We start from the raw sequence: 144179 nt of genomic DNA, 5'->3' as shown, positions 1-144179 counted from the left end.
TTGATTTTTTATTTTGGAATTTTTTACAGGAGAATGAGGGCTTCGCTAGGATTGAGAGTGCAATAAAGATGTGAAACCTGTGTATTTCATTCTTTCATTAAAAGACTTTATTCTTAATGTGTGTGTGTGTATTTAACCATTTCATACTAATGGATTAATAATGGATAGGTGTCTTATTGACACCTCTCCATTATTAACCCCTACTACCCCATATGCCAATGCTACAGGGCAGTGGGAAGAGAGAGGCTAAGAACCGAAATAGGTTCATCTTACAGGTGCGCCTTTTTCTGTGGTGGCTGGGGGCAGATTTTTGTAGCCGAGGGGGGGGGGGGAGGGGGGCAATAACCATGGTCCCTCTGTAAGCTATTAATATCTGCCCTCAGTCACTGGCTTTCCCCCTCTGGCGGAGAAAATTGCTCGGGAGCCCACGCCAGTATTTTCCGTTAATTAATCCTTTAATTTAACACCTACAGCTCCAAATTTTTACACACACCCACTACTAACATTATTAGTGGGGGACATATATAAATCTAACTGTTCTGCAAAGTTTTACTGTATGTAAACCATGTCTCATATTCTGTTGGGTTCTGCAATGATTTTACCTATATACCTATACTATGTGTAGCCATTTATTCTATCTATTCTATTGTAAGCTGTGAGTGTGATTTTACTGTACACCGCACAGAATTGCCGGCTTTTCTATAGGACACCGGTGCGTGTTTCTCGCAAGTCACACTGATAGTCCCTGTGGTGTGCGGTTGTCTCGCACCCATAGACTTTCATTGGCGTATTTCCGGCGTAGTGCGGTGACAATTTCCTCAGCACGTATAATACGGCCGAGAAAACAAAGGATGATGGGAGCTGCCCCATAGATTAACATTGGTCCGAGTGCTATGCGATTTTTTATCGCATAGCACTCGTCCGTATTTCTCTCTAGTGTGACTCCAGCCTAAGGAGCCATCATACAAGGATGTGAATGAGGAGCCATGCATACAAGGATGGGAATAAGGAGGTATGCATACAAGGATAGAGGATACTGAGCCATGCATACAAGGATGGGAACAAGGAGCCATGCATACAAGGATGGGAATAAGGAACCATGCATACAAGGATGTGAATGAGGAGCCATGCATACAAGGATGGGAATAAGGAGCCATGCATACAAGGATAGAGGATACTGAGCCATGCATACAAGGATGGGAACAAGGAGCCATGCATACAAGGATGGGAATAAGGAACCATGCATACAAGGATGGGAATAAGGAACCATGCATACAAGGATGGGAATAAGGAACCATGCATACAAGGATGGGGATGAGGAGCCATGCATACAAGGATGGGGATACTGAGCCATTTATAGAAGGATGGGAATAAGGAGCCATGCATACAAGGATGGGGACGAGGAGCCATGCATACAAGGATGGGGATGAGGAGCCATGCATACAAGGATGGGAATAAGGAACAATGCATACAAGGATGGGGATGAGGAGCCATGCATACAAGGATGGGGATGAGGAGCCATGCATACAAGGATGGGAATAAGCAGCCATGCATACAAGGATGGGGATGAGGAGTCATGCACACAAGGATGGGGATTCTGAGCCATGCACACAAGGATGGGAATAAGGAGCCATCCATACAAAGATGGGAATAAGGAGCCATGCATACAAGGATGGGAATAAGGAGCCATACAGACAAGGATGGGAATAAGGAGCCATGCATACATGGATGGGGATGAGGAGTCATGCATACAAGGATGGGGATAAGGAGCCATGCATACAAGGATGGGAATAAGGAACAATGCATACAAGGATGGGGATGAGGAGCCATGCATACAAGGATGGGGATGAGGAGCCATGCATACAAGGATGGGAATAAGAAGCCATGCATACAAGGATGGAAATAAGGAGCCATGCATACATGGATGGGATGTAGGAGCCATGCATACAAGGATGGGAATAAGCAGCCATGCATACAAGGATGGGGATTCTGAGCCATGCACACAAAGATGGGGATTCTGAGCCATGCAAACAAGGATGGGGATTCTGAGCCATGCACACAAGGATGGGAATAAGGAGCCATGCATACAAGGATGGGGATGAGGAACCATGCATACAAGGATAGGGGATACTGAGCCATGTATGCAAGGATGGGAATAAGGAGCCATGCATACAAGGATGGGGATACTGAGCCATGCATATAAAGATGGGAATAAGGAACCATGCATACAAGGATGGGGATGAGGAGCCATGCATAGAAGGATGGGAATAAGGAGCCATGCATACAAGGATGGGATGAGGAGCCATGCATACAAGGATGGGAATAAGGAGCTATTGCATACGAGGATAGGAATATGGAGCCATGCATACAAGGATGGGGATGAGGAGCCATGCATACAAGGATGGGAATATGGAGCCATGCATACAAGGATCAGAATAAGGAGCCATGAATACAAGGATGGGGATGAGGAGCCATGAATACAAGGATGGGAATATGGAGCCATGCATACAAGGATGGGAATATGGAGCCATGCATACAAGGATGGGAATATGGAGCCATGCATACAAGGATGGGTTATAAGGAGCCATGCATACAAGGATGGGAATAAGGAGCCATGCATACAAGGATGGGGATGAGGAGTCATGCATACAAGGATAGGAATATGGAGCCATGCATAGAAGGATGGGGATGAGGAGTCATGCATACCAGAATAGGGGACAATGCATACTCGGCTTATACTCGAGTCAATAAGTTTTCCCAGTTTTTCGAGGCAAAATTAGGTGCGTCGGCTTATACTGGTTATATGTTTTTTCCTGAAGAAGAAGTAACTTTGTACTTCGAAATGCGTTGAAATAAATCATCATCTTTACTACACTGGGATATATGTCTTAATCTTGTCGGCAGCGTAGAGATTACCCACTAACTCCTTTTACCTTCAAATAGTTTGCAAGTGACAATTGTGGAGCTCCTAAAGTGCCAGAACAGCAGAAAAACCACAAAAGTGACGCTATTGTAGAAATTGCAGCTCACAATTAATTCATTTATAGCTGCAGTGACTATTTTGTAACATACACACTGTGCTTTTTTGGGGGAAGAATTGCCCATACATTGTGCCCCCAAACAGTGTAGTGTCCCGATATATTGTAGCACCCCCATATATTGTGCCCAGCTTTTGCTTCTGGTGACAGACACCCTGTAAATTGTTAACTGCTCTCTCCTCGCTACTATAATGTCAAACATGTGGCCACTTAGTGCGGTTTAGGCACACTGGGACTCGTAAGCAAGAGGGATTTGGATTTGGGAGCACAGATTTCACTGCATTTTATTTGGGAGGGCGGAAGCCATGTCGCTTTTCCAGAGTTTTTGTTCTACTAGTAACGTGGGAACCCCTGTATTTCCAATGACGGATGCCGGACCTGAGTGGGGGCTGGTTTTGTGCAGGACAAGTTAGCTTTTATTAGTGCACATAACATTTTTTTACAGTGCTGTACAGAATAAATAACATGCCATTTTTATAGATCAGGCCATTCCAGAAAAGGCAATACCAATTATATGTACTTTTTTCGTTTATTTTTGCTTCCATGCAAACGCTGCGTTTTTAGTGGCGAAATGACTTTTCCTGACTTTTTTTGTGTTTTTTTTAACCTTTTTACACATTGAATGATTTTTTTTCCCACTTTTTCAAGTCCTACTGTGGGACATGTAAAATTTTTGCTCGTTAGTCTCATGCATTGCAGTACTCGTGTACTGCAGTGCAGGTGACCTGTCAGTGACTCTCTGACACAGCATGTGAGACCCTGCTTATAGCTGGATCTCACGGGCCACCATACCCTGGGGTCATCAGATGACCTTAGGGTACTATGGCAACAATTGGCATCTGAGCTGGGGGGATCCTGTTAGAGGGTCTGTTCCAAAATCATCCGTGGCTGATACCGCAGGGTGTTAGCTGTCATACACAGCTGTCAACCGTGGGAATTGCGCCTGCGGGGGGCGCTATTCACTTATTCCTCACTGCGGTTTTAATGCATGTTGGCGATCGTTAAATGGGTTGTCCAGGCATATAATATTAATCACCTATCCTATAGATAGGTAATCAATATCAGATCAGTGGGGGTTTGACACCCAACACCCCCATTGTCCAACTGTTATCAGTTCAGAAAGTACAGAGAAACACTGCACAGAGATGAACAACATACCTCTGTGTACTGCATAGTGGCCGCTGCTGAGAACTGGAAAACATACCTATTTAAGAGAATATGAGATGTTCTGCAGTTCTTGGCAGCAGCTTCTGCAGAGTAAAAGGAGCCACATTGTCCAGAGTTTACATCTAGATGCCACCTGAACTGATAAGCAGCTTATTAGTGGGAGTGCTGAATGCAGAACCCCTACTAATCTGTTATTGATGATGACTAAGGCTAGGTCATCAATATTATATCCCATTTATGGCTGTGTTTATATAACGTTTAAAGTCTATATCGTGGTGGATTGTTGTTGAAAGGATTGCCTGTCCTATAGGCTACTTATCCACTGCATAGACATACCCTGGGGTCATCAGATGACCTTAGGGTACTATGGCAACAATTGGCATCTGAGCTGGGGGGGATTGCAAAAAGGTTCCCATTGTAAACAAAAATGCATAGCAAATATTTTACATTTTTTACAGAATATTTTTTTAAAAACTTTTGTTTGGAATAGTCATCTATTCTATTTTATTTGGTAAAAATTGTATCTTGATATATACCAGCATGGTGAGGGCCAAAAGGGATATTTGAAACAACCCCATGTATATTTTTGATTTTTGTCAACCACAGTCAGACCACTTCCACAACTGACTTCATTTCAAGTTTTAATTTTACTGCTTGTAATATTTACCCAATACAATATACTTTGAAAGGTTAGGGAAAGTCAATACTTTTCATGAACATGTAAAGACAGACTAATGCGCTTTAAACAAATAGGTACGAGCTTTCGATACTGTGTCGTCATGTTTAACCTTGCAGAATGATGTTGCTGCTTTTGCGTCTGGAAACCAAGTTGAAAAACACAAAGTGACCATGTATCCTTCATGCTCTCCAATAACCTTAATATTATTTCTTTAACACAAAAAGGAAAAAAAAGAATCGGCAATATATGTACGCAAACAGAAAATGCAAGAAACAGGTAAGAATTTGCAAACTCGACTATTCTTCAGCCAGATCCTTTTAATGCATTTGAGGACCAAGGAATATATTTGTCCCATAGTTTTAAACTGTCCCCAATGTGAATGAATCAACTTACAGTCCTGCTTCACATCCAATGGCATGGTTTCCACAAAAGATAGATAGATAGATAGATAGATAGATAGATAGATAGATAGATAGATAGATAGATAGATAGATAGATAGATAGATAGATAGTATTGGAGTTAAGCAGTAAACTTACATGGTTGTTTTTAGTTATATATCCCCGAGTTTGTAGTTGACTATATCTGGATTTGTTATAGAAGAAGGATTTCAGATGTGGGTCGTGTAAATTGTTATATTCTGTTCTGATCAAATAACAGTTCGGATCTGTCAGATCGAACTCAAAAGCTGGTTGATGAAGCTAAAATGAAAATAATCTTTACATTAATTTAAAAAAATGAACAAAATTTGACAACATCTTTCCTTAACTCAGCATTTATGGGCAGACCGAGACTGGCGATTTTTCTAAATAACATCTATTAAAAAAAACATACAGCAATATATATATATAGTTGCCTAGTAAAGTGGCAGCTTCTTTGAATTAGCACATCCAAGAGAGACGAAAGGAAGCTATGTGCCGTAAAAAATATATACATTTTTATTGAGATATAAAGTTTAAAATCATGACTAAAATTCAAAATAGAGATGTAAATATGGGACCATCATATGCAAAAAATACATGCCACATCTTAAAGGTAAGGTGCCAAAGTTTAAGAAAAAAGCCAATTGATATATCCATGTAAAAGAATTTATATGCAAGGCGTATATATATATATATATATATATATATATATATATATATACCGTATATATATATATATATATATATATATATATATATATATATATACCAGGAGATACACCAAAAACTTCCTATGAATAAAAAAGGCCAAACAAATGGATATAATAGATATAATACTATGGCATTGGAATTTCAAAAAATATATACAAGCTAAGTGGAAAAACAGGACATCATAATAAAGCGTAGTTTGCTAGTTAGAAGTGGGAAAATGTGATCAGAGATGAAGATCCCTACTGAGCAGCTTGTAGGAAATGTCCTAGCTAGTAAAACAGATTGGTCACAAGGTAAAGAGGCATAGTGCAGAATCTATTATATCCATTTGTTTGGCCTTTTTTATTGATGGGAAGTTTTTGGTGTAACTCCTGGTATATATATGTTAACTCTAATTGGCCTTGCATATAAATTCTTTCACGTGGATATATCCATTGACTTTTTTCTGGCGTCTTAAACTTTGGCAACTTACCTTTAAGGTGTGGCATGTATTTGTTGCATATGATGTTCTCATAATTACATCTCTATTTGGAATTTTAGTCATGATTTTAAACTTTATATCTCGATAAAAAAAATTTATATTTTTTACGGCACATAGCTTCCTTTCTTCTCTCTTGAATGTAAAAACATTTAAAAAAGTCCCTAATGTCCACCGAAAGGGCCCAACTTTCTAGAAAAAATCAGGCTTGACCTTCTGGGTTGTGACAGCCCAGCAGGCAGAGGCTGATCCCACAACCTTTCGCGGTCTCACTGGCAGTGAAAGAGCGAAATCTCACGACATCTACTAGGCTTTACCTAGACTGTTACCTTAAGCTAGGCTGTTACCTTACTAGAAAAAAAAAACAAAACAATATTGAAGCCAGCATATTAAGTATATAATACCAGTATATCGTAATGAACCTCAGAATAATTAATATGCTAAACGGACAAATGGAGACCAGCTGCCAAAATACATATGAAAGAAGAAAAAAGAAGAAACAAGCAACCATATGGTCCCATAAAAGATAAATATTTATTAATATACGTCACCGCTGTGCTTTCCGGCTGGCGCTCACAGTCAGTGAAGGAAGCAGAGCGCCGGGGGACAGACACCGGAAGGTAAGTATGTAGTGTTTTTTTTTTTTTTTACGTTTACGCTGGTAACCAGGGTAAACATCAGGTTACTAGTCACCCGATGTTTACCCTGGTTACCAGGGGACCGGCATCATTGATCGCTGGAAGGCTGTCTGTGTGACAGCTCTCCAGCGACCAGACAGCGACGCTGCAGCGATCGGGATCGTTGTCTGGATCGCTGCAGCGTCACTAAATGTGACGGTACCTTAAGGTAACAGCCTAGTAAGGTAACAGCTTAGCCTATTGCAACAGCCTAGTAAGGTAACAGCCTAGTGTAAGGTAACAGCCTAGTGTAAGGTAACAGCCTAGTGTAAGGTAACAGCCTAGTGAAAGGTAACATCCTAGCGTAAGGCAACAGCCTAGTGAGGTAACAGCCTAGTGTAAGGTAACAGCCTAGTGTAAGGTAACAGCCTAGCGTAAGGCAACGGCCTAGTGTAAGGTAACAAACCTAGTGTAAGGTAACAACCTAGTGAGTTAACAGCCTAGTGAGGTAACAGCCTAGTGAGGTAACAGCCTAGTGAGGTAACAGTATAGCCTACTGTAACAGCCTAGTAAGGTAACAGCCTAGTGTAAGGTAACAGCCTAGTGTAAGGTAACAGCCTAGTGTAAGGTAACAGCCTAGTGAAAGGTAACATCCTAGCGTAAGACAACAGCCTAGTAAGGTAACAGCCTAGCATAAGGCAATAGCCTAGTAAGGTAACAGCCTAGCATAAGGCAATAGCCTAGTAAGGTAACATATGAAAGAAGAAAAAAGAAGAAACAAGCAACCATATGGTCCCATAAAAGATACATATTTATTAATACACATTAAAACACCAAACAGGATACAGTGATGCAGTACAGGGAATAGATATACGTTTCCCAATGACCATAGAAAACGGGCCAGAGAGCCAACCCACAGTCCGTGCTAGTATAGTTACGGAATATTACAGGGACAAAACTCATGCACAATAATAGATATCCATGTATTCATAAGGCAAGTGCCCTCGCATAGGAGACATTACATGTCATATTAAAAAGGTTAACATACCCACAGCAGGCACCACGGACGGAATGAGCAGACAGTCAGGCCCGACCCCGACGCGCGTTTCGGAGCGGGCAGCTCCTTCATCAGGGGGGTAAATATGGTCCCTTCGGTACACATATTTATGTACCGCCAGCCGGAAATGAAAAAGCCCTCCATCACGCCATACTAACACGCCGGGCAGCGCGCACCTCCTCCAACATGGCCGTCGGCACCGGAAACACGTGGGGCCCCATGTGATCACATGCCGGATGGCAGTACGGAGTGCACGCACTGACTAGTGGCCCAGGCGCATGCGCATAAGATAAAAAATCACAGCACCGCCATATTGGAATAGGGAATAGACGCAGGGCAAGAAAACAGAGCCAAAAAAAACAAAAAACAACAGACAATACCCAAGAATCGAACAATACTCTATACAGGTAAATACATGATCATTACTAGCATCACATAATCACTAATCTCAATAGACTTGTATAAGAAAAATGCATGAACCGCATCATATAGTATAACAGTATATAGAGCGAGGAGGGTATACAAAATAGGTATTGACATACTAAAGAATGTACACAGTATATATATATAACATAAATAAAAGGGAAAACATAAGAATCACCTATTAGATAATAGCCAATACAGTGTCATGCACATACATATACCCCTTATCAAATCACAATATACATAGACAAAAAAAACTATTACTGATGCATAAATTCAGAACTTGGGTATAGTGTATGAATAAACCAACACCTATACATACAAATGAACTGATGTACAAAAGCATAACCATCAGAATATACAATAGATAACAGGCTCCAGATGTTGACACGCTGAAATACTCGCAAAGGCAGCATTATTCATTCACGGCTCCACGGCGCTCTGCTTCCTTCACTGACTGTGAGCACCAGCCGGAAAGCACAGCGGTGACGTAACCTCTGTGCTCTGCTTTCCGGCTGGCCGGCGCTCACAGTGCAGAGAAGCACAGCGCCGGAGGACAGACAGCAGAAGGTAAGTATGTAGTGTTTTGTTTTTTTTTACGTTTACACTGGTAACCAGGGTAAACATCGGGTTACTAAGCGCGGCCCTGCGCTTGGTAACCCGATGTTTACCCTGGTTACCAGTGAAGACATCGCTGAATCGGCGTCACACACGCTGATTCAGCGATGTCTGCAGGAGGTCCAGCGACGAAATAAAGTGCTGGACTTTCTGCTCCGACCAACGATGGCACAGCAGGATCCTGATCGCTGCTGCCTGTCAAACTCAACGATATTACTAGCCAGGACGCTGCAATGTCACGGATCGCTAGCGATATCGTTGAGTGTGAAGGTACCTTTACACTAGACTGTTACCTTACTAGGCTGTTACTTTACTAAGCTGTTACCTTGCGCTAGGCTGTTACCTTACTAAGCTGTTACCTTACTCTAACTACTCTAGACTTGTAATGTTATTGATCGGTAAAAGCTTAGTAAAGTGCGTAGTAGTGTTGGGTTAGTGCAAAGCATGAGTTTTCATTGCGGAGATATGTGAGATCCCATTCTACGTGCCAGCATCCAGAAAGCTGGAAGTTCAAGCCCAACTTTTGCTGAGCGCTGAGATGATATTTAGAAAAATCACCAGTCTGATGTTGCAAATTCTTTTACTAAACAAAAAGTCCAGCCTACATTAGTGACATGTGCTCTTTAAAAGGGACCTGTCATGATGAAAATGGTGTATGCTCTGCATGATATAGAGCAGGTGAAGCTAAAAAGATTGATATATAGTTTGGAAGGATATGTAGTGGTTATACTTTGTATGTTACTCATTTATATCCCTGCTCTTTCTAGGCTTAGAAATCATGTAGGCAGTCCTAATTATTGACTGACAGGTATCTCTGTATGACTGCATGCAAAGGCTCTTGTTAGCTACGGTAAGTAGGGCCGCCCACTGCACTCCTAAGTATAGATAATGAATTTAAATGAATAAAATACAATTTATACCAAATCTTTCCCCTCAAACCTATATATCAATCTGTTCAGCCTATCCTGCTTTATAACATGTAGCCCACATATAATTTTACACATTTTTACTATTTTAATTGTTAATTGCATGAAGTTGCACTAAAACACAGTCTGGTCATTTTGATATATGACATATACAGTGGGGCAAAAAAGTATTTAGTCAGTCAGCAATAGTGCAAGTTCCACCACTTAAAAAGATGAGAGGCGTCTGTAATTTACATCATAGGTAGACCTCAACTATGGGAGACAAACTGAGAAAAAAAAATCCAGAAAATCACATTGTCTGTTTTTTTTTTAACATTTTATTTGCATATTATGGTGGAAAATAAGTATTTGGTCAGAAACAAACAATCAAGATTTCTGGCTCTCACAGACCTGTAACTTCTTCTTTAAGAGTCTCCTCTTTCCTCCACTCATTACCTGTAGTAATGGCACCTGTTTAAACTTGTTATCAGTATAAAAAGACACCTGTGCACACCCTCAAACAGTCTGACTCCAAACTCCACTATGGTGAAGACCAAAGAGCTGTCAAAGGACACCAGAAACAAAATTGTAGCCCTGCACCAGGCTGGGAAGACTGAATCTGCAATAGCCAACCAGCTTGGAGTGAAGAAATCAACAGTGGGAGCAATAATTAGAAAATGGAAGACATACAAGACCACTGATAATCTCCCTCGATCTGGGGCTCCATGCAAAATCCCACCCCGTGGGGTCAGAATGATCACAAGAATGGTGAGCAAAAATCCCAGAACCACGCGGGGGGACCTAGTGAATGAACTGCAGAGAGCTGGGACCAATGTAACAAGGCCTACCATAAGTAACACACTACGCCACCATGGACTCAGATCCTGCAGTGCCAGACGTGTCCCACTGCTTAAGCCAGTACATGTCCGGGCCCGTCTGAAGTTTGCTAGAGAGCATTTGGATGATCCAGAGGAGTTTTGGGAGAATGTCCTATGGTCTGATGAAACCAAACTGGAACTGTTTGGTAGAAACACAACTTGTCGTGTTTGGAGGAAAAAGAATACTGAGTTGCATCCATCAAACACCATACCTACTGTAAAGCATGGTGGTGGAAACATCATGCTTTGGGGCTGTTTCTCTGCAAAGGGGCCAGGACGAATGATCCGGGTACATGAAAGAATGAATGGGGCCATGTATCGTGAGATTTTGAGTGCAAACCTCCTTCCATCAGCAAGGGCATTGAAGATGAAACGTGGCTGGGTCTTTCAACATGACAATGATCCAAAGCACACCGCCAGGGCAACGAAGGAGTGGCTTCGTAAGAAGCATTTCAAGGTCCTGGAGTGGCCTAGCCAGTCTCCAGATCTCAACCCTATAGAAAACCTTTGGAGGGAGTTGAAAGTCCGTGTTGCCAAGCGAAAAGCCAAAAACATCACTGCTCTAGAGGAGATCTGCATGGAGGAGTGGGCCAACATACCAACAACAGTGTGTGGCAACCTTGTGAAGACTTACAGAAAACGTTTGACCTCTGTCATTGCCAACAAAGGATATATTACAAAGTATTGAGATGAAATTTTGTTTCTGACCAAATACTTATTTTCCACCATAATATGCAAATAAAATGTTAAAAAACAGACAATGTGATTTTCTGGATTTTTTTTTCTCCGTTTGTCTCCCATAGTTGAGGTCTACCTATGATGTAAATTACAGACGCCTCTCATCTTTTTAAGTGGTGGAACTTGCACTATTGCTGACTGACTAAATACTTTTTTGCCCCATTGTACGTCAACAATAGAGGGAGGGGGACTACTCAGGATTTTTGTAGACAGAGCTAACAAAATAACCAAGCAAAGAACACCAAAGAAAATAAAGGCCAGAATGACAGATAACAGGAAGCACTATACTTTTAAGGTAAGTGGATATCTGTTTATGTACTTTGATGAACCCCCTTTCATGAGACTGCTTTTCCTAAAGCAAGAGGCTTCCGATGGGGTGTCCTCAAGATGCTACAGGGGAAATTTAGCATTGCAAGTAATCGTAATAAATTGTATGGACAATAAACATATGCATCTACAGACAGATAGATAGATCACTAGATAAATAACCAGAAAGATAGAGGAGTAGGTAGGTAGGAAGAATTACCGGTTCACCAAGTCTTGTTCTGTAGAATGAATACTTGTAGCCTGACTTTACAGGATATTTAGATGCCATTTCTAGTGCTTTTTCTGAATAATTAGAAGAAACAGAATACATCATGTGTGACAATGAGATGCCCTGAATTTTTTGTAATGCTATTCACTGCCACATCCATATGAGCTGCATGTGTACCTTGATACCTTACTAATGCAGTGCTAAGAAATTAGGAAGATCCTAGAAATATTTATTGACTTTAAAGTGGTTTACAGTACTTATAGTATTGATGATCCATTCTTAGTAAGTTTCATGTCAAAAGATTGGTGTAATTCATCGGGTAGGTGGCACACCCAGCAAATTAGAGTTAGCTCAAGACGGGCGCTAGTTCCTCTGGAGTCATCCACTAAGCTCCTGTAGACCAGTAGTAGAAAGAGTGAAGGAACTGCAACTCTTAAAGGCACATGAAGATGCCTCTAAAAGGATTTATCGTAGTATTTGATATCTATTGGTTACAACATGGTAAGCAAAGTATTACATAAAACTTGAGGTGAAAAACCCTTCATCAGATGTACAGTCTATGTCAGGGCCAGGACACGGTATTTTGGTGCCCTAGGCAGATGAATGCAATGGTCCTCCCACTCCCCGCCGCTGAAACCTCAGACACCAAGCAAAGGAATGGGTCAGAAACCATGGTAACAGGACCCCTAACACCCCCCCACATCCCTCTAATGGGTCAGGTGACAAGCTCTGGCAACCACTTTTACTAGATTTGTTGCCTTTTTCACTAAAAATACCAGTAAAGTAAAAAAGTGGTGTACTTTATTGGTAAGACTCAACAAGGAGTGCAATTTCAAAGTTAGATATAAATTAATTCATTGTTTGTGGAGAATTTACACAAAACCAGGGAAAAGTAGCAATATTCATTCCTGACATCCCATAGTTTAAATGTCAGACAGACACAATGTCAGACAATGTCAGATAGTCATGAAAACAAATATAGTTTAACTATAATAGGGGGGCCATTTGGTTTCAATTAAGGTGCTCAGCATTTGGCAGAGACCCTAGTGGAAACTAAACAAATCCTATTATAGATAAAGGGATACATATGATGGATTTTGCATCTCTCACACCAAAAATTCAGTTTGCAACAAAATTGATGGTGGTTCTGGCGCCATATTCTTGTACGGATAGTGGTTCTGGTGGCGTATTCATGCACTGATGGTAGCTGTGGTGTCGTATTCCTTTACTGATGGTGGTTGTGGTGCTACATTCCTGTACTGCTGATGACTCTGATGATGAATTCATGTAACAAAGAAGGTTATGGTGCTGTATTCATCATCAGAACGATCATACGAAACCAAAATCATCATCAGAACATAAACAGAATACAAGAGCCATCAATAGTACTTAAATATGGCACCAAAACCATCATCAGTAAATAAATATGTCACTAGAACCACCATAAGTACATGATGCCTCACAAGAACCATAATCAATACATAAATATATCATAAGAACTACCATCAGTAAATAAATACATCAGTACATGAATATATCACCAGAACCACCATAAGTACATGACTGCATCACCAAGTTTACTACAGTAATCAATTATCATGTTACGTCAGCCCCATATACATCTGTATCGCATGAACCTACAACTTCCAGTGTGTCTGAAACAATGGTAAAGAGATGATGGGAGTTGTTATCAGTTATTATCAGACTGCGGACCGTACACAAACCACAGAACTGATGAGACAAAGTTAGTATCAACAAGTAAACATTTACATCCCGGTACTCTATAGTTGCACTCTTCTTCTGATTGGAGTTGTTCTTTCTTTTCGTCTTCATCTTGTCCAGACTCCTTGATGACTTTTCACATCCACATCTCATCTCTGCAGACTTTCCTCTTCTCCGGTCTTCTGCAGCACATCCCAACACGATGCCCTTAAAAATTAGTGTGTTATTAAAATGCTCTCTGCAAAAAAAACCTGTCCAAACTATGTTCTAAATAAGCCTTCTGTGGTATATTGCCTACACACTGTCTGTTGTGAATTCTGTGGCAGAGCTCCCTCCTGTGGTCACAAGTGGTACTTCGGCTGATTCTCTCTGGGAGCTTCCGTTTGTGGAGGAAACTGGTACTGCTGCTTCTGAGTTTCCTCCCTCAGGTGATCTGGTGAGGTCGTTAGGTGCTTCTCTACTTAACCCCACCTAATGCTTTGATTCATGCTTCCTGTCAATGTTCCAGTGTTGGACTTGTGTTTCTCTGGATCATTCCTGTGGCCTGCTGCTCTGCATAGCTAAGTGCTTCTTTGCTATTTGTTGCTATTTTTTCTGTCCAGCTTGTCTATTTGTTTTGCTGGAAGCTCTGGGACGCAAAGGGTGTACCTCCGTGCCGTTAGTTCGGTACGGAGGGTCTTTTTGCCCCTTTGTGTGGTTTTCTTTAGGGTTTTGTGTAGACCGCAAAGTTATCTTTCCTATCCTCGTTCTGTCTAGAATATCGGGCCTCACTTTGCTGAATCTATTTCATCCCTACGTTTGTCTTTTCATCTTACTCACAGTCATTACATGTGGGGGGCTTCCTTTTCCTTTGGGGTATTTCTCTGAGGCAAGGTAGGCTTATTTTTTCTATCTTCAGGCTAGTTAGTTTCTCAGGCTGTGCCGAGTTGCATAGGTAGCGTTAGGCGCAATCCACGGCTGCCTCTAGTTGTGTTTGGAGAGGATCAGGGATTGCGGTCTGCAGAGTTCCCACGTCTCAGAGCTCGTTCTATTATTTTGGGTTATTGTCAGATCACTGTATGTGCTCTGACCTCCATGTCCATTGTGATACGGAATTGCCTTTCACAACAACTGTCCGCCTTAATGATGTATAACCACCCACTGTCTGCCTTTTTCAGCTATAATCGCCACACCATCCGCCCTTATGAACCAAAGTCTATATACCATGGCTGTGACCTCTCCAATGCTTTTCCTAAAGGTACCGTCACACTAGACGATATCGCTAGTGATCCGTGACGTTGCAGCGTCCTGGCTAGCGATATCGTCCAGTGTGACAGGCAGCAGCGATCAGGCCCCTGCTGTGATATCGCTGGTCGGGGAAGAAAGGCCAGAACTTTGTTTAGTCGCTGGCTCTCCCGCTGACATCGCTGAATCGGCGTGTGTGACGCCGATTCAGCGATGTCTTCGCTGGTAACCAGGGTAAACATCGGGTTACTAAGCGCAGGGCCGCGCTTAGTAACCCGATGTTTACCCTGGTTACCATCGTTAAAGTAAAAAAAACAACCACTACATACTTACCTACCGCTGTCTGTCCCCGGCACTCTGCTTCTCTGCTCTGGCTGTGAGCGCCGGGCAGCCGGAAAGCAGAGCGGTGACGTCACCGCTCTGCTTTCCGGCCGCTGTGCTCACAGTCAGTGCAGAGAAGCAGAGCGCCGAGGACAGACAGCGGTAGGTAAGTATGTAGTGTTTGTTTTTTTTACTTTAACGATGGTAACCAGGGTAAACATCGGGTTACTAAGCGCGGCCCTGCGCTTAGTAACCCGATGTTTACTCTGGTTACCGGCATCGTTGGTCGCTGGAGAGCTGTCTGTGTGACAGCTCTCCAGCGACCAAACAGCGACGCTGCAGCGATCCGGATCGTTGTCGGTATCGCTGCAGCGTCGCTTAGTGTGACGGTACCTTTACACTCTCTATATCTCCACACTGACCTCGAACCATCCTAACCTCTCTCCAAATGCTGTCCCCCCTCCATATCAGTTGTGTCCCCTCTTTAGACTATGGTCTCATACTGCCCACCACACTGCCCTCTCCAGACTCTACCCCTCCTCGCACTGTCCCCCCACACAGTATAATGGTCACCACAGCCGCCCATACAGTATGATATCCACCACAGATCCCCATTATATAATGTCATCACCGCCACAGCACACCATACAGCACAGTCACTGATATAGTGTAATGGCTCCCATAGCTTCTTATACACATTATAATGTCCAGCACAGCACCCCATTCAGTATGATATCCACCACAGCCCCCTAATATACAGTATGATGGCCACCACAGCCCATTATATGATATGTGTAGATAAAACTTGGCACTCAAAATGTTATATTGATGCAATTTATTAAGTGTAAGCAATCCAAAATATAAATGTAGACATTTCGGTCAACACATGACCTTCATCAGTAATGCGGATTGCAGTAGTGAAAGATAAAGAAAGTAGTGATGCTTTGCATTGGCAGCCAGCACTGCAGCATAGAGTAGTTTTCCTTATGTAATGTGGTCACCACAGCCACCTATACAGAATATTGTAGCCCACAGCACCCTATACAGATTGGTCACAACAGCCCCCAATATAGTATGATCATCACAATCCCCTTTACAGTATGATGTCTCCACAGCACCCTATACAGTATGTCTTCACAGCCAGCCCTCAGTGTACTGTCTCCCACAGCCAGCCCCCAGTATTATATCCCTTCAGTCAGCCCCCAGTATAATGTCCCTCATAGCCAACCCCCAATATAATGTCCCCCATAGCAAGCCCTCTAATGTCCCCCTCAGCGAGTCCTCAATGTGATAGTCCCCCACAGGCAGCCCTTAGTATAATGTTCCACACAGCAAGCCCCACAGCCCAGCCCCCCCCCAGTGTGATAGCCCCACACTGCCAGCCCACAGTGTGATAGTCCCCTGCAGCCAGATCCCAGTGTGATAGTCACCCACAGCTAGCCCCCCGTGTGATAGTCCTCCACAGCCATCATCCTGTATAATGTTCCCCACAGCCAACCACCGGTATAATGTTACCCATTGTCAGCCCCCTAATGTCCCCCACAGCCAGCAGCCCTCACTATAATGTCCCCCACAGCCAGCAGCCCCCAGTATTATGGTCCTCCACAGCCAGCCCCTCTTTTGATGGCCCCTATTCTGCGGCAATGCTATATAAGAAAATATCTATCCCAGCCTCCATCTCCTCTTCAGTTCTGTTCATCAGTGGGGGCTGGATGGCACAATGATTTCACTCCATCACCGCATCTGACATCCCCTGCATGCTCTATATCCTTGTCTGTGCAGGCCAGAAGTGGAATGTGTTCTGATGGAGTTTCCCTGCGTAGCTTCTCTGCTCCTGTCCTGGTGGCAGCACATCAATTGTATACGCGTCTGAGAGACACAAATACAATTGAGTGCAGGAGGAGCGACGACCAGGGTGCAGGCCGAGAGAGGACTGAGTGGTGTCAGTGACTGACATTGCTCCCCTGTGTGCCTGTACCTTGGCAGTCACTTTGCTGAATCCCTATGGCCTAAAGAAGGTGCCGGCAGCCGCAAGCATTCAGCAATGTCAATTTTTTTTTCCAAAGTGTGCCCCTCCCGGGTAGGCAGAAGGTAGCGCCCTAGGTGGATGCTTACCCCTAGTCCTGGCTCTGGGCTATGTTCACTGCATATAGGTCAAGGAGATCCAGTATGCAAGGTGGGCTTCCTCCAATCAAGGACAAAGTGGGATCCAACCGTATCATGGCCTTATTTATAGCTGGATCCTGGTTGTCCGTGTTTCGAGAAGCTCACCCAGCACCCTAGATCCATTTCATCCTTATGCATAGCTTAAACATCTGATGAAGGGTTTTTCACTTGAAACATTACATAATAATGTACTTAATGTGGTGTGACCAATGGATATGAATTACTGTCAATAAATCCTATTTGAAAAATTTCCACGTGCTGTTAATTGTTCAGTTTCTTCACTGTAACATAAGTTTGGTGAGGTCGGATACCAGGCACCACCATTGACCAGCAATTGTTATGTCCCATGAATGAGACATTTTACAGACTGTCCTGTACATTTTACATGCTGTATTGCAGTTTCTCGTATTGTTTATTGTTGCTATGTGTTCCTTTGTTTTGCATAATCATCCCTTTCCATCAAGTTTGTCCACTTTGTCTCCCTGTCTCCCTCTGCTGGGTGTCATGTCACTTCCTTCTTCTTTTCCCTGTTTCTCAGTCTCCATCTTGGCTTAATTAGAGGCACATGTGCTTTCAGCTGGTCTCAAGAAAGTCTTTAAGAATTCTTAAAGAAATCAAAGTCTCTTCTGGATTCTTCATAACATGTGTGCCGGCAGCTGAGTTAAGCTATCTGCGAACGTCGCCAATTGTAAGTAAGGTGAAGAGATTCAGCATCTCACAGAGCCATATTTGCAGCCACAGGCCCCGGGGACAGAATAGCTGTTATTACACCTGGTGCCAGACAGGTGTACACATTGCATAAGGGGCCAACCTCACAGATCCATACACTGTTTTGTGGCTGCTAATGATCTACAGTACCAGAAAGCAGTTACTAAACAGTAGAAAGAGCTGCAGTGTTCTCCTCTGTACACTGTTTACATCTGGCTGCTGATGGAGGTTATAGCAGCTAATAGATGGGGTCGCCAGGTTTCAAACTCCCACCGATCTTATATTGACAACCTATTCTTCATAATACAAAGATGAAAAATTAAAAAGGCCACATTTTGAAATCTAAAGTTGACCACTTGCTTAACCCCTTCATGACCTTGGGATTTTTCGTTTTTCCGTGTTCGTTTTTCACTCCCCTCCTTCCCAGAGCCATAACTTTTTTATTTTTCCGTCAATTTGGCCATGTGAGGGCTTATTTTTTGCGTGACGAGTTGTACTTTTGAACGACATCATTGGTTTTAGCATGTGTACTAGAAAACAGGAAAAAAAATCCAAGTGCGGTGAAATTGCAAAAAAAGTGCAATCCCACACTTGTTTTCTGTTTGGCTTTTTTGCTAGGTTCACTAAATGCTAAAACTGACCTGCCATTATGATTCTCCAGGTCAGTACGAGTTCATAGACACCTAACATGACTAGGTTATTTTTTATCTAAGTAGTGAAAAAAAATTCCAAACTTTGCTAAAAAAAAAAAAAAATTGCGCCATTTTCCGATACTCGTAGCGTCTCCATTTTTCGTGATCTGGGGTCGGTTGCGGGCTTATTTTTTGCGTGCTGAGATGACGTTTTTAATGATAGCATTTTGGTGCAGATACGTTCTTTTGATCGCCCGTTATTGCATTTTAATGCAATGTCACTGCGACCTAAAAAATGTAATTTTGGCGTTTCGAATTTTTTTCTCGCTACGCCGTTTAGCGATCAGGTTAATGCTTTTTTTTAATTGATAGATCGGGCGATTCTGAGCGCGGCGATACCAAATATGTGTAGATTTTATTTTTTTTTAATTGATTTATTTTGATTGGGGCGAAAGGGGGGTGATTTAAACTTTTATATTTTTTTTATTTTTTTCACACTTTTTTTAACTTTTTTTTTTACTTTTGCCATGCTTCAATAGCCTCCATGGGAGGCTAGAAGCAGGCACAACTCGATCGCCTCTGCTACATAGCAGCGATCTGCTGATCGCTGCTATGTAGCAGAAATGGAGGTGTGCTGTGAGCGCCGACCACAGGGTGGCGCTCACAGCCACCGGTGATCAGTAACCATAGAGGTCTCTAGGACCTCTATGGTTACCATCCTGACTCATCGCCGACCCCCGATCATGTGACGGGGGTCGGCGATGACGTCATTTCCGGCCACCCGGCCGGAAGCGGTAGTTAAATGCCGCTGTCTGCGTTTGACAGCGGCATTTAACTAGTTAATAGGTGCGGGCAGATCGCGATTCTGCCCGCGCCTATTACGGGCACATGTCAGCTGATCAAAACAGCTGACATGTCCCGGCTTTGATGCGGGCTCACCGCGGAGCCCTGCATCAAAGCAGTGGCTCTGACCTCGGACGTACTATCCCGTCCGAGGTCAGAAAGGGGTTAAAGATAAGCTAGAATCAGAAAATGACCTACTGTTTTAGACAGGCTTTTGTGTTAAATATAACATGATGAAACATTTTGGCAAAGATGTTTATTAAAAACAACATTTGCAATCTTGCTATCTGGTCATTCCTCCTGTTTCAGGAAACAACGCATGTACAGTACACTAGACACAAAAGATTAAAGTGCGCACTCAGTGTGGACTGGGGGGTGCAGGCTGAACTGGAGAATACAAACAGTCGAAGATAATCAGCCACACTCACAAATTTAAAAATAAATGTTTGTATTTATTTCAATAGAATATACAGTATTTCACCACAGTGCTGGGTATCAGGACAGAAAGTGATAGGTTATAATTCGACCCACTCCGGGTCTTTCTCAAACATCGCTGTTTCCAGATGGCCAAGTAGAGCAGATGACCAGTGCTGCACACGCTACGAGCTACTAGCATTAGCCATAATGAACGTACTCAAACCCTGTATTTTGTATTGAACCATCTAATAAGCATGTATAAAAGTCATTGTGCAGGGACGGGGAGAAAGGTCATCTGTGACATCACCTACTGTGAATCGTGGATCCCTGTGTCATCAGCTGAGAATAGAGGTATTATCTATTATTGTAATTTGTAATCAAGTCTCTGCTGATAAGGAGACTTGATGAAAAATATTCTACAAAGTATAGGAACAAAGACACCAATTCATCCATGTTTTTAAAGATGTATTCCCATCTCTAAGATCCTATCGCAATGTGTAGTAGGTGTAATAATAATATTATTAGCAAATACCTTCAATTAGAAATGTAGTATAGTTTATCTGATTCACTATGTCTCTTTCGTCATGTTCAGGGTGTCAGCTCACGGACCGCTCCTGGCACATTAACCCCCGGAACACTGCGATCAAACATGATCGCAGCGTTCTGGCAGCATAAGGAAGCATCGCGCAGGGAGGGGGCTCCCTGCATGCTTCCCTGAGACCCTCGGAGCAACGCGATGTGATCGCGTTGCTCCAAGGGTCTCCTACCTCCTCCTCCCTGCAGTCCCCAGATCCAAAATGGCCACGGGGGCCTTTCGGGTCCTGCAGGAAGGTGGCTTACAAGCGCCTGCTCAGAGGAGGTGCCGGCAAGCCTCCCTGCAGTGCCTGTCAGATCGCTGATCTGACACAGTGCACTGCAAAGTGTCAGATCAGCGATCTGACAATATATAGTCATGTTCCCCCCCCCCCGGGGCAATGTTCTAAAATAAAAAATAAAAATTACAAGTGTAAAAAAAAACCTAAATAAAGAAAAAATATATTGTTCCAATAAATACATTTCTTTATCTAAATAAAGAAACACAATAAAAGTACACATATTTAGTATTGCCGCGTCCGTAGCGACCCATAAAACTGTCTCACTAGTTAACCCCTTCAGTGAACACTGTAAAACAAAAAAAAAACGAGGCAAAAAATAACGCTTTATTATCATTCCGCCGAACAAAATGTGGAATAACACAATCAAAAAGAGGGATATAAAAAAGATGGTACCTTTGAAAACGTCATCTTGTCCCACAAAAAACAAGCCACCATACAGCATCATCAGCGAAAAAATAAAAGAGTTATAGTCCTCGAAATAAAGCAATGCAAAAATAATTATTTTTTATATGAAATAATTTTTATCATATAAAAGTGCCAAAACATTAAAAAAATGATATAAATGAGGTATCGCTGTAATCATACTGACCCAAAAAATAAAACTGCTTTATCAATTTTACCAAACGTGGAACGGTATAAATGCCCCTCCAAAAGAAATTCATGAATCGCTGTTTTTTGGTCATTCTGCCTCACAAAAATCAGAATAAAAAGCGATCAAAAAATGTCACGTGCCCAAAATTGGTACCAATAAAAACGTGAACTCGTCGCGCAAAAAACAAGACCTCACATGACTCTGTGGACCAAAATATGGAAAAATTATAGCTCTCAAAATGTGGAGACGCAAAAACAATTTTTTGCAATAGAAAGCGTCTTTAGTGTGTGACAGCTGTCAATCATAAAAATCCGCTAAAAAATGCTATAAATAGTAAGTCAAATTCCCCTTCATCACCCCCTTAGTTAGGGAAAAATAATAAAATAAAAACTGTAATTATTTCCATTTTCCCATTAGGGTTAGGGTTGGGGCTAAAGTTAGGGTTAGGGTTGGGGCTAAAGTTAGGGATGGGGCTAAAGTTAAGGATAGGGTTTGTATTACATTTACGGTTGGGATTAGGGTTAGGGGTGTGGCTAAGGTTATGGTTGGGATTAGCGTTAAGGGTGTGTTGTAGTTAGGGGTGTGGTTAGGGTTGGGATTAGGGTTAGGGGTGTGTTGGGGCTAAGGGTATGGCTGGGATTAGGGTTAGGGGCGTGTTCGGGCTAGGAGTGTGGTTAGGGTTATGGTTAGGGTTGGGATTAGGGTTAGGGGTGTGTTTGGGTTAGGGTTTAAGTTAGAATTGGGGAGTTTCCACTGTTTAGGCACATCAGGGGCTCTCCAAACGTGACATGGCGTCCGATCTCAATTCCAGCCAATTTTGCATTGAAAAGTCAAACGGCGCTCCTTCCCTTCTGAGCTCTGCCATGCGCCCAAACAATGGTTTACCCCCACATATGGGGCATCAGTGTATTTAGGACAAATTGCACAACAACTTTTGGGGTCCAATTTCTTCTGTTACCCTTGGGAAAATAAAAAAATTGGGGGTAAAAAGATCATTTTTGTGAAAAAACATTATAAACGTCTGTGATGCACTTGATGGGTCAAAGTGCTCACCACACATCTAGATAAGTTCCCTAGGGGGTCGACTTTCCAAAATGGTGTCACTTGTGGGGGGTTTCAATGTTTAGGCACATCAGGGGCTCTCCAAACGCAACATGGCGTCCTATTTCAATTCCAGTCAATTTTGCATTGAAAAGTCAAATGGCGCTCCTTCCCTTCCGAGCTCTCCCATGCGCCCAAACAGTGGTTTACCCCCACATATGGGGTATCGGCATACTCAGGACAAATTGCACAACAACTTTTGGGGTCCAATTTCTCCTGTTGCCCTTGGTAAAATAAAACAAATTGGAGCTGAATAAATTTTTTGTGAAGAAAAGTTAAATGTTAATTTTTTGCTAAACATTCCAAAAATTCCTGTGAAACACCTGAAGGGTTAATAAACTTCTTGAATGTGGTTTTGAGCACCTTCAGGGGTGCAGTTTTTAGAACAGAGTCACACTTGGGTATTTTCTATCATATAGACCTCTCAAAGTGACTTCAAATGTGGTCCCTAAAAAAAATGGTGTTGTAAAAATGAGAAATTGCTGGTCGACTTTTAACCCCTATAACTCCCTAACAAAATAACAAAAAAAAATTTTGGTTCCAAAATTGTGCTGATGTAAAGTAGACATGTGGGAAATGTTACTTATTAAGTATTTTGTGTGACATATCTCTGTGATTTAAGGGCATAAAAATTCAAAGTTGGAAAATTGCGAAATTTTCAAAATTTTCGCCAAATTTCAGCTTTTTTCACAAATATAGGCAGGTAATATCAAAGAAATTTTACCACTATCGTGAATTACAATGTGTTGCGAGAAAACATTGTCAGAATCATCAGGATCCGTTGAAGTGTTCCACAGTTATAATAACCTCATAAAGGGACAGTGGTCAGAATTGTAAATATTGGCCCGGTCATTAACGTGCAAACCACCCTTGGGGGTAAAGGGGTTAAAAAAAATTAAAAATACACAAATGTGGTATTGTCACCTTCAAAAAAGTCTGATCTATCAAAATTTTAAAGTAATTAACCTGATCGGTAAACACCAAAAACTAAAAAAAAAAACAAGTATGGCAAAATTACATTTTTTTGGTTGCTGCAATTCCACAAAAATGCTGTAACCAGCGATCAAAACATTATATCTATCGCAAAATAGTATCTATCCCAAAATGGTATTAATAAAAATGTCTTGCCCAGCAAAAAATAAGCCATTACATAGATCCATCGACCGAAAAATAAAAACATTACAGGTCACGGAAAATGGCACAACTCCCCAAAAATGTTTTTTTTTTTTTAATTTCAGATTTTTTTTCACCACTAAAATGATAAAAAAAACTGGACACGTTTGGTATTGCTGTAATCGTACTGATGAACAGGATCATGCTGCATGGTCATTGTTACCACAAAATGTACACCGTAAAAGCAATTCCCTGAAAACAATGTCAGAATTGCGTATTTTTCACAATTTCTCCCCTTTTGGAATTTTGTTTTACATTTTTCAGTACATTACGTGGTAAAGTTAATGGTTTCATTCAAAAGTACATTGCAAGCCCTCATATGTCTATGTGAACACAAAAATAAAAGAGTTATGGCCCTGGGAAGAAGAAATGAAAATGCAAAAATGGAAATTGGCCATGTCGTGAGGGGCTTAAAAGATTAGGGACCCATTTTCTAATTCCTACCTATGCAAACCAAAGCCACTGGATGGGACAAAATACAAAAAAAAAAAGGCAATTAATGTGAAGTAACGTTAAAGGATTTTTAGGTTAGACTATCAATATCACATCTATGTGTGTCTCATTACCCCATTGATTAACTGATTGAAAAGGCCGCAGTACCTCGGCGCAGCGGCAGAAGCAGGCACAGCGAGCACAAACTGTACATAGTCTGGTAAGTAAGAGGATCCGTTGCTCTCCGGACTGCGGTATCCCTCATTCAGGTAATCATTGACCTATGCTATCAATATCAATGTCCCAGAAAACCTCTTTAGAACTAAGGCTTCTTTTAGGGATGCCCTTTCCAACCTAACCCCATAGATGAGATTCAAGAGAAACACCTGGTATCATGCTCAACTCTGGGGGTCAACAAACATGCATAGGAAATAACTCATTTCCTCATTCAATGACTTATCAGCTCCTGCCAGTGGCTCCCTCGGTCGGATTAGTTGCGGCCATCTTTATTTAGGGAGTGGGCAATCTAAAAATAGGTTTATCCAAACTAGATGCCACATTAAAAGGGTTAAAGTCATGTAATTGGGGTCTCTTCTTCATTATTGATGTTTCTATCTCTTCTGTAAGTGCAGAGATAATTGGCACCAGTTTGGCTCACAATCTACTTTTGTATCTCAGACACTGAGGGCCTGATTCATCAAAGCTTTAACACCAGGAAAGTGGCATTAAAAGCTACAAAATTTTGTGAATTTTGGAATTTTCACGCCCATTTCTCCCAGCATTGCCACAGCTCGTTTGATTCATGACAAGCTGTGGCGTTCCCTACGTCAGAAATCTCACTCCAATCCTTAACTCGAATGTGATTTTTGGCATGACGCACACCACCCGTCAGACGCTAAAGATTCATGAAGAGGCGTTCATGATTCAGGAGCGTCTGACTCCACCACGTCTCTTCGTCAAGACTGGTGAGAAAATCACTGGTCTTGATGAAACTGGAAATACGCTTTTGAAGTAAGAGAGGAACTCGAAGACCCTCCAGGACACCCACCCAAAGTATGCCTTTAGGATCAACCAATATTCCTATAACCAAAACTATCTGGATGAATATACAGTATATACGATAATATAACTTTGTCTAATTCCTTGGCTACTTACCATCCGGTATACCTAGTGCACACCAATGTCGAATGTCCAGTGCTTGATACATCCTGCAAATGTAACCCATAGCAACCAATCAGGACTCTGCTTTCATTTTCTACTCTGCACTAAAAAAAGAGATGGAATCTGATTGGTTGCTCCATATTTCCCCCAAATGAAGTGTTATTATTAGGCCACGGCACATGAGACCTGTCACATGTTCAGTATATGGTCAGTATTTGACATCAGTATTTGTAAGCCAAAACCAGCAGAGGAACAATTAGAGGAAAAGTATAATAGAATCACGTCACCACTTCTGCATTTATCACCCACTCCTGGTTTTGGCTTACACATACTGAGGTAAAATACTGACCAAATACTGAACATGCAAACGTGGTCTTAGTCTGAAGACAGGTCCTATAATGTTCTCACCTGGTGAATTTTTACATATTTTCTTTTTGATATCAGTGTGTTTTCTATGATGACGATTTCATTTGTACTGTTTAAGAAATGCAATATATTGTTGTCTTCCTTTTTTTAACTTATTGTTCTGTAATTGTAGAGTACATGCTTACACCCTGAAAAGGGGCTTCACGTATGTAGACCCCTTCCATAAGTGGAGCTGTCAGTCCAGTTTTTGGGCGTTCCTTGGTGGATCTGTACAGGACAGGGCTTCAGACTTAAGCACGTCCTATTATACCAAACGCAATGTTGGTAACTTTTCATGTATTTTTGCCTTTCACTCGTTGCTCCTATTAAATTGTTATCTTTGTGACAGGTACAAGACCCCACAACAGTGACCGCCCCAGGGCCGATTCTCTCATACGAGTGCTATTCGGCATTTTCACAGATAACACTAGTACTCATGTTATTCTATGGGGCTATGGACGTCCGATATTTTCCTCGGACCGAGGGGTCTGCGGAAAAAATCGGAGACATGTCCGATTTTGATCTGAGTGTCAGCTCAAAATCGTCAATGCATGTTTATGGGTCCGTGAAAAAAATCAGACCGCACTCAGATGACGGACTGACAGAATGGAGAAGGTGAAGAAACTTTTACTTCTCTCGACATTTGAGAAAACCTGATGCCACTCTGATTAAATACTTAGTAAAGTCTGTTCAGAAAAATCGGGCAGTTTTTCTCAGACATGGAGAAAAAGGTTTTGTAACCTTACACTAACAGTGGTGGTCACCATGCTGCCTAAACGTCACCCACAGTGCCACCTCCATAGTTGTAGCATTCACGTTTCCCCCCTAACAGTGAAAGCCACATAACAAAGACAGTGCTGTCACATTGCCCCCAGTTTAGCCTACAGCTTTCCTAGGCCTCATTCACATTGCAGTGTTTAAACACATACGTGAAGAAATAGTACTGGGTGTCATCAATGTTTTCCATCAGTGTGTCATCTGTGCGTCCTCTGCTTCTTCCGGGGGCGTGACTATAGGGGTAGGGAGGGTTTCGTTAAATGGGGCTGTAGCCAATGAGGGTGCCAGCAGTGATGAAAAAAAATCGCTGAGCGGAAGTCCAACGAGGACTCAACGGCGCATGCGGCCATCAAAATACTCCATGACGAAAGAACACTTCCTGACTTATTCCAAGAGGACCGTATGTGGAACGCGATGGCGCCTGCCAGAGACTTGCAGGGCGTCTGCCAGGGACATGCTACGGCCCCATTTAAATAAACCCTCCCTACCCCTATAGTCATGTCCCTGGAAGAAGCAGAGGGCGAAACGCGCGTCAGGGTGCCGGAGGAGAGCATCCACTAGACCTGCACGGTCTGGGTAAGGTTATATTTTGGGTTGACGATTATGCATCTGTACGGACGGGCTCTTTCTTGAGTACTACCTTAGCTCTCACACTAGGATGGATCAGTTTATGGTCATTGGTACGCTGCTTGGCACTTTCTATACCTTCTCATGATATGTATCCTGTTGTTGTGATTAGTGCTATAGGTTCAATATGGTCGGGCTTTGTCTGCTCTAAATGTTCCCTTTCCTTGCCCACTAATAGTGGACAATAAATTTACTGTTGTCAAATATTAACATCGTGCTTTTTCAGTTTCTCACCATCATATAAGTAATCAGACCACTTAGAGCAAAAACTATATTTATTAGAATACAATTAGAATATAGCAAATAACTTTTATAAACTTTTATAAACTCTTGTAAGTAAATATGCAATAAACACTGTTATGCAGTTAATAAGAAGAAATCTATAAATTTGTCCTCAGAAAAAGTATTGCCTCTGTCAGATCCTCCTTCATGGATGCCCTCAAATCTGATCTAATTATTTGAGAGCAGAGAACAACCTCTCTACACTAACTTGGGTTGGTGGCAAAGCAGTAACCACTCAGGCAACATCTCTGACAATATCAGGATACAGAGGAATCGCTTGTTGCACTGTTATTTTTGATGAACGGTCAAATTTCTCAATTTCTTTTAGTGCACATAAAAAATTCTAAATCAAGAAAAGAAAAAAAGTAAGCGGCACAGCTCGACTTTCCAGAGATTAATAACTCGATGTGGAGAGTTTCCCAACAATAGGTAGTCCGGTCAGCTGAAAGGCGGTGCTTGCGTGAAACAAAGTGTCTGCCTGTCGCACTCCCTCTCTCACTCCCTCCCTTGAACCACGAAGATGTTTTGCTATATGCTCCAATAAAGGACGTTTGAAATGCCACTGATTGGTGAGTGCTATTACATAAAAAATTCTGCTGAAATGTACTGGCTGTGTTCTTATCTGCTTATCACTGTTGTTCATAGTTTGATAGAACATATCTATTTGAGTAACATTTATAAAACTCATATGAAAGTTCAATTATGAAATATTAATAATTTTTTTTAAAGCTGGAGTCGGAGTCGGTACATTTCTACCGACTACGACTCCAACCAAAACTAACTCCGACTCCGCGACTCCGACTCCACAGCCCAAGTTCAGAGGGGCAGGAGCCCCAGGCATCCTGTAGGGCTTCAGAGCTCGGGACAACACAGTGACCCCGTAATATTACCAAGGGAGAAGCCCAGCCATCCAGGGCCAGTAAGCCAGAACAGCAGCAGAGACAGCAGTGATAGCAGTATTAGAAACTGGAGCTGCAGCAAACGTCATGGCAGTACAGAAGGGCAGGTGGCTCAACATGTGGCAGATCATCTCATGGGCTGATGCCCTCAGATCCGGTGCGAAGCGGCTGAGGCATCCCAAGCGCAGAGAGTCTGAACAGGGAGGACGCTGAGAAACCGTATGATACGGTCCGACCCCGGCACGTGCTGTGTGACAAGGAGAGAAGTACAGGGAAAGAGAAAGAAATGTGTAGTGTGGAATCTGTTGTTGAAGCTGTAACAAAGATGGATGTGCTACGAAAACAAGAGATTAAAGTTTTGCATTTGAAGTTTGAAACGGACTCTGTCTCTTTGTGCTCAACAACACCAGCAGCCGAACTTCAGCAGCCCCAATGGGACCTTGACGGTGCAAAGGGTGCAGCAGAAGATACGCAAGAAAAGGGACATTGTTTATACCGGTATGTGTTGGGAGGCCAGGGCACGCGTAACCAGATATGCTCAGCCACGACTACGGCCCTGGCTCTGCCCCTAACACCTGCATCATCTCATTATGCTCAATGCCTAGGTTTGAAGGCATTAAAGGGAATCTGTCACTAGGTTTTTGCTACCTCATCTGATAGCAGCATAATGTAGGGGTAGAGACCCTGATTGCAGTGATCTATCACATACTGTGCTCCTTGCTGCTGTTTTGATAACACCACAGTTTTCTCTGTGGCAGATCTACTGGTTTTCTGATTGCTAGCTTTTGTATAAGCCCACACCCCTGATTGACAGCTTACTGTGTATACTGTGCATAGGCAGAAAGCTGTCAATCAGTGGGGAGAGCAAGGTTATTCACTCATGAATCTGTAGGACTACATGGCAGCAGGATTACTTGTCTTCTAGTGACAATCTCCTGCAGATAAAACAGTGATCTTATTAAAACAACAGCAAGCGGCCTAGTAAGTGACACATCATAGGAATCAGGATGTCTGTCTTTACAGTGTGAGGCTATGTGCACACGCTGCGGATTCCATTGCGGATTTTTCTGCACGGATGTTGCAAAATCCGCAGGTAAAACGCCCTGCAGATTTAGTGTAGTTTTTGTGCGGATTTCACCTGCGTTTTTACACCTGCGGATTCCTATTAAGGAATAGATGTAAAACGCTGCGGAATCCGCACAAAGAATTGACATGCTGCAGAAAATAAACGGCAGCAATTCTGAGCGGAATTTTCCGCAGCATGTGCACAGGAGATTTAAATAATAATATAAATAATCTTTATTTTTATATAGCGCTAACATATTCCGCAGCGTTTTACAGTTTTTGCACACATTATCATCACTGTCCCCGATGGGGCTGACAATCTAGATTCCCTATCAGTATGTCTTTGGAATGTGGGAGGAAACCCACGCAAACACGGAGAGAACATACAAACTCTTTGCAGATGTTGTCCTGGGTGAGATTCGAACCCAGGACCCCAGCGCTGCAAGGCTGCAGTGCTATCCACTGAGCCACCGTGCTGTTGGTTTTTCATAGCTTTACATGTTACTGTAAAACGCATGGAAAACAGCTGCAGATCTGCAGCGTCAAATCTGCTGCGGATCCGCAACAAAATCCGCAATGTGTGCACATACCCTGAAGCTTTCAGATTAGGTGGCAAAACCCTGGTAATTTGATCGGGTCATGGCTTATTCGGCACGCTATAGCGTTTGCCGAATAAGCTGCAGAGGGAACCCGGCTTCCTGGATTGCTCCGGTTGATCAGCTGTTCGGCTCCGCAGCTGCATGTGTCGTGATTGTCACACAGCAGCAACATATGCAGCTGCGGAGCCGAACAGCTGATCAGCCAACGCGCTCCATGTATCCGTGTTCCCTCTGCAACTTATTCGTTAAGCGCTATAGCTTGCCGAATAAGCCCTGACCCGATCAAATTCGCTCATCTCTACTGATCAGCTGTTACTAGTTTCATCAGCCTGGATGTAAACATTTAATGGAGCTGAAGAGCATGGTTCCAGTCAGTGTGTAGCAGCTGCTGCAGGTTCCTGCAGGTCAGTTCCTATTCTTAACAAAGACAAATGATTAAAAGTGACCACCACCAATATGACTTAAGAGCTCTTTCACACATCCTGATATCTCCGGTACTGGAAAAACAGTATTGGACATATCCATGTTTGTGTGTTTAATACATGTGGCAACCGTGTGCCACCCGTGTGTCGCATCAGTATCACACGTACCGGCGCCTGGGAATCAGCGGTACTGTTTGTGCTTTTCCCCAGCGCCGGGTGCTGAAGACCGCTCATATCATTGTCCTGTATTGTCTGGCTGGTAAGGGGCCATGGACATTTTTCCCCCCAGCCTAAAAATAGCAGGCCGCAGTCACCACAGAAAAGGCGCATCTATTAGATGCGCGAATTCTGGCTCTTTGCCCGCCTCTTCCCACTTCCCCTGTAGCGTTGACAAGTGGGGTTCATATTTGTGAGGTTGATGTCACCTTTGTATTGTCCGGTGACATCAAGCCCACGGATTAGTAATGGAGAAGCATCTGTAAGAAACCTATCCATTGTTAATCCTATAGTTACATGTGAAATAAAGACACAGGAAGTATAAAGTCTTTTATTTGAAATAAAAACAAGTTATATTCACCTAACGCCTAACTCCACCGAAGCCCCCGTCTCCTGTAATAAAACAAAAATAACAAACATAGTTATACTCACCTAATGCCTAATTCCATTGAATCCCTCGTCTTCTGTAATAAAACAAAAACAAACAACCATATCCCTCACCTCTCTGTCATTCTGTCCCATGCCGTAATCCATGTCTGGGATAAATAGTTTTCAACCTTTTTCTCACGGTGAACTGCGATGAAGTCACTGAGCTTGAACTGCGGTGAACTCACTGACTTTTTCTCGCATTGCTGAGGTCATCGCAGTTCAGGGACCTGGCTGGGAACCTAGACTCAGTGACCGGCTGTAACCTTGATGATGTCACCGCTGCTCGCAGCAGCTCATTCCTCAATGGTCCTCAGCCTGGACGGACCACACGGTCCGTGGAAACACACTGATGAGCACAGACCCATTCACTTGAGTGGATCTACGTGTGCAAGTGTCTCCGCTACTTGTGAAAACTGTCACCACACATACCGGAGACACTAACGTGTGAAAGAGCTGAGATGTATGTGACTAGTATTCCCCGGCGGCGGGTGAAAATGCAGCAGCTGTGACCTGTACACTATAGCTCAGGGGTGTCAAACTGCATTCCTTGAGAGCAGCAAACAGGTCATGTTTTCAGGATTTCCTTGTACTACACAGGTGATAATTTAATCACCTACACAAATAATGAGTTGGTGATTAAATTATCACCTGTGCAGTACAAGGAAATCCTGAAAACATGACCTGTTTGCAGCCCTCGAGGAATGCAGTTTGACACCCCTGCTATAGCTGACACCTTGCTGCATCAGTCATGATTGGTGTTGGCCCCGACCATGGCCGCCCTTAGATGCTGCTGTCTAGTGACTACGGCATCTAGATGGTTAACAGAGTGCGAGGGGGCTCCCTTTTTAACCCCATCAACACCCTGAGATAATGATTGTTTGATCCTGATGGTTGCTATGGCAATTCACTTCCAAATAAAGATCTTAGGCACTTTAGGGGCCTGTTCCGAGGTTACCAACATTTAGGTGGGAAAAGTATCATTTTTCTTTCCTGTTATGCCACTTTGCATTAATTCCTGAAAAGCGCCTGATGGGTACATAAACTACCTGACAGCAGTTTTGTATATGTTGTGGGTGCCTTTTTTTAAATAGTATAAACCCCAAAGTCACTTCAAAACTGAATGAGTTTTGTAAATTTCCTTGAAAAATTGAAAAATTACTGCTACAATTTTAAAGCTCCTAGAAAAATAAAAGAATATTTTACAGATGTGCTAATGTAAAGCAGGCATGAGGGAAATGTTATTTATTAGCTATTTTGGGTGGTATGACTGCCTGGATAAGGCCTCACTCACACTGGCAGAGGGTTATGCAATGTGTTGTCAGATAGCACTCAGCCCAATGTTATACCATGGGGCAGCACAGATCTCCGACCAATTTCTCATGCTGATTTGCCATGAGAAAATAGTCGCAGGATCCTGCAGGTGCATCTGATGATCAGATCACACTCCCCCATATAAGTCTATGGGTGCGTGTAAAACATCGGACTGCACTCGGGTGTCATCCGAGTGCAGTCTGATGTACTTGCACAGAGGCAATGGAGAAGATGGAGAACTTTAGTTCTCCGTCTTCTCTGCACCTGTCTTACGATTCTCTCATGCCAGAGAATCAGATCACTCTCAGATGACACTCGGATCAAACTGTGAGATCAAGTTTGAGCTAAGTGTATTAGCCTATTCGGCCCAATTCCCCTGCATGAGAGAATATGTGCCAGTGTGAGCGAGCCGTTAAAGGGACAATCATTTAAAGTTTGAAAATTGCTCATTTTTATAATTTTTTTGTAAAATTTTCTGATATTTTTTATAAATAATATAATTTACCATTATCATAAAATATAATGTGCCATGATAAAAAAAAACCTCAAAATTTCTGGGATATGTTGAAATATTCCAGAGTTATTGCCACGTAAAGTGACACAGGTCAGATTTGAAAAATTTGGCCTGGTCACTAGGCGACGTGCACACATTGAGTATTTGGGGAGGTTTTTTATCTGCGTACACAAGTGCCTCAAATAATTTCACACAGTGCTCCATGGAGGGCACAAAGCGCTGATTATTGGGGGATTTTGCTTTCCTATTTTCATTCTCAGACTCTAGGACACATAAACCTGGCCCAATAATTTAGAACCAGCCAATACTGAGGAGCACTAGGGCAGACTAAGTAGCCAGAAGGCGACCACGGGCCAGCAAACACGCGCCACTCTCTGCCTCCTCGGTCCACTGCTGACCCCTACTGGCGATTCTTATTATTGCACACTGGATTAGTAACTTTCCCAAAGTAAAGATGGCTTCCGGCCACGTAGGTAAAATAGGCACGTGACTGGACTCTGACGTAACGCACTCCCTCCAACCAACCAATGAATGAGAAGCCGGTCTCCATGCCAACATGTTCCGCCCCCCGGTCAGTGGCTCTTCCGGCCCCGGGTTCCTAAACATGGTGAGTGCTGTGTATCCTGGTACGTAGCTGGGATGTCGGGAGCTGATGCGGGCGAGTGTCGGCATGTCGCGATATACAGTTGTAGCTGTGACCGCTCCGTGTCCTCAGACCTAGAATGCAGGTGTCACATGGCATGGACTTCCCCTTTAACTCCATCGTGGTTGTCAGTGGCACTTAAAGGCCACCTATTATGGTGACAGATCCACCTGTGATGCCCTTTATGGTGTGAAGCAGTGCTGTGGCCCGGGGCATATATTGGAGGGCTCATAGTGCATGGGGGTCCTCCAGAGCGTTCCCCAGCACATAACAGGGGTCAGGTGAGTTATTTACTGGCACATCCCCTTTAATACACTGTGATGTCTGATCAGGTGCAGTTTTGCATGTGGGGAGCTCTCTGTGCAGCTCCGCAGCCTCCTCTCACACCCCTGCCGAAGATCCCATCATGTATCCAAGTGGGGGTCACTATACCACTACAGATTTCAGCCGCACTCCGCCCGCCATTCACCAGCGCAATTCACACAGTCCTGCGTGTCCTAGCAATGCCGCAGTAAGGGGCGCTCCGGTAACACGTTGGCAGCAATCCAGAGTCGATCAGTGGGACGTGCACTGATCAGCAGAGAATGAATGGAGCTGTGGTGGAGTGCGCTGCTGCTCCATCCTGACAGGGAGGAAGGTTCAGCTTCTGCCGATCCCAGCGGTCAGACCCTCGTTCACCAGAAAGTTATCACCTCTCCTTGTTTTTACTAGTGACCTTTAATAGTGAAACATCAGGGGTTGTGTTGAATCCGTTCATTAATTCTCGTCTCTCTAGAGTGCGATAATGACGGTGATCTGCAGTAACCCTGCCCGTCTGCTCTGTGTAGGGTGAGATGGCGATAATCGCAGGGAGAAGGCGGCCGTGCCGTGTTTGTCAGGAGTCGCAGCATATGCTCTCCTATCACTGGCGGGCACAGACTGAGGGGCCCAGTGCAAGAACAGCGTATGGGCCCTTGGCAGTCTAATAGCTCCTCATAATGCACAGGCCCACTTTGGAGATTAGTGGCCCCCTTACCTCTTGGGCCCCTGGGCGGCCGCACAGGTTGCACCAATAGTATAACGTCCCTTCAGTTTGACGATGGGTTCATAATGTCGCCCCGGTCTGGTTATTCCAGGATTTATAGCAGAAACCTGCTGCACTTCATCATTTCAGTAAATCACAGCGAAAACGCCCTGCAGCAATATGTGCAGATCACGTGTTAGAGAGACTTACCATAAATGTCTTTTTTAGCCCGAACCTGCTGTAAATGCCGCTGTTCTCCTGAATCTTATGGTTGTGTTGTTCCTGATATGTGATCTTTAGGCTGTGTGCTCACGTTCCGGATTTTTTGCGTTTTTTTCGCTATAAAACCGCGGGGGAAAAAAACGCACCCATATGCATCCTATTATTAGAATGCAATCCTCAATTTTTGTGCACATGCTGCGTTTTTTTTCCGGAGTGGAAACGCATTCTGGAAAAAAAACGCAGCATGCTCATTAATATTGCGGGGATTCCACACACATAGGAATGCATTGATCCGCTTACTTCCTGCATGAGGCTGTGCCCACAATGGGTAAAGTGAGCGCTTCATGTGCGGATGGTACCCAGACTCTCCTCCACGGACTGGGCACCATCCCCCTGTTAAAAAAAAAAAAAAATAAAAAATTAAAATAAAAAACAGTGATATACTCACCTTCTAATGGCCCCTGGAGTCCTCCTGCCTCTCAGCGGTGCACGCGGCGGCTTCTGTTCCTATGGATGCTTTGCGCGAAGGACCTGGGAAGACGTCGCGGTCTTGTGACCGTGACGTCACAAAGGTCTTCGCGCACAGCATCCATAGGAACAGAAGCCGCCGCGTGCACCGCTGAGGAGATCGGGGGCCGTCGGTGAGAATAACCATTTTATTTATTTATTTTTTTTTACTATTTTTAACACTTTATCTTTTACTATTAATGCTGCATAGGCAGCATCAATAGTAAAAAGTTGGTCACACTTCACATCAGTTTTCCAAGCTATGCGGCAGATCGCTTGGAAAACGCGAGCAGTTCTGCAAGCTAATTACACTTGTAAAACGCTAGTGTTTAGCAAGAATACGCATGCCATTTCCGTATGCGTATTTCCCGCGGCAGGGAGTTCCAGAATTGCCACGGAAATTTCCGCTGCAATTCCGGACGTGTGCACATAGCCTAAAAGCGGCATGGATCGGAGCTGGGTGACTGCAGCCCAATAGGTTTTACTCTGAAACTTTCCAGCATTTGAGAGAAACCACTTGTGATCACATATGTGCCTGCCACATGCCGCCCGTGGATCACTCAGCTGTCCGCTTCCCTTTAAGTGGTGTAAAAAAAATTCCAAAGTTTGTAAAATAAAATTTAGTGTCTCCATTTTCTGACACATGTAACATGAAACGCTGCAGATCTGCAATTGATTTCCAGTACAATGTAAATCAATGGCAAAAAGAAAATGCTGTGCTAATGGTGCAGAAAAATCTGCACAGAAAACGCAGCAGATTAAAAAAAAAAAAAGGACCATGTCACTTCTTTGTGCAGAACTGCTGCGTTTCTGCACCCATTCCATAATAGAAATCTGCAGGGGTAAAAAAAAGGAAGAAATCTGCACAAAAATCTGCAACGTGTGCACAGGCCAAAAAAAGGCGCAGATTCTGACCTGCGTTTTCTGCCAAGAGATGCAGAATCTGCACAGAAAATTCCACAGGCAAATCTGCAACGTGTGCACATAGCCTTAAGGAGTTCATACAGCCGCCTTTTTTCTATGTCTTGGCCCAGTAAGAAGACACTTAAATGCCTTTTTCTTTCATTTAAGGGGACCATACATCTTTTCCGGAAGACACAGCGATCACTTTTGGGCAAATTAACGCAAGAATTTCGACTAGTGACATCTGACCGGAGGGTAAGTAGCTACTAAGGGCCCAATTATACGGCCTGGTAATTGGCTAAGGAGTCACAAGACAGCTCGTTTCCATTTATTAGCCCATGTAGATATGCTGCTGGGCCGTCAGTATTTTGTGTGTTCACCATTGGGTCAGTTAGGGCAACATAAAAGTCACTCTTGTCACACGGAAATGTGCCGCGGACAATATGGTGTACAACCTGCAGTAACCACCGATCGACCAAACCGCTGCACGACCAGCTCTGCCCTCACCTACTGTATCCTCACCCATCCCTTGTAGATTGTGAGCCCTCGCGGGCAGGGTCTTCTCTCCTCCTGTACCAGTCGTGACTTGCATTTTTCAAGATTATTGTACCTGTTTTTATTATATATACCCCTCCTCACATGTAAAGCGCTATGGAATAAATGGCGCTATAATACTAATAAAAAATAATATTTGGACCGAACAATCATATTAACTGTCCCCATATGTTTTTGTACACCAGGACAGATCATCTTACAGAGGTGGATTATGGACAGGATCCTCTTTTTAAACATTGCATATTTGGGGGACCTGGCATACCTGGCATAAAACCACCAAGATCTGCAGAATTTGTGCACCACTGTGTCTTGTATAGAAACTGTGGAACAATTTTATGCCAGATTTGTGGCGCAAAGTGATGAATTGGACGAAAACTGTTACTTTATACTTTCCCTATGGTCACACATTCCAGATTCTGTGGTGCTGTGATGTAAGAGTGTTTTGGGCCATTATATAATGACTGGCATGTAAGCCCTACAGAGCCCACCGCAGTCGAGATGTATGGGCTTCTCTTTTGGCTATAAAAACTTTTCATCTGGTCGACTTTTATTAAAAATGAGTTCACACAAGCTTATGTCAAAAGTGCACGCTTATTCTATAAGCCTTGATGTCCTGTTTCTGTGTATCTGCTTTTTGCACAATGCCTATTCCTCAGTTGCTGTGGTTTGTTTTCTATCCATTATTATATCTTGTGAACATTGTAGTTTTCACATTGGCCACTAGATGGCACAAGAGGCTGCACTCCACTGTACAGAAAACCTGACTATCACATCTAGTAGCAGGCGGGATAATGACGGAGTAAGTTGGGGCTTTGCTTATATGGCACCATCATATTCTGCAGTTCTGTACACACATCATCGCTGTCCCCATTTGGGCTCACAAGCTAGATTCCCTATCAGTATGAGTTTGGAGTAAACACGGGGAGAACATACAAACTCCTTGCAGATGTTGTCCTTGGTGGGATTTGAACCCTGTACCACAGTGCTGCAGGACTGTGGTGCTAACCACTGAGCCACCTCCTTGTAACTCTTTAAAGGGAATCTGGCTGCTGGATTTCAACCCCCCCAAAGTATTTATATGTCCATGTAGATCTTTCAAAGACAAGTCCAGCAATACCTGTACATGGCCTTCCTTGGTTACTGAGAAATCCGCGTTTAAATTGATCTGTAAGTAAAGCTGAAGAGCTACTGTAGATCTAAAGCCTCTGTCACTCCAGCTCTATTCCCTGACCAGCGCCGCTTCCTCCTGCTTGACTGACTCTTTCATTCATTCCCTTTGGAGACTTGTTCGATTTGCTCTACATACTGGAGTACAGATGTTTTGCAGTATATAGTGTCAGTGATGGTCATCTACACAGCTCAACCTTTGGTACCAAGGTGGCAATAATGGGAGTCATCAGAGTAACCCATCGACACCCACAGTCACTTCCTGAGGAGCTGGCATGCATCGGCAATCGCTCCATTGAAATGCCGCTGTTGGTGATAGACAGTGACATCTAAATGGTTAAACAGCAGCCGGCATCTCTCACTTGTGGTGCACACTACAGTTACGTTCATATTATTATTATTATTATTATTATTATTATTATTATTATTATTTTTATAGTACCATTAATTCCATGGTGCTGTACATGAGAAAAGGGGCTTACGTACAGGGTTATAGATATAGAAGACACAAAAGAGCACAGTGAGGTCAAAAATACTCTGTTGTAAAAAAATCACAGTAATAAGCAAGTGCTAGTCAAAAGATGGAAAAAACAGGGTATTTAGTTGATACGTTTTTTGCAAAAAAATGTATACTAAGCTGCTCCACCAATCGTCAAGGTATACCCATATAGAGCAGTCCTAACTAATGTATATAATACCTATCTGATGTATTTAAAAGCCTGATCATCTGTATAGTACCTGTATAAGCAGGGTTCAGAGAGGGAATTTTCATGTGGACATGCTGGATGGAACAGCTTTGATGCAAATGACCCATAAGGAGTGATGGACTCCATAGTCTTGTAGAAACAAGAGAACAATTACAGAACCAGAAACACATGGGCTATTTGCACAATGAACAAGTCTGTAGGAACCTGTTCACACACCACCAAGAAACTTGAAGACACAAAAGAGCACAGTGAGGTAAAAAATACTGTTGTAAAAAAAATCACAGTAATAAGCAAGTGCTAGTCAAAAGATGGAAAAAACAGGGTATTTAGTTGATACGTTTTTTTTTTGCAAAAAAATGTATACTAAGCTGCTCCACCAATCGTCAAGGTATACCAAAATATAGAGCAGTCCTACCTAATGTATATAATCCCTATCTGATGTAGCCCAGGGTTATAGATATAGGTTAACAGTAAACAAATTTACAATGAGACTGGTGCAGAGGGGAGAGGACCCTGTCCTTGCAGACTTACATTCTACGTGTTCATATACACCGAGGAGTTAATAAAGACTAGTCAGAAAGCTGCTCGACTCTGCATTTAGGAAACAAAGGAACAACAACATAAAAACTATCTGTGCAGAAAGCATTCATTGTTATCTAAAGCTCCAGCCGTGGCGCGGCTCATCTAGGACAGTCGGTGAGCGCAGCCATATTGCTCCATTCTGTATGAATGACTCTGGGCTTTCTGTTGGCAGTCATGGAAGATCTTGCTGTTTGGTGCCATAAACGTGGTTTGCACGGGCTTCCTGCTGACGTGGTGCAGCTCTACGAACAGTATGGGTAGGTAACTCCATGGAGAGGATCGTTGGTGTCGGGCGCTGCGTGTCTCCTGTCTCCAGTGTGAGTTATAAGAAGGCCATCGCTGTCTCAGAACTTTACCAGCAATGTGACGCGTTGTTTTTCTTTTCCAGCTTTAACCGCTTATACCTACCTTACCATTTTTGACCTCTTCAGGTAAGCTTGTGATGAGCTCTACCTTTGTTTATTATGTAATTTAGCATATGGTGAAAATAATAACATCAAAAATGTCCCCGGCTGGTATTTGGAGCAATGAATTGGCTGTGCCGAATGTCATGTCCCCTTGTCCCAGATGCCGGATATTATTTCCATCTATGAATATTGCTGAGATCTACACGTCGTATAAAGGGCCGATCCGTCCTCTTGTTCCATCTGCCCAGCAATGTCATTAATGGCGACTGCTTCCTCTATGTGCTCATTACTTTGCGTTAACCCTTACACTATTTTCTGCCTTTATTTTCGCAGTTTAATAACGTGTTTGATAAGCTATTGGGTAATGGTGAAAAAACAAAGTCCAACATATTCTTTTGGGTACGTAGCGCTCGCATGTTCTTTGCGTGTTGTTATTCTGGGTTTAAATCCAGCTAAGGGCGCGCTCACACTTGTGAATAAATCGGACGAATGCGATCCGATAACAAATCGTAAAATTGCTAGTGAGTGGTGGAAGAGACCCCCTTGGGCCAGTGATAGCTGGAGGGCCCAGTCCTCTAACATCTGAATTTTTGTCAGCACTTAATGTGTATCTTGTAAAACTGCGACATGAATGTTCTGCCGCTGCCACATGCACCTCATGTGAGAACAGATGTTTGCTGGTCAGAAAAACCTTTATTAACCCCTTAACCCCTGGAGCGTTTTGCGGTTTCGTTTTTCGCTCCCCTCCTTCCCAGAACCATAACTTTTTTTATTTTTCTGTCAATATGGCCACTTGAGGGCTTATTTTATGCTGGGCGAGTTGTACTTTTGAACACCATTGGTTTTACCATGTCTTGTACTACAAAATGGGAAAAAAAATTCCCAGTGCGGTGAAATTGCAACAAAAAAAAAATGCAATCCCACACTGGTTTTTTGTTTGGCTTTTTTACTATGTTCACAAAATGCTAAATCTGACCTGCCATTATGATTCTCCAGGTCATTACGAGTTCATAGACACCAAATATGTCTAGGTCCTTTTTTATCTAAGTGGCGAAAAAAAATTTCCAAACTTTGATAAAAAAAATAAATAAAAATTGTGCAATTTTCCGTTCCGTAGCGTCACCATTTTTCGTGATCTGGGGTCCGGTGAGGGCTTATTTTTTGCGTGCCGAGCTGACGTTGTTAATCATACCGTTTAAGTACAGATTTGATCGCACATTATTGTATTTTAATGCAAGGTCGCGGCGACCAAAGAAACCTAATTCTGGTGTTTTGACTTTTTTTCTCGCTACGCCGTTTAGCGATCAGGTTAATATTTTTTTATTGAGAGATCAGGCGATTCTGAACACGGCAATACCAAATATGTGCAGTACAGACCAAAAGTTTGGACACACCTTCTCATTTAAAGATTTTTCTGTGTTTTCATGACTATGAAAATTGTACATTCACACTGAAGGCATCATGCCTGGTTCCCACCGTGAAGCATGGAGGAGGAGGTGTGATGGTGTGGGGGGCTTTGCTGGTGAAACTGATGGGGATTTATTCAAAATTGAAGGCATACTGAACCAGCATGGCTACCACAGCATCTTACAGCGGCATGCTATTCCATCCGGTTTGCGTTTAGTTGGACCAGCATTTATTTTTCAACAGGACAATGACCCCAAACATATATCCAGGCTGTGTAAGGGCTATTTGACCAAGAAGGAGAGTGATGGGGTGCTACGCCAGACCTGGCCTCCACAGTCACCAGACCTGGGGTGAGCTGGACCGCAGAGTGAAGGGCCAACAAGTGCTAAGCATCTCTGGGAACTCCTTCAAGATTGTTGGAAGACAATTCCCGGTGACTACCTTTTGAAGCTCATCAAGAGAATGCCAAGAGTGTGCAAAGCAGTCAAAGCAAAAGGTGGCTACTTTGAAGATCCTAGAATATAAGACATAATTTTGTTTGTTTCACACTTTTTTGTTAAGTATATAATCCCACATGTGTTAATTCATAGTTTTGATGCCTTCAGTGTGAATGTACAATTTTCATATTCATGAAAATACAAAAAAATCTTTAAATGAGAAGGTGTGTCCAAACTTTTGGTCTGTACTGTATGTCCATAAAGAAGAAAGCGGATTGGCACATATCGTCCCGTGCAACAAAATCCTTTATTGTGGCATCATCATACCAACAGCAGGCAGATAAAACAGTGGAGCAAATACAGACGACAATCATTTCACGCTTACATTTCGCTTCAACAGGTCATATGTAGGACAAATCTCACAGAATATTTATAAGCAACCATTGCCCTTGTCCCACCCACCATCAGGTGAAAGCATATCATTAATTGTGAACAAGTAAAAAGCAGATACATGCAATACAAAAAATACCAAATTTGTGTAGGTTTGATTTTTTTTTTTTTTTAAATTTTATTTTGAATGGGGCGGGTGATTTAACCCCTTTCTGACCTCGGACGGGATAGTACGTCCAAGGTCAGATCCCCTGCTTTGATGCAGGGCTCCGCGGTGAGCCCGCATCAAAGCCGGGACATGTCAGCTGTTTTGAACAGCTGACATGTGCCCGTAATAGGCGCGGGCAGAATCGCGATCTACCCGCACCTATTAACTAGTTAAATGCCGCTGTCAAACGCAGACAGCAGCATTTAACTACCGCATCCGGCCGGGCGGCCGGAAATGACGGCATCGCCGACCCCCGTCACATGATCGGAGGTCGGCAATGCTTCTCCATTGTAACCATAGAGGTCCTTGAGACCTCTATGGTTACTGATCGCCGGTTGCTGTGAGCGCCACCCTGTGGTCGGCGCTCACAGCACACCTGCATTTCTGATACATAGCAGCGAACAGCAGATCGCTGCTATGTAGCAGAGGCGATCCTGCTGTGCCTGCTTCTAGCCTCTCATGGAGGCTATTGAAGCATGGCAAAAGTAAAAAAAAAAAAAGTTAAAAAAATAAAAAAATATAAAAGTTTAAATCACCCCCCTTTCGCCCCAATCAAAATAATAAAAAAAAATCAAATCTACACATATTTGGTATCACCGCGTTCAGAATCGCCCGATCTATCAATTAAAAAAAAAGCATTAATCTGATCGCTAAACGGCGTAGCGAGAAAAAAATTAGAAACTCCAGAATTACGTTTTTTTGGTCGCCGCAACATTGCATTAAAATGCAATAACGGGCGATCAAAAGAACGTATCTGCACCAAAATGTTATCATTAAAAACGTCATCTCGGCACGCAAAAAATAAGCCCTCAACCGACCCCAGATCATGAAAAATGGAAATGCTACGAGTATCGGAAAATGGCGCAAATTTTTTTTTTTTTTTTTTTTTAGCAAAGTTTGGAATTTTTTTTCATCACTTAGGTAAAAAATAACCTAGTCATGTTAGGTGTCTATGAACTCGTAATGACCTGGAGAATCATAATGGCAGGTCAGTTTTAGCATTTAGTGAACCTAGCAAAAAAGCCAAACAAAAAACAAGTGTGGGACTGCACTTTTTTTGCAATTTCACCGCACTTGGAATTTTTTTTCCCGTTTTCTAGTACACGACATGGTAAAACCAATGATGTCGTTCAAAAGTACAACTCGTCCCGCAAAAAATAAGCCCTCACATGGCCAAATTGACGGAAAAATAAAAAAGTTATGTCTCTGGGAAGGAGGGGAGTGAAAAACGAACACGGAAAAACGAAAAATCCCAAGGTCATTGAAGGGGTTAAACTTTTATAATTTTTTTTTCATATTTTTTTTTTTAAAACCTTTTTTTATTTTGGCATGCTTCAATAGCCTCCATGGGAGGCTAGAAGCTGGCATAGCCTTATCGGCTCTGCTACATAGAGGTAATGCTCAGAACTCCCCTATATAGTAGAATTACAGCATTGCTATGAGCGACGACCACAGGGTGTCGCTCATAGCAATCCGGCATTAACAACCTCTGGTTGTCATGGCGACGCACCGATGACCCCCAATCATGTGACAGGGTCACTGGTGCGCTCATTACCGGCACGGATTCCGCGATTCCACCCGCGCCTATTGCGGACACATGTCAGCTGTTCAAAACAACTGACATATTCCGGCTTTGATGCGGGCTCATTGTTAAAGCGGGGGATTCTGCCATCAGACGTACTATTCCGTCCGATGGCAGAAAGGGGTTAATCCAGTAAACCAGAACAAGAACGTAAACGATCACAAAAAACCTATCGCCCCCTTTTGTTTTAATAATAATTAGTGAATTGAAGTGTTTTCTATGTTATTTAAATAATTTGTTTGTTTTTGTTTTTTTTAGATTTGAAAGGTTTGAAGTGTTATCAGTGTTCGCATCCACAGTCCTGGCACAGCTGGGGGCGCTCTTCATACTGAAAGAGAGGTATATGCCCCGAATGTAGACTCTCAGTCCGGACCCCAGCAACATTAAATCACATGATAAATGATGATAAATACTGTTCCTTATTAATTTATCAACAGGGTTCAACTTGAGGTTAATAGAAATAATTATGATCATTCTGACCGCTCTTGGAGCAGCAGTGCACATGCTCAGTCTGCCCTCCATTAATTCCCAGTGGGGCTGCTGAGTGCTGTGCTCGGCTTTTTCTGCCAGCCTTATAGAGAATGAATGGAGCGGCAGTAGGGAATCCCACCTGATCTGCCGACAATCTAGTTATAACTTATCCCATGGATGGCTGATAACTCGTGATGAGCAAACGTGCTTGGCCATGGTGTTATCCACGGTCGTGTGCTATCAGAGTGTCTTCGGCGTGCTCGAATAAGTTCAAGTCCCCTGATCAACAGACGCAACACATGCGGGGATAGCCTGTTTGTTAGGTAATCCCAGCATGTGTTGCGGCTGTTGAAAAGCAGCGAGACATGGAGCCGCGGGGACTCAAACATATTTTTCGAGCACGCTGAAGACACTTGGTTAGTACACGAGCATGCTCAGATAATACCTTATCTGACCATGCTCGCTCATCAGTAGTGATAACCTGTCTTAACTGGACAACCCCTTTTAACCCTTTAGTGACATAGCCAACTTTTTAAAACCTGACCAGAGTCACTTCATGTGGTAATAACTCTGAAACGCTTTAACCTATCCTATTGATTTTCAGATTGTTTTTTCGTGATACACCATTTTAAAAACATCGCCCCTCAACATATTCACAATTGCTTTCAGGTAGTTTATTAACCCTTCAGGTGCTTTTCAGGAATTAATGCAAAGCGGCATAACAGGAATGAAAGCGTTTTATTTTTGACACCTAAATTTTGATAATTTTTGACCAGGCCGCTATAGCCGGGAGACTATAGCTGATATTTGGTCGTGAACTGCCACAGCAAACATCAGGGCCACACGGTCAAGATCTCAGGGTGCTGATGGGGTTAACCATCTAGATGCCGTAGTCACTATTGACAGCAGCATTTAAGGGGTTAAACAACCATAGTCGCTGCCAACACTGATCGTGGCTGATGCAGCAAGTTGTCAACAACAGTTTACATCCCACCTATACAGGATTGTCACCTATCGGGGGCAGTGTGTCCATGAGGCTCCAGGAATCTTGCTGGCACTAGGAAATCCTTCAGGTTTTGTGGAAAAAAAAAATCTGCGTAGAAAAAAAAGTGACAAAACTGCACCGAGTTCACAGACCCTTAGGCTGCTGTCACAGTCAGTATTTGGTCAGTATTTTACATCAGTATTTGTCAGCCAAAACCAGGAGTGGGTGATAAATACAGAAGTGGAGCATATGTTTCTATTATACTTTTCCTCTAATTGTTCCACTCCTGGTTTTGGCTTACAAATACTGATGTAAAATACTGACCAAATACTGCTAGTGTGACGGCAGCCTTAAACTGTATTTGGCCCGGCAGAAAATGTACCTGAGAATCTTTGAAGAACAGGGACACGCCGGCCCTAAAATCGGTATGAGCATAAATATGGAGGTGGAAACACAAACCGTATTTCTGTCGACTTGTGAGAGTGCGGCTGTCCATACTCCGCAGACGTTCATTGGTAGAACCCGTATGTCCCGACCTGACTACAGTCTAATGTGCAACGTTGTGAATAAACCATGATCAGATATTACATTATCCAGTCTGATTATTATTTCTTTTTTCTTTCCATGGTGGGATAAGCATGCAGCATTTATCCAGCAGCAGCAGCATCTTTATTGTCCTTTTGGGGGACACAAGATCAATACTGAGGGGTGACGGCGATCTCGTGTATAGACTATCTACCTCCTATTCCTGTTGTTCTCTCTAAAGGCACAATGATCATTTTAGTGCATGAGTCAAGAATCATCCACAATTGTTCAATAGATTTTTCTTTTTTTTTTTCTCCAGTGCGGAAAGATTTTTGGAGCAACCAGAGATCCACACGTAAGTGATTTTCCTTCTTTGTTTTCTCACGTTGGTACCGCTGTAAAGTATAGCTTTTACGATGTTCTTTTTCTGTTCTTCAGGGGTCGTCTACTTGTGGGAACATTCGTGGCTCTGTTTTTCAATCTGTTCACTATGCTTTCAGTTAGGAATAAGCCGTTTGTGTATGTTTCGGAAGGTAAGTTTATGTTACTACGTCCAGTTTTCTTCTGAGCGTCTCTGAACTACTGGAGTTAAAAAGGGAGGTTGTGCAATCTTCAATCATATGCTCAGGCGTAAAGATGACTTTTGTATGCGTGTGGTCAGTCTTTTGGATTTATATCCATCTAGGTTTATAAAGAAACCCGGACTAAATCGGTAGACTGCCCATCATCGGTGCTGCAGTAAAATGCTCCATGCAGCCCTGTATTTTGGTGTTGGTGTCCCCTAGAAGAAAGCTCTTAGGGGGGAATACCTCATTAAAGGGAACCTGTCACCCCGAAAATCACGGGTGAGGTAAGCCCACCGGCATCAGGGACTTATCTACAGCATTCTGTAATGCTGTAGATAAGCCCCCGATGTTACCTTAAAGAGGAGAAAAAAACGTTAGATTATACTCACCCAGGGGCGGTCCCGCTGCTGGTCCGGTCGGATGGGTGTCTCTGGTCCGCTGCGGCGCCTCCCATCTTCATACCAAGACGTCCTCTTCTGGTCTTCACGCCGCGGCTCCGGCGCAGGCGTACTTTGTCTGCCCTGTTGAGGGCAGAGCAAAGTACTGCAGTGCGCAGGCGCCGGGCCTCTCTGACCTTTCCGGCGCCTGCGCACTGCAGTACTTTGTTCTGCCCTCAACAGGGCAGACAAAGTACGCCTGCGCCGGAGCCGTGGCTGAAGATTAGAAGAGGACGTCTTGGAATGAAGATGGGAGGCACCGCAGCGGACCAGAGACACCCATCCGACCGGACCAGCAGCGGGACCGCCCCTGGGTGAGTATAATCTAACGTCTTTTTCTCCTCTTTAAGGTAACATCGGGGGCTTTTCTTTATCGCCTCTCATTGGGGGACACAGGAACCATGGGTGTATGCTGCTGCCACTAGGAGGCTGACACTATGCAAATAAAAAAGTTAGCTCCTCCTCTGCAGTGTACACCCCACCGACTGGCATTATACTCTTCAGTTTTAGCTTAGTGTCAGTAGGAGGTGGACACGGGTCTTTCATTAGACCCTTATCTACCTCAATGTGCGTCGTTTCTTTTCAGGTTTTTCCGGAGGGATACAGGGTGAGCAGTCACACCTGTAGTCCCACAAGCGGACTATGAGTACGGCGTGTACTGCCACCCCGTATCCTCATAGATCCCTCTCCAGGACCAAGATCCTAGCACACAAGCGTGCTCAGAAGTCCGGTCCTGGCTCCGTCCCCCACCCACTCGCCCACCAGAGCCTGTCGGTTGCGGAGACGAGGACGTCCATCAGCTCCCTGGACGTCTCATACCCTTCCTGTCAGGTTAGTTTCGGCGTGGGATGTTTTAGGTGAGTATTTTCCCCAGTCCCATCCCACATCTTTTATAGGGGGGGGGTCTTGTCAGGGGCTCCCAGCCTCCTTTCATACCTGTCAACACCATGATGCGTCCATACAGTGACGCGGCCGGGATTGTTGTGTCGTGCTGCGACATCCGTAGGTGCGCTTTCTTCCCCCACAGCACCGCTTCCCCCAATTCAGATACGGGGGCCCTCTGCCTTCTTTCCGGCGCTGGGCCCTTACAGGCTGCTGCGCCGTTCTTCTGTATGCCTGCACGTTGGGCTGCCATACGTTCCCCCCTGCGGCGCACCACTCGGTGCTGCGGCTCTTCATGGGGCACCATCCACAGCGCGGCAGCCCTGCAGGCTGTCGCGCCGCTTCTCCCTGCGGCGCTCTGCCCCGGCGCCGCGGGAGGTCTTTCTCTGGGCGCCCCTCAGCGGCGCAGCCTGGTGGGCGACCGCGCCGCTAGCTGTCTCTTAGGGCGCTCTATTCCGGCGCCTTGGCTCCTTTCCTCGGCCGCCGGCCCCTAATTTAGGCCCCGGCTTCTGTCGGGGCCTACTTCCGGTTTTCGGGCCCCTCACTTCCGGCTCTGCGGGCGGGCTTTTTCCCACCCGACTTACTGTGCCCTGCCTACCGGCGCCCCTGCGTCTGGCTCCGCCCCCTTCCTCCTGGGACACTCGTCTGGTGTGAGCACCGCTTTGTACCGGCAGCAGCACCAGCCCTCGCAAGCGCACCCGCACCTTCGTACGCATCCTCTGTGGGCAGCTCTATCTGCGCTGAATTCAGCTCCTCAGGGCACTTCATCGACAAGTGGGACATCTCCCAGGACCGGGTCCGTGAGTAGCTGCACTGCAGACTGACACCCCCCTCTGCCCACTGTCCCCTAACCCACTGGCATCTTCAGGGTCCCTCAAAATGTCTACCTCTAAAGGGGGCCGCTCTTGCCCCCCTACTTCTTCTTCATCTACTGCCTTAGTCACGTACTTTGCATGTTCGTCCTGTAACAGCAAACTTCCCTCAGGTCAGTCCTCCCCGCTGTGTCAGTCCTGCAGCAACCCAATTGTTCCCACCGCCCAGGATCCCCCGGCGGTTCCGCCCGAGAGTGATCCCCCCCATCCCAGGCTGGGCCGCCTCTCTGTCACAATCGGTGGCCGATTTAACACGGGTATCTCAAACCCTAGTGTCCGCGCTGGATCGGTTACCCCTGCAGACCCCTGCAGTGGCCAGCGGGTCGCAGGAACCGCCGCCCGAGCCCTCCTTGATAAGCCACAAAAGGTCCAGACAGGAACGTCGGTCTGAGTCCTCTTCGCGCTCCATCTCGCCGCTCGGCCCTCCCCTGCGGTTGGTGTCCCACCGATCCTCCTCCCCTGAGTCAGGCGAGGCATTATCTGATGCGCCCTCGGAGGATATTTCGGAGCTGGATCCTAACCAAATCGCCACCATGAGTGAGACAGTCCAGAACCTCATTGGGGCAATAAACCAAACCTGTGGCATCAAGGATCCCTCTACGGAACTCGCAGATCAGGCGGTTTCGTTTAGACGGGCCAAACCACCTTCTAAATTTTTCGCTCCTCATCCGGAATTCGAGGAAATCTTGTCCAGAGAGAGAGAGAATCCAACCAGACGTTTTCAGAGGGGAAAACACCTGGGGGTGTTATATCCGTTTTCACCAGAACTTACCGCCAATTGGACAGTCTCTCCCTCGGTGGATCCCCCTGTTTCCAGGCTGTCCACCAACACGGTGCTTCCACTGTCCGGCGGAGCGTCTCTGAAGGATTCTAACGACAGAGTTATAGAATCCTTCGCGAAATCTGCCTTTGAAGCGGCTTCAGCAGCGCTATGCCCAGCCTTTGCTTCCACCTGGGCTTCAAAATCCATCTCAAAATGGGCCAAGGATCTACGGCGAGGTATCCTTGACGGGGCACCTCCTGCGCAATTGGCGGAACTTGCCAACCAGATTTCCCACGCTGGTGAATACCTGGTCTCCGCCTCCCTGGATGTCGCGTCTTGTGCGGCTCAGGCTTCCAGCAATGCCGTTGCCATCCGCCGGACCGTTTGGCTCAAGGCCTGGCAGGCGGGCTTGTCCTCCAAAAAGTCCCTCACTAGTCTGCCCTTCCAGGGCTCTCGTCTCTTTGGTTCCCAGCTGGACCAAATCATTAAGGACGCCACCGGGGGTACAAGTTCTCTTCTCCCCCAGGCTAAACCTCGTCGCCCTCCTCCTAGACGACAGTTTCGCTCTTTTCGGCCTTTTCGTCTCTTCGCTGCGTCGAACTCCTTTTCCCAGCAGCAACAGAGGCCACAGGCACGTCAAGAGAGGAAGGCGGTGTCCTTCAGGCCCACTCCGTCCTGGCGTCCTCGCTTTTCCCAGGGTAGATCGTCCAGGCCCAGGACTGGAAGATCCACCTCCGCATGACTCTTGGCAAGACTCCAGCCCAACTCCCAGGTTGGGGGGCCGTCTTCTCCGTTTCAGGGACGTCTGGATTTCCGCAGTGGAGGATGCATGGGTCAGGGAAGTTGTATCCTCGGGATACAAGATAGAGTTCGCCTCCCGACCCAGGGATCGTTTCTTCCAATCCTGTCCTCCAAAAGATCCCGCTCTGGTTCCGGGCTTCTTCGCAGCCATCGCTTCTCTGCTCAAATCCGGGGTAATCGTTCCCGTCCCAGAAAAGGAACGGTACACGGGCTTCTACTCGAACCTCTTTGTGGTACCGAAAAAAGACGGCAAGGTTCGTCCCATTCTGGACCTCAAATTGCTGAACAGGAGGGTTCACCTGAGACACTTCAGGATGGAATCCCTTCGTTCAGTAATTGCTTCCATGGAGGCTCAGGAATTTCTATGCTCTATAGATATCCAGGACGCCTACCTACATGTTCCGATATTTCCCGGACATCACCGTTTCCTGCGCTTCGCAGTGCAACAAGATCATTTTCAGTTCGTCGCCCTGCCGTTCGGCCTCGCAACCGCGCCAAGGGTGTTCACGAAAATCATGGCGGCACTGATGGCCATCTTGAGAGTCAGAGGCTTGATCCTGTTTCCATACCTCGACGACATCCTCATCAAGGCTCCGTCCTTTGCTCAGGCCCACGAAAGCCTGTCCATAGTTCTCGACACGTTATCCCGTTTCGGGTGGCTGGTCAACCGGAAGAAGTCCTGCCTTATTCCTTCTCAGCGCATCATCTTTCTGGGCATGCTTTTCGACACTCATCAGTCCAGAGTCTTCCTTCCCAAGGACAAGAGATCCACCCTTTGTCGGGACATACGCTTGCTCCAGGGTCCTCGGCCTCCCTCCCTCCGATCGGCCATGAAGGTTCTGGGGAGGATGGTAGCTACCTTGGAAGCGATTCCCTTCGCACAATTCCATTCTCGACCCCTTCAGCAAGCCATTCTGTCTCAGTGGGACAGGTCGGTCTTCTCCCTGGATCGGCCGATCAGACTCTCCTTTCGGGTCAAGCGGTCTCTCAACTGGTGGCTGACGTCACCTCTCATCTCCCAGGGCAGGTCCTTCCTTCCGGTTCACTGGCAGGTGGTGACAACGGACGCCAGCCTGATCGGCTGGGGTGCGGTTTTTCGCCACCTGACGGTTCAGGGCCGTTGGTCGCCGCAGGAGTCTTCTCTGCCGATCAACGTCCTCGAAATTCGGGCCATCTTTCTGTCCCTCCGCCATTGGGAAAGGATCCTCAGGGGCCTTCCAGTCCGGGTCCAGACGGACAACGCCACGGCTGTGGCATATGTCAACCATCAGGGGGGGACTCGGAGCTCCTTGGCCCTTGCCGAGGTATCCAAGATCCTCCTTTGGGCAGAGGCAACGGTTCCGGTGATATCCGCGGTGCATATCCCCGGCGTGGAAAACTGGGCCGCAGACTTCCTCAGCCGCGAGGGTCTCGCGGCAGGGGAATGGTCCTTGCATCCGGAGGTCTTCCATCAGATTTGTCTTCGATGGGGAACTCCGGATGTGGATCTCACGGCGTCTCGAATCAACAGGAAGGTTCCGCAGTTCGTCTCCAGGTCCCGCGATCCTCTCGCAGTGGGCGTCGATGCTCTGGCCATTCCCTGGTCACAGTTCGAGCTGCCCTACCTGTTCCCACCCCATCCATTACTTCCCAAACTTTTGAAGAAGATCAAAGCGGAAGGGGTGCCGGTCATTCTGATCGCCCCGGATTGGCCCAGGAGAGCTTGGTTCGCGGAGCTCGTCAACCTTCTCGCGGACGCTCCCTGGCGCCTTCCAGACAGGCCCGATCTGCTGTCCCAGGGTCCGATCTGCCACCCGAATTCTCGGTCGCTCAGTTTAACGGCGTGGCTGTTGAGACCGCGGTTCTAAGAGCGTCCGGCCTTTCGGACCGGGTGATTCACACCATGATTCAGGCTCGGAAGCCTTCTTCTTCCAGGATCTACTACCGCACCTGGAAGGCCTACTTCCGTTGGTGCGAGTCCAACCGCGTTCCGCCTATGGTTTTTTCCCTGCCTTCTCTTTTGGCCTTCCTTCAGGCAGGGCTGGATTCGGGCCTGGCTCTTAGTTCCCTGAAGGGTCAGGTCTCGGCGCTTTCCATCCTCTTTCAGAAGACCTTGGCCTCTCGGCCACAGGTTAAGACCTTCTTTCAGGGGGTAGCCCATGCCGTCCCGCCGTACAGGGCCCCTGTGGAGGCATGGGACCTAAACCTGGTACTGGACGTTTTAAAGGTTTCTCCCTTTGAACCTCTTAGGGAGATTCCTTTATCAGTTTTATCTTGGAAGGTGGCTTTTCTTGTGGCCATCACGTCCATTCGCCGCGTTTCCGAGCTGGCGGCACTGTCTTGCCGCCCTCCGTTTTTGGTCATTCACCAGGACAAGGTGGTCTTCCGACCCCCACCTTCTTTTCTTCCTAAGGTGGTTTCCACCTTCCACCTCAACGAGGACATCGTTCTACCTTCCTTTTGTCCAGCTCCGACTCATCCTCTGGAGCGATCGTTGAACAAGCTAGACCTCGTCAGGGCAGTGAGGATTTATCTGGACAGAACGTCCTCTTTCCGGAAGACGGATTCCTTTTTCGTCATTCCTGATGGCACGCGCAGAGGCCAGCCGGCTTCTAAAGCGACTATTGCTCGATGGATCAGAATGGCAATTTTGGAGGCTTACCGGGTCAAGAACAGAGTGCCCCCTCCTGGGATTAAGGCTCACTCTACCCGGGCAGTCGGCGCCTCCTGGGCGGTGAACCACAGGGCTTCCGCCCTACAGCTTTGCAAAGCGGCAACTTGGTCTTCCATCCACACGTTCGCCAAATTTTACAAGGTCCATACCTATGCATCGGCGGACGCCAGCCTAGGAAGAAGGATCCTGCAGGCGGCAGTGGTGAGTCCTCTGACCTGATGGAAGTCTGTTTTTCCCGCCCTTGGGACTGCTTTGGGACGTCCCATGGTTCCTGTGTCCCCCAATGAGAGGCGATAAAGAAAACAGGATTTTTGGTTGCTTACCGTAAAATCTGTTTCTTGAAGCCTCCATTGGGGGACACAGCTCCCTCCCAATGTTTTCTGTTGTTATCTGTTCTATGACTGTTCTCACGTTACAGTTCTCAAGTTTGTGTTTATGGTTTTTCAACCTTGTTTCATTATCTCCTACTGCTTTCTCACTAACTGAAGAGTATAATGCCAGTCGGTGGGGTGTACACTGCAGAGGAGGAGCTAACTTTTTTATTTGCATAGTGTCAGCCTCCTAGTGGCAGCAGCATACACCCATGGTTCCTGTGTCCCCCAATGGAGGCTTCAAGAAACAGATTTTACGGTAAGCAACCAAAAATCCTGTTATCTACAGCATTACAGAATGCTGTAGATAAGTCCCTGATGCCGGTGGGCTTACCTCACCCGCGATTTTCGGGGTGACAGGTTCCCTTTAATACAGCATCTGATAGAGTATGGTGTTTTTCTTAAATGTTGGACATTTGTAAGCCCTAGGGTATGTTGACATCTGGCATTTTTGCAGCAAAACTTTTACTCATGCCAGTAAAAACCATGTGTATAAAATGCATTTTTTTTCTGCTGCGTTTTTGCTATATTTTTTTCTACATTCAAGCAGATTACATGTGATTTATCTAAAGTACATGTCAATTTTAGTTTTATTCATTTTATTGTTTTTCCAATTACTCATTACTTTCTGTGGCTAAAAACACGGATAGATTTGACATGTTGCAGATTTTTAAAAACTTTGCAGCCTGGAAACAAGATGCTGTGTGTGCATGATACTTCCGAAATCTTCTTACTTTCACTGGTAGCTTCTCTTCTGCAGAAAAAAAACAAAACACCACCATGTGTAAACGTACCCCTATGATGGCGCTGAACGTCTCTGATGCATGAGGATGTGGAGAATTTTAGGTGCTCGCTCTGGTCAGACACCCTTATTAGAAAACAATGTGTCCCTGTTATTATATTGTGTTATCCAAGGCCAAGGTCGAAAAGAAATTAGTCAGAATATTCATCATTTTGAAGATGATTATATGGCATTTTACTAGAATGTCTCAAAGAGTCTCTAAAGGTCTCATTAATCTTCGGTTGGAGCAATTTTAGGGTCTCCATCATCATTTGTCTTCTTAAAGTTTTGCTATTTCCTTTATCTACTTAGTTTCATACATTGTGCCTCTCTGTGTATATCATTCATGTATGCACTCAGTAATGTCGTAGAATAAGGATCCCAACAGTTTTCTTTTTTCGCCAGGTCAGTATGGATGTTACAGGTATTTGCTTTCTTTATCTTGCAGCTGCTAGTACAAGCTGGCTTCAAGAACATGTAGCAGACCTGAGCCGGAGGTACAGTGCTTATAACTCTCCAGTCCTGCCATATCCAGCACGGGTGCATCTGGTCAGTCTCTGTGTCTGCACAAATGCCCTTGTGTGGAGATATGGGTGTACATGATCCAGAAACTGTCTGAAAGGGCCTGTCACCGGGTTTTTCCCATATAAATTAGGACTAATAATAATCTTTATATAGCGCCAACATATTCCGCAGCGCTTTACAGTTTAACAGTTTCAAACACAAGAGTCATAGGTAACAACGTTAACAATACAATAATAAAGCAAAATAAGACGACCCTACTCGTGAGATCTTACAATCTGCAATGAGTTGGGGGAGATACAAAGCACAGGTGTGTATTTACAATGATGTATTTACAATGATGGTCCAGCCATCTTCAGGGGGTAGGGGGTGGATGGAAATAGTGAATGGGCTACACACACAAACATAAAATGAGTTTAATTAGGGAACGTGATAGGCCGCTCTGAACAAATGTGTTTTGAGCGAGCGCCTAAAACTATGCAAGTTGTGGATGGTCCTAATATCTTGGGGTAGAGCATTCCAGAGGATTGTCGCAGCACGGGAGACGTCTTGGAGTCGGGACTAGACCTGTAATCCATCATATACAGCATTCTAGAATGCTGTGTGCATGTATAATATATATAATACTATATGTATCCATGTCCCCAATGTGCTCTGCATACCAGAAAAAAGAGCTTTTATTATACTCGCCTACAGAGTGGTCCAGTCTGATGAGCCTCACTCGTCTTAATCTGGGGCCTCGTCTCTTCTCGGGATGATCGTCGTCGTCCTCCTTGCTTCGTGTGCATGATACTATGTCCTCCGCACAGTGTCCTCCATTGCACTCCTACGCAGCCATACTTCTCTCTGCCCTGCCGTGGGCAGAACAAATTCCTGTAGTGCACATGCGCCAGCGCTTTGTCCTTTCCCTGCACATGTGCATTACAGCACTTTGCTCTGCCCTCAGCAGGGAGCAGGGCACAGAAAAGTGCGCCTACACAGGACCGCTATGGAGGACCCTGTGTGGATGACGTTGGATATGTCATCTACACGAAGCAAGAAGGAGGATGGTATCAAAGAAGAGCGGAGGAGGCGCAAGATCAAGACCAGTGACGCCCATCAGTTCAGACCGTGCAGTCTGTGAGTATAATAAAAGCTATCTTTCTCCTTCGCCTCATTGGGGGACACAGACCGTGGATGTATGCTGCTGCCACTAAGTTGAAACAAAAAGAGTTCGCTCCTCCCCTGCAGTATGCACCCTCCTGCTGGCTCTCAGCTAACCAGTTCTTGCTTAGTATCCGTAGGAGGCACGTGGACGGGTCTGCTATTCCGACCCAAAACTCTTTATTATTTTACTATTTTTACATTTTTGATTTTATTTTCTACAATGGACGAAGGGGAGACGGATCCTTTCAAGGCTCCGATATCCCTGAACCATCAACAGGCGAGCACGGAGAGTGTCGCCTCTCCGTATCCTCTCCTGCGACGTGCCATGCCTGAGCTGAATCTTAGGGGCGACGGGTCCCTTCAAGGGTACCGATCTCCCCACACCTTCAACGGACGAGCACATGGAGTGTCGCCTCCATGTACCCTCTTCCGCAGCCAGGCCTATTGCCGGACATTCAGTGCTGTCCCATCCCCGTGGATGTACAGAGACCTACCTCGTGGCATCCGAGCAGCCCCCACTGCACCACCACTATTAAAGCGGATGATGGAAGGAGGCGGACGGTTCCTCTCCACCTCCCTAACAAAGGGATGGTGGTTGGAGGTCTTTTCCCCTGCACTGTCCTTGCTTCAATACCTGACCTGTAGCAGAAGTGTAGAGCGGCGCACGCTTTCCTCGGCGCTGAAACCCAGTCATCCGCGGCTTCTCCATGCCTGGACGCACACCGATGGTGAGTGGATCCACTCGGCGGTGGGCCTCTGCAGCGAGATATAGAATCCCCGACCTCGTCACCTGTGGAGGGCCCCCTGTATGTATGCAATATGCCTTCTATATATCCTCCCTCATGCCTCAGCCATGGCTTCCCTGTGGCCCCACCTCTCGGAGGTAATGCTCCGACCGGATGAAAAATTTAGGTCCCGGCTTAGGCCTAGTCATGGAGCATTCTCGAGACTCCGCCCACCGGATGATGTCGGCACCATCGTTGTCTGCCCGCTGCTGTGCCCTGATTGTGTCTGGCTGTTGTGCGCTCCCCGTGGCGTTCCCCTCCCCCGGGTAACGCTCATGCCGGCCGCAGAAATTTAGGCCCCGGCTTGGGCCTATTCATGAAGCAATCCCTGGGCACTGCCCACCAGATGACGCTGCACACGTAGGCCTCGCCCCACGAACTGGCGCTTCCCGCTCTCTGTGAGACTTCCGGCCTCTAAAAATCCCGGGGGCCATCTTTGTCCACCCGGGTGATCTCTCAGGATACAGAGGATTACATAACATAGTATAACATAGTTATAAAGATTGAAGGTAGACTTTAAGCCCATCTAGTTCAACCCATAGCCTAACCTAACATGCCCTAACATGTTGATCCAGAGGATCTGGATGTCTGAACACATCCACGGTAGATCACTGGAATGCGCTTGGCAGCATGGGGTCCTGGGATCAAAATCCCACCATGGATTTATAGCCCTCCGAGTGGGCTTTGTCACTGTCACAACCCATGGCGTCGCTGTCACAACCCATGGCGTCACTGCGATACAATCCTTTCATGATCCCTCCTCTATCAGTCGGGGTCTTCGCCAGCCTGCCTCGGATGACTCCTCCATATTTATCGTATACAGCCTTCTGGATTCAGATCCCACTAAGGATCATGCGAACTCGGTCAGCAGAGCGTGTTTTCAGGCGAAGAATCCACAGATTGCAGAGGGGCGACGGATCCCTTCAGAGTTCTGTTCTCACAAATCCCACTACAGGCGGGAACGCAGAGTCTCTCCTCCAAGTTCCCCCTCCTACACTATTCTTGTGTATTATGGCCATGCCAGTGTTGTTCCAGGCCGACGGACCCCTGCAGGGTACCATTTTTCCTACTCCAACAGATGGTAACCTGGAGTGCTGCCTCCGCCTAGCCCCCTTTTTATCCAGACCCATCTCTAGTTCTGGCTCAGGTCACGTGGCGCTTTTTAAAGGATCAGCAGAATATAGAGGTGAGATACCTCCATTTTACCCTTGTTTCGCAGAAGGAATGGACACTTTGCTCCACAAGCAGCAATCAGTTCTCCTGAGACGGGGTATATTTGCTGCACGCGGCTACCTGTGCTGCTATTACTACATTAATGCCATCCCCATCGATAGGCACTGTGATTCAAGGAATGACGAGCAGCCTCTGAGTCTAAAAGGTCCTTGACATACCCGCCTTATCAGAGCGATCGTTTATTTAGAAAAATGCTGATTCAGCTTCTTTCTGACGCCACAGGAGGAAAAGAGTAAACTCCTTCTCCAGCAAAAGTCTAGATGTTTTTTTATAGTCATCATCAGGCACGTTTCCGGGTTTCTTTCGTGGCATTTCCGGCCAAGCCAATGCATGTATTTCTTCTGACTCGGGGCGTTCCTCTCGTAGGGACAGGAGTATCACATGTCTCGTTTCTTAAAACAGACTAAGCTTAGTAGGACGGATTCAGGTAAACTAGTTCTAGGGGATTCAAGTCCTGCAGATTTTTGGCCAAACAACTGTCTTATCTGGTCTTCTCCAGTAGGGTAGGAAGATTTCTATTCCTATTTTTGTGTTATCTGACTCTGTCGTTTTTAGAAGGGGCCAGAGACTACTTGTCTTCCGGATACAACTTAGAGTTTTGCTTCTCTACGTCCGACATGAAGAAAGATAAAACGGTACGACCCATCCTGGCACCTGTGGATTTTCCGCTGTTTTCCTTCTCACATAAAATTCCTGCATTTCGCCATTCATCAACAGTATTCTTAAGTCATGCCTTTGCCCTTCGGCCTTGCTACCGCTCCCAGAGTGTCCTCAAAGGTCATGGCGGCTGTCATGTCCATCTTGCACTCTCGACCCGTGGTCATTCTACCCTACTTGGGCAATACTCTTTCTCTTCTGGGCTAGCTTATAAATTTGTGCAAGTCTACCCCATTTCAGCCAAGCAGATATCCCTTTTTAGGGATGACCTTGTACACCTCCTGAGGAGGGTTGTTGATTCTCCCTCGAGAAAAGGTCCTAGCCCTTCAACAAGGAGCCCACGCACTTGGCCACTCATCCTCCCATTCCATCTGGTTTGTCATGAGAGTACTGGGAAAAATGGTGGCAGTAATGGAAGCGGTCCCTTTCTCTCAGCTGCATCTCTGTCCCCTGCAGCATACTTTTCTAGCAGCTTGAGACAGAAATCCGTTCTCCCTCAACCGCCGGTGCCGCTTACCCATTCGGATCAGGCGACCCCCCCCCCCCCCCCTCTAGGTGATGGACATTGAGGTCTTCTCTTATCCAGGGAATATCCTTTCTCCCGGTTTAATGGCTAGTGGTGACTACCAATGCCAGTCTCCTTGGCAGGGGAGTAGTCAGTCACCTCATGGCTCAGGGCCGCTGGTCTACTCGGGAGTCGAGCCTTCTGATTGATGTCTGGAAAATCCCAGCAATCAGGATATACCTGCAGCAGTTCCATTATCTCATAGAATCATAGAATGGTAGAGTTGGAAGGGACCTCCTGGGTCATCTGGTCCAACCCCCTGCTTAAAGCAGGATTCACATAAGGTACCTTCACACTGAACAACGATAGCGATCCGTGACGTTGCAGCGTCCTGGATAGCGATATCGTTGTGTTTGACACGCAGCAGCGATCAGGATCCTGCTGTGACATCACTGGTTGGAGCTAGAAGGCCAGAACCTTATTTCGTCGCTGGATCACCCGCTGACATCACTGAATCGGCGTATGTGACGCCGATCCAGCGATGTCTTCACTGGTAACCAGGGTAAACATCGGGTTACTAAGTGCGGGGCCGCGCTTAGTAACCCGATATTTACCCTGGTTACCATTGTAAATGTAAAAAAAAAAACCACTACATACTTACATTCCGGTGTCTGTCGCGTCCCCCGGCGTCAGCTTCCCTGCACTGTCAGCGCCGGCCGGCTCTGCTTTACAGTGCAGGGAAGCTGACGCCGGGGGACACGACAGACACCGGAATGTAAGTATGTAGTGTTTTTTTTTTTTTTTTTTTTTTTTTTACACATTTACAATGGTAACCAGGGTAAACATCGGGTTACTAAGCGCGGCCCTGTGCTTAGTAACCCGATGTTTACCCTGGTTACCCGAGGACTTCGGCATCGTTGGTCGCTGGAGAGCTGTCTGTGTGACAGCTCTCCAGCGACCACACAGCGACTAAACAGCGACGCTGCAGCGATCGGCATCGTTGTCTATATCGCTGCAGCGTCGCTTAATGTGACGGTACCTTTAAATCATCCTAGATAGATGTCTGTACAGCCTCTGTTTGAAGAGGTCACCCCATCCGAATTCAATCATTAAAGGGGATACCCACAGCAGGGTGGCCATGCACCAGGTAGCCCATATTCTCCGATGGCCGGAGAGGAACCACTCAGTATTTTCAGCTGTCCATATCCCAGGTGTAAAAAAAATCTGGGCGGCAGTTTTTCCTAGCCGTCAGTCTCACTTTGGGACAGTGGGAGGTCTTTAGACAGATATGTTTTCGTTTAAGGACTCCGGACGTGGATCTGATGGCTTCAAGATTGAACGCCAAGGTACTCCACTTCAAAGCTCGGTCTCGGGATCCCTAGACCCTCGAGGTGCATGCACGGGTCTCCGTACATATTCGTCTTCCGTACGTATTTTTTCTCCACTTTCTTTACTTCCGAGGGTCATCAGGAAGATCTAAGCGGAGGGGACTCCAGTAATCCTTGTCACCCAGGTTTGGCCACGCTGGGCGGGATATGCAGATGTAGTGTAGATAGTCGACGATGTCCCGTGGTGACTGCCGGATCATCCAGATATGCTCTGCCAATGTCTGTTTTGTCATGAGAACTCAGGGGCCCGATCTCCAACTGGGTTCTCTCATCAGGGGTTTCCAACCATGATTAGCGTTGGGAAGCCTCTATCAGCACACCTGATAACCTTTTTTGCACTGTGCAGGCACCGTGGACGTCCTAGAAGGCCAGAACCTTATTTCGTCGCTGGATCACCCGCTGACATCACTGAATCTCTCTCTCTCTTTCTCTTTCTCTCTCTCGTCGGACGGCATATCTGTGCTTCCTGAGGGTCTCAGGCAGGGTTTAGCCGCTTCAGGGCCACAATACCAAATGGATTCGCTTGGCTATTCAGAAGTCCTACCGCATCAGAGATAAGCCTGTCCCAGCTGGGATTAAGGCATTACTCTGTTGGTGGACGCTTTTTTTTGAGCCATTCGGCATCGGGCGTCAACAGAGGTCTGCAAGGCTGCGATTTGGTACAGCCTACGCTTTCAGACTTCTGCACATGCAGCCCTTTACAGACGTATTCTGCAAGCGGCGGTAGTGCAACTTTAGTCAGTTGACACATGGGGTTCGATCTATTATGTTGTTCCCCACCCAGGGACTGCTTTGGGACGTCCCATGGTCTGTGTCCCCCAATGAGGCGAAGGAGAAATAGAGATTTCTCCTTCGCCTCATTGGGGGACACAGACCATGGGTGTATGCTGCTGCCACCAGGAGGCTGACACTAAGTAATACAAAGAAAGTTAGCTCCTCCCCTGCAGTATACACCCTCCTGCTGGCTCCCAGCTAACCAGTTCTTGCTTAGTGTCCGTAGGAGGCACATGGACGGGTCTGCTATTCAGACCCAAAGAACTCTTTTTTACCGTTTTTTACTTTTTACTACGGTCGAATGGGGCGACGGATTCTTTCATGTTCCGATCTCCTCGAACCATCAACAGGCGAGCACGGGAGTTTCACCTCTCCGTATCCTCTCCTGCGACGTGGGAAGCCACTGCCTGAGCTGATTTTAGGGGCGACGGGCCCCTTCAAGGGCACGGATCTCCCCCCTCCCTTATCAGACGAGCACTGGAGTTTCACCTTCAGTATCCTCTTCTGCAGCCAGGCCTATTGCCGGACATTCAGCCCTGTCCACCAGGTTTTACCCTCGGCTGTACAGAGGCACCTTCCAGCGTGGCGTCCGAGCAGCCCCCACTGCATCACCACTGAAAAAGCGGATGATGGAAGGAGGCAGACGGTTCCTCTCCACCCCTCTTCTGCAGGGATGGTGGATGGAGGCTCCCCAACCCTGCACCGTCCTATCTACCCGGGCACAGCTCCTACCTGCAGCATCTGCCACCCCCTCCATATTGGGGTAAGTGCTCCGTGAGATTTGGGTTTTCCGGCGGTCAGAGGAGGGCTCCATAGCGACTGGGTCCCCACAGAGCTTCGCGGCACTTTTCCCCTCAGTCTGCGGGTGCGCGCCGGCCGAAGCCATAAATTTAGTCCCCGGCTTCGGCCCTGTTTAGGCCGCATCCCGGGAAGCCCCGCCCACCGCTTGCTCCCTTCTAGCGGCTCCGCCCCCCTATTCAGGCGCTTCTCGTTCCAGACGAGATCTCGGCGGCCATCTTCTTCCTCCTCCATTGCGGTCACTATTTCTTCTGGAGGGGGCTGCAGCCGGCGGTTTTTCAGCGCTGAAGTCAGCGCTATTCCAGACGGGGGACTCAGAACCTGAGTAAGGTGAATCGCCCCAATATCTCCCCCCCCCCCCCCCGGCACGCATCCCGGCAGCATTAAGGGACTAGCTTTCCCTGTTTTTTTTTTTATATACTTAAGGCTGCAATCTCTGGTGCTCCTGCACACTACAGAATGTATAGTACAGTGTGCAGGCTTGCAAACAGAGAGCTGTGAGTTCCCAGCAATGAAGCTCTCATGACTCATTCCCTGGTGACTCATTCCCTGGTGACTCATTCCCTGGTGACTCATTCCCTGGTATTTAATACTCTGCCCGGTAGTCGCTGGGCCCATAGGTGCATCCCCAGCTTTCCATGCCATTTTATTAAACCCAGGACCAGCATTCCCTGGTCTTAAGGGTCCCCTAGTTTTAAAAGGGTCACATCCCCAGCATTCTCTGCTCTGCCAGAAGCCGGTCTCCTTTTCCTTAGTACTTAATCAGGCCAGTATGCCCTGGTCTTAAAGGCACAGGGCCAGTAGGCACTGGTCTTAAAGGCACATGGCAAGTATGCCCTCGTCTTAAAGGCACATGACCAGCATCCCTGGTCTTAAAGGAGCATGACCAGCATTCTTGTTCTTAACCCCTTTCTGCCATCTGACGTACTATTGCGTCCATGTGGGGTGGGCCCTACTTCCCAAGGACGCAATAGTACGTCATGCCCTTTAATGCGACACTGCGACTTAAGTCGCAGTGATCGCATTAAAATTCCGACGCCATCTTACCTGCAGGAAGATGGTGTCGGCATCCTAGGGCCTGTCGCCGCCCCCCCGGCCTCCCGATCGCTGTGATTGGCTGCTCAATTCTGAGCAGCCAATCGCAGCCTTTCTCATTGTTTCAGCCAATCAATTTGGCTGAAACAGTGAGGTCCCAGCCTAGGATCGAGTACCGATGTACTCGATCCTAGACCAGTGCCTGGCAATGCCAGGCATGTGCCCAAACCCCCCCGGGATTGGCGCGATCGCGATAGATCGATCGCGCCAATCGCAGGGCACAGCGGCGGTGTTACCGCTCTGTGCCCTGCCCCTATCTGCGCACTCTGCAGCCCCGGGCCATGGCTCCGGATCTCCTGCCATGGCTCCGGAGCATTCAACTCTGATTGGCGCGATCGACGATCACATCGATCGCGCCAATCGCAGGACACAGCGACGGTGTTACCGCCGCTGCTGTGTCCTGCCTACCTGCGCGCTCTGCAGCCCCGTGTTCCCAGTCTGATTGGCGCGATCGATGTGATCGTCGATCGCGCCAATCACAGGGCACAGCAGCGGTGTGACCGCGCTGTGCCCTGCCGGTGCCCTGCCGGTGACCTGCCTGTCACCTGCCTGTCACCTGCTGGTGACCTGCCGGTGACCTGCCTATGATCGGAGCTGTGAGCTCCGATCATAGGCTGGTGCATAGCAACACCAGCGTCACCAGGGCCTTCTTTGATTGGTGGGATCGATGTGATCATCGATCCCACCAATCACAGGTCACAGCAGCGGTGTGACCGCTCTGTGACCTGTCTCACCTGCCCCTGACCTGTGTAACTGCTCTGAAGGAATCCTCACACTTGGTGAGGATTCCTTCAGAGCGGTCACGCTTTGAGATCCCCTCCTGTGCTGAGACTTGTGGTGCCACAGTAGCCTGTGACACCACAATTCTAGCTAAAGAAAGAAGAGAGAAGAAAGAAGAGAGACTACAAACCGTAAGTGTTGATACCCCGATCCCGGCCCGATCTCTATTCATCCCCCCTTCTCCCGTCCCCCCTTCTTCCATCCCCCCTTCTTCCATCCCCCCTTCTCCCATCCCCCCTTCTCCAATCCCCCCTCCTTGCGCCGTATCCGTGCCCAAATTTAGCAGCCGCCGAGCGTTGATTGGTGACGCAGTTCACCTATCAACACTCGTGCTCGCTTTTTTTTTCCCCATCCCCGTGCGCTCCCCCAGCCGCCGCGTCTAATCTGTGCCTTCCCTTTTCTTTTTTTTTTTCTTTCCCCATCTCCGTGCGCTCCTCCAGCCGCTGCGTCTAATCCGTGCCTTTTCTTTTTTTTTTCCCCCATCCCCTTGCGCTCCCCCAGCTGCCGCGTCTAATCTGTGCCTTCCCTTTTCTTTTTTTTTTCTTTCCCCATCTCCGTGCGCTCCTCCAGCCGCTGCGTCTAATCCGTGCCTTTTCTTTCTTTTTTTTCCCCCATCCCCTTGCGCTCCCCCAGCCGCCGCATCTAATCTGTGCCTTCCCTTTTCTTTTTTTTTCTTTCCCCATCTCCGTGCGCTCCTCCAGCCGCTGCGTCTAATCCGTGCCTTTTCTTTTTTTTTCCCCCATCCCCTTGCGCTCCCCCAGCCGCCGCATCTAATCTGTGCCTTCCCTTTTCTTTTTTTTTTCTTTCCCCATCTCCGTGCGCTCCTCCAGCCGCTGCGTCTAATCCGTGCCTTTTCTTTTTTTTTTCCCCCATCCCCTTGCGCTCCCCCAGCCGCCGCGTCTAATCTGTGCCTTCCCTTTTCTTTTTTTTTTCTTTCCCCATCTCCGTGCGCTCCTCCAGCCTCTGCGTCTAATCCGTGCCTTTTCTTTTTTTTTTCCCCCATCCCCTTGCGCTCCCCCAGCCGCCGCATCTAATCTGTGCCTTCCCTTTTCTTTTTTTCTCTTTCCCCATCTCCGTGCGCTCCTCCAGCCGCTGCGTCTAATCCGTGCCTTTTCTTTCTTTTTTTTCCCCCATCCCCTTGCGCTCCCCCAGCCGCCGCATCTAATCTGTGCCTTCCCTTTTCTTTTTTTTTCTTTCCCCATCTCCGTGCGCTCCTCCAGCCGCTGCGTCTAATCCGTGCCTTTTCTTTTTTTTTCCCCCATCCCCTTGCGCTCCCCCAGCCGCCGCATCTAATCTGTGCCTTCCCTTTTCTTTTTTTTTCTTTCCCCATCTCCGTGCGCTCCTCCAGCCGCTGCGTCTAATCCGTGCTTTTTCTTTTTTTTTTTCCCCCATCCCTTTGCGCTCCCCCAGCCGCCGCGTCTAATCTGTGCCTTCCCTTTTCACATCCCCGTTCGCACACCCAGCAGCCACCGAACTCTGATAAGTGAACCGTGTCACTTAGAGCTCTCGTGCCTGGCGTTTTTTCCACATCCCCGTTCGTACACCCAGCAGGCGCCGAAATTTGACGCGGTTCACTTATCAGAGCTAGGGCCTGCTGTTTTAGACTTTTCCTTTCACAGGTATTTTTTTCTCCCCTTTACTTTTTCTTTCCCTTTAGCTTTTTCTTTTAAGAATAGTTTGCACCAAACACTATCCCCCCACACGTACACATAGTTCCCAATAAATTACACCCAAGCACCATACTCATAAAAAAAATGTCCCGCTCGTCCCGTTCGTCCCAACAGCGCTATTCAGCGGAGGAGGCATATGCTTTCCTTGCCTCCGACACTGATAGCGAGGGAGAGGATCCCACTTTTCATTATTTTTCTGATTCTTCCTCATCCTCTTCCTCCTCCTCATCTTCCTCCTCCGGCCCTGCGGAACCGCCACGCAGACGCCGCAGGACAGAAGTGCCCATCATTCATGAAGATGAAGATGAGGCAGGGCCCACTCCTGAAGATGAACCAGCGCGCCCCTCTTCGGACCCCGTATGGACCTCGCCCCCCGAAAATTACGAGCCACTGATTCCTGATTTTGTGGCAGAATCAGGAATCAGTTTTGACACCACCGGCCTCACAGAAATAGACTTTTTCAAAGTCTTTTTCTCTGAGGATTTTGTTAACCTCATGGTGGAGCAAACTAATTTGTATGCTCGTCAATTTTTGGAGCAAAACACCAGTTCATCATATTCTAACTGGTCTCCTGTAGACGCAGTTGAAATGATGCAGTTTTGGGGCCTGATGCTTCATATGGGGCTCCTGAAGAAGCCAGAAGTTCGGCAATATTGGAGTGTTGATATTTTATTCAACACTCCAGTGTTCCGAATGGTCATGGTCCGAACGCGTTTTGAGGCCATCCATAAATTCCTGCATTATTCCGATAATGCACAGTGTCCCGCACGAGATGACCCCAACTTTGACCGTCTGTTCAAAGTTCGGCCTGTCATCGAACACTTCAACAAAAAGTTCGGTGAAGTGTACGTGCCCAAAAGGGACATCTGCGTGGATGAGTCCTTGGTTCATTTTAAGGGGCGGCTCAGATTCCGTCAATACCTGCCCAGCAAGAGGGCCAGGTACGGAATCAAACTCTACAAGCTGTGTGAGAGTACCTCAGGGTACACCTACAGCTTTAGAGTCTACGAGGGGAAGGACAGCAGGATTGAACCGCCTGAGTGTCCCCCTGTCCTGGGAGTGAGTGGGAAAATAGTGTGGGATTTGGTGCACCCACTGCTGGATAAAGGTTATCACCTCTATACTGATAACTTTTATACCAGCATCCCACTCTACAAATCCCTCTCTGCGCGAGGTACCGCAGCCTGCGGTACTGTCCGCAAAAATCAGAGAGGCCTCCCAAAGACGCTACTTGGGCAGATGCTCAGAAAAGGTGAGAGCAGAGCCCAATGTAGCGACCACCTGCTGGTGGTCAAGTACAAGGACAAGAGGGATGTCCTTCTCTTGACCACCATACACGGTGATGGCAGTGCCCTCAGCACTGTACGGGGTACCTCTACACAGGTCTGCAAACCGGACTGTGTACTGGGGTACAACAAAAGCATGGGGGGCGTTGATCTCTCCGATCAGCTCCTCCAACCGTACAGTGCTTTGAGGAAGGCCAAGGTGTGGTACAAAAAGCTGTCCGTGTACATCGTACAAATGGCAATGCTCAACGCTTTCCTGCTGTCACAATGTGCACGCCACAGCGATACGTCGTACCTTCAGTTCCAGGAGGTAGTGGTTAAGGCCCTGTTATTTGGCACGAGGGAAGGAGCGGGCCCCAGTACTTCCGGAACTGAAGGTGCTCGTATCGTACCAGGTCAGCATTTCCCGGGGGAGGTCCCGCAAACTGCAAAAAGAGGTAGGTCGCATAAAAGGTGCCGAGTGTGTTACAAAAGGGGAATACGCAAGGACACCACTTATCAATGCGACACCTGCCCCGAAAAACCTGGCCTGTGTATGAAGGATTGCTTCAGATTGTACCACACCTCCATGCACTACTAATTTACTTTACAGGAAACAGTAGATTAGTTCCAAAAAGGGGGCACATCTATGTAAGTTCATTGGGGGTCTAGTTTACAAAATGTCACTTGTGGTTTTTTTTTTTACTGTTTGGGCACATCAGGGGCTGTGCAAACGGAACATGATGTCCGCGTACCATTCCATCAAAGTCTGCTTTTCAAAGCGTCATTACTTCCCTTCCGAGCCCCGAAGTGTACCCAAACAGTAGTTTTCTCCCACATGTGGGGTATCAGCATACTCAGGACAAATTGGACAACAACTTTTGGGGTCCAATTTCTCCTGTTACACTTGGGAAAATTAAAAATTGGGGACTAAATGATCATTTTTGTAGGAAAAAATAGGATATTTTATTTTCACGCCCGGGCGTTATAAATTTAAGTGAAACACTTGGGGGTTCAAAATTCTCACCACACACCTAGATAAGTTCCCAGTTAGGTCTAGTTTCCAAAATGGGGTCACTTGTGGGGGATTTCTACTGTTCAGGCACATCAGGGGCTCTGCAAACGGAACATGATGTCCGCGTACCATTCCATCAAAGTCTGCTTTTCAAAGCGTCACTACTTCCCTTCCGAACCCCGAAGTGTACCCAAACAGTAGTTTTCTCCCACATGTGGGGTATCAGCGTACTCAGGACAAATTGGACAACAACTTTTGGGGTCCAATTTCTCCTGTTACACTTGGGAAAATTAAAAATTGGGGACTAAATGATCATTTTTGTAGGAAAAAATAGGATATTTTATTTTCACGCCCGGGCGTTATAAATTTAAGTGAAACACTTGGGGGTTCAAAATTCTCACCACACACCTAGATAAGTTCCCAGTTAGGTCTAGTTTCCAAAATGGGGTCACTTGTGGGGGATTTCTACTGTTCAGGCACATCAGGGGCTCTGCAAACGGAACATGATGTCCGCGTACCATTCCATCAAAGTCTGCTTTTCAAAGCGTCACTACTTCCCTTCCGAACCCCGAAGTGTACCCAAACAGTAGTTTTCTCCCACATGTGGGGTATCAGCGTACTCAGGACAAATTGGACAACAATATTTGGGGTCCAACTTCTCCTGTTACACTTGGGAAAATTAAAAATTGGGGACTAAATGATCATTTTTGTGGGAAAAAATAGGGTTGTTTTTTTTCACGCCCAGGCGTTATAAACTTTCGTGAAGCACTTGGGGGATAAAAGTGCTCACGACACATCTAGATAAGTTCCTTAGGGGGTCTAGTTTCCAAAATGGGGTCACTTGTGGGGGTTTTCCACTGTTTAGGCACATCAGGGGCTCGCCAAACGTGACATGGCGTCCGATCTCAATTCCAGCCAATTTTAGATTGAAAATGTCAAACGGTACTCCTTTCCTTCTGAGCCCTGCCATGCGCCCAAACAGTGGTTCCCCCCCAAATATGGGGTATCAGCGTACTCAGGACAAATTGGACAACAACTTTTGGGGTCCAATTTCTCCTTTTACCCTTGAGAAAATAAAAAATTGGGGACTAAACGATCATGTTTGTGGAAAAAATAGGATTTTTTATTTTCACGCCCAGGCATTATAAACTTTCGTGAAGCACTTGGGGGATAAAAGTGCTCACGACATATCTAGATAAGTTCCTTAGGGGGTCTAGTTTCCAAAATGGGGTCACTTGTGGGGGTTTTCCACTGTTTAGGCACATCAGGGGCTCGCCAAACGTGACATGGCGTCCGATCTCAATTCCAGCCAATTTTAGATTGAAAATGTCAAACGGTACTCCTTTCCTTCTGAGCCCTGCCATGCGCCCAAACAGTGGTTCCCCCCCAAATATGGGGTATCAGCGTACTCAGGACAAATTGGACAACAACTTTTGGGGTCCAATTTCTCCTTTTACCCTTGAGAAAATAAAAAATTGGGGACTAAACGATCACATTTGTGGAAAAAATAGGATTTTTTATTTTCACGCCCAGGCATTATAAACTTTCGTGAAGCACTTGGGGGATAAAAGTGCTCACGACACATCTAGATAAGTTCCTTAGGGGGTCTAGTTTCCAAAATGGGGTCACTTGTGGGGGTTTTCCACTGTTTAGGCACATCAGGGGCTCGCCAAACGTGACATGGCGTCCGATCTCAATTCCAGCCAATTTTAGATTGAAAATGTCAAACGGCGCTCCTTTCCTTCTGAGCCCTGCCATGCGCCCAAACAGTGGTTCCCCCCCACATATGGAGTATCAGCGTACTCGGGACAAATTGGACAACAACTTTTGGGGTCCAATTTCTCCTTTTACCCTTGAGAAAATAAAAAATTGGGGACTAAACGATCACGTTTGTGGAAAAAATAGGATTTTTTATTTTCATGCCCAGGCATTATAAACTTTCGTGAAGCACTTGGGGGATAAAAGTGCTCACGACACATCTAGATAAGTTCCTTAGGGGGTCTAGTTTCCAAAATGGGGTCACTTGTGGGGGTTTTCCACTGTTTAGGCACATCAGGGGCTCACCAAACGTGACATGGCGTCCGATCTCAATTCCAGCCAATTTTAGATTGAAAATGTCAAACGGCGCTCCTTTCCTTCTGAGCCCTGCCATGCGCCCAAACAGTGGTTCCCCCCCACATATGGGGTATCAGCGTACTCAGGACAAATTGGACAACAACTTTTGGTGTCCAATTTCTCCTTTTACCCTTGAGAAAATAAAAAATTGGGGACTAAACGATCACGTTTGTGGAAAAAAATAGGATTTTTTATTTTCACGCCCAGGCATTATAAACTTTCGTGAAGCACTTGGGGGATAAAAGTGCTCACGACACATCTAGATAAGTTCCTTAGGGGGTCTAGTTTCCAAAATGGGGTCACTTGTGGGGGTTTTCCACTGTTTAGGCACATCAGGGGCTCGCCAAACGTGACATGGCGTCCGATCTCAATTCCAGCCAATTTTAGATTGAAAATGTCAAACGGTACTCCTTTCCTTCTGAGCCCTGCCATGCGCCCAAACAGTGGTTCCCCCCCACATATGGGGTATCAGCGTACTCAGGACAAATTGGACAACAACTTTTGGGGTCCAATTTCTCCTTTTACCCTTGAGAAAATAAAAAATTGGGGACTAAACGATCATGTTTGTGGAAAAAATTGGATTTTTTATTTTCACGCCCGAGCATTATAAACTTTCGTGAAGCACTTGGGGGATAAAAGTGCTCATGACACATCTAGATAAGTTCCTTAGGGGGTCTAGTTTCCAAAATGGGGTCACTTGTGGGGGTTTTCCACTGTTTAGGCACATCAGGGGCTCGCCAAACGTGACATGGCGTCCGATCTCAATTCCAGCCAATTTTAGATTGAAAATGTCAAACGGCGCTCCTTTCCTTCTGAGCCCTGCCATGCGCCCAAACAGTGGTTCCCCCCCAAATATGGGGTATCAGCGTACTCAGGACAAATTGGACAACAACTTTTGGGGTCCAATTTCTCCTGTTACCCTTGAGAAAATAAAAAATTGGGGACTAAACGATCATGTTTGTGGAAAAAATAGGATTTTTTATTTTCATGCCCAGGCATTATAAACTTTCGTGAAGCACTTGGGGGATAAAAGTGCTCATGACACATCTAGATAAGTTCCTTAGGGGGTCTAGTTTCCAAAATGGGGTCACTTGTGGGGGGTTTCCACTGTTTAGGCACATCAGGGGCTCGCCAAACGCGACATGGCGTCCGATCTCAATTCCAGCCAATTTTAGATTGAAAATGTCAAACGGCGCTCCTTTTCTTCTGAGCCCTGCCGTGCGCCCAAAAAGTGGTTCCCCCTCACATGTGGGGTATCAGCGTACTCATGACAAATTGGACAACAACTTTTGAGGTCCATTTCATCTTTTTACCCTTGGGAAATTAAAAAAATTATTGCTGAAAGATCATTTTTGTGACTAAAAAGTAAAATGTTAATTTTTTCCTTCCATGTTGCTTCTGCTGCTGTGAAACACCTGAAGGGTTAATCAACTTCTTGAATTTGGTTTTGCGCACCTTGAGGGGTGCAGTTTTTAGAATGGTGTCACTTTTGGGTATTTTCTGCCATATAGACCCCTCAAAATGACTTCAAATGTGAGGTGGTCCCTAAAAAAAATGGTTTTCTAAATTTTGTTGTAAAAATGAGAAATTGCTGGTCAAATTTTAACCCTTATAACTTTGTAGAAAAAAAAAATGTTGTCTCCAAAATTGTGCTGATGTAAAGTAGACATGTGGGAAATGTTATTCATTAACTATATTGTGTCACATATCTCTCTGGCTTAACAGAATAAAAATTCAAAGTTGGAAAATTGCGAAATTTTCAAAATTTTCGCCAAATTTCCATTTTTTTCACAAATAAACGCAAGTTATATCGAAGAAATTTTACCACTATCATGAAGTACAATATGTTACAAGAAAACAATGTCAGAATCACCGGGATCCGTTGAAGCGTTCCAGAGTTATAACCTCATAAAGGGACAGTGGTCAGAATTGTAAAAATTGGCCCGGTCCATAACGTGCAAACCACCCTTGGGGGTAAAGGGGTTAAAGGCACATTACCAGCTTTGCTGGTCTTTAAGGCACTTGTTCCAACATTCCTTTCATGACCAGTATTCCTGGTCTTAAAGGCACGTGACCAGCATGCCCTGGCCTTATAGACTCGTGACCAGTATCCCCTGGTCTTGAAGACACGTGTCCAGTATACCCTAGTCTTAAAGGCACATGACCAGTATGCCCTTGTCTTAAAGGCATGTGACCAGTATTTCCTGGTCTTAAAGGCACATGACCAGTATGCCCTGGTCTTAAAGGCACGTGACCAGTATCCCCTGGTCTTAAACGCTATAACCAGTATGCCCTGGTCTTAAAGGCACATGACTAGTACGTCCTGGTTTTTCAAGGCCATGACCAGTATGCCCTGGTCTTAAAGGCACGTGACCAGTATCCCTAGTCTTAAACGCAATAACCAGTATGCCCTGGTCTTAAAGGCACATGACTAGTACGGCCTGGTTTTCAAGGCACATGACCAGTATGCCCTGGTCTTAAAGGCTCATGTCCAGTATGCCCTGGCTTTTAAAGGCACACGACCAGTATGCCCTGGTCTTTAAGGCACGTGACCATTATGCCCTGGACTTAAAGGCTCAGGACCAGTACGCCCTGGTCTTAAACGCAAATGACCAGCATACCCTGGTTTTAAGGGCACATGACCATTATCTCCTGGATTTCAGCATGCCCTGCTTTTAAAGGCACATGAACAGTATGTCATCTTACAAAAGGCACAAGACCAGTATTCCCTGGTCTTAAAGGCTCATGGCCAGTAACCCCTAGCCTTAAAGGCGCATGACCAGTATTTACTGGTCTTAAGGGCACATCATCTATCCTAAGCTGGTCACCCTAACTGAGCTCTGGAGCACTCACATGCTCCCTCTCCTACAATGGGAGCCGTCGGCTAGCAGGGGCCGCAAGTATTCTAGAAAAACGTACAGGTTCTAGAAAATCTCCATCAACATTTGACGGTGATGCACTGGAAGACCTCTAAGTAGGATACCATACCTGGTCGGAATTTTATGGGCGACGGGTCCCTTAAAGGGCTCCGATTTCCCCCCACACCTTCAACAGACGAGCACACGGAGTGTCGCCTCCATGTATCTTCTTCTGCATCCAGGTCTATCGCCACAACCTGCCCTGTCCACTCGGAAACCTCAATTCTGGGGATGTGGCGTCCACATTTGTGGCGTCCCAACAAGGAGGTTTTCCCCCCTTTGTATCAGATGCAAGAAAGTGGACGATTCCTCTCCACTTCCCTGTTAAGAAGATGGTGGATCGAGGTTTTTCCTTATTTTCTTCTCTGCACGACGATGGCAGAGACCTACTGGTTACAGTCCCGCATTCTGTCACTTGGCAGACTCGCCGGGCAGAATTTCTTGCGGTATTCCTACCAGTATCCTGGCCGGTGTATCATCAATTAAGATTCCACAGACGGTCGGATAGCAAATCTAGTTCGTTCCGTCTTGTGGTTTCGGGTTCAGCGCTCTACCCTTCCTTAGCCGCCACATGGGTTGCTTGACCAAAGGGAGAGAATGAAAGTCTCCGGGTCCCAGACCTTATCTACTTCGTTCCACAGTATAGCTGGCCAATCAAATCTTCTGAGCGGGAGACTAGCAAGGGATCGTATCTCTTCTTCAGGCTCAACCAGCAGTGGAAGCATTGGCCAGGACAGTCTAGATCTAAGGGATCTTGGTTCCAAAATGGAGGGAATGAAAAGTATCTCCATTCCTGGACCCCAAACTTCTAACAACCTTTGACAGGGCCCTTTCTTTTTTCGGATGGAGTTCCTCCGCTCAGCCACTACTTCAACAGAGAAACGTGGTTGTTTTCTGGCATCCATCGTCATTCGGGATTCTTACCCTCACATACCTATTTCTCCTCTCTACTATAATCTCTTCGCCTTTCCATTCGCGAACAGTATTTTCACGACCTGGCCCTTCTGCCTGGCTACCACACCAGAGTGGTCGCAAGGGTCATGACGGTTGTCATGTTCTTCTTGCACCTTAGAAGCATGGTCGTCCTGCCCTATTTGGTCGACTTTGTAGCCGCTCTCCTAGGACTACGCTGAGTCGTCCATATCACTTGCAATTACCTCTCTATTGGGCTAGCAGCTAAACTTAGACAAGTTTTTTTCCCTCATTCTCAGCCCAGCAGATCCTCTTTGAGGATGATCCTGCCCAAGAAGGATGGTTATTCTCTCTCGGGTCTAGGTTGTGGCCCTTCTACAGGGAGCTTGCGCACTCGATCTCTCATTCCCTCGGTTCTTTCAATTCGCTAGGAGGGTTCTGAGGGAAAGGATGTCTACGGAAGCAGTTTCCTTCGCTGCGCTCGTTTTCTGCAAGTCAATCAGGCTCTCAAAGGGTAGTCTCTGAGCTCCTTTCTCTTCCAGAGCCTTCTCCTGGCCCAAGGGCTATTGGGAGATACCATTGCCAGTTTTCTTCTCCCGATCATCTCTCTGTAGATCCGAACGGTACGGCTATTCCTTCAGCAGGCCCTCTGCCTTCTGGCGGGTCTTCAGTTGGATAATGCCTCGGCTGTGCCCCAAGTTAGCCATCTAGCAAGTCCCCTCAGTCAAGCGCCATGGCTAAGGTACCTCGCACTCTCTGATGGGCCGAGTTCTATCTTCGGTGATCTCAACAGTACATTCCCTGGAGTAGAACACTGGGCGGCAGACCTATTCAGCCGTCCGGGTTTTTCCTCAAGTGAGTGGGAACTTCACTCGGAAATCTTCCATCGGACCTGCCTTCACTGGAGTACTCCAGAGGTAGTTCGGATGGCGTCCAAGCTGAACGCCAATGTACTCCAGTTCATGGTTTGGCCTCGCGATCCAAGACCATTGCAGTGCATGATCTATTCTTCCATGGTACCAATTTCCATAACCCCTCTTCCACTACGTCTGAAACCTTTTCGGAAGCGGGTAGGGCCCCAGTGATCCCGGGAGACCCGCACTGACCATGTCAGGTTTTTTTCTCGCTTGCGGTACTAGTATTTTTCCGGCTTATTGTCTCAAGCTGGAAATATGGTCTTTCTTGCAGGCCTCAACCTGTAGTTCTTCCCTACCGCGTACCGTTAAATCCGTGGGACCTTAATGGTCCTGGGCATCTTACAGTGGACTCCTTTTCTGATCCGGATAGACTTTTCTATCAGGGAGGGTCTCTCCCCTTCTTTCTCTGCGTTCTTGTCCTCCTGATGAGTCTTCAGATCTCGACGCTCTGTTCTTTATCTTTTTTCCTTATTACCTTCAAGGCAAGGTTGCCCTCTAGCCATCCCCTTCCCTCGTTGCCAAGGGGTATTATATCTCCACTGTTGCAGGGGCATCGTCCTCTCATCTCCTTCGGCTCTAGTCCACAAAGCGGAATGGGTTCTCCATAATCTGGAAGAAGCGAGTGCTCCGAGTGGGTACGTATCGAGGACGACGTCCTTCCAAAGGTTGGACATTTTACTCGGGTTTTTCGATGGTAAGTAGGCTTCCTGACGGTCGCAGGAAGGGTTTAGCCGTTTCTCTTCGGCCACGTTAGCCTGGTGGATTCTTTTCTCCATCCAGGAGTCCTTTCGCGCTAGATGCCAGCCTATCTCCCTGTCTGAGGGCTCTAGGCGCCAGACGTCGGCAAGCACGACCGCAGGCTTGCGAATTCCTCCAGGCCGCATGCATTCTTGAAGCACTATAATTCACTCACTTCCACAGATGTGAGTCTGGGCAGGTGGACTTTGCAGGCCGCGGTGGTGCACTTGTAAGTAGCGGCTACACGGCCTGAAGTGATGTTGTCCCCACCCAGGGACTGCTTTGGGACGTCAAATGGTCTGTGTCCCCCAATGAGGCGAAGGAGAAATAGGGATTTTTGTGTACTCACCGTAAAATCCTTTTCTCCGAGCCATTCATTGGGGGACACAGCTCCCACCCTGTTATTAGCTTATGCTTTGTTTTTATCTTTTGATATGTTATACTCTTATATATAATGTGACATGCTTTACGCTTATATGTCGTTATTGATCTCCTACTGCTTTTGCACCGAACTGGTTAGCTGGGAGCCAGCAGGAGGGTGTATACTGCAGGGGAGGAGCTAACTTTTTCTTTGTATTACTTAGTGTCAGCCTCCTGGTGGCAGCAGCATACACCCATGGTCTGTGTCCCCCCAATGAATGGCTCGGAGAAAAGGATTTTACGGTGAGTACACAAAAATCCCTTTTCTCCAAGCCAATTATTGGGGGACGCAGCACCCACCCTGTTAATCTTTTGTCTTGCGCTTGTTTTTCTTTAATTTGATGTGTTCTACTCTGATATGATGTTAATAATCTCCTACTGCTTTTGCACGAAGCTTGTTCTCTGGGAGCCAGCAGGAGGGTGTATACTGCACAGGAGGCGCTAACTCTTTTTGTTTCAACTTAGTGTCAGCCTCCTAGTGGTAGCAGCATAACACCCATGGTCTGTGTCCCCCCCAATGATTGGCTTTGAGATAAGGATTTTAGGGTGAGTTTACAAAAATCCCTATTTTGTGTTATGGAGAGCACATTGGGGCATACATACAGTACAGACCAAAAGTTTGGACACACCTTCTTCTCATTTAAAGATTTTTCTGTATTTTCAGGACTATAAAAATTGTACATTCAAACTGAAGGCATCAAAACTATGAATTAACACATGTGGAATGATATACTTAACAAAACAGTGTGAAACAACTGAAATTGTCTTATATTCTAGGCTCTTCAAAGTAGTCACCTTTTGCTTTGATGACTGCTTTGCACACTCTTGGCATTCTCTTGATGAGCTTCAAAAGGTAGTAACCGGAAATGGTCTTCCAACAATCTTGAAGGAGTTCCCAGAGATGCTTAGCACTTGTTGACCCTTTTGCCATCACTCTGCGGTCCAGCTCACCCCAGGTCTGGTGACTGTGGAGGCCAGGTCATCTGGCGTAGCACCCCATCACTCTCCTTCTTGGTCAAATAGCCCTTACACAGCCTGTAGGTGTGTTTGGGGTCATTGTCCTGTTGAAAAATAAATGATGGTCCAACTAAACCCAAACCGGATGGAATAGCATGCCCCTGCAAGATGCTGTGGTAGCCATGCTGGTTCAGTATGCCTTCAATTTTGAATAAATCCCCAAAAGTGTCACCAGCAAAGCACCCCCACACCATCACACCACCTCCATGCTTCACTGTGGGAACCAGCTATGTAGAGTCCATCTGTTCACCTTTTCTGCGTCGCGCAAAGACACGGTGGTTGGAACGAAAGATCTCAAATTTGGACTCATCAGACCAAAGCACAGATTTCCCCTGGTCTAATGTCCATTCCTTGTGTTCTTTAGCCCAAACAAGTCTCTTCTGCTTGTTGCCTGTCCTTAGCAGTGGTTTCCTAGCAGCTATTTTACCATGAAGGCCTGGTGCACAAAGTCTCCTCTTAACAGTTGTTGTAGAGATGTGTCTGCTGCTAGAACTCTGTGTGGCATTGACCTGGTCTCTAATCTGAGCTGCTGTTAACCTGCGATTTCTGAGGCTGGTGACTCGGATAAACTTATCCTCAGAAGCAGAGGTGACTCTTGGTCTTCCTTTCCTGGGGTGGTCCTCATGTGAGCCCATTTCTTTGCAGCGCTTGATGGTTTTTGCCACTGCACTTGGGGACACTTTCAAAGTTTTCCCAATTTTTCGGCCTGACTGATCTTCATTTCGTAAAGTAATGATGGCCACTCATTTTTCTACACTTAGCTGCTTTTTTTCTTGCCATAATACAAATTCTAACAGTCTATTCAGTAGGACTATCAGCTGTGTATCCACCAGACATCTGCACAACACAATTCATGGTCCCAACCCCATTTATAAGGTAAGAAATCCCACTTATTAAACCTGACAGGGCACACCTCTGAAGTGAAAACCATTCCCGGTGACTACCTCTTGAAGCTCATCAAGAGAATGCCAAGAGTGTGCAAAGCAGTCATCGAAGCAAAAGGTGGCTACTTTGAAGAACCTAGAATATAAGACATTATTTCAGTTGTTTCACACTGTTTTGTTAAGTATATAATTCCACATGATGTGTTAATTCATAGTTTTGATGCCTTCAATGTGAATGAACAATTTTCATAGTCATGAAAATACAGAAAAATCTTTAAATGAGAAGGTGTGTCCAAACTTTTGGTCTGTACTGTATAGCATTCTAGACTGCTGTATATGAGGGATTACAGGCGCTGGCCCCGTACTTTATATGGGGGAAAAACCCGGTGACAGGTTCCATTTAAGGCTAGTACAGATGTCTGTACAAATTGTCCTGAGATCAGTCTGCAATGCATGGACTGGCTGCTTCTCCCCCAACCAGAGCATGACCGCTCCATGTATTTCTGTGGGAGCCGCAGTGAGTCCGTGAGTTGTGGTTCAATCTTGGACTGATTTGCATGGACGTCTGAATGAGATTTTATAGAAATTTTGTAGAAAATTGCTGGCTGAGGGCGCAGGGTGACGGGTTTATTAAGGGTCGGGATGTTCTATATGTCCAAGGAGCAATGGTGCAGGTGTCCTGCTGTAGCCATATGCCTCAATGCACTACACTGGATTTTGAAAAGGCGAACAGAGCGTTACCATTTCTTGGGCAGTAAAGTGTGTTTGTTTGTCACTTATAACACTGAGTGGTTGATTATAGGTTTAATGCACTTGTTTGAGTTTTCTTGACCAAAAGGCCTCTCGCCCAGCCAAATAAGATCCCCTGCTTTGCACTGAGGATGGGTAAATACTCTGAAACATGTGTATGCAAATGGGAGTTCTGGTTTGGCATCTAAAGGTACCTTCACACTCAGCGACGCTGCAGCGATACCGACAACGATGTCGATCGCTGCAGCGTCGCTGTTTGGTCGCTGGAGAGCTGTCACACAGACAGCTCTCCAGCGACCAACGATGCCGGTAAACAGCGGGTTACTAAGCGCAGGGCCGCGCTTAGTAACCCGATGTTTACCCTAGTTACCATCGTAAAAGTAAAAAAAAACAAACACTACATACTTACCTTCTGCTGTCTGTCCCCGGCGCTGTGCTTTCCTGCACTGACTGTGAGCACAGTGGCCGGAAAGCACAGCGGTGACGTCACCGCTCTGCTTTCCGGCCGGCCAGTGCAGAGAAGCACAGCGCCGAGGACAGACAGCGGAAGGTAAGTATGTAGTGTTTTTTTTTTTTTTAAACTTTTACGCTGGTAACCAGGGTAAACATCGGGTTACTAAGCGCGGCCCTGCGCTTAGTAACCCGATGTTTACCCTGGTTACCAGTGAAGACATCGCTGAATCGGTGTCACACACGGCGATTCAGCGATGTCTGCAGGGAGTCCAGCGACGAAATAAAGTGCTGGACTTTCTGCAGCGACCAACGACATCACAGCAGGATTCTGATCGCTGCTGTGTGTCAAACTGAACGATATCGCTAGCCAGGATGCTGCAACGTCACGGATCGCTAGCGATATCGTTCAGTGTGACGGTACTCTAAGTCGTGTGGCAAAGCTCGGTAAAGGGTTGAAATTAACTTTTAGGAATATATTAGGCATCCCTGTGCTGTATATTACACCACAAGATGTATTCATTGTGTGAGTTTGGTCTGTGAATGAGATCACTCTGACATGTCTCCTTTTTTATTTCAGTTATGACTTGCAAAAAAACAGTACATAAGACATGTACCTATTATGCTCTATCTGCAACAAAATAAATTAAATGAATTTGACAATTCTATGTATGAGTGTGGCATAAGGGCGATGTGCACCATTAGGGTATGTGCACACGTTGCATTTTTCCTGCGTCTTTTTTTCCATCAAAAGCTAATCACTTTACTGTCCCACTAAAGTGAGTGAGATTATTGAAATTTTGTGTACATGTTGCTTATTTTTCCTTTCAGATTTGAAGCCTATGAATTCTTCTGCATTTTTGCAGCATTTTTTCACCCATCGTAATGGTTGGGAAAAACGCTTAAAAAATGCTTCAAAGCCACACTTTTTCATGCAGCATTTTTTTTTGTGCTAAGAAACCTGTTTTTGAAGCAGAAATGCCTGCAACAAATGCTTACCGTGTGCACATAACCTTAAATGAACACTTTACCAACACATTTCAGATGTCTAAGAAAAACTCCAGCAATGTTCATGGAGAATGCGTAAAAGGGAGATCTGTTGTGTTCTCCTAATGGGAAAGAAATTATTGGAATAATGGCTTTATCTATTAAAGGGGTTGTCTTCTCCAGGACAACTCATGCTTAAAAGGTTTTTCTGCCTTAATCTACAAGTCTACTGTCACTCTGTGACCGCAGACTTGTGAATTCTGCGCGACGTGACGATTCTCTGGGAGCGGGTAGTTTTGTGACAGCAAATTTGCGATATGCATACTCCCGGCCACATTCCAACTAGACTTTATCTTCCCACAACACACTTGCATTGCGTAAGGCTGCGCCCATCTAGTTGGAATGTGGCCAGGAGTGTGTACATCGCATACTTGCGGTCACATGACCACCCGCTCCCAGCATCGGAGAATCGTCACAGTGCGCAGTACGCATGATGTGAGGATTCACATGTCTGCAGTTACGTAGCTTAGGCCTAGACCACTCCTTTACAGAAGTCCTCCTATTATTTTTTTTTCCCTTACGTTTCTGTGTATGTAGTGTAGAGCCAGTGCATTAATATACTCGCCTGCTGCGGTCTTCTCCGGTGTCCAGCACCATTCCGCTTCTCTTCCGAGCGACATCACCGCTCTTCATACTCTCCGGGTCATACTGCACTCTGTATCCTGGATGACCCTTTTACAGTGTAAGACCATGACCCATCAGAACAAGGCTCCTGCATGGAGTGATCCGGAGAGTCTGATGAGCAGTGACGTCGCTCACGAGGACCGGAACAGCGTTGGGTAACGGTGAAGGTGGCGGTAGGTGAGTATATCGACATACTAACCGTACACTACACAGCTTTAGAGAGCAAAAAATTAATGGGAAGGCTTCTTTAATCACTTCAGCATCCCATAATGAATAGCAACAATGTATGCTCTCCTCCCGTGATCCAGCAATGTCGGCGCTGTTATTCTCATATGCCCTTGTTAGGTCCTGTTACTGCTGCAGCCAATCGGCGACCACTAATAGATTGCCGCTCATCAATATTATGCCATATCAGACATCCGCGCTTAATAGTTAAGGTGGCAGCTGACCAAACAATGTCACGTCACCTGCGGGGGATAGCACCGATGTTGTCGGATCGCAGTCTGCTCCAGGAGTCTGCGCCTGTCTACCCCATTTGGGAGTCACGGTGCTGTTGCACCGGTCAGGTGGCTAGAAGAGAGCGTCATTGAAGAAACATCCAGAATCCCCACATGTCGGCCTAGTAAGAAAATTGGAACTGATCTGCTCTTTTTTGCGAGTCACAGCTGCAGCTGGAACAAAGCTGTACCATTCAGTGCCCCCAAAGCGAATAATCAGTGTTGGACCCCACCGATCTGATATTGATGACCTACCCAAGATATGGGGCATGAATATTCTATCCCCAGACAACACCTGTAAGGCTACTCGGGCATATTTCTATTAAAGCCCCGGTGTGGCAGCCTTCTGTTGGGGAAATATCCATTTGCTACATCCACAATTTATTTTGTGTCCCTTTAATAAATTGGTAATTGGATCCCGGTAGGAAACTTTGCAAAATCAAGAGATGAATATTTACAGATTAGCTTTTTTTTCAGCGTGTATATGAAGTGATTTTCATTTGCTATTTTGTCCTTGCAGTTTATGTGGCATTATCCCAGGGCTGAGCAGTGTCTTCTTACCTCGGATGAACCCTTTTGTGCTGATTGACGTGGCTGGAGCACTAGCACTTTGCATCACCTACATGTTGATTGAAATTAAGTAAGTATGGTACTTGTAAAAGAAAAAAAAATAATATTGTCACGTAAATGGAGTCAAGTCAAGCAAATTTCTTACTATATACAGTCAGATTACTGGACTGTGCATGTGGCTTCTTTCCCTACTGACTGTGTAACCTGTTAATATGTCTGAAGTATGAACATCGCCATGTAGGCAATCCGTGTAATTGGATCACTTGTTTTACAAGGAGTGATTCCTAAAATTGTCCTTTTGTTGTCAGTTATATAATCCTTTTATATAACCTTTATTTTATGTGCAGTTGTAACTTGGTTTATTTTACAGCACTGGGGTTTGTCACTGTTCATTATGTGACTTTTTGTTTGTTCTTTAGAGACTTTTTTTTCTTCCCTTACGTGCTGATTTTCCTACTTGCTATGAGGGGTATTGTTAATGGAACATCTTCAGATTTTGCCCAGCTAAATGATATTAACACACATTTTGTGTTTGCAGCAACTATTTTTCAGTGGACACCGCATCAGCCGTCGCCATTGCTCTTATGACATTTGGCACCATGTATCCCATGAGCGTTTACAGTGGCAAAGTACTACTCCAAGTAAGGTTGTTTTTTTTTTGTTGTTTTTTTTTACTGTGGTATAATACGCAGTTTGTATATCTTTTCAAAATTTTGTAAAAAATGGTGTGTCTAGTGTTGGACAGCTCTGAGAAGAGTCAGATGGGGATCGCAGTGCGCGGACTGGCTGGTGGCTCTCCCGACCCAAGCGTGATCACTTCATGTATTCCAATGCAGCTGTCGCACTATAGTCGGGAGAGCCGCCAGCCAGTCCGAGCATTGCGTTGTGATCCTTTTTGGGGTTATAGGGCCATCTGACTTTTCTCTAATGGGAAACTGTTAATTTGAAGATCCGACCACTATAAAGAGGACAACATATTAGTTCTGCTTGGAATAAAGAAAGAAAAGTGACCTGTACATCACATGAATTTATTGCTACAAAAAATAAAATGTAAGGTTGCAGAAAGCCTCACTACTTAGGTAAAGCTGTAGACAGGCTGGGTACCCGAGAGAGGGAGAGACCCTTATAAATGGGGTCCCGAGAAGGGGACTCTCTTCTAATACTTTTGCAGTTGTGAATATGGGTATGGAGTGTGCTATAGCAAAACCTTTTAAAGACCAAAGTAGGTAAAATAGCAAAGAAATGCGTATATTATACTGCTGAGGAAATTCCCTGGTTTGATTGATGAATGTATGGTTTGTATGTGGACATACTGGTTGGATGTGAAGCACATTCTTGCATTCCACTTTCCTTGGTTTAGCTGCATTTTTGCAGTAGAGGGATGGTCACCTCCAGGACCAGATTAAATACTTTTGCAAGCCACTGTACCTTTCTGAGATACAGAGAATAGATAGCGGGGACAGAGATGGATGCAAATAATTACAATAATTAACACTCCCATTTTATATGTTGCTCGGATTAGGTGGTTGGATTAGTTCTGGCTCATTTGGTAGGGATATGGAGAACTTCTCCCATTGCTGGCACAGGAACCTGAAGGTCCAGTTCTTGTTTCTATGTTTAGACAGCATTAAACCAGGTAATATATACAGTACCAGTCGAAAGTTTGTACACCCCAATTGGAATATTGGTCTCTCTATTTATAGTTTTAAACTGATTTTGGACAAAAATTTTTATTGTTTTAGTTAGAGGGGCAAAAAAAAAACAAATCCCCTTACCGATCTTCACAGCTCCTGTTTCAGCATTTGCTCAGTCCTGGCTGGTCTCTGCTTTGTGGTCTCGTCTTGATGCACCAGATTACAGCGGTTTTCCAGTACAGGTATATGGAGGGCAGGGTCGGCGTCAGTTCCCGGGCAAGTGCCGGGGCCCTGGCGAGACGGGGGTGCCCATTTACAGTGCGCAGCTGTAGCCGGAATACTCACCCTCCGGGAGTCGGGACCATCCGTCACCATGGATACGATGCAGCCAGAGTCACTTCCGGGCCTGCTGCTGGAACTGAGTTTCACACAGCTGCGCCTGCAATACTCACCAATCACCGCCGGCGCCGCCATCACCGTGGATGTGAGTCACTTCCGGCCCGGCGGTCGCTCTCTGTCCTGTCACTTTCGGTCGTGAGAGCTCGTCATCCTAAGAGCTCAGAGAAGAGATCCAGCTGCTGTCATCCACGCGTCTACCATCCAGGACAGGTCCAGGCATCTAGTGGCAGCGCAGGCACAGCGGCAAGGAGAAAGACGAGCGGAGCAGGAGGCAGTAGCAGCACTCAGGTGCACGAACGGTGTACCTGGTCCCAGGCTGTGTCCACACAACGGAAGCAATGGCGAGTGAGTGAATGAGTGAGTGTTCCTCCAAGTTCCTGAACCTGGTCCCAACGCATTGCGGGGGGGGGGGGAGGGGCGTTTGGGGTTGGGGTTTGTCGTAATTGCAGCCTGCTGTGAGCCAGGCCTGGTTGACTAGTCCAGCCTAGACTGTCTGTCTGTATATACTAAATGGCTGGCAGTCTGTGCCACATACTGCGTGGGCTGAGCTATATACTGTGTCTGCGTGGGCTATGCTATATACTGCGTGGGCTGTGCTATATACTGCGTGGGCTGTGTTATATACTGCGTGGGCTGTTATATGCTTCGTGGGCTGTTATTTACTACATGGCTGTTCTATATACTACGTGGGCTGTGTTATATACTGCGTGGGCTGTTATATGCTTCGTGGGCTGTGTTATTTACTACATGGCTGTTCTATATACTACGTGGGCTGTGTTATATAATATGTGGCTGTGCTATATACTATATGGGCTGTTATATGTTACGTGGGCTGTGCTGTATACTACATGGCTGTTCTATATACTACGTGTGCCGTGTTATACGCTACGTGGGCTGTTATATACTACATGGCTGTGTTATATGCTACGTGGGCTGTGTTATATACGACATGACTGTGTTTATATGCTATCATGAATCGTGGTATATGTTAAAGGGGGGGCCCACTGAGACTCTTTCGTCCGGGGCCCTCAAAAACCTGGAGCCGGCCCTGATGGCGGGTCATGGCTGTGTCCCATGGTTTGCTCACTGGGCACTGCTGGCAGTGTATCAAGATGGGCCCGTGAGTAAGCGAACATGAGAATGAGTAGGCGGCAAAATGGGGGATATACGAAAGTTAGTAATTACCGGTATTCTTTTATTTGATTTTTTTAACTAATCTTAGGCCAAATATTTGTATCCACTGGACAACACATTTTAATGCCCATGTATGATTGAATTTTATTTAGGAATGAGAAATGTTGAACTTTGATTATTCAGGTATTTTACAGATCACTAATAGTGTATAATAAATGTGTGCAAAATGTATGTACTGAGCCTGTCCCTTGTAACGTTACTTAATGGAATGACCGTTGCAGAGGTTGAATAAAAGAATGCCTTTCCTCATTCCTGCCTAATATTAATAAACCGGGTCACCCAGAATGTTTGGGTCATAAATAGTCTTATTTTGTGTCTTTATATTTGTGTGGTATGGCTAGTACAGCTCAACTAAGTCAAGGAAAAGACAGTCCATTATTGCTCTAATAAATGCCGGTCAGTCATCATTGAAAATTGCAAGAACTATATTCAGTGTTTTTATGAGACCTGATGTAATGAGGATTGTTGTGGGATCTGTCATTAGGTTCAGGCTGCCTGATCCACGGGCAGCACAAATCAGAGCCTGATTGCACAATTACACTGTAGTGTTTTAGAGAACCTAGATTGAGAAGCGGTCAGTCTCCCGCCCCTCCAGTTGAGTGCCGATATCGTCCTATGTACACACAGGAGAAATTTGTAAATTTACTGCAGCGAGGTAGAAGCCATCCGGGGGCTGCACTCAACTAGTCAGGGCTCTCCCTGTGGTCCCCGGCTGGCTTTTCAAACTATTTTCTCTGAAACACCGCATTTCAAAGAAATTGTTAAATATTTGGTTTATAAAATAGTGCTTTGGAGCAGACCTTGTATCTTGCTAGGAAATTCCTATGAGGAGATATGACAAAATCTAGATTTAGGTCCTGTAACATTGTCCTCTTGCATACCATTATCCTGAGATAGCAGGGTGGGCCACACCGGGTCCGATTCTTCATTACTTTTGCATCTTTTTTTTTCCCTTCACCATGACAGCGCCGCACGTGAGAGATGGCATCCGCCCCCAGGAACAGGAAACCTGTAGCAGAGATATAAGAATGGGGTGGCCCCTCTCTCCTCAGTTTGGTTTCCTGTTCCTGCAGGTGGACGCCTGTCGCAGAGCTCCTACCTCCGGAGGGATACCCCCTCTGATGAGTCCGGTCCGGAGGCCGAGGTCCGCGGGGAAGCCAGCCGTAGTCGGCGGCATCGCGTGCGGTGCTGTCCGGTGTCGGGCTGCTGGGTCCGCGCCATCCCTTTCCTCGCTGGACTCCCCGGCGACCGCTCTGTGCAAGAGGCCGGTCCGGGGTTGCGGGGGCGTGTCCCTCACTGACGCTGGCGCCGAAGTGAGGGATGACGACTTCCGGTCGCAGGAAGTGACGTCACATGCCGAGGGAGCCGGTGTGCTGGACACTTCCGGGCGGAAGCTGATCCAGTGGCGCGCACACCGCTCCTCTATAAAATACGGCAGCAAAGAGGAGTCGCTGGTCCTGCTCTTCAGACGGAGATGACCGAACCAGCGGTAGATCCGGAGCTGCTGATGCCTGCGCCTAAAATGTCGGAAGACACTCAAGCTGCAGGGGTACCCAGGGTCCTGGAGGGGTGAGTGCCTTTGTAAGGCAAGCTACGCACACACTGATACCTGTACACTGTGTTTTGTAGGAAGGGAAAGCCACCTCCAAGCAAAAGAATAGGGTCTGTCCACTATGTAAAGAAAAACTCCCTAGGCTATACAACAAAAAGATCTGCCAGCCCTGTATTGACAGAACAGTTGCGGAGGAATCTTCTTCCCTATTACAAAACATTAAAACAATCATACGGGAGGAAGTTAAATCTACAGTTAAAGAACAGTTGAGACATCACACAAAGGAGACCACCCCTCCCCCAACAAGTGAACAAGGGTCGGATGTAGATTCAGGGGATGAGCCGGGAGCCTTAACCCCCTCTGATGCCTCAGATTTAGACTCCTCAGATGAGGAGTATGGCCGCCCATGCTTTCAGTCGGAGGACATTGGAAAGCTGCTCAAACTTGTCAGAACGACTATGGGAGTAGAGACCCCTAGAGAACCACGGACAATCCAAGACACCATGTTTAGCAACTTGGAGGAGAAGAAGCGAAAGTTTTTCCCCTTCCATGATAACATAATTAAATTAATAAAACGTGAGTGGGAAAAGCCTAATAAAAAGATGTCTGTCCCGCAGGCATTAAAACGCAAATACCCCTTTGATGAGGAGGTCTGTGAGAAGTGGGATAAGGCGCCTAAGTTAAGGTACCTTCACACATAACGATATTGTTAACGATATCGTTGCTATTTGTGACGTAGCAACGATATCGTTAATGAAATCGTTATGTGTGACAGCGACCAACGATCAGGCCCCTGCTGGGAGATCGTTGGTCGCTGAATAAAGTCCAGAACTTTATTTCGTCGCTGGATCTCCCGTGGACATCGCTGGATCGGCGTGTGTGACACCGATCCAGCGATGTCTTCACTGGTAACCAGGGTAAACATCGGGTAACTAAGCGCAGGGCCGCGCTTAGTAACCCGATGTTTACCCTGGTTACCATGCTAAAAGTAAAAAAAAACAAACACTAGATACTTACCTACAGCTGTCTGTCCTCCAGCGCTGTGCTCTGCTCTCCTCCTGTACTGTCTGTGCGCCGGAAAGCAGAGCGGTGACGTCACCGCTCTGCTTTCCGGCTCACAGACAGTACAGGAGGAGAGCAGAGAAGCAGAGCACAGCGCTGGAGGACAGACGGCGGTAGGTAAGTATCTAGTGTTTGTTTTTTTTTACTTTTAGCATGGTAACCAGGGTAAACATCGGGTTACTAAGCGCGGCCCTGCGCTTAGTTACCCGATGTTTACCCTGGTTACCGGCATCGTTGGTCGCTGGAGAGCGGTCTGTGTGACAGCTCTCCAGCGACCAAACAGCGACGCTGCAGCGATCCGGATCGTTGTCGGTATCGCTGCAGCGTCGCTTAATGTGAAGGGGCCTTTAGATGCAGCCATCGCCAGCACTTCTAAGGGGGTTGCGTTACCATTTGAAGACATGGGAGCCCTAAGGGACCCCCTCGACAAAAAAGCAGATGCTTTTCTAAAGTCGGCTTGGGAAGCAGCGACATGGTCATTTAAACCCGGGGTTGCTGCCACTTGCACGGCACGTGCTATGGTCAAGTGGTTAGAGGAGTTAAGTGACCAAATCAAAAACAAATGCCCAAGAGAGAGGCTTCTGGAAGCATTGCCCTCTCTGCAAGGCGCCGCAAGATTCCTAGCAGACGCCTCGATAGATTCAGTTAGAAGTGCCGCACGCGTGTGTGCCTTATCTAATTCAGGAAGGAGAACATTATTGCTGAAAAATTGGACGGCTGACTTCCAATCAAAGGTCAAACTCTGCGGAGTACCCTGTGAAGGGCAATACCTTTTTGGCAAATCTCTAGACGAGATCCTTGAGAAAGCGTCGGACAAAAAGAAGCGGTTTCCACCCCCTTCCTTTCCCAGGCGCCGATGGGATACCTCTCGTTCGTCCTTTCGTGGTGGATATAGAGGGACCCGCGGCCGATCAGATGACAGGTCTAGTCGAGGCAGACCCTGGAGAGAGCGAAAGGAAAGGGGATTCCTTTTCAACAAACCTCCCCCCAAGCCTGATCCCAAAAATCAGTGACGCCAGCATTCCGGTGGGGGGAAGACTCCGGCGGTTTGTCCATCACTGGGCAGCACTGCCGGCTTCTCATTGGATAACAAATTTGTTGTCAGAAGGTCTAAAGTTCAAATTCTCCAACCTCCCACCAAATCGTGTAAAAATGACCCAGGTGGGGGGAAAAAATCAGGCCATATTAGAAAGAGAAATTTATCTCCTCATGCAAAAAGAAGTGTTAGTAGAAGTACCCCATCAAGAGATAGGGAAAGGGTTCTACAGCACTTTATTTCTAACACCAAAACCAGACGGCTCGCTGAGGGTAATATTCAACCTAAAAGCCCTAAACCATTACATTCAAATAGACAAGTTCAAGATGGAGACTTTAAAGACCGCAGTAAAAGTACTCGACCCAAACTGTTACATGGTGGTGATCGATCTTACAGACGCTTACTACCATGTGCCAATCGCCGTCCAACACCAACAATACCTAAGATTGGTGGTAAATCTGGGAAAAACCCCCGTCCATCTACAATATCAATGTCTTCCTTTTGGGGTAGCCATTGCGCCCCGTATATTCACAAAAATTATTTCCGAAGTAGCATCTTTCGTCAGGAAAGAAGACATAGGGTACCAACATTATTTGGACGATTTTTTGATAATAGCAAAAAACAAAGAAAGTTGCAAAAGTGCGGCCGCAAGGGTGCTGGAGGTACTGACCAATTTAGGATAGATGATAAACCTGAAAAAATCAAGGCTTGTCCCAACTCAAACCCAAGAATTCCTCGGAATTGTGTTAGATTCAGTCAAGCAGGAGTGTGTCCTCCCACAGAGGAAAGTTCAATCTATCCAACAGAGGGTAGAGTCATTCCAATTACAACAGACTATCTCTCTGAGAAACGCAATGTCACTCCTAGGGGTCCTAACGGCCACGATTCCAGCAACGCGATGGGCACGAAGCCACACACGGGAGTTACAATGGCAGATACTAGCCGAACAAGAAAAAAATCCATACAATCTGAGTCGGAAGATTCTTCTGTCACCAGAAGTTCAAAACTCACTAGAGTGGTGGCTGAAAACAGAAAATCTAACCAACGCAGTGCCATGGTCAGTACGAGATCCAGTAGTCATTACTACCGATGCGAGTCCGTGGGGTTGGGGGGCACATTTGGGAGATCAGGTCCTACAGGGTCAATGGGGAAGCCCAATGACAACAGCGTCCTCCAATCTAAAAGAATTGTCTGCGGTGAGACTAGCACTTCTTCATATAGGGGAAAGAATTCTGGGAAGACATGTGGTAGTGTTATCCGACAACAACACAACAATAGCTTATATAAACCGCCAAGGGGGCACAAGATCAACATCCCTTATGGCAGAGGCCAAAGAACTTTTTATATGGGCCGAAAACAACCTTCTTTCGCTAACCGGAACATACTTGATAGGATCAGAGAATCAAGTAGCCGACTACTTAAGCCGTCACACGTTGCATCAGGGGGAGTGGTCCCTGAACCAGCAAGTATTTGGGAAAATATGTGCCAGCTGGGGCGTTCCAGACGTAGACCTGTTCGCCACAAAACAAAATCGGAAGGTGAAGAGGTTCTATTCTCTGAACCCAAGAGAGCACCCGGAGGGGGTAGACGCGTTCCTGTATCGGTGGAACTTCCATCTAGCATACGCATTCCCCCCAATACCATTAATCCCGGCAGTCCTCAGGAAAATTCGGGAGGACAAAGCACGAGTGATCCTCATAGCTCCCTTTTGGCCGAAGAGAGCGTGGTTCACGTGGCTCAGGCGCATGTCTATCTCGGACCCGTGGATCTTTCCGGATGCTCCGGATCTCCTATACCAAGGGCCAGTTCAACATCCCCAAGTTCACAGATTGCATCTCACCGCCTGGAACTTGAAAGGGGACTTCTGTTAGCAAAAGGATTCTCAAGCCCTTTGGTGACCACATTGCTTGCTAGCAGGAAAAAGGTCACCTCAGACAAATACCAAAAAATCTGGCAAAAATTCCTAGATTTTTCGGGACGACAGTTGTCTGACTCTGGTCAACAGGTCCCAGTAAAAGAAATTCTTGAATTTCTCCAAAAAGGGTTGGAAAAAGGTCTGTCTACTAACACCTTAAAGGTGCAGGTCTCTGCCCTTGGTGCACTGTTCGATCAAAAACTTGCTGACCACCCTTGGATCTATAGGTTCATTCGAGCCTCCTTTACTTCCAGACCCTCAAAATTAATACCTAAGATAGCTCCCTGGGATTTGAATTTAGTTTTAAAGGCTCTTACCGTTTCCCCCTTTGAACCTCTGGATTCTATATCAATAAAATCCTTGACTCTAAAAACGGTTCTCCTAGTTGCCTTAACGTCTGCCCGCCGTACTTGTGAGTTACAAGCTATGTCGGTGAACCCTCCTTACACTACTTTCCATGATGACAAAGTAGTTATTAAAACCGACCCTGCCTTTCTTCCGAAGGTCAATTCTAAATTTCATAGAGACCAGGAAATTATTCTGCCCTCTTTTTGTTCCCAACCAAAATCCCAGGGAGAGAAGACCTTCCATTGTCTCGATGTCAGACGCTGCCTCCTTCAATACTTAGAGGCCACAAATTCCTGGCGTCAGTCATCGGCCCTTTTTGTCACCTATCAGGGGACAAACAGGGGAAAAAAGGCCTCAAAGGCAACTATTGCACGGTGGTTGCGTACGGCTATTTCACTTTCGTATTCTTTTTCTGGTCAAGTTCCCCCACAGGGTGTTACGGCTCACTCCACGCGTGCTATAGCCACTTCTTGGGCGGAAAGGGCTAACGCCTCGATAGAACAGATTTGTAAAGCGGCAGTATGGTCATCACCCTCTACCTTCTTCCGACACTATAGGTTAGACTTAGGTCAATCAGACTTGTCTTTTGGGAGAAAGGTGTTGTCTGCTGTCGTCCCACCCTAGGAATCTTCTATTTTTTCCTCTCACGTGCGGCGCTGTCATGGTGAAGGGAAAAATGATAATTACTTACGGGTAATTTGATTTTCCGGAACCATGACAGCGCCGCATTAATTCCCGCCCTATCTTGGTGATGGTTGTGTGATTCACAAAAAAAAAAAAAAACTTATTGTATATGGATAAATGTATATGTACAAAGCATGTGTGTACACAAGAGCTAACGAAATGGCTATACAAATGTAAATATGATACATAACTGTGTACTAACAAAGCGGTCATCTTCCATACTCTGCAAACAAACTGAGGAGAGAGGGGCCGCCCCATTCTTATATCTCTGCTACAGGTTTCCTGTTCCTGGGGGCGGATGCCATCTCTCACGTGCGGTGCTGTCATGGTTCCGGAAAATCAAATTACCCGTAAGTAATTATCATTTTCTATGGGTGAAAATGATTCTAATAATTGTCTCATCTGCATCTTTTCTAAGCTATAGGGATCCTGTCAGCTTCTTAAGGCCCCCCAAACCACCATCATGTATTTACTAGTGATGAGCGAGTGTACTCGTTGCTTGGGTTTCCTCAGTGGTCGATGAGGGTGGAATCCATTCCATATTGAAGAAAAATCCCTTTACAACATCCACCCAAGTGAAGGACACTCTCCAGGAAGTAGGTATCTCAGTATGTAAGTGTCTACCATGAGGAGAAGACTTCATGAGAACAAATACAGAGGGTTCATCATAAGGTGTAACCCAGTAATCAGCCTTAAAAATAGAAAGGCCAGATTAATTTTTGCCAAAAAATATCTGAAGAAGCCGCCCAGTTCTGGAAAAGCATTAATTGGAAAGATTAATCAAGGGTCATCCTGTACCAGAATGATGGAAAGAATGAAGAAGGTTTAATAAGGATCATTATCCAAAAAACATCACATTCTCGGTAAAAAATGGAGGCTGTGTGATGGCATGGGCATGCATGGCTTCCAATGGCACTGGGTAACTAGTGTTTATTGATGATGTGACTGATGACAAAAGCAGCTGGATGAATTCTGAAGTGTACGGGGCGACACGTTCTGTTCAGGGTCAGCCAAATGTAGCAAGGTTAATTGGATGGCGTTTCACAGTACAGATGGACAATGACCCAAAACATACTGCAAAAGCAACCCAAAAACTTTTTAAGGCAAATGAGAGAAATATTCTGCAATGGCGGAGTCACCAGATCTCAACTTCAACGAGCATGCTTTTCACATGCTTAAGACATAATTTAAGACAGACCAACAAATGGGCAAAAACTGAAGTTTGCTACCCTAAAGGCCTGGCAGAGCCTCACAAAGGAGGAAACCCAGGTTTTGGTGACATCTGTGGCTTCCACACTTCAGTCACTTATGGTCTCCAAAGGATTTTCTACAAATTATTAAAAATGAACATTTTATTTACGGTAAAGTTAATTTGTCTAAATACTCTTGGGCCCCTGAAATGAGGAGGCTTTGTATAGAATGGTTGCAATTCCTAAACGTTTCACAGGATAATTTTGTTCAACTCACTTTATTTAAACCTGAAGGGCTACACTTCAATTGCATCTCAGTTGTTTCATTTGGAATAAAAAAAAAAAAAAATAGTGGAATGCCGAGTGCAAATCACACAGATTTGGTCACTGTCCAAATATTTCGGGACCTAACTGTATGAGAATACACTAATTTGGAGTACAGATGATGGCAGTGAAGCAGTCAGTGCTTGACTCCTCCTCCTGAGTGTTGTTAACTAATAGAAAAGGTGGCACTTACTCCTGAAAAGTCATTGTGTGCTCCTTTTAATCACACTGCCTGGTGCTTTTTAAAGTGTTTGATCACTACTGGATAATCCCAACTGTAATGCTAAAGTGTCCATAGTAAATAAAATATATACTCCCCTCCAGGACTGACGCCAATTTCAGCGCCGTGTCTGAGTGATTATGTGACACGATTGCTGCAGCCTTTCAGTTTTCTGGCAAACTCCCAGGCTGCGTAGAGGCTACTTTGAAAAAGAAAGGAAAGAGAGTCGAGGGGTGTTCAGCATATATAGCCACTCTTTCAACTTTTGGATAAGCAAATTTGATGGCTACCTGCCTGCCACAAAGTGTGTCCACTTTGAAGAATTTTAAATGGAACCTGTAAATAAATTCTATTCTTCTTGCCAGCCTTTGGGCTTTCGATCATAGAGGCGTGGCAACTGTAACCACGCCCCTGGCACTGACTGACAGCCAGCTCTACAGTATCAGTACAGAGCCAGCTGTCAGTCAGTGCCAGGGGCTTGGTTACAGCCACCACTCACTATGTACTGAGTGGTGACTCAAGCTGTGCCTCTATGATTGATAGACTTCAGTTCATTCCTTTCCAGCAGCCAGGCTTTCAATGGGGCGGCCACACAGCTTCAAAAAGCGAATAACCTGCAGATTAACCCCATATCTGCAGGTTAATATCGTTTTTTTTTTTTCACATGACAGGTTCCATTTAAACTTTGCGAGAGTTTTTTATTACGTTTTTTGGTCACTTTGTCTTTTCATGTCTACTTCTTGGTTCCAATAATTGTAATATCCTAAAAACTCTAGGATATTTGTGTGTAAACCTACGACTGGTACTGTATATTTCTCCTTAGCCAGTGACATTCATCGTAAGTACGGTGGTGTATAAGTTTAGGATTGAGGTGTAGACACTTGCACATCACAACCGTCTGTTCCCAGCAATTTCTTCTCATCACATGGCCTCCCATTCGGGTTTAACATGACTCCATCTCATCACATCACTTGTGGGTGTTGTTGCAGTAAATGACAGCTCTGACAAACACTTATCACATGAACCCCAGCCAAATCCAACACACGCACACACAGATCCCTGCTTCCGATATGTGTCACGTTCACTCTATTATATGCTGTGGCTTCTGGGGATTGGATAAAGTCTAGCTTGTATCTAGACCTGTAGAAGGTAAGGAGCAGGGTCCTCGCCCCCTCTTGTACCTGATTGACAGTCCACTTACTTACATAATATGTATGTAGTCTCATTTTCACATGAACACCACCCTGGAATAAACTAATGATCATCTAAAATAATTCTGCAGTCTGCAGAGATTGTTCATGCATTTTAATAAATAGCTTGTTTTTTTTGTTTTCTGCAGACTACACCTCCGCATGTCATTGGCCAACTGGACAAACTACTTCGAGAGGTAAACAAAGCAAAACCAATGGAATGAAAATCCTATTTAAAGGAGTCACAGTAGAGTAGGTTCCCAGCAAAGGCCGCCTTGTCGTGGCTGCTGGGCATGCATGAATTGCCCAGTTTATGTGCGAAGTATTTTCATTTTTTCCTATTTTCTATACCATAATGCAATTTCATGTTTACATGCTATAGCCCTACAGAGTACAACGTTATTTGTTCGTAAAAGTAATGCGTACTCTTACGCTACATTTGTTTGCTACTGATTGCATGAACTTTTCTGCACCTCCTCATGAAACTAAAAAAAAAAAAAAAAAGGAATGGGAATAAAAAAAACCCCTAAGTGCTAAATAATAAATACTCACATACTAACCCGCCACCGCTCCTCTCGCAGTGCTGTTATGGTCCCCACTGGTTTTTAGGCTCCCTCTTGAAGCGGGAATGTGCATGTGGCCACTGACTGGCTCTGGACATACTGTTCGGTCATGCAAGCGTGTGACTGCTGCAGCCAATCACTGTCCGCAGCAGTGACTCATGCTGATCCTTTTCTGCAGACATTCAGACTTTACTTGTCACATGTCTTGCTATGATGGCACCTGGAGGATCCTTTATGCAGGTGCTATCCGAGACCTGGAAATGTAATGCCCAAGTGTAAGGAGTGGCTGCTACTGTTTAAGCAAAGTGAACAAAAGGTGGAGATGTTGTTTTAAACACTGAGAAACCAATTTTGTGACTGCAAGGGCGATACATCAATCATTTTGTTGCTGCTCATAATTAAGCTTTTGTCATGTGTCTTCCATGAGAATACAATAAGGAAAATGGCACATTTATGCTTCATTGCTAAGGATTAGGGACTATCGCTTATTGAATGAGGATTAATTGCAATACTAGTTTCTATTCAAAGACAGATGTGAACATCCTTCTTGGGGGGGAAAAAAGTCCTTTTCTAACCCTGGACATCCCCCTTAAAAAATTGTAAACTAGTTTTTAACCCTTTCACCACGTGTACCCAACTATGTGGGTAAACACCATTAATTACGAACACAAGACAAATTGGGAGCTCTTTAACTTCTCACCACAGTCAAGTTTTGATTTATTTTCCTTGCCCCTCTTCCAAGAGTCATGGCTTTTTTTTGTCACCTTAGTATTATAGTTGTTTGATTACTTGTTTTATATTCTGCAATACTACAGTACTCAGTATTTTATATGCTGCAATACTACAGTACTCACTATCTTATATTCTGCAACACTACAGTACTCACTATCTTATATTCTGCAACACTACAGTACTCACTATCTTATATTCTGCAACACTACAGTACTCACTAGTCACTATCTTATATTCTGCAACACTACAGTACTCACTATCTTATATTCTGCAACACTACAGTACTCACTATCTTATATTCTGCAACACTACAGTACTCACTAGTCACTATCTTATATTCTGCAACACTACAGTACTCACTATCTTATATTCTGCAATACTACCCAGCTGCCTTGACAACCTATTGGTATCAGCAACTCAGCATTTAATGGGATTCTCTCTGCACAGAATGACTGTTCAAACCAAGTACAAGCGCTCGGTGCAACATGGCTTGGCCAAACCTTTTAAGTGCACCTTTCCACCTGCTTGTTTTCCATCTGTCTCCTATCTCTGTCTTAGGGCTCTATGAAGCCAGAGCTGTCAATCAAGGAGGGTGGGGTAGAGATGGTGGGAAGGTGTATATAAATGATTGGCCGTGCCATGATGATTTGAACAGTCCCTTTAAATGCCGCTGTTAGTGTTTGGTAGCTGCATTTAAATGGTGCATTGATCAAAACTAGCTCCTGTTGCTGCTGTTACAGGCAGATTCTGGTTAACAGAGCTACCATCTACTAGTTAGTGGGGGATCAGCTTTTGAGTCCACCTCAAACATGGGAACCTGACGTTGGAAAGGGGCTAAAATTTGCCATGCAAAATGGTGGTTAAAAGCCTATTTATCCGATAACATGTTTCTGTATCACTATTAACGTTATAAGTGTGTTACGCTTTGGACTTTTTGTTTTAATAAATTGTGCTATTTTTGTATGGTCTTTACTTAGGTGTCTACATTAGATGGGGTTCTTGAAGTCCGCAATGAGCATTTTTGGACTTTGGGATTTGGGACCATGGTATGTAAGAAGCTGTGGCTACATATGGTTTATGCAACAGTTATATACATTATATTAAGTTCATTCATGCACAGAGCTGTACTTCTTCACAGCGGGTTGGTCATGGTGTGTGTGTATACACACCCTCACATTGGAGAACTGCGGGACAGACGTTGGCTTTCCCAACTTCATAAATGGTTATTGTCGAATGGTGCTTGCAAATCAAGCAATTTTGCACTATACTGCTTATTAAAAATTTCAGTTGTTCCTGTGAGACCATCGCTTCAAGACACCATAGCATGCACAGCACTTGCAAGCTCTATTCTATTGAGCTTGTAAACACAGTTTTGAAGCTGTGGAGGATCTCTGGAGCACGATTTAACCCCCTAAATCAAAGCCAGCTTCAGCACAGTACATGCAAGCTAGACAACAGCAGTGGTCGGTCTTCTTGGCAACAAGCTGTAAATAAAAGAAAAGTATTAATATCTCAAGAACAGACGGAAAAAAAAGTAAAAAAGACATACCCAAACTGGGGAACACCCACGAAATATATATCAAATATCACTATATCTTTTAAATGTTTATTTATTAGAGTCCAAAATAAACAAGAATGGATAAAAACATTTAAAAACAATAGACAACAAACCCCATTAAGAGGTAGACCCCCCAGGACCAAACCTGCGATATTGTTGGTATTGCAATACTCAAGAAGTTGTTTTTAAATGTTTTTATCCATTCTTGTGTGTTTTTGACTCTAATAAATAAACATTTAAAAGATTTAGTGATATTTGATATATATTTCGTGGGTGTTCCCCAGTTTGGATATGTCTTTTTTTGTCTATTTCATTCTTTGACATACCTTGGGTAGATCCCCTTCAATTTTTAATTTATTACGGTTGGTGCCCTCCATCCCCGGTTTGTAAATGTAAGTAAGCAGTAAATTGTAAAAGTGCTTGTTTTTAGAAGCACCATCCAACAGTATCCATCTCTGAATGGGAACAACCCTTTAACCTTTACTTAGGATTTACATTTAGACCAAGCAAAGAGGGTATTTCTGACCTACAGCTAGATTATCAGATACATGTTCAATTTGTTTCCTTACTTTTCAGGCTGGTTCAGTTCAAGTTCGGATTAGAAGAGACGCTAATGAGCAGCTGGTGTTGGCTCATGTTACAAACCGACTCAATACATTGGTCTCTACTCTTACGGTTCAGATCTTCAAGGACGAATGGTCCAGGCCCGTCTTGTCTTCGGGTCCCATGCCATCCAACATGCTGAACGTGTCAGACCATCACATCATTCAGATGCCATCTCTGAAGTCACCAGTTGATGAATTAAGTCCTTTGACTTCCACACCCTCAAAGCCCACCAGCCCACCTCCTGAATTTGCCTTTAATACGCCAGGCAAAAATATCAATCCTGTTATTCTTCAGAATGCACAAACAAGGCCATACGGCCTAGGACTCCAATACCCTTCTACACAATATGGTGCTACACTTAGCCAAGGACTTGGCGTGCCTGGCATTGGGGGCACACAGGGTTTAAGGACTGGGTTTACAAATGTTGCTAACAGATATGGAACATACACTCCCGGACAGTTCACACAGTTCAAACAATGACTTCATTTGTTGTGGTTTTACTGCCATTTTGGAAAGTTTTCGTTTGTTGGAGGTGAAGACTTTGAGAGATCAGGACATTCGGACCTATCCGTTTTAAGCTTTACTTTTCTTTTGAATGTCACTGATACATTCCACTTTTTTTCATTTACTTTTCTTTTCTTCCCTTTAAACTCCTTAAAGTGTTTGCGGTATAAAGCAACAAACTTATTTTAATAAATTAAATGGCCACCATCTACTTTCACCGACATTTTTCTATATTCATGTTTATCCACTTTGGGTTTTGGAAAGCATTATGCTATAGGCCTATGGTAATTTACACGTGTGTGTACACGCCCTATGGATCGATGGAGAAATTATACAAGGGTGGAGAGAACTCTTGATCGTATCTGTGGAGAAATATTCTACTACACATTGCAACTCTAATTTTAAGGTTGTCCACACCTCAGAAGTAGCAGCTCTTAGTCGGCAAACAATGTACACCCTGCTCTAGAAAATATTCAAAATGGCAGTGATTCAGTCAATGGCAGTGAAAGTTTCAGGGAGTGGGAATGAAGTACCTGGTTTCCAGTAGATTACTTACATCCAGTGTTGACTGCTACCACATTAACTGGTCCGTGACTAGGCTCGCAGAGGAAAACGTAGGGATCCTGCCATGCAAATCGCCAGGAGCTGCCTTCTTCCAGGGTTCTGGGACTCTGAAGGTCTAAATAGACGCAGACTGAACTATTCTTGCCACCAAAAATATCTGAGATCTCTGAAAGGCAAAAAATAACAATTTTAAGTGTTTTCTATCTCCCAAGGAGCCTGTTAAGTCCAGAAATGTTATATATAAAACGAGAAGAAAAAAGCTGCAGAGATAAAATTAGAATATAGCAAATGGTTATGTCCAACTAATCTTATTGAAATCAGCGTTTTGGAGTAAAATATAACTTTTAATAAGTATAATAATAAAAAATACATAACCTAAAGTGCAAGGTGCCAAGACAGACAAGACAAATGCAGTGGCACACACAAATAACACATTGGTCTATGAAAGATCTTAAGGACCCCAAGTCCTCTTTTTCAATGGTAGATTAACAGTTGTTTGTATCTTATGGTAGCAATACCTGTACACAACTCCACTTACAGAAGCGGGTGATAATCAAGCAGATTATGTGTAGATTACGCAATTATGCAATCGTACAGACTATAATACTGTAGGTTAAATGGACTGGCATACAGTACAGACCAAATGTTTGGACACACATTCTCATTTAAAGATTTTTCTGTATTTTCATGACTATGAAAATTGTACATTTTACACTGAAGGCATCAAAACTATGTCTTAACACATGTGGAATTATATACTTAACAAAAAAGTGTGAAACAACTGAAATTATGTCTTGTATTCTAGGTTCTTCAAAGTAGCCACCTTTTGCTTTGATGACTGCTTTGCACATTCTTGGCATTCTCTTGATGAGCTTCAAGAGATAGTCACCGGGAATGGTCTTCCAACAATCTTGAAGGAGTTCCCAGAGATGCTTAGCACTTGTTGGCCCTTTTGCCTTCACTCTGTGGTCCAGTTCACCCCAAACCATCTTGATTAGGTTCAGGTCTGGTGACTGTGTAGGCCAAGTCATCTGGCGTTTCGGCAATGTTCAGGAGAGTGCTTTGGGGCAAATGCGACCAAGGTGCCAGATAAGTTGCTGTCATATTGTCGTATAGACCCCTAAGCTTTTGGGCACTGAAGTCTAGTCGGACAGGTGGGTCCCTGACGGCTTCTCCCACTTGCTCCCAGTGACTGACAGGTGTCTGCCTATATGCGCCCATATAGTTAAAGGGACTCTTGTCAGCAGATTTTTGCTACCTCATCTGAGAGCACCATAATGAAAGTAAAGAGACTCTGAATCCAACAATGTATCACTTAGATTTTTAGCATTTTTTTTTTTAACCTAACCTCTATCATGTCATTTTTTTTTTCAGCGTTTATGCAGCATTTTTCACCCATTCAAATAACTGAAATAACGCAAGGAAAAATACACAAATAATGCATGGAAAAAATGAATAAAAAATGTGCTTATTTTACATAGCATTTTTCCTCCCAACACTCTGATTTTGGTGCAGAAAAATCTGCTGCAAATACTCAACATGTGCATATACCCTGAGGCGAAACAGATAAACATTAGAAATCAATGGTTTCAATCTAGATTTGTAATGCTAAACATTTATCTGATCCCTGCTGTGATATAACGAGCATAAAATCATTGTAGAAGGTAATCGGCCCTCTTGTTACTTAATCATTGTCGTATAGATTCTAATAACATTTAATTATCTGCAATTGCCAATTAGAAATTCATTATGCATTTAGGAATATGCACATATTAATCACTGTGCTTCCCCTAATTTATATTAACGATTTCCCACAATGTCAGTGTCATGTAATCGAATTGTTCAAAGCAGACTGGAGAAAAGCCGGGGTTTGGAAGCCACTTTCTTGCAATTTTTGTCTTATGTTTTTTACAGGAGCAACGACATATCTCATAATAAAGGGATTATTCATAACTTTCCACTTTGGAGAAAATTATTTTTTTTAGTTTGATATGCGTAGGATTTACGCTTACATTTTTGTAGTATTTGGGATGGTCCATTTTAATCTTCAATGGAATAAAGTTTTGTTTTTTTTTGCATATTTTTATCCAAAAAAATGGCTTGACTTAATCCTTTTCTACACATCTTTTTGGTTGCCTGTGTGCCGGAATCCAAAATCTTTTTCAGCTAATATGTGAAGCTGATTTCTGCTGTAATTTGCACAATTTTTTTTGCTTAAAGGGATTGTAAACAAGTATCACTTATGCTCAGGGCCCGCACCGATCACCAGCTCTGGGAATTTTTATCTACTATGAGGAACTTTAATCCCCCTTACAAAATGGAGCAGCAGATCCAAAGCACGGCCACAGCTCTTCATTTTTTATGTGGCTACCTGTAAAAGCGGAACACTTGACAGCCCCATGGGGAATGAATGGAGGCGGCGGTGGAGCGTGCGCACTGCTATTCCATTCTAATGGTGTAAGAGTTCCCAGCTCTGCTCAGTGGTGTGGATCCCAGTGGTCCCATGGATAGGTGATAACTTGTTCTTATAGGACAGTCGGGTGGCATTTAGCCAAGCTGCATCCAATCTTTGTGTTACAAAAATATGTGGAATTCTTATATACTAGAAAACTGGCATAAACTGTATGATGGACTCCCCCATCTTATTGTTATCAGGGTGGACCCATAATGGCCTTGGGTTCAGCTTCCATAAGGGAAACTATGGCAAAACTGATTCTCATTAAGAATTGTGATGATCAAAGGTGCTCGGATAAGGTATTATCCATGCTCGGGTGCTATCTGAGTGTCTTCGGCGTGATCTGCCGTGTCTGCGAATTGAGATACTGATTTGGCTTTTATCCTAAGTCATATTGCACGACTCGTTAAAGGGTTGATTGTGACTTGTAGGATCGCTACTTCCAACAGGTGGCACTATAGAGTTTAAGTCCTCTTTTTCTCAGAAGAGCATTGCACGGCGAATAAGCCCCCTTACCTTGACAAGCCAGAGCTGGTATGTCTCTCTCCATAAGGAGAAACGTTACCCCTTAGACCCCAGTCCAGAGCCTCTCACCTAGCCAAATTAGTTCTCATGCTTCGCACTGACGAGGGCCAACAGCCCGAAACACCGTTTCTGTGAATTGAGATACTGATTTGGCTTTTATCCGAAGTCATATTGTACGACTCGGTAAAGGGTTGATTGTGGCTTGTAGGATCGCTACTTCCAACAGGTGGCGCTATAGAGTTTAAAGGGCACCTGTCACCTGAATTTGGCGGGACCAGTTTTGGGTCATATGGGCGGAGTTTTCGGGTGTTTGATTCACCCTTTCCTTACCCGCTGGCTGCATGCTGGCCGCAATATTGGATTGAAGTTCATTCTCTGTCCTCCGTAGTACATGCCTGCGCAAGGCAAGATTGTCTTGTGCAAGCGTGTACTACGGAGGACAGAGAATGAACTTCAATCCAATATTTCGGCCAGCATGCAGCCAGCGGGTAAGGAAAGGGTGAATCAAACACCCGAAAACTCCGCCCATATGACCCAAAACTGGTCCCGCCAAATTCAGGTGACAGGTTCCCTTTAAGTCCTCTTTTTCTCTGAAGAGGCAATTTGCATGTTAGCAACCAAGCATTCTCGGGTAGCACCTTATCCCAGCACGTTCGATCATCACTAATTAGGAAGTCCAACAATCGTGCAGTGATGCATTATCCTAACAGATGATGCAGCAGTTCCTGTAATCTTGTCAACTCATAGTTATCTTACTAGTGAAATGATTATGCGGCAGAACAAACACTGTTGCGAATAAAATACACAAACCTCTTCCTATTTTTTATATAACACATCGTTCAGTCACTGTCCGTGTGATGTCAGTGTACACTTGTATGCAGATGTGTATAATTTTGACAATAGTTTCTATGAAACTCGGAAATATGTAGGAACGCCCACAGTGAGTGTCAGTAATCTGGTTAGACTTGTCTATAAATATGTTTAGAGAGAACATTTCAACTCCCTTTATCATTGATATGCAGAATGTTTCAACTTGTGCTATGGCTTGGCCACGGTTTCAATAAATCCAACTTTTAAGTTGTGCGCGACAAGGACCTGCTTATTTGTTACATGAAATAAGAGGACCCCATCAATGGGACTTTTCCGGTATCTGGTCCCCAGCGAGCAAAATTACAGTTTTCTTGTTTAATTCTACATCATTACCTCATAATATGATTAAAGGGGTTTTCCATGTATATGTATTTTATTAACAGATGGCTCTTGATTAAAATCAACTTTGTTCATTGTAAAACCCTTTTGTAAACTGATGGGAAATTTGTTGAAGCTATATAAGTGAAACTATTATTATTTTTATAACTCAATTTAATAAATGAAAAAAAAAAAGCAGAGGTCCTCTTGGGCCCTGCACTCATAACGGAGTGTATCATTTCTGCCAAGGATGTTTCCTTAAGTTGAATTGTGAAGTTTCCATATTGCGCTTTTTAAATCTCGTTAGACAAAAATTCACATATGTGCTCACAGTACCCCTAATCTGCTCATGCATCAGTCATATATTGAGTATGCTTCATCCAAATCATACATTTGTCTTTGACGTTTACTTTTGTTCATAAACCCAGCATACAGCATTACATAGTAACATAGTTAGTGAGGCCGAAAAAAGACATGTCCATCCAGTTCAGCCTATATTCCATCATAATAAATCCCCATTGTTTTTCTGTTCCACGTTTCATGGGTTTAAATAATCCAAACATCTCACTTACCTGGTTATTGCGAGGATGCAATTTTTTTTCTCTAAAAATTATCCGTGTGTCATCCATATGGCATCCGTACGGCGAGATTTTTTATGGACATAGAATGGATCCATGGGCTCAAATATTCGTGAAAACATATATGCAGTATGTATATATATATATATATATATATATATTACACACATACATGCATGCATACATACATACATACATACACACACATACATACACACATACATACATACACACACATACAGACACACGCACATATATATATATATATATATATATATATACACACACACATACACATATATATATATATATATATATATATATATACACACACACATACATATACATATATATGTATGTATGTATGTATGTATGTATGTGTGTGTGTGTGTGTGTGTCAGTGATTCAGTGAAACACATATACATTTATATTTAATACAGCGCTAGATAGCAGAAAAGCCGGTAATTCAATTGCCGGCTTTTGCGATCTCCTTCCCAAATCTGACAGGATATGAGACATGGTTTACATACAGTAAACCATTTCATATTTCTTTTTTTTTTTTTTTTCTACATATTCCTCACTACTAATGTTAGAAGTGTATGTGTGCAAAATTTTGTGGCTCTAGATATTAAAATAAAGGGTTAAATCGCTGAAAAAATTGGCGTGGGCTACGGCGCAATTTTCTCTGCCAGAGCGGGAAAGCCAGCGACTGAGGGCAGATATTAATAGCCTAGAGAGGGACCATGGATATTGCCCCCCTTCCCCCCCGGCTAGAAACATCTGCCCCCAGCCACCCCAGAAAAGGCACATCTGGAAGATGCGCCTATTCTGGCACTTAGCCTCTCTCTTCCCACTCCCCTGTAGCGGTGGGATATGGGGTAATAAAGGGTTAAAGTCACCTTGCTGATGTAAGGTGACATTAAGCATGGTTAATAATGGAGAGGTGTCAATAAGATTGCAGATGTTTTTAGCCGGGGGGTGGGCCAACAACCATGTTCCCTCTCTAGGCTATTAATATCTGCCCTTAGTCACTGGCTTTACCACTCTGGTGGAGAAAATTGTGCGGGAGCCCACGTCAATTTTTTCCGTGATTTAACCCTTTATTTTAACAGCTAGAGCCACAAAATTTTGCACACATACACTTCTAAGGCTAGTTTCACATTTGCGTTCGAACCTGCAGCGTTTAATCCGCATCCACAAGTGCAGGAAAAGACGCATAGAAACACATACAAACGCAGCTTTTTTTAGACGCATGCGGGAATGCATGCGGTTAATAAACCGCCGCATTTTCATACTTTGTCATGCGTTTGCATTTTTTTGTGCGCATGGTGGAAAATTTTACAGAAGAAAAATCTAGATAACCAGACACCGCTAATGGGACTACAGCGGGCGTGTATTATGGGATATCTATATATAAACCCTAGGACTGTTGAAATCTTAACAGTGTGCTACTGTATCCTGTGTCATAATGGATCTTCGCATGGAGAGCTATTATTTCAACCTAGATTTAAGCATCAAGCTGTTTCTTGCCTGTGCGTTTCCTTGGGAGCAACACAGAAATCGCAAAAGATGGAGAAGGACACTGCGTAGACGTTTTTGGCGACACCCCATTATCAAACTACGTGAGAGCCGTGGAGCCTATCACACGCTATATGGTGAGCATAATGCCAACCCAGTCAAATTCCCGGAATATACAAGGAGCCATCCGGAGACAGGACACCCAGCTCCATAGAGCGATTCCACCAGAGGAACGTCTGCAGGTTACATTAAGGTACGTAACAATTCTAAACAAATGCCAGTCCTAATTTTGGTTGTTCTGAATGTATTCTTTGTATTTTCCTTTATGTCTTTAGCAGAACAACACCATAAATATAATTGATTGTAAAACATTTTTTTCATTTACTTTATTACAGATTTCTGGCAACCAGAGAGAGTTTATCATCCCTCCACTTCCAATACCGGCTTGGAATTTCCTCCCTGTCCAGAATAGTTGCGGACACCTGCCGGGCTTTGTGGAATGTTCTCTGGGATGAGTTTATACCCCTACCCACCGCTGACATGTGGATTGAAATTGCTGAAAAATTCTGGAGTGTGTGTGATTTCCCCAACTGTTTGGGAGCGGTGGATGGAAAGCACATCCGCATTATCAAACCAGCCAGAACAGGATCGGAGTATTTCAACTATAAAAAATATTTTTCTGTTGTGCTCATGGCAATAGCAGATGCGGACTGTCGCTTCATCGCTGTGGACATTCAAGCTTTTGGCCGTGGCAACGATTCCCAGACTTTCAAGAACTCAGCTATGGGGCGCCATGTGTGGCAAAAATTTTAATTATCCACGGCCATGACCTCTCCCCAACACTCAGGGTCCACCGATGCCATTTGTTATGGTTGGGGATGAGGCCTTTCAGATGTTTGAAAACCTACTGAAGCCATATTCCAGTCGGGACTTGAACCACACTAAAATGATTTTTAACTACAGACTGACCAGGGCCCAAAGAACTGTAGTGTACACCTTTGGGATTCTAGACTCAAAATGGCGCATTCTTGCAACAGCAATTAATCTAAAAATGGAGACAGTCGAGGTGGTCAAAGCCTGTGTGGTTCTCCACAATTACATAATGGCTAAGGAGCAACCCAACATTGAACTGGATGAACCAGTTGGAAACCCATTGCCAGATTACCCGCATCACCCGCTGCGGTCAACTGCTGAAGTTGCCCACATGCGGGACCAATTTGCTGCTTTTTTTAATTCTGATATTGGACGTGTGTCATGGCAGGACAATATCGTGTAAATGTCCTGTTGGGATTTGGTCTGTACCAGTTATGTTTTAAATGTTACTAATATTTGTTGTTAATAAACTTTATTTTTCTAGTCACCTTCCACGACGGCATATGGAGGTTGTCTCTTTGCCCTAATGGGGAACAGGAAACACAAGAGAGGTTAAAAGCACCTCCCACCTCCCATTCACCAGTGTCTTTCCTGTTCCCCATGGGACAGGGAGAGGTTCCATATGCTGTAGTGGCCGGTGGCTACAGTCATTCTTCAGGTCTTACCTGTGTTTCAGCCGGGCAGCTGGGGTCGCCTTGTGCCTCTCCGTGGGCTGCTCCCGTCGTCCTGCTTGACAGGTACCTCGGGACCCTTCCCGGCCTTCCTGCGCCCCCGCGAGGGTAAAGCAGGCCGGGATCCCCAGCCGGGATCCTCTCTGAGCTTCCCGGCATCCTCCCTTCATGCTGCTCGGTTCGGCGTTCCGGAAGTGACGTCAGCGGTCGCGCGCGTCACTTCCGGTTTTCGTATCTCCCTGAAGCCGGCTCTTCCGGGTTTCGCCGGCGGCGGTGTCGGTGCCAATGGCGTCCCACACGTGGATCCTGGAGGAGGAGGAGGAGGGGAAAATCCTATCGCTGGAGGCAGGTGCTAGGAGACCTACTCCATAAAAGCCTGCTGAACCACCACTGAAGGTAAGACTATAATCTCTTCAGTATGGATGGTTCTTTGTGCCCTGCGTCTGCAGAGCCCAGCGCTACCCCTGCTACTGTGAGTATGCAGGGTCTGGATCCGGGAGGTAGTTTCATTAGGGGTTAGCTCCTCATTCTTCTCTCCCTCTGTTTCAGGGAGAAAAGTCTGCCCCTAGAGCTGCTATTAGGAAGAAGTGTCCGGTCTGTTCTGCAAAGCTCCCTCCTACTTGGGATAAAAAACTATGTCAGCCATGCACTGACAAGATAGTAAAAGCCGAGCAACCATCCCTTCTAGATGAGATACGCTCTCTTGTTAAACAGGAGGTACAATCTTCCTTGGCAGCCTTCACACCTCCACCCCCGCCTCCGCCACCACATTCCCCAGCTAAGAAGAGGAAGATTCAGGTCGTTGAATCGGATTCGGATTCAGACCACTCTTTTTCTTCATCTGCTGGCTGGGAAGATCCAGCATCCCCTAAGGCTGAGGTCAGGAAATACCTCTTCTCCTCGGATTATATTGAGGACCTGGTGTCTGCTGTTCGTAACACCATGGGGCTTGAAGAGGAAACTGTACCTCAGTCCATACAGGATCATATGTTTGGTGGGCTCAGATCGGAGAAAAAGGCAGGATTCCCCGTTTATGCAAATGTTATTAATATGATTGAGCAAGAGTGGGAACTCCCTGAGAAGCGCCTTAGTATGTCTTCTGAGATGAAACATAGATTTCCTCTAGAAGGTGACCTTGTCAAACTCGACATTCCCAAGGTGGATGTGCAGGTGGCCAGAGTCGCCAAAAGAACTGCTCTCCCCTTTGAGGATGCGTCGCAGTTGAAAGACCCTATGGATAGGAAGATTGAGAGTCTCCTGAAGAAATCATGGGAGTCTTCTTCTTCTGTCCTCAAGGCTAATATTGCCTCTACCTGTGTAGCGAGGACCCTTTCCTGTTGGCTGGAGAAATTAGAATCGCACATTTTTCAGGGTACCTCCAGAAGTGAGATGTTGGATTCTCTTCCTATCTTACATAAGGCTACTGGGTTTCTGGCGGATGCTTCTCTGGAATCCGTCAGAATTGCCGCCAGATCTTTAGTGCTCTCTAACTCTGCCAGGAGAGCTCTCTGGCTTAAACTATGGAGTGGTGACATCACGTCTAAGGCCAAGTTATGTGCCATCCCCTTTAAGGGAGACTATGTGTTTGGTCCAGCTTTAGACGACATTTTGGATAAAGCGACCGACAAGAAAAAGGCGCTCCCGGAGCAAAAACAACCAAGAAAACGGTTTTTTCGTGCCCCACTGTCTCAGCCCTCTCAGCCGAGGGGTAAAGGCAAGACCGGCAGGTGGAGCTATGCTAAAGGCAGAGGGAAAAATATCTTCGTCCCTCAACAACAGCAGCAGCAGCAACAGTCATTCCAGCAAGATAAACAATGACTCCGACCCGGTGGGGGGGGAAGACTCTCAAAATATGTGGATCAGTGGGAAAACATCACCAGCTCCCACTGGGTCCTCAATGTTATCAAGGAGGGCCTATTGATCGAGTTAACTTCTCCCCCCCCTCAGGGTCTAAAGATTACCACCCTCTCAATGAGGGATCACAAACTGCTAACTCTGGGTATCAGAGACCTTTTAAGATCAAATGTGATCTCCCCAGTTCCACAGTCAGAATGGGGTCAGGGACATTATTCCCATTTATTCCTGGTACCAAAACCAACAGGGGAAGTACGTATCATCATAAATCTAAAGGGTCTGAATCAACATGTAAAATATCGAAGATTCAAGATGGAGTCTGTAAAATCAGCCATTCCTTTAATACATCAGCACGCCTTTATGGCGACAATCGACCTGAAGGATGCGTATTTTCATATTCCTATTCACCCGAGACACAAAAAATATCTCAGGTTTGCGATTCAGGGGAATCATCAGGTGGAGCACTATCAGTTTGGAGTCCTTCCCTTCGGCATCTCATCAGCTCCGAGAGTGTTCTCCAAAGTAATGGCGGAAGCCGTGTCATTCATTCGGAGACAAGGGGTTTGTATAGTGCCTTATCTGGACGATCTGCTGATAGTGGCTCCCACCAAATTGACCCTGGTATCTCATGTATCAACCACATTAGAGATATTGAAGTTTCTGGGTTGGATACCGAACATAAAGAAATCCCAGCTTCAACCCTCAAAAACCAGAAAGTTTTTGGGAGTAATACTGGACTCGGAAAAACAGATGTCCTTCCTTCCAGAAGATCACAGACTACCATTAGTAGTAAAGGTCAAGAAATACAAGGAGATGAGATCTCCCACACTCCGGGAAGGAATGTCACTATAAAGGCCCCGTCACACATAGCGAGATCGCTAGCGAGATCGCTGCTGAGTCACAGCAACAGCGATCTCAGTAGCGATCTCGCTATGTGTGACACGTACCAGCGATCAGGCCCCTGCTGTGAGATCGCTGGTCGTGTCGGAATGGCCTGGGCCATTTTTTGATCGTTGAGGTCCCGCTGACATCGCTGAATCGGCGTGTGTGACGCCGATTCAGCGATGTCTTCGCTGGTAACCAGGGTAAACATCGGGTAACTAAGCGCAGGGCCGCGCTTAGTAACCCGATGTTTACCCTGGTTACCATTGTTAAAGTAAAAAAAACAAACGCTACATACTTACCTACCGCTGTCTGTCCTCGGCGCTCTGCTTCTCTGGTCTGGCTGTGAGCGCCGGTCAGCCGGAAAGCAGAGCGGTGACGTCACCGCTCTGCTTTCCGGCCGCTGTGCTCACAGCCAGACCAGAGAAGCAGAGCGCCGAGGACAGACAGCGGTAGGTAAGTATGTAGCGTTTGTTTTTTTTACTTTAACGATGGTAACCAGGGTAAACATCGGGTTACTAAGCGCGGCCCTGCGCTTAGTTACCCGATGTTTACCCTGGTTACCCAGGACCTCGGGATCGTTGGTCGCTGGAGAGCTGTCTGTGTGACAGCTCTCCAGCGACCAAACAGCGACGCTGCAGCGATCCGGATCGTTGTCGGTATCGCTGCAGCGTCGCTAAAGTGTGACGGTACCTTTAGGCTCCATGACAGCCTGCATTCAGTCGGTGGCTTGGGCTCAAGCCCACTCAAGAATTCTCCAGACCCATGTGTTAGACAATTGGGATGGTCGTCCTGGCTCTTTAAACAAGAGGATTCACACTCCAGGTCGAGTGAAAGCATCCTTAACGTGGTGGATGAAGTCCGAAAACCTTCGCAGGGGTGTGAGTTGGATTCAATTTCCGTTAACCACAATCAAATCAGATGCCAGCAAGAGAGGCTGGGGAGCCATGATAAATCATGTTCCTTATCAGGGTCTTTGGGACCCGTCAATCAGAGAGAGATCATCAAACTTCCGAGAACTCAAAGCTGTGGAAGAAGCTCTCCTTGCAGCAAATCATCAACTCTCTGGACAACATGTCCAGATATACTCGGACAACATGACCACGGTGGCTCACATCAGGCATCAGGGCAGTACAAAATTCACCAGCCTAAAAATATCTCTGCCCGAATCTTTGCCTGGGCCGAGAAACATTTACTGTCCCTGACGGCAACTCATCTAAAAGGTACTGCCAATTTTCAGGCAGATTATTTGAGCCGACAGGATATTCACCCAGGCGAATGGAGTCTGGATCGGCAAACTTTCAACTTTCTGGTAAACAGATGGGGTCTCCCGGAGGTCGACCTCTTTGCTTCTCACCAGAATGCGAAAGTAGGAATATTTTTTTTCCCTGGATCCAAGAGGAAATCCCAGAGCAGTAGACGCCTTAGTTCAAGATTGGCATTTTCATCTGGCGTACGCATTTCCGCCCATTCCGATTCTTGCAAAGGTGCTACGGAAAATTTGGATAGAAAAGACTTCAACTATTTTGGTTGCTCCATTTTGGCCCAAGAGAAGTTGGTTCAACCTGATTGTTCAACTTCAGGTGGACGGACCGATAATGTTACCGATAAAGGCCAATCTCCTTTCCCAGGGCCCAGTTCTTCACTTGGATCCTCAGAGATGGAATTTAGCGGCGTGGTTTCTGAAGCCAATGTGCTGAGAGCGAAAGGGTTATCAAACCCTGTTATAGCTACTCTTCAAAAATCCAGAAAACCGGTAACAAATGCTATTTATAATAAAATCTGGAAAAAATTTTCATCTTTTTGTCTGCCTAACCCTCCAGACCCTCTCAGGCCAGATATATCTAAGATATTAGACTTTTTACAAAGAGGCCTAGAAATTGGTCTGAAACCCAGTACTCTGAAGGTCCAGGTCTCTGCGCTCAGTTCCATCTTTGATCAAGATCTAGCAGGACATCGCTGGATTAAAAGGTTCATGACCTCAGCAAACAGAATGAACCCTAGGAAGCAAGTTATAGTTCCTCCATGGGATCTCAATGTTGTGCTTCAAGGCCTTGCAGGTCCACCGTTTGAACCTTTGTCTACCTGTTCCCCACAAAATCTCGCCTACAAGACTGTTTTCTTGGTAGCTATAACTTCAGCTAGAAGAGTGGGTGAATTACAGGCCTTATCAATAAGAGAACCTTATCTACTGGTTAGAGAAGACTCAATAATACTCCGTCTTGATCCCTCTTTCCTCCCAAAAGTGGTCTCTGAATTCCATCGTTCTCAAGAAATAGTGTTACCAACCTTTTGCAATAATCCTGCAAACTCTGAGGAAAGAAGATTTAATACTCTCGATGTTAGGCGTATTCTGCTACATTACTTGGATCAAACCCGTGTCTTTAGAGTTGATCACAACCTTTTTGTCCACTCCTCAGGTCAAAATAAAGGGAAGAAGGGTAGCCAAGAGTACCATTGCTACATGGATTAAAAAAGCCATTACAGAAGCTTACCTTGCTCAAAATAAACTACCTCCGGTAGGAATTAAGGCCCATTCAACTAGATCTACGTCGGTCTCCTGGGCAGAAAGAGCAGGCGCATCTCCAGAGCAGATCTGCAGGGCAGCTACGTGGTCGTCACTCCATACCTTCTCCAAACATTATAGGTTGGATGTATTATCCAATAGAGATTTAGTCTTCGGCCGCAAGGTTCTTCAGGCCGTTGTCCCTCCCTAGTGCCAATTAGTTGGTATTCCTCCATATGCCGTCGTGGAAGGTGACTAGAGAAAATAGAATTATTCTTACCGTTAATTCGGTTTCTAGGAACCTTCCACGACGGCGCTAATTTCCCACCCTCTATATTTCCTGGATTAATTCTGGGACTCAGAAGGTAAACTGGTGCTATGGTTTCAGTTATAAGTCACTGGTGAATGGGAGGTGGGAGGTGTTTCCTGTTCCCCATTAGGGCAAAGAGACAACCTCCATATGCCGTCGTGGAAGGTTCCTAGAAACCGAATTAACGCTAAGAATAATTCTATTTTTTTTGGTATCTTGACCGTGTCTCCTATGTATTTCCTATACAAACCACTTAGGCTGCCATCACACTAGCAGTATTTGGTCAGTATTTTACATCAATATTTGTAAGCCAAAACCAGGAATGGGTGATAAATGCAGAAGTGGTGCATATGTTTCTATTATACTTTTCCTCTAATTGTTCCACTCCTGGTTTTGGCTTACAAATGCTCATGTAAAATACTGACCAAATACTGCTAGTGTGATGGCAGCCTTAGGTTGTTAGTGGTAAGGTTGTTGACATCATTGCATCCTGATTTTGTTCTGCAGTATTTATTGGACGCAGACTGAAGAGACAATGGCTGTTTAATACAAAACAGATCTATACTCATCAAGTCAGGTGTCAGAAATAATGAATTCATGATGCACATATAACAGCCTCATGAATTCACTATTTCTGACACATGTCCAGGTGAGCATAGATATGCCTTGTATGACCGCCATCGTCCCTTCACTTTGTGTGAAATAGATAACGTACACAGAAGAGAAAATGGAGGTTATACAAGGCAGTTCTCTACTCACCAGGTCAAGTGTCCTAACTAATTAGTTTTTGGACACATGACCTGTTGAGTATAGTTCTGCATTGTATTGCCGCCATTTTCTCTTCAGTCTGCAACACTAGTCACAGACTAAGCAGAAGGAAGAGATTATGGAGAAAATGCAAGTATAAATTTTTTAGCCCACCTCATATCTCTATACTAAAGACACACAAAGCTGCAGTGTTGTACTAGCTAACTACTGGAGCTATGATGTGGCCAAAAAATAAAGTGTGTGGCGCAGTGTTTTATTTGGCACACGGTGTGTGTTGCCGGCGGCGAAATACACAATTAACCACACATAATTGGGGGGAAAAAAAACAGTATTTATTTTAGAACAACCAAAATATTTATTTAACTTTGCCTGCTTGGGGTAGAGTGACGGAAATGGGAGGTGTGTAGCTGTGAGGTCTGGCTAAGTGTGGACGATGCAGGGGTGGCAGGAGAAGGGGCAATTAAACCAGTGGGGTCTGGTAGTTCAGGGATGGGGCTTGACACATGAGAGGCCTGAGACGCACTGGAAGGGCGAGACAAACCTGACATTACAGACACACTGGGAGGTGAGGGGGAGGAATACTGATAGTGCGCAGTTTTTTTATTATTTTTTTTCCCTTTCTGGGATTTACGTGGTCTGGGAATCCTCGGGGGCTCATTTGTTGCGGCCTGGTCGCGGTGGGTGACCTGTCAGGGTCCAGCTGCACTGTGCTTGTAGAGCGTGCAGCCATGCCAGAGTCCATAGTGCTCGTAGAGCGTGCAGCCATGCCAGAGTCCATAGTGCTCGTAGAGCGGGCAGCCATACCAGAGTCCATAGTGCTCGTAGAGTGGAAGGCCATGCCAGGGTCCATTGTGCTCGTAGAGCGGAAGACCATGCCAGGGTCCATTGTGTCATAGAGCGGGCAGCCATACGAGAGTCCATAGTGCTCGTAGAGTGGAAGGCCATTCCAGGGTCCATTGTGCTCGTAGAGCGGGCAGCCATACCAGAGTCCATAGTGCTCGTAGAGCGGAAGGCCATGCCAGGGTCCATTGTGCTGGTAGAGCGGGCAGCCATACCAGAGTCCATAGTGCTCGTAGAGCAGAAGGCCATGCCGGGGTCCATTGTGCTCGTAGAGTGGGCAGCCATACCAGAGTCCATAGTGCTCGTAGAGCAGAAGGCCATGCTGGGGTCCATTGTGCTCATAGAGCAGGCAGCCATACCAGAGTCCATAGTGCTCGTAGAGCGGAATGCCATGCCAGGGTCCTGATGCATCGTGGTGGTGGAGTGGAAGGCCATGCAAGGGTCCTGCTGCTGCATGGTGGTGGCAGTGGAGGAAGTCCAAGCAGGAGCAGCAGTGGTCATGGTGGTGGCGGTGGGCTGTCCAACAGCACTCTGCATGGTGGTAGTGCTGTAGTGATGTCCAGCAGTGCTTGGAATGGAGGTGGCCGTGCAGTGGTATGCAGCAGAGGTCGGCACTGAAGTAAAGTGTGACATGTAGGCACAGGTGGATATGCCGCCACTGTCTGCTGAAAATATGACTCTGCTGCATAGCCTGCACTTAAGCAGCATTGCAGGCCTGCATGACACTAAGCTGGAGATCAGGAGTAAGGTGTTCCAACATGCCCTGCTCAATTTGGTTAAAAAAATTATGTGCTGGCCTCTGGAGGTCGGCTTTTACTTGGTCAAGGCTTTTGGTGACCTCCTGGATACGTGTATTCATATGGCTAATGGCAGTATCCAGTCGGTCACCCAAAGCCTTGAGTCCATCGTGAAAATCAGAGCTCAAGTGCAAAAACTCAGGCATGAGTAACCTGTCCGATGCCTTCTGCCGCTGTCGGGAGGAGCCCAAGAAAAGGGGCAGAGGACTGGGAAAGGGGAACACCTGATGGACCAGTTCCTGGTCTCCAGTTAGTGTGGCAGGCCCACTTGCTGCAGCGCTGCTGGATGGCTGGTACGGGTCCATGGCCGTCTGATGAAGGACCGCTCCAGAACATGGGTCAACAGTGCTGCTCCATGTGCTGTGAAAAAATGGAAAAAAAATGAATGCCAAAAACTTACAAAACACCAACTCCTGTTGAATAGAAACATACAGATTATGGCAATACAACACAACCTAATACACCGAAAAAATACTTACATTCTCTGGGCAAGGACCGGTCTTAAAAATGCCAGAATGCGGTGGTATTTATACTTTTGGATCCTTGCTTCAGAACCACTGGGAACACGGCTCTCTTGACGCAGGTCCTTGTTGAAGCGGTCCTTCATCGAACACCAACATGTTTTGACTTTGAGCACTGTTGAAAAAACAAAAAAAATAATGGTTAGACAATAGACTTTTGGCCGTGCTCACACAACTGTGTGTGATGAGAGAAACTCCTGAGAGTTTCTGTCATCACACACAGTTTTAGTGAGCACGGCCAAAGTATCTGCTGCATCACACTGCATTTCAATACTTACAAAATGCATTTCGGACCCGAGTCGGGGCATTGTCCCAGCCATCCCACATCGCTTTGGCCTCATTCCATAGCCGCCAGATTGTCACGTTGTCCGAGTGCTGGGGAACCCGGGTGTCCCACAACGGGACTCGCTCATGGACCAGGGAGATGAGGATATTGTTGTCAATGAGGTCCTCACCCCGTTCTGGAACCTAAAAAATAAATGAAGACATTATTGTTGGATACATTAACATAAGGAAAAGAAAGAAAACCGAGGCAGAGAAATGGCATGAAGAATGAAAGTCAAGATAAAAAAGGAGTCCAGACGAAAAATGTAAAGAAAGAGGAAAGTAAAAAAAGGAAGATTCAAGAATACGAAACTGAGGATACAGTAAACAGTCAGCCAGGTATACTTACACGCTGCTGCCTTGCCACCCGACCGTGACTCCGCTACTTCTGCTCACCCTCTGCCGCAGTGGAAGAAGCAGGGGCGGATTATCAGAGGGTCAATATGGGCGGTAGCCCAGGGCCCAGTGGTCCGGGGGGGCCCTGGGCTACCGCACAGATTGACCCTCTCATAATCATCTGTGAAGGCCGGCGGCCGCCGCCGGCATTTATGTGCCCCCCCGCCGTACCCGGTGGGCAGAGAGAGGGGGCCCGCATCGGGCCCCTTCTCATCTGCTCACCGGGCCCCTTCGGCTGCTGCGGCGGTTTCCTATTGATGTGCGGGCGCGCGCCCACACGTCAATAGTTAACAACAGCCGCCAGCCAATTGGAGGCTGGCGGCTGATGTCGGCCGCAGGCGCACACGTCGCCGGCGTCTGACGTCATTGTCAGTCGCCGGCGAGTGTGCTCTGTTGGAGGGAGCTCACCGCTGGAGCGCGGACAGTGAGGAGACTTTGTTTTTTTTTTTGTTGTTTTTTTTTGTATAACGGTGGACTGTGGACACACTGAGGGCAATGCTGGAGGACACTGGGGCAATGCTGGAGGACACAGGGGCAGATGGCTGGAGGACACAGGGGCAGATGGCTGGAGGACACTGGGGCAATGCAGGAGGACACTGGGGCAATGCAGGAGGACACTGGGGCAATGCTGGAGGACACTGGGGCAATGCTGGAGGACACTGGGGCACATTGCTGGAGGACACTGGGGCAGATTGCTGGAGGACACTGGGGCAGATTGCTGGAGGACACCTGGGCAATGCTGGAGGACACTGGGGCAATGCTGGAGGACACTGGGGCAGATGGCTGGAGGACACTGGGGCAGATTGCTGGAGGACACTGGGGCAGATTGCTGGAGGACACTGGGGCAGATTGCTGGAGGACACTGGGGCAGATTGCTGGAGGACACTGGGGCAGATTGCTGGAGGACACTGGGGCAGATTGCTGGAGGACACTGGGGCAATGCTGGAGGACACTGGGGCAGATTGCTGGAGGACACTGGGGCAGATTGCTGGAGGACACTGGGGCAATGCTGGAGGACACTGGGGCAGATGGCTGGAGGACACTGGGGCAGATTGCTGGAGGACACTAGGGAAGATTGCTGGAGGACACTGGGGCAATGCTGGAGGACACTGGGGCAGATTGCTGGAGGACACTGGGGCAATGCTGGAGGACACTGGGGCAGATGGCTGGAGGACACTGGGGCAGATGGCTGGAGGACACTGGGGCAATGCTGGAGGACACTGGGGCAATGCTGGAGGACACTGGGGCAGATTGCTGGAGGACACTGGGGCAGATTGCTGGAGGACACTGGGGCAGATTGCTGGAGGACACTGGGGCAATGCTGGAGGACACTGGGGCAGATGGCTGGAGGACACTGGGGCAGATGGCTGGAGGACACTGGGGCAGATGGCTGGAGGACACTGGGGCAGATGGCTGGAGGACACGGGCAGATTTCTGGAGGACACTGGGGCAATGCTGGAGGACACTGGGGCAATGCTGGAGGACACTGGGACAATGCTGGAGGAAACTGAGGCAGATTGCTGGAGGACACTGGGGCAGATTGCTGGAGGACACTGGGGCAGATTGCTGGAGGACACTGGGGCAATGCTGGAGGACACTGGGGCAGATTGCTGGAGGACACTGGGGCAATGCTGGAGGACACTGGGGCAGATTGCTGGAGGACACTGGGGCAATGCTGGAGGACACTGAGGCAATGCTGGAGGACACTGGGGCAGATTGCTGGAGACACTGGGGCAGATTGCTGGAGACACTGGGGCAGATTGCTGGAGACACTGGGGCAATGCTGGAGACACTGGGGGAAATGCTGGGCATACTGGGGGAAATGCTGGACATACTTGGGCAGATTGCTGGACACACTGGTGGTAATATTCTGGACACACTGTCTGGGGGCAATGCTGGACGCACTGGGGCAGATTGCTGGACACACTGGGGGCAATATGCTGGACACACTGGGGCAATATGCTGGACATACTGGGGCAGATTGCTGGACACACTGGGGGTAATATGCTGGACACACTGGGGCAGATTGCTGGACACACTGTCTAGGGGCAATGCTGGACACACTGGGGGCAATATGCTGGAGACACTGGGGCAGATTGCTGGACACTGGGGCAATATGCTGGACATACTGGGGCAGATTGCTGGACACACTGGGGGCAGGACTGGAGGCATGGGCAGAATATAGACACGGGGCATGATTGGAGACACGGGGCATGATTGGAGACACGGGGCAGAATGAAAGACATGGGGCAGGATTGGATCATGGGGCAGGATGGATACGATGGAGACAGATGGGGCAGGATGGGGAGATCATATGGGGCAGGATGGATACTCATGAGGGCAGGATGCGAGAGCATATGGCTGGAGCCAGGAATGAGACACACGGGGCCAGGATGTGGAATATTATTACCATAGGGGCTAATTAAGGGATATTATTACTGCAGTGATGTATTTATTTTATTTTTTGAGTATACTGTTTTAAATGGGGGTCGGTCCTGTTACTGTGCAGAGTGACACTATATCGCCTTTTTTTCTTCATGTGGTGTAATGTAGAAGTTGTGAAAAATTAAGTAATGTGTTCTGCAAGCGGAGCTCGAGATAACTGTGTTATTTCCTGCAGAAACGAGTCCTGGCTGGAAGAAATGATGGCGGTCTGTGCTGGATGAAAGATGAAGGACTTCACCTAGAGACGTCACTGGTGAGTCAGTGTTACCTATACACTGACACTATACACTGTATACTATATAGAAGTCCTGTGTATAATGTCACCAGTGATCTCTGTATTACCTCTACACAGACACTGCATACTAAGTACAGATCTCCTGTGAATACTGGCACTTATGGTGATAGTATTGTGTTGTTGTTTTTTACTGATCAGTATTGTAGTATTCAGTCACTATGTGGTGGTAATATGTGGTCTGGAAATGGTGTTGTGGTATTTGTCCCTTGTATGTGATATTTGGTCACCAAGTAGTGGTAATATGTGGTCTTGACATGGTGCGGTGGTATTTGTTCCTTGTATGTGATATTATTCGATCACTGTGGTTGTAATTTGTGGTCTGGTCATGGTGCGGTGGTATTTGTTCCTTGTATGTGATATTATTCGATCACTGTGGTTGTAATTTGTGGTCTGGTCATGGTGCGGTGGTATTTGTTCCTTGTATGTGATATTATTGGTCAAAATATACCTAAATTGTATTGCAGATTCTAACAAATATTTAATAGGTTACAGTAGAGTAGGGCCCGGCCATTTTTCTGGAATAATCTGGTTCGGGTATATCATGACCCCCGTCACATGACCCCCTTCACATGACCCCCGTCACATGACCGGGGGGGGCCCACAGTGTCTGAACAGCCCGGGGCCCTGGCTACCCTTAATCCACCCCTGGGAAGAAGTGCTCTAAAAAAAGGAAAAAAAAAATTGTCACATGTGTAGATGTGACAGTGAATACTTACCAATCTGAGGACTTGAGCACTCACTTCACTGACATGTTCGGCTTAAGAAGGCCCAGGACGTTGCTCCTCATCAGAAGAAGATGACATTCTGATGCATGCATGCATGCAGAAAGAAATGACAGAAATTAGGACATGTAGAGACAGAAAATAGAAAATAAAGTCATTGGCTAGGATATACTCACATTGTTCTGAGTGTAGATTCCTTCCTGTGTCTGCTCTGCTCCGTCTGGAAAGCTTCTCTGTCTGCTGAGTAGTGACCTGCAAATGCCCACTCCCTCCCTTTAGCACCTTGTATGTGGGGGGTGGCTAATCAGTGTTTAGACATGTTTTTCTGTGGTGTAACGCATGTGTTCACAAACGCAATGCAACGCATGTGCTAGTGGCCGCATGCGTTCACATAGACAGCAATGCATTTTTTTTGCCGCATTCCGTCCGCCAACCGCATACGTTTCTAGGCAGCAAATTGACGCCTCTAAAATTACTACATGTAGCGTTTACTGCGCCAAACCACAGACGACAAAACGACGCATGCGTCATCAAACGCGGCAAAACGCAACCGATTGCAGACACATGCGTCTCTAATGTTAAATATAGGAATACACAACGCATGCGGATAACTGCGGAAGAAACGCTGTGGACTCAACCACAAATGTGAAACTGGCCTAACATTAGTAGTGAGGAATATGTAAAAAAAAAAAAAAAAAAAGGGATATGAAATGTTTACTGTATGTAAACCATGTCTCATATCCTGTCAGGTTTGGGAAGGAGATAGCAAAAGCCGGCAATTGAATTACCGGCTTTTCTGCTATCTAGCGCTGTATTAAATATAAATATATATATGTGTCTCAATGATATATACCTATACTATGTGTAGACATTTATTCTATCTATTCTAACCTGTCAGTGTGATTTTGCTGTACACCGCACTGAATTACCGGCTTTTTTATAGAACACCGCTGCGTATTTCTCACAAGTCACACTGATAGTCCATGTGTAATCCGTATTTTTCTCACCCCCATAGACTTTCATTGGCTGATTTTTTGCGCAATACGCTGACAAACGCAGCATGCTGCGATTTTCTACCTCCGTAAAATACAGCTGAGAAAAATACGGCAGATAGGAGCTGCCCCATAGAGAAACATTGGTCCGTGTGCAATGAGTAGTTTTTGCGCCTCTCATACGTTCGTAAAACTCTCTAGTGTGACTCCGGCCTCTAAGTTACGCTTCCCAAGTGTCAGAGCTGTATCAAATACAGCTCACACACTGTATCAAATACAGCTCACACCTACAAAGCACCGTCCTGAGACTTTGATAGTCTCAAGATGGATTTATCGCTACATATAGCTTTTTGTTCCTATCATTCGCTCAACCTAATATGCACTTTCCTAAGAATTTGAATTTTTTTACATTTGCATACCCATATTGATATATACCGTAGTCTATACATTCTTATTGATCTCAACTATTTATTACTCTCAATTGTCCCTTTTGAACAGTTGATAAAGACTTGATAATTTCGATAAAACTTCAGTGTTGACTTTTACATAACCCCCAGTCTGCTCTGAATGGTTACACACAATCTCTAATACACAGCAAACCTTGAGCTGGTATGTATGCTTGTATAATCCTGGAGGAGCTAGACTAAGGGCATGTGCACACGTTCAGGTTTTTTCGCATTTTTTTCATGTTTTTTCACGATAAAAACGCTATAAAACTCATTAAAAACGCATATATTATGCATCCTATCATTTAGAATGCATTCTGCATGCTTTGTGTACATGATGCGTTTTCCGTGAAAAAAAAAAAACGCATTGTGGTAAAAAAAGCAGCATGTTCATTAATTTTGCGGATTTTCTGTGTTTTTCCCGCTATTCTATGCATTTGGGAAAAAACGCACAAAAAACGCGTCAAAAACGCATGAAAAAAATGCGAAAAAATGCATGCGGATTTCTGGCAGAAATGTCCGGTTTTTGTCAGGAAAATTTCTGCAAGAAATCCTGACGTGTGCACATACCCAAACTGTGCAAATGTCTTTTTTGAGGGGCTATCTTTTTGTTGTCTCACCAGTGCTTCTGTTGTTTTATAGATAAGAGTTGTTCATTGGTGACATTTAAGGATATATTTTGCTACATTTATTAGATTTTTGGGAATCGTGATATTTAGGGTGCTCACTGCTCACCATGCAGTTTCAGGGTATGTTTCCACGTGGTGCATTCCGAGCCTATTGGATGCAGCGGACACCCACCCCGTCCAAAGCGCTACCGGCTTTTGTACGTGTGGTGATTCCTCATATGTTCATTGAACACATGAGGAATTACTGCATCCTATACATAGACTGTGTAATTTATCTTGTGGAGACGGAGCGTCTCCTCAAGATAAATAGACATGCTGCGGTCTATAAAGACGCGCCACATGTCTGGTTACGCAGGTCTGCTGCCTGCGTCTTTGTACACATAGTGGAGATGGGATTTCATAAAATCCCCTCCACTATGCTGTAACATCTGGACGCTGCGGATAAGTTCATGCTGCTGTAACCACGCCCCTAGCACTGACTGACAGCCGGCCGCAATGTAGAGCCAGTGTCAGTCAGGGCCAGGGGCGCTGTTACAGTGGCCACTCTGTTCACTCAGTATGGTGACTGAACCTACGGTGCCCGCCTGAATATCGAATACTGGTGGGGAATAATAAAGGTCATTTTCTCTCCGCTGCATTCGGCTGCGTGTTAACCCCGTATCTGCAGGTTAACAGCATTATTTCTGGTGACAGGTTCTCTTTACGTAAAGTGAAATGCTAACGGTTGGGTCATCACAGACCTGACAATACAATTATGAATGCTTTTTGAACGTTTTTTTTATTGTGTTCATATAGTAAAGTATATTTAACTAAGAAGTAGTTTTCTTTTTTTCAGTGTATACGTGTAGTAAGCGTGTAGTAAGATGGCATATCTGTGGGCCACTGTTAGGCCTCAGGCTTACCATCCCTTCATCTCTCTGCAGTCACGTCCTGATTGGCCAGATGAAGGAACAGATCGAGCCCCCTGTCTAGCAACTTACTGACCACAGCATCTAAGGGGTTACACAGCTGCCTCCTGCTGTGGATGGTGTGGATTCAGAAGCCATCTACAAGACCTACCTATATCGAGATGTGGAGAGCCGCTTAAAATCTTGACGTCACCGGGTCGGAGGGTGCGGAGTGTGACTCAGAGATTCTCCCTTTGGTATTCTCAGAATCTCTGAGTCACTGTCGCATTCAAGCCCTGCGCTAGGCTTCACAGATTGATAAGTGTTCCTCTTCACTTATTTTAACAATATATATTAATACCAAAACAAAAAAAGCACCTGTAGCGCTCACACTCATAAAAAACCTGCAGCAGATATAATAGCGGAACCACCCACCCGCAAAAACATAGATAAATCTAAAAAAGAGAAAGAGAATATCTGCGCTGGAGAAAACAGACACTAGAGGACCATAAAAACTGAAAAAAACATACGTAAATCTCACAAAAAAGACTAAAACCGTGTTAGGATAAAAATAGAACTAAAACTAAAAACAACACCATATGCAGCTGGGAGAGCAACCTACTACCGCCAGATATATAAAAAACAAATAATAAACACTATAGTGTCACTACCTGCCAGGGTCGTCCAGGGAGAATAAGGATAGATGCAATATAGTAGGTTGAAGTATCCCAGTGTGGTGTAGAGAGAAGTCCGTGCCAGATGGCCACTATGCAGGAAACGGTGGAGCGGCTTGTTCCGATATCCTTAGATATTTGCAATACCCGGAGGAGGTCAGGTGAAGAGAGTATCGCACATAGTCCGGTACGGATCAAGGTGGTAGACACTGCCCCGGCCGGTGGCAGCGCTAGCCAGCATTCAATGTGGCGTGTCCACGCTACTATGCAGAGCCGTTAGGTGTACTGCAGACGCAGGACCTAATGTGACGTCACAATCACGTGAAGAATCACGTGATGGGCTACAGGGAGAGCTTAGGACCAATTCCTTCCTACGCGTTTCGGAGACAAAACGATCTCCTGAGGAAACGTAACGTTTCCATTTTAAGGGATTTGGGGCTGGATGATGGCTTGTTTTTGCGGGGAAAGCTGTGGGCTCGGCAGGCAAGCTCACATCAAAGGCTGCAACATGATTTTTTTACGTAAATATACGTCAAAGGTTGTGAAGAAGTTAAATACATAAAATATAGGAATTACATTTCATTCTCTTTCTATATGGAGCTTCCAGAGAAAGCAGAGTATAGCACTATTTCTTCTGGATAGCTGATATATTCTTACTGGCACTTCGCATGGATATGTGTATGACAACGATATATTAACATATGAATACACTTTGCTCCGCTAACCACCCCCTATTTAATTACAGTTTATTATTCATATGTACTGAATACGTGTTAATATGTGAATAAGTGGCTGACAAGCTGTACGCCTTTTGATGACAGACACTGTAATTAATAAATTTATATTTATACTGTATAATCATCGTTTATTTTGTCAAAAACAATTTGTAATTTTCTGTGCATTTAATTTTACTAGTTAGATGACAGCATTCATTGAATTCTCCAACGTATATCTCAGAGTTCTCTTATGCTTATTCTGGTCCTTTTATTGTTTGATGATTAATATATGCAGTCAGTGTTTGTTACATAATTGTATAGGTTTCTGGGTAACAGCTGCAGACGTAACACTATGTCAGGAGGAAACAAAAGAGAATGTCATGTTACAGGGGAATCTGTATTTCTACATGGGCAGAATGATGACTCCGTGGTTAGTACTGCAGTGCTGGGGTCCTGGGTTCAAATCCCACCAAGGACAACATCTGCAAGGAGTCTGTATGTTCTCCTTGTATTCTTAGGGGTTTACTCCCATTTTCCAAAGACATACTGATTTAGATTTAGATTGGGAACAGTCCAATGTTGACAGTGATATCCCTGTCTCTATAATGCTGTGTAATATGATGATGCTATATAAACAAACAAACATACTAATGCTGGTTGGTATGGACCTTCTGCACCACGAGCCAGGCTTACCCTGAAGGGGAGTGACTAGGTGTCTACTGGGTCTTCCCTAGTGACTCCTAATGGTGAGGATAGGCTGGGCTGCCAGTAGACACCAGTTACCACTCCAGGACAGTCCCCGGGACAACAGCAGCTGAACGGAAGGTCAAAGGGTTCGGTATGAGGTACAGGAGGACAAAAACATGGTCAGACAATCCAAGGTCGGGGCAGGAGGAACAGGTTCGGTACACGTAGCTGATGTCAAACAGGACAGATGACAAGCCGGGTCGTTAACGGGAAACAGAATATGATGGAGTGCATAAACTGGGTGCTAGCAAGCTATTATCTGTCGTTCAATGGGTAAGGGGTGGTGATAGGTGCTGCCTAATATAGAGCCTGCTGGCACAGGATACCCTGGAGAGCCTAATCTCTGCAGGACACAGTGACAGAGCAAGGTTAAATTCCTGCAGAGACTGGCCATGCCTCCTAGGGCCAAATGGGAGCAACAGGAGGATTGCTGCAAGAGGCAAAACTCAGCGAGCCAACCTGGCATGACGAGAAGCTGCATGGAGACCATGGTGAGAAGGGTGGTGCTGAGGAGGCATGTCCATTACCACCATGACAAACATGAACACATGTTATCAGGATCAGTGATGTGGTTACATGTTGGATATAGGACTACTAACTTCTCTATTGTCTGTTTTATTCCTTAAAGGAAGTGATATCTACTAGATATCTACAACCTTTCTGTATGATAGGTAATCCGTATCAGATTTGGGCGTTCCAACACGCCAAACAAGCAGCTATTTGCAGAAGTGGTTGGATGTGAACATTGTACAGAGATGGAACACTACAGAACAACAAGAAAAAAAACACTGGTGATCAGCTTGGTTTGGTGGTCTGGCAGCTAAACTACTAGAGTCTATGCTATAATATTGTATGCTACATACAATGTTCTTACGTAACACATAGTCATGTTGAGTCCAACAGTGCTTGAGTCAGTCTATGATATTCATGTGCTTTAGCAACCTGTAAGGTCGGATCCAAGAGAAAATCTACTGTGGCACAAATTGTCAAAATAAGTTAATGCTGACTATAATAAACCGACATCACAATACGCAAAGCATCGCACCATGCTGAGTACCAGAGAGATTCTATAATGAACACCGGAATTGGACCACGGGGAAATAGAATTAGTTGCCTGGTCTTGCTGAATCATGTTTCTATGCCACCATTTGGATGGTCAGGTGTGTCTGCTGCTTTCCTGAGGAAGTGGAAGGAACCATAGTGTACTTCTGGTTGAGATGGTGCACCTGAAATCCTTCCAGAAAGCGGCCACTCCTTGCTTTAAATGTCTTGCCTCCTTTAGGTGACTTATTGGCAGTACCAGTGTGTGGCACACAGCACAAAGTGAACGCAATGTAGGCAAACACTATACAAGCTCTGGGCTGTGCCATTTTAGGCCAGTGTAAGGTCAGCCTTCATGGTGTGCATTCAGTCCCTTGCTGTGGGGTGGCACAGAATAGGCCCCATGTATCAGGACAGACAGCGTGGTGCAGTATTTCCTTGTGTGGGGCCTGAAAAAGTGAGAAGTAGTACTAGGAAAAGTGGTCAATGGAGTAGAGGGTAGCCTAAGTCAGTCACCGGACCCAATGAGGAATGGAAGGTCTTCCCACCTGTTAATTGGGGATGCCATGCATAGGACAATCCCTGTGTGTCCACAGAAGCTTCTCAAAAGTCACGTGTATGCCTAGGTGGGAAAGTTAATCCCATCCCACTCAACAAAAAGATGAAATGGGCAGGTGGGAGAGGGAGACCCCTACTAGAGATCCTGTGGATTAAGTCTATGGGGAAGTCTGTTATGCTGTAATATCTATTGTCTGTATAGTCCCCTCTATAATTTATAAAGCGCTGCGGAATATGTTGGCGATATATAAATAAAATTATTATTATTATTATTATTATTATTAAGTGGCACAGTAGTGCTAGAGAGGTTGTCACCACGGAGATCGACAGGACTGTGGCATCTGTAGCAGAGGAGACATCTCATGGGATGAGAGGGAGCTAACCGGTCTTCCTCCCCACAGATGCAGCCTCTGAGGTACAGACCTAGCAGAAGAGGCCAAGGCAGATAGCAGGGATGGCGGCAACGACAGAACTATGAAACCTCATCGAGCAGGAGAATGAGTTATCACATCAGATTTGTACAAACCAATCGATTGTAAATAGTTGAGATGACTATTAACAACCAAGTGAAAGTCTTTGGAAAATTCGCTGTTTTTTTTGTATTCCAATCCATGGGGACGATGTATAGACTTAATAGTAATTTCTGCTGCACCACAATAACTAGGTGAAGTGTTCAGCAATCGCCCCCTTGTTCAGTTGTGCTCAAAAGTTTACATATCCCAGCAGAATTTTTGCTTTCTGGGCCTTTTTTCAGACAGTATGAACACCAAAACTTTTTCTCCACTCATGGTTAGTGGTTGGGTGAAGCCATTTATTGTCAAACTACTGTGTTTTCTCTTTTTAAATCATAATGACAACCCAAAACATCCAAATGACCCTGATCAAAAGTTCACATTCCCTGGTGATTTTTGCCTCATAACATGCACAGAAGTTGACACAAATGGGTTTGAATGGCTACTAAAGGTAACATCCTCACCTGTGACCTGTTTGCTTGTAATCAGTGTGTGTGCATAAAAACTGAGTGAGTTTCCGGGATCCAGACAGACTCTTGCATCTTTTATCCAGCCACTGACGTTTCTGGGTTGTGAGTCATGGGGAAAGCAAAAGAATTGTCAACGGATCTGCGGGAAAAGGTAGTTAAACTGTGGAAAATTGGAAAGGGATACAAAAAGATATCCAAGGAATTGATAATGCCAGTCAGCAGCTTTCAAACTGTGATTATCAAATGGAAAATCAGGGGCTCTGTAAAAACAATACCACGGTCAGGTAGACCAACAAAAATGTCATCCACAACTGCCCTGAAAATTGTTCGGGATGCAAAAAAAATTCACAAATAACATCAGCTGAATTACAGGACTCTCTGAAAACTAGCAGTGTGGCTGTTTCAAGATGCACAATAAAGAGGCCCTTGAAGAAAAATGGGCTGCATGGTCGAGTCGCCAGAAGAAAGCCATTACTGCACAAGTGTCACAAAGTATCTCCTCTACAATACTCAAAACAGCACAGAGAGAAGCCTCAAAACTTCTGGAACAAGGTAATTTGTAGTGATGAGACCAAAATTGAACCATCTGGGAAAATAAAGAACCTCAACCACAACTACCACAAAAGACTTCAAGCTGTCATTGATGTTAGAGGGGGAAATACACGGTATTAAGAAATGGGGTATTTGAACTTTTGATCAGGGTCATTTGGATGTTTTGGATTGTCATTATGATTTAAAAAGAGAAAACACAACCACTAACCATGAGTGGAGAAAAAGTTTTGGTGTTATCATTCATATTCTCTGAAAACAGGCCCAGAAAGCAAAAATTCTGCTTGGGTATGTAAACTTTTGAGCACAACTGTATATAGAGGTTGGCACTTAGTTAATTAATGTCTAAGTGCAAATTCCAGGGTGTTATAGTGCGACATTGATATCTTGGTGAAAGGAGTGACCCAGAGCCAATGAGCACACATGACCTTTGCCAAAACTCCTGTTAGTGACACATCAGTGCTTTCTGCTGAGCAATTTAATCTTTATATAGACACGATATAAATACGATAGTTGTGCTGCTAATGTATTTACCTCACAGAGAATTGTATCTAAGGATAAGTAGAGAAACATATCTCAGTTCTAGGTCTGCTCGGGTTTTTTAGCTTATGGATGTAAGCCTGAACGTTTTCTTTCAATCACAGCAAACAACATTCTTCAAAACAGTCAATAAGCTTTTAGCACTACTTTTATTTTGGGATATGACTTGGCATCATGAAAAAAGATAGTAACAGTAGGCCCAGTGTTGGCCTTAAAGAGGTTTTAAAGTTTAGGAAAAGCTCTGTCCCCCAGCTGCTCTTTGTTTTTAACCCCTTCCCAACATGGTAATTTTCCATTTTTTTTGAGTCTTAATTTTTTCCTCTTCTTTTCCCAAGAGCCATAGGTTTTGTTTCATTTTCCCGTTAGCATAGACATATGAAGACAAGTTGTACTTTTGAATGACACCATTGATTTTATCATGTGATGTACTGAAGAGTAGGAACAAAATAACAAGTGTGGGGAAATTGCCAAAAAGCGCAATTCCACAATTGTTTTTTTTTAAATTTACCATAGAACAAAATGTAAATGCTGGTGTCACGCCGAAAGAAAATGTCCACAAACTTGAATATACCCTTTATGTTTGGTTATTAACGTCATTGCGAGATTAAACTTGTCAGATGCCTTCCATAAAAAAAGATATCAGAGGATGAATAAGTCATCAATGCATTTAGTCTCCAAATACGGAAACATACACGTAAATGCCTGCTCCCCAAATCAAGAAATATTCAGGAAGGTCAATTATTGGCTTTGTAACTATACCATGAGTCAACGTCAACAGATCTTTTAACAATGCAGAATCTATTATTAGGCTGATCACATCCAGCCGTCACAGTACACCCATCACAGAAATGAACTAGGTGTGCATACCTGCAGTATTGTAATCAGACCCTATGTACATCTGCTTACCTGTCACTGTGGGAACGTTACAAACCTTTGTTTCCCCTCCTTTCTTGGTAATATTTTGATATGTCTTCTGTAAATTGTTATAAAATGCATTCAGTATACGGGCCTCGTACATAACCATGTATTTAGATAAGGACCTCCTACATAACCTCAAAGGGCCGATGCATGGCGTAAATCGCTGGCCATAGAAGTGAGACATGAGCAGTCATCCAAAACTGCCATCTCTTTTTGTTACAAATCTGCCTCTTGGGGAAAGTTGATGGACAATTATAGGATAATTGCCCCATCCAAATGGGCTTGATCAGATGACTTTTAGCTTATGTGCATGGGTAGTATAGAGAACCCTTTAGAAGTGAACAAATTACTTAAAGGGAAATCAAACCTTGAGTTTGTCAATAATTCAGATTTGCCAGAATTCATTTTTTTTTGTGTGTGATTTTACTCTTTTGAATCCAGCAAAATAGCAGATCGCCTCAATATTGCGTGATTCAAAGGTGCTGGAAATAGATTAAATTAAAAAAAATAAAAAATAATACTTACCCATGGTTTGGTCACAGATGCACTCTTCACTGGGTCATTGTCAGTGTCTTCCGGCGCTCGGCATCTTTGACATCTCTTAGGCCATGTCATATCTATGCAGCCTAGTCAGAACAAGAGATGTCAAAGATGGTTCGGTAAAGTCCACACTGTCACCGTACAAAAGAAGAAGATCGGACCAAAAAAGAAGAAGAGCGCACAGCAGCGAAGCTGAAAGGCAGGAAAGGTGTCGGTCAGGTGCTGCTTATCTGCAAATATGATAGGAAACCCAGTCAGGTTGGTGCTGGCAAATCTGAGGTTGAATAGTCTAAGGGATTCTAGGGTTTCCATCCTTTAACTTCAGCATGGAGACGGGGACTTTTCTGCAGGATATCTCCAGATCACAATTTTCAGAAGAGTTGCCAACAGGCAGTTAAGTAGCTGGCGGTGCAAAAATGCAGTCAAGGAGCAGAATCTGGAGTAAGGAAGGTTAAATTTAGCGGTGGACATACCATTGTTGCAAACCTGTACAGCTGCACAAGGGTCCCAAAGGTGAGGGGACACGTCCACCTCCAAAGCAGGGGGAATTGTGCATGATCCTGAGCTATTGGACTGCAAAGGGCCCATATAATGTTCTTGAACAGGGGCCTTCTTCAGTCTGCGTCTGGCTCTAGGTAAATTTATAGATATCAACAACATGAACGCAAGTACTTTAGCCATGAAGAGGTTCAGCTTTTCTATGTTTATAGGTTGTTTGTTTGGTAGTGATATGACACGCATAAAAGAAGCCTGGAGGGTACATGGGTAGAGTGCTATATTTTCAACTTACATTTTTACTTTGTGCAAAATGTCATTTCTGCTGGAAGCACGTAGCTCATTGTTCTATGTCTTGACTCAGGAATCCAGTTATTGCTGGTGAGAACCCGTGCTTATAATTTTACTTAAATAACTTTTGAGGACCATGCCAAACTCCCTGAACACGCGCCAATCCGTGGTACCTAATGCCAACATTGAGATTTATATGTTTAACCCCTTACTGCCATTGGACGGAATAGTACGTCTGATGGCAGTACCCCCGCTTTGATGCGGGCTCCGGCGGTGAGCCCGCATCAAAGCTGGGACATGTTAGCTGTTTTGAACAGCTGACATGTGCCCGCAATAGGCGCGGGTGGAATCGCGTTCCACCGGCGCCTATTAACTAGTTAAATGCCGCTGTCAAACACTGACAGCGGCATTTAACGCACGAGCCAGAAGTACGCGCACCGATGACCCCTGTCACGTCATCGGGGGTCATAGGTGAGCCGGCATGACAACCAGAGGTCTCCTTGAGACCTCTATGGTTGTTGATGCAGGATTGCTATGAGCGCCACCCCGTGGTTGGCGCTCATGGCAATGCAGTAATTCTGCTACATAGAGGCAATCTGAGCATCGCCTCTATGTGGCAGAGCCGATCAAGTTGTGGCAGCTTCTAGGGCTATTGAAGCATGCCAAAAGTAAAAAAAAATGTTTTTAAAAATATGAAAAAAAAAATAAAAAAATAAAAGTTCAAATCACCCCCCTTTCGCCCCATTCAAAATAAAACAATAAAAACTATCAAACTTACACATATTTGGTATCGCGGTGTTCAGAATCGCCTGATCTATCAATAAAAAAAGGATTAACCTGATCGCTAAACGGCGTTGCGATAAAAAAAAGTCAAAACACCAGAATTACGTTTTTTTGGTCGCCGCGACATTATATTAAAATGTAATAACGGGCGATCAAAAGAACGTATCTGCACCAAAATGATATTATTAAAAATGTCAAATCAGCATACAAAAAATAAGCCACTGCTGCCGTATGTGATCCTATTACTGCCTCTGATACCCCAATACTGAGCCGCTGCTGCCGTATATGTCACTATTACTGCCCATGATGCCCCAATACTGAGCCGCTGCTGCCATGTGTCCCTATTACTGCCCAATACCCCAATACTGAGCCGCTGCTGCCATATGTGTCCCTATTACTGCACCTGATACCCCAATACTGAGCGGCTGCTGCCGTATGTGTCCCTATTACTGCCTATGATACCCCAATACTGAGTTGCTGCTGCCATATGTGTCCCTATTACTGCCCAATACTTAGCCACTGCTACCATATGTGTCCCTGTTACTGCCCAATACTTAGCCACTGCTGCCATATGTGTCCCTATTACTGCACCTGACACCCCAATACGGAGCCGCTGCTGCTGTATGTGACCCTATTACTGCACCTGATACTCCAATACTGAGCAGCTGCTGCCGTATGTGTCCCTATTACTACACCTGATACCCCAATACTGAGCCTCTGCTGCCGTATGTGTCCCTATTACTACACCTGATACCCCAATACTGAGCCTCTGCTGCCGTATGTGACCCTATTACTGCACCTGATACCCCAATACTGAGCCGCTGCTGCCGTATGTGACCCTATCACTGCACCTGATACCTCAATACTGAGCCTCTGCTGCCGTATGTGTCCCTATTACTACACCTGATACCCCAATACTGAGCCGCTGCTGCTGTATGTGTCCCTATTACTGCACCTGATACCCCAATACTGAGTTGCTGCTGCCGTATGTCCCTATTACTGCACCTGATACCCCAATACTGAGCCGCTGCTGCCATATGTGTCCCTATTACTGCACCTGATACCCCAATACTGAGCCGCTGCTGCCATATGTGTCCCTATTACTGCACCTGATACCCCAATACTGAGCCGCTGCTGCCGTATGTGTCCCTATTACTGCCCCTGATACCCCAATACTGAGCCGCTGCTGCCATATGTGTCCCTATTACTGCTCCTGCTGTGTGGTTCTCTGTGCCTTCTAAATTCTAAAGCACCCCTCTATAATATAGTAATGCTGAGTGCAAGTGCCCTAGAAAACAGAACCCATATTTTGCCCCCTAGAAAGTAATATTGCCCTGTGTGCCCCTTTGATAGCCACAGTAACCTGAGTTCCCCTATAACAAGAAGTGCCCACTTTACATTTAATAATGTCCCGAGTCTCCCCCTGTACAGCTCCCCTATACACAGCATGATGCTCTCGTATACACAGTATAATGCCCCTTCACTGCATAGTACCACCAACACAGTATACTGGTCCATTAGTAGCCTCCAAACTGTTTGATGGCTCCAACAATGTATAATGACCCCCACACTGTAATCTCCACACTGTATGATTTCCCCCTAGATAGCCTCCATATACAGTAGCATAATGCACCAAATAGTCCACAATATAGTATAATGCACTCCCCAAAGGCAGACTCTATAGCATAAGACAGCCCCATAGTCAGACCCTGTAATAAGGCAGCACCCCCATAGTCAGACCCTGTAATAAGGCAGCCCCTATAGTCAGACCCTGTAATAAGGCAGCCCCCATAGTCAGACCCTGTAATAAGGCAGCCCCCATAGTCAGACCCTGTAATATGGCAGCACCCCCATAGTCAGACCCTGTAATAAGGCAGCACCCCTATAGGCAGACCCTGTAATAAGGCAGCCCCCATAGTCAGACCCTGTAATAAGGCAGCCCCCATAGTCAGACCCTGTAATAAGGCAGCACCCCCATAGTCAGACCCTGTAATAAATCAGTACCCCCATAGTCAGACCATGTAATAAGGCAGCACCCCTATAGGCAGACCCTGTAATAAGGCAGCCCCCATAGTCAGACCCTGTAATATGGCAGCACCCCCATAGTCAGACCCTGTAATAAGGCAGCACCCCTATAGGCAGACCCTGTAATAAGGCAGCCCCCATAGTCAGACCCTGTAATAAGGCAGCCCCCCATAGGTAGACCCTGTAATAAGGCAGCAGATCCCCATAGGCAGACCCTGTAATAAGGTGCCAGATCCCCATAGGCAGACCCTGTAATAAGGCGGCAGATCCCCATGGGCAGACCCTGTAATAAGGCGGCAGACCCTATAGGCAGACCCTGTAATAAGGCAGAAGATCCCCATGGGCAGACCCTGTAATAAGGCGGCAGATCCCCATAGGTAGACCCTGCAATAAGGCTGCAGATTCCCATTGGCAGACCCTGTAATAAGGCAGCAGCACCCATAAAAAATTAAATAAATACTCACCTCTCTTTTTCCTGGTTCCTGCGCTGCTCCCGCTGATCTCCTGAAAGCGGGCGCCAGGCAGTGACGTCATCGCACCCACTGTCAATGTCGGTGACGTCAGACGCCGACACTGACAGGGGGATGATGGGAGGAGAGCAGCGCTCCTTCTCCCTTCAATGCGATCAGCTGTATCGGCTTAATGCCGTTACAGTTGATCTTCCGATGACAGCGGCGGGCCCCCGCCTGCTCAGGGGCCCCATAGCGGCAGAGCAGGGAGATCGATTCTCCCTCCTCTGCCGCAGAATGTAACTGTATCGACACGCTGCGCGCGCCGATACAGTTACAGTAGTGTGGCTCCGGGTGGGCCCCCTCAGAGAACCGGGCCCAGGGCGCCCGCACCCTCTGCCCCCCCCGGTAGCTACGCTACTGACTGTAAGTAAACAACAACACACAGCCTGTCATATGACACATAGTTGAAATCCTTATTTTAGCCCCTACTTCATGCATTCCTCAGATTATGTAACAAAAACCTGCTGCCAGATTCCCTTTAATAGGTGACTACTGACCAGCATACACTTCTTCAATAAGAATTGTGGGAGGGGCACTCCTGGTTTCTGGGTAAATCCACACTGATCAAACATTTATGGCGTGCCAATCCACTGTGTTATTAATTTAGTGGTTGATAAGAAAACAACATTATTATTTGTAAATCAAAAATCATTACCAAAAAGCTGTTGAAATGACTTCTGTCAACTATCAAAAACTCTACAACCTTGCAGAGGTTAAAACTTAACATTTAATATTACCATTAAAATATCATGACGCAACACACATAGAAATCAGAACTCCCAGGAGGGCAGCCAACCATATATGCAACAAAAACTGGTGACTGATTATGATCTCGTATATGGGAGGCTCTTGAATAATACCAGTGATGGTGGAGCTCTCCTGCCTTGGCTGCTCTATCCTCTGAGGAGTCCTTCAAGGATGAAACGCGTTGAGAGGTGGCCGTCTCTTGGATTGGCTTAGTGAACTCTATCCTGGCATGGATTATTGCCCTTATGGGTTCTTGTTTTCTCCTCCATGGTGTTTTTTTCTGCAACATTGGAGAATCCATTGTCTACGGATCTGGTGAGATTGTTCCAAATTCTGTTATATGGATCTCCTTTGGGTGTTTTGAGACATAGAGGAGTAAATGTGTCAGTTGTACTGATGGGTCTACAAGGTCCCCCATGTCTGATTATGTTTGTATTGCATTTCTAGTTGTGCTGGTAGATATTTTGGATCATAATCAGTTCCCAATTGTTCAGCTGATTTTCTGATTTTGAGGGATCAATAAATTTGGAATTATCTTGTGTTGCTTATTTATTGTTCTAACCTTGCAGAGGTATTTGACATTTAGATGTTCTCTCCTCTATAATAGAAGCATAATCTGAAAATAATCTTCAAGAAGAATTTTAATAAATGATGACATCTATTGTGCATAAATTACCTGGTGAACATACGATACAATTATAATTACAAACAATAATTACGAAACAGTTACACAAGAGATACAATAATATATAGTAAACTAGCTATTGAACCCGTTCTACGCCCGGGTGGCGAGCATTTATATTGGTATATGGTCTCCATCCTGGTATGTGCTGCTCCATCCTGCGTCCCCATCCTGTCATGTGCTGCACCCATCCTGCGTCCCCATCCTGCGTCCCCATCCTGTCATGTGCTGCACCCATCCGGGGGCCTGAGCAGGCGGGGACACCGGCGCGCTGTGGGGGTCAGGTGCCGGTATCGCCGCCAGCTCAGGCCCCCCAGCACTTACTATATTCACCTGTCCTCCGTTCCGCCGCTGGGCGCCACCATCTTCCCGGTCTCCTGGCTGTGACTGGTCAGTCAGAGGGCGGCGCCGGCGCGCATTAAGCGCGTCATCGCGCCCTCTGAACTGAAGGTCACAGGCCGAAGACCGGGAAGATGGCAGCGCTCAGCGGTGGAACGGGACAGGTGAATATGGCCGATACTCACCCTCCTGGCGGTACCTGCTTCTCTGTTGGAGATCGCGGTGTGCGTTCAGTGTGAACGCATACCGCGATCTCCCGGGAGCGTCACTCTGTGAGGCCCAGACTGCGCCGGCGCTTGCACCTGCGCAGTCTATAAAGGCTTCGGACAGAGTGACGCTCCCAGCGTTATATTATAGATGTGCTGCACCCATCCTGCGTCCCCATCCTGTCATGTGCTGCACCCATCCTGCGTCCCCATCCTGGTATGTGCTGCACCCATCCTGCGTCCCCATCCTGTCATGTGCTGCACCCATCCTGCGTCCCCATCCTGTCATGTGCTGCACCCATCCTGTGTCCCCATCCTGGTATGTGCTGCACCCATCCTGCGTCCCCATCCTGCGTCCCCATCCTGCGTCCCCATCCTGTCATGTGCTGCACCCATCCTGCATCCCCATCCTGGTATGTGCTGCACCCATCCTGCGTCCCCATCCTGCGTCCCCATCCTGTCATGTGCTGCACCCATCCTGCGTCCCCATCCTGTCATGTGCTGCACCCATCCTGCATCCCCATCCTGTCATGTGCTGCACCCATCCTGCGTCCCCATCATGGTATATGCTGTCCCCATCCTGTCATGTGCTGCACCCATCCTGCGTCCCCATCCTGGTATGTGCTGCACCCATCCTGCGTCCCCATCCTGTCATGTGCTGCACCCATCCTGCGTCCCCATCCTGTCATGTGCTGCACCCATCCGGGGGCCTGAGCAGGCGGGGACACCAGCGCGCTGTGGGGGTCAGGTGCCGGTATCGCCGCCAGCTCAGGTCCCCCAGCACTTACTATATTCACCTGTCCTCCGTTCCACCGCTGGGAGCCGCCATCTTCCCGGTCTCCTGGCTGTGACTGGTCAGTCAGAGGGCGGCGCCGACACGCATTAAGCGCGTCATCGCGCCCTCTGAACTGAAGGTCACAGGCCGAAGACCGGGAAGATGGCGGCGCTCAGCGGTTGAACGGGACAGGTGAATATGGCCGATACTCACCCTCCTGGCGGTCCCTGCTTCTCTGTTGGAGATCGCGGTGTGCGTTCAGTGTGAACGCATACCGCGATCTCCCGGGAGCGTCACTCTGTGAGGCCCAGACTGCGCCGGCGCTTGCGCCTGCGCAGTCTATAAAGGCTTCGGACAGAGTGACGCTCCCAGCGTTATATTATAGATGTGTATAGACATATCTTAATAAAGACCACATAATATGGACAGTGAGGGCAAGATATCATCGAACAATGAGATATAACAATATATAGCCTTGTTGGTTCTACATTTTAGGGATAAAATTGTTGGCGTAGAAAACACTTTCACCCAAATACAGTGGTTTTTAATTTAAAACTGGCTGCAAGCTGCTTTCTTTTCCTATTCCATGGTTGAGACATTCCTTCCATCTAATTCCTACCTTAGGCCAGGATCACACTTGCGAGTTCAATACGAGAAACTTGCACGAGTCTCTCGCATCAAGTCCTGGCACTGTCGCCGGCACTCAGGACCGGAGTGTTCAGCTGCATAGAAATACGAGCAGCCGCACACTCCGATCCCGAGTGCTGTCGGCAGTGCCGGGTATTGATGCGAGAGACTCGTGCAAGTTTCTCGCATAGAACTCGCAAGTGTGACCCCGGCCTTACGTGGGTTCAAACCTCATCCATGGTATTGGGTCAGATCTGTTATCCTATTAGCCAAAACAGGTAAAAAAGTATTGGTTAATCAAGAAATACCCCAGAGACCCAACTCCCTGCACCCCTCAGGTTGGTGACGGACTGGAGACATGACAGATAGGGCACTAGGACATCGGAGATTTAAGTTACAATTCTAGTTGTGCTCCAGCTGACTGGCTAATCTTCCTGCTTCTCTGTATGCTAATTTTAAAGCATTGAGAGAGGCAGGGAGAGAAGTTTGTAGGCATTTGACCACAAGTATGCAAATTGCGTATGAGCGATCACGTGACGATTCATTAAACCAACACACAAAGCCGAATCCTAACAGTGAGAATACTACACACTGCTAGTGCCCCAAGAACATTAACTCTAACCTGGAAAACCCCTTTAATGATAACACAAAATGACACATTGGAGTGAGCTGTGCAGTGGAGCTCCATACATTTTTCCACTGAAAGAGTTTTTTTTACCACCGATCAGCAGGGGTGCTGGGTGTTAGACACCCACTAATCCAATATCAATGACCTTTTCATGGAATAAATCATCAATGTAATTTGCCTTGATGAGCCCTTTAGTGTTTTCGCCTACTGCAATAACAATTTCATGGTTCCCTTTGAGTATGATACCCTTAAAAATGCACTTCCACAAAAAGCATGATACTGCCACAGTGAATTTCCCCACACAAGCACATTATGATGACCCCCAAGTGATTTCAACGCACAGTACGATGGTCCAAAACTCCCTACATAAAGTAAAATGGCCTCACAGCTACCTATATACAGTATGATGGCCTCACAGCTCCCTATTTACGGTATGATGGCCCCTAAATCTCCCTATACACAGTATGATGTCTTCACAACGCTCTTTAGAAAAATATTTTATAATTGAGAGTCCTCAGTGGTTGATACCTTTTAATGGCTAACTGAAAAGATGGTAACAAATTGCAAGCTTTCGAGACTACACTGATCTCTTCATCAGGCAAAGACTAAAAGAAATTCTGAAGAATCACATATTTATGTGCAGCGCCCCAGAGTCCTGGTTCGTTGCAGTAATGTTATTCTTCCACCAGGGGGAGTGATGTTACGTCTGAGGGCAATGAAGGAGATAGTCAGTGAGTCCCGACCGAGTTTGGCAGAGGCTGGTTGGAGTGGGTTCCAGCCAGCTCCAGACTGCGGCCTGTGGAAGGAGAAGGCACACGGAGCTGCGCCTGCACCCCATGCGGCAGCATCCTAAGAAAGGACACGAAAGGAATTGTGTTGCAGTGAGTGAGCAACGAAGTCATAGCAACAGGAGAGAAACATCAGAGGGAGACCAGCTAGAAGCAAGCTGCCTCCTTCTGAAGCGCAGTACCGGTAGCCAGAACACCGAGGGAGTAAAGCGCTCTATGCCGTTACTTCAGAGACTGGCAGGACAGTTAATTCCACGTTAGCTGCCCAAACTTTTACCGAGGAGGCAGGGTGGCAACTTGTGGGGGCCAGGGCATCACTAGGGTCCCTGTAAAAAGCCTCAGGCCACCAGTCATACGGGTTTGTCCTATCCGTCAGGGGGACAGAGAGAAGAGACTTAATATCTACAATAGTTGTGAGGACCTTACTGAGTTGCTCAGCAGGGAGGTACTGCAACGCCCAGGCGCTAGAGGAAGGCTATTGAATTCCACCTGGATAAGAGGACACTGGATTTGCCTTCAGACCGGCCGGACTCTGTCTACCCCATGGTCCCTACCCTGGACTGTGGATGCTGAAGCCTTCAGTAAAGGTAAAGAGACTGCAACCTTGTGTCCTCGTTATTCACTGCGCTTTACAACATCCATCATTCACCATCTACACTCGGGGAAGCCCTGGGGACATACTTCACCTGTGGGAAGGTATAACATCTAGCTACCATCACATCACCCCAGCGGACCCCTGTTGTGAATTCCGTTCTGAAGCTCCCTCCTGTGGTTGCTAATGGTATTTTTGTGAGTTCTGCCCTTGGGCTCCCTCTGGTGGTTTCGAGTGGAACTGCTGCTCCTTTAGGTAGCTGTAGCAGCTGCCTTCACTAATCGCCTTGCCTGGGTTTGTTATTTAAACCTGCTCTGGGCTTTAGTCCATGCCTGCTGTCAATGTTCTTGGTTGGATTTGGTTCTCTCCTTGGAATTCTCATATGGCCAGTCCTTGTCTGCAAAAGATAAGTTTTTGCTAGTTTTTGTTTGTCCATTTGTTTGGACTCTATTGCTTTGCAAATATGTCTCTTTTTGTCCAGCTTGTCACTATGTCTTATTCAGGCTAGCTGGAAGCTCTGGGAAAGCAGATTTTCCCCTCCACACCGTGAGTCGGTGTGGAGTTCATTTTTGTAAATTCTGCGTGGATTTTGTAGTTTTTTATACTGACCGCACAGTATCCTTTTCTCTCTGTCTATCTAGTTTAGTATAGGCCTCCTTTGCTGAATTCTGATTTCATTTCTGTGTACGTCATTTCCCTCTCCATTCACAGTCAATATTTGTGGGGGGCTATCTTTCCTTTTGGGGGTTTTCTCTGAGGCAAGATAGCTTTCTATTTCATTCTTTAGGGGTAGTTATTTCTTAGGCTGTGAAGAGCTGTCTAGGGAGAGTCAGGAACATCCCACGGCTATTTCTAGTGTTGTTGTTAGGATTAGGGACTGCGGTCAGTAGAGATACCACCTTCTCAGAGCTCGCTCCATGTTGCGTTTTAGCCACCAGGTCATATCAGTGTGGCCTCTTAACCACCAGGTCAGAACAGTACAGCAGGCCAGAAATGAATTAAATGCATCTCAAAAGAAGGAAAAGAAAGTTCTGAACCATTTTTTTTTCTGTGCTCTGTTCTGTCTTTTTTTTCCTCTTGATATCTGGGTGGTGCTGGATATATGCTCTGGTATGGAGGTTCAGAGTTTGTTTTCTCGTGTGGATCAACTTGCTGCAAGAGTCCAGAGTATCCAAGATTATATTGTCCAGACTCCGGCTCTAGAGCCTAGAATTCCTACTCCTGATTTGTTTTTTGGGGACAGATCCAAGTTTTTGAACTTTAAAAATAGCTGCAAATTGTTTTTTGCTTTGAAACCCCGTTCTTCTGGTGATCCCATTCAGCAAGTAAAAATCATCATATTCTTACTGCGTGGTGATCCTCAAGACTGGGCTTTTGCTCTTGAAACAGGGGATCCGGCATTGTTGAGTGTGGATGCATTTTTTCAAGCGCTCGGATTGTTGTATGACGAACCTAACTCAGTAGAGCATGCTGAGAAAACACTGTTGGCCCTGTGTCAGGGTCAAGAAGCGGCAGAGTTATACTGCCAGAAATTTAGAAAATGGTCTGTGCTCACTAAATGGAATGAAGAGGCTCTGGCTGCTATTTTCAGAAAAGGTCTTTCTGAAACCCTTAAAGATGTTATGGTGGGCTTTCCTATGCCTACCGGTTTGAGCGAATCTATGTCTCTAGCCATTCAGATTGATCGGCGCTTGCGTGAGCGCAAGGTGGTGCACCATATGGCAGTGTCCTCTGAGCAAAGTCCTGACTCTATGCAATGTGATAGGATTTTGACTAGAGCAGAAAGACAGAAATTCAGACGTCAGAATGGCCTGTGTTTTTACTGTGGTGATTCTGCTCATGCTATTTCTGATTGCCCTAAGCGTACTAGGAGGGTTCCTGGGTCTGTTACCATTAGTACTGTACAGCCTAAATTTCTCTTGTCTGTTACCCTGATTTGCTCATTGTCGTCCTTCTCTGTTATGGCATTTGTGGATTCTGGCCCTGCCCTGAACTTAATGGACTTAGAATTTGCCAAGCACTGTGGTTTTTCCTTGGAGCCTTTGCAGAGTCCTATTCCCTTAAGGGGGATTGATGCTACGCCATTGGCCAAGAATAAACCTCAGTATTGGACTCAGTTAACCATGTACATGGCTCCAGCACATCAGGAAAATATTCGCTTTTTGGTGTTGCATAATTTGCATGATGTTGTTGTGCTGGGTTTTCCATGGTTACAGGTACATAACCCAATGCTGGATTGGAGATCTATGTCTGTAACTGGTTGGGGTTGTCAGGGGATACATAGTGATATTCCTTTGATGTCCATTTTCTCGTCCCCTTCTTCTAAAGTTCCTGAGTTTTTGTCGGATTTCCAGGATGTATTTGATGAGCCCAAGTCCAGTTCCCTGCCTCCTCATAGGGACTGCGATTGTGCCATTAATTTGATTCCTGGCTGTAAGTTCCCTAAGGGCCGACTTTTCAATCTGTCTGTGCCAGAGCATGCTGCTATGCGGAGTTATGTAAAGGAGTCCTTGGAGAAGGGGCATATTTGCCCGTCTTCGTCACCGTTGGGAGCGGGATTTTTTTTTGTTGCCAAGAAGGATGGCTCCTTGAGACCCTGTATAGATTATCGCCTTCTCAATAAGATCACTGTCAAATTCCAGTACCCTTTACCTTTACTTTCTGATTTGTTTGCTCGGATTAAGGGTGCCAGTTGGTTTACTAAAATCGACCTTTGAGGGGCGTATAATCTTGTGCGTATTAAACAAGGTGATGAATGGAAAACAGCATTTAATACGCCCGAAGGCCATTTTGAATATCTTGTGATGCCATTCGGGCTCTCTAATGCTCCATCGGTATTTCAGTCCTTTATGCATGATATCTTCCGGAATTATCTGGATAAATTCATGATTGTGTATTTGGATGATATTTTGGTTTTCTCCGATGATTGGGAGTCTCATGTAAAGCAGGTTAGGATGGTATTTCAGGTCCTTCGTGCTAATGCGTTGTTTGTGAAGGGGTCTAAGTGCCTCTTTGGAGTTCAGAAGGTTTCTTTTTTGGGTTTCATTTTTCCCCCTCGGCTATTGAAATGGACCCTGTTAAAGTCCAGGCCATTCATGATTGGACTCAACCTACATCTGTAAAGAGCCTTCAGAAATTTTTGGGCTTTGCCAATTTTTATCGCCGCTTTATTGCAAATTTTTCTAGTGTGGTGAAGCCTCTGACCGATTTGACGAGGAAGGGCGCTGATGTGGTGAATTGGTCCTCTGCGGCTGTTGAGGCCTTTCAGGAGCTTAAACGTCGTTTTACTTCTGCCCCTGTGTTGCATCAGCCAGATGTTTCTCTCCCTTTTCAGGTTGAGGTTGATGCTTCTGAGATTGGGGCAGGGGCCGTTTTGTCTCAGAGAAATTCTGATGGCTCTTTGATGAAACCGTGTGCTTTCTTCTCCAGAAAGTTTTCGCCTGCTGAGCGTAATTATGATGTCGGCAATCGGGAGTTGTTGGCTATGAAGTGGGCATTTGAGGAGTGGCGACATTGGCTTGAGGGAGCCAAGCATCGCGTGGTGGTCTTGACTGATCACAAGAATCTGATTTACCTCGAGTCTGCTAAGCGGTTGAATCCTAGACAGGCTCGGTGGTCTCTGTTTTTCTCACGTTTTGATTTTGTGGTCTCGTATATTCCGTGTTCTAAGAATGTGAAGGCTGATGCCCTTTCTAGGAGTTTTTTGCCTGATTCTTGAGCCGCCTGGGATCCTCAAGGAGGGGGTGATTCTTTCTGCCATCTCCCCTGATTTGCGGCGGGTACTTCAGGAGTTTCAGGCTGATAAACCTGACCGCTGTCCTGTGGAGAAATTGTTTGTTCCTGATAGATGGACTAGTAGGGTAATTTCTGAGGTTCATTGTTCGGTGTTGGCTGGTCACCCTGGGATTTTCGGTACCAGAGATTTGGTGGCTAGGTCCTCTTGGTGGCCTTCCTTGTCGCGGGATGTGCGTTCGTTTGTGCAGTCCTGTGGGACCTGTGCTCGGGCTAAGCCTTGCTGTTCCCGTGCCAGCGGGTTGCTTTTGCCTTTGCCTATTCCTGAGAGGCCCTGGACGCATATTTCCATGGATTTTATTTCTGATCTTCCTGTCTCTCAGAAGATGTCTGTCATCTGGGTGGTTTGTGACCGGTTTTCTAAGATGGTCCATTTGGTGCCGTTGCCTAAGTTGCCTTCCTCCTCTGATTTGGTTCCATTATTTTTTCAGCATCTGGTTCGTTTGCATGGTATTCCGGAGAATATTGTGTCTGACAGAGGTTCCCAGTTCGTTTCTAGGTTTTGGCGGTCCTTTTGTGCTAGAATGGGCATTGATTTGTCTTTTTCTTCAGCATTCCATCCTCAGACAAATGGCCAAACGGAGCGAACTAATCAGACCTTGGAGACCTATTTGAGATGCTTCGTGTCTGCTGATCAGGATGATTGGGTGACCTTTTTGCCGTTGGCCGAGTTTGCCCTTAATAATCGGGCTAGTTCTGCTACCTTGGTTTCGCCTTTCTTTTGTAACTTTGGTTTTCATCCTCGTTTTTCTTCAGGGCAGCTTGAGCCTTCTGACTGTCCTGGTGTGGATTCCGTGGTGGACAGGTTGCAGCAAATTTGGACTCATGTGGTGGACAATTTGACGTTGTCTCAGGAAAAGGCTCAGCGTTTTGCTAACCGTCGTCGGTGTGTTGGTCCCCGGCTTCGTGTTGGTGATTTGGTCTGGTTGTCTTCTCGTCATGTTCCTATGAAGGTTTCTTCCCCTAAGTTCAAGCCTCGCTTTATTGGGCCTTATAAGATTTCTGAAATTATCAATCCAGTGTCTTTTCGTTTGGCTCTTGAAGCTTCCTTTTCCATTCTGTAGCATGGCTAAAGGGTGTGTAGTCGATGGGAGGTATGTGCCACATAAGTGCCTTGTTACTGTATGGTAGCCCAGGGGTATTTCTGTCTTGCACATAACCATGTAAATATATGTGTTTCAGGACCTGTGGTAATATCAGACCACATGGCTAATCATGTGATGGGTTACTGGGTGTGGTTAGCTCTATTTAAGACTGGCTAATGCTTTACACAGCAGATATGTGTGGAGGTGAAACCCTCCTGAGTGTGTTACGGCTTCAGGACTGAGCCGGATGAACTGGACACTTGTTTTTCTTTGCCTGAACCAAAGGCTATTTTGTTTTCTGTTGTTTTGCCACATGGTTTATGAAGCAATAAACCCAGTGAACTTTAAAGGAAC

General features: G+C 45.6%; 1 protein-coding gene across 3 annotated transcripts; it reads left to right on the top strand.

Moving 5' to 3' along the window:
• Nucleotides 1-33750: 33750 nt before the first annotated feature.
• Nucleotides 33751-98418, top strand: SLC30A6 (solute carrier family 30 member 6). Of its 3 annotated transcripts, none has more exons than XM_069769046.1 (14): nt 33751-33784; nt 36624-36710; nt 39639-39723; nt 39855-39897; nt 40207-40272; nt 44156-44236; nt 46198-46233; nt 46317-46411; nt 54453-54501; nt 81447-81566; nt 82035-82137; nt 94394-94441; nt 96517-96585; nt 97674-98418. In XM_069769046.1, exons 1-14 carry the CDS (start codon nt 33782-33784, stop codon nt 98181-98183), a joined length of 1395 nt encoding a protein of 464 aa, XP_069625147.1. In that variant the 5' UTR covers nt 33751-33781; the 3' UTR covers nt 98184-98418. The 3 variants fall into 3 exon arrangements, with proteins under 3 accessions (XP_069625147.1, XP_069625148.1, XP_069625149.1); XM_069769047.1 differs by having other exon boundaries at nt 33762-34101; XM_069769048.1 differs by lacking the exons at nt 33751-33784; nt 36624-36710; nt 39639-39723; ... (3 more) ...; nt 46198-46233; nt 54453-54501 and having other exon boundaries at nt 46323-46411.
• Nucleotides 98419-144179: the final 45761 nt, after the last annotated feature.

Source organism: Ranitomeya imitator, chromosome 5 (assembly GCF_032444005.1).
Source record: "Ranitomeya imitator isolate aRanImi1 chromosome 5, aRanImi1.pri, whole genome shotgun sequence".
In the NCBI taxonomy this organism is placed as follows: domain Eukaryota; kingdom Metazoa; phylum Chordata; class Amphibia; order Anura; family Dendrobatidae; genus Ranitomeya; species Ranitomeya imitator.
The sequence above is the reverse complement of the archived record's forward strand: the minus strand, read 5'-3'. Positions and strand labels throughout refer to the sequence as shown.

What these genes read in the sequence shown, in the direction of transcription:
- SLC30A6 (XM_069769046.1), top strand. An exon ending in GTTTGTGTATGTTTCGGAAG is followed by an intron (nt 46,412 to 54,452) that starts GTAAGTTTATGT and finishes TTTATCTTGCAG; the next exon opens with CTGCTAGTACAAGCTGGCTT. An exon ending in GTAGCAGACCTGAGCCGGAG is followed by an intron (nt 54,502 to 81,446) that starts GTACAGTGCTTA and finishes TTGTCCTTGCAG; the next exon opens with TTTATGTGGCATTATCCCAG.